The 108,549-nt window shown below is 44.0% G+C and overlaps 9 protein-coding genes across 10 annotated transcripts; 7 read left to right on the top strand and 2 right to left on the bottom strand.

The window, feature by feature from the left end:
- Positions 1 to 10,753: 10,753 nt before the first annotated feature.
- Positions 10,754 to 45,093, top strand: LOC128440115 (rho guanine nucleotide exchange factor TIAM1). Its single transcript, XM_053422713.1, has 27 exons — positions 10,754 to 10,892; positions 22,134 to 22,225; positions 22,312 to 23,236; positions 24,231 to 24,687; positions 25,031 to 25,203; positions 25,426 to 25,650; positions 27,161 to 27,346; positions 28,753 to 28,899; positions 29,052 to 29,126; positions 29,409 to 29,579; positions 29,716 to 29,820; positions 30,212 to 30,293; positions 30,623 to 30,709; positions 31,385 to 31,597; positions 32,229 to 32,326; positions 37,337 to 37,522; positions 38,769 to 38,837; positions 39,248 to 39,373; positions 39,474 to 39,582; positions 40,525 to 40,704; positions 40,808 to 40,926; positions 41,019 to 41,127; positions 41,256 to 41,314; positions 41,911 to 42,016; positions 42,111 to 42,198; positions 42,314 to 42,486; positions 43,406 to 45,093. Exons 3-27 carry the CDS (start codon positions 22,322 to 22,324, stop codon positions 43,942 to 43,944), a joined length of 4,797 nt encoding a protein of 1,598 aa, XP_053278688.1. The 5' UTR covers positions 10,754 to 10,892; positions 22,134 to 22,225; positions 22,312 to 22,321; the 3' UTR covers positions 43,945 to 45,093.
- A 3,657-nt stretch (positions 45,094 to 48,750) lies between these two features.
- LOC128440176 (claudin-17) lies at positions 48,751 to 49,891 on the top strand. Its single transcript, XM_053422810.1, has one exon. The coding sequence runs from the start codon at positions 48,833 to 48,835 to the stop codon at positions 49,523 to 49,525; it is 693 nt and encodes a 230-aa protein (XP_053278785.1). The 5' UTR covers positions 48,751 to 48,832; the 3' UTR covers positions 49,526 to 49,891.
- Positions 49,892 to 50,195: 304 nt separating this feature from the next.
- cldn8.2 (claudin 8.2) lies at positions 50,196 to 52,822 on the top strand. The gene is made up of 2 exons (XM_053422617.1): positions 50,196 to 50,645; positions 50,714 to 52,822. The coding sequence occupies exon 2, from the start codon at positions 50,753 to 50,755 to the stop codon at positions 51,644 to 51,646; it is 894 nt and encodes a 297-aa protein (XP_053278592.1). The 5' UTR covers positions 50,196 to 50,645; positions 50,714 to 50,752; the 3' UTR covers positions 51,647 to 52,822.
- A 260-nt stretch (positions 52,823 to 53,082) lies between these two features.
- Positions 53,083 to 55,994, top strand: cldn8.1 (claudin 8.1). Its single transcript, XM_053423414.1, has one exon. The coding sequence runs from the start codon at positions 53,285 to 53,287 to the stop codon at positions 54,065 to 54,067; it is 783 nt and encodes a 260-aa protein (XP_053279389.1). The 5' UTR covers positions 53,083 to 53,284; the 3' UTR covers positions 54,068 to 55,994.
- Positions 55,995 to 56,107: 113 nt separating this feature from the next.
- On the top strand, positions 56,108 to 58,206 carry LOC128440642 (claudin-8). Its single transcript, XM_053423413.1, has one exon. It carries the CDS (start codon positions 56,314 to 56,316, stop codon positions 57,409 to 57,411), a length of 1,098 nt encoding a protein of 365 aa, XP_053279388.1. The 5' UTR covers positions 56,108 to 56,313; the 3' UTR covers positions 57,412 to 58,206.
- Positions 58,207 to 60,094: 1,888 nt separating this feature from the next.
- On the top strand, positions 60,095 to 80,765 carry LOC128440557 (glutamate receptor ionotropic, kainate 1). Its single transcript, XM_053423305.1, has 15 exons — positions 60,095 to 60,502; positions 68,961 to 69,128; positions 69,252 to 69,509; positions 70,469 to 70,650; positions 71,149 to 71,202; positions 71,526 to 71,699; positions 72,349 to 72,492; positions 76,410 to 76,517; positions 77,194 to 77,307; positions 77,385 to 77,588; positions 77,688 to 77,911; positions 78,575 to 78,693; positions 78,798 to 79,015; positions 79,417 to 79,642; positions 79,771 to 80,765. The coding sequence occupies exons 1-15, from the start codon at positions 60,418 to 60,420 to the stop codon at positions 80,058 to 80,060; spliced, it is 2,568 nt and encodes an 855-aa protein (XP_053279280.1). The 5' UTR covers positions 60,095 to 60,417; the 3' UTR covers positions 80,061 to 80,765.
- A 4,646-nt stretch (positions 80,766 to 85,411) lies between these two features.
- On the bottom strand, positions 85,412 to 90,565 carry LOC128440556 (transcription regulator protein BACH1). Its single transcript, XM_053423304.1, has 5 exons — positions 90,477 to 90,565; positions 88,801 to 89,061; positions 87,043 to 88,194; positions 86,751 to 86,957; positions 85,412 to 86,547 (listed from the first exon to the last, which is right to left on the bottom strand). Exons 2-5 carry the CDS (start codon positions 89,041 to 89,043, stop codon positions 86,167 to 86,169), a joined length of 1,983 nt encoding a protein of 660 aa, XP_053279279.1. The 5' UTR covers positions 89,044 to 89,061; positions 90,477 to 90,565; the 3' UTR covers positions 85,412 to 86,166.
- A 131-nt stretch (positions 90,566 to 90,696) lies between these two features.
- On the bottom strand, positions 90,697 to 99,274 carry usp16 (ubiquitin specific peptidase 16). Its single transcript, XM_053423014.1, is given in 19 exon segments — positions 90,697 to 91,768; positions 91,849 to 91,996; positions 92,089 to 92,175; positions 92,298 to 92,392; positions 92,562 to 93,261; positions 93,352 to 93,402; positions 93,404 to 93,526; positions 93,607 to 93,660; positions 93,747 to 93,838; positions 93,951 to 94,032; positions 96,081 to 96,168; positions 96,272 to 96,402; positions 96,503 to 96,598; positions 96,686 to 96,912; positions 96,998 to 97,110; positions 98,261 to 98,364; positions 98,447 to 98,649; positions 98,757 to 98,824; positions 99,010 to 99,274. Coding segments are annotated over 18 exon segments (2,577 nt in total). The 5' UTR covers positions 98,818 to 98,824; positions 99,010 to 99,274; the 3' UTR covers positions 90,697 to 91,646.
- An 18-nt stretch (positions 99,275 to 99,292) lies between these two features.
- On the top strand, positions 99,293 to 103,355 carry rwdd2b (RWD domain containing 2B). 2 transcript variants are annotated; one of them, XM_053423015.1, is made up of 5 exons: positions 99,293 to 99,465; positions 99,975 to 100,226; positions 100,310 to 100,377; positions 102,015 to 102,380; positions 102,484 to 103,355. In XM_053423015.1, exons 2-5 carry the CDS (start codon positions 100,011 to 100,013, stop codon positions 102,734 to 102,736), a joined length of 903 nt encoding a protein of 300 aa, XP_053278990.1. In that variant the 5' UTR covers positions 99,293 to 99,465; positions 99,975 to 100,010; the 3' UTR covers positions 102,737 to 103,355. The 2 variants fall into 2 exon arrangements, with proteins under 2 accessions (XP_053278990.1, XP_053278991.1); XM_053423016.1 differs by having other exon boundaries at positions 99,295 to 99,454.
- The last annotated feature ends 5,194 nt before the right edge of the window (positions 103,356 to 108,549 follow it).

Here is a 108,549-nt window from a genome sequence, read left to right as displayed (position 1 = left end):
ACTACTACTTCTACTACTAATAATATAATAATAATATTCTCAGTTATTGAAACGGAGCTGACCAGCTGATTGGCTCCCAGAAAGGATAAGTGACATTCTCGTGATCCAGTCGCGCGCCGTCTCCAGGGCCCGCGGACTCCGCCCCTGCGCGCGCGGTGGAAACAACACGCATGGTCCGTGGACTAGGCAGCGGCGGGGGTCTCACGCGCACACACACACGGATGGTCAGCGTGGGGAACATGACGGGGACGCAGCCGGAGCTCGCGAGCGGCGGTGACAGGTACGTTTGGGGCAGCGGAGGGACACCGGGGAGCTCGCATGTCCGATGCCGCCTCTGCGTGGTCCTAGCGCCGCCGGGACGCATGAGCGCGTCACTCCATCATACAAGTTTGATATGAGGGGATGGACGCGGCTGCACCGAGGCGATGTGTCGGTGGTCGAGGCCGAGGAACTGCGCCTTTGTGCAGCCGGTGTCCGCCATCACAATCCGCTCGGTGATGCGGTGGTTGAGAACATGTCATGCAGCTGGATGACGCGTGCACATGCAGCAGCGGGGGGTTACCGTGCATGTGCACACATTCTAATAGCCCTGCACTTGTATGCCGCATCCTGCACAAGGTTGCAGTTGCAGGATGTTGGATTTACATGCACCTGAGGAAAAAGAGAACCCCCCACCCGCTCCCCACCCCCTCCAGCGAGGAGTCCCTGCCCTGATCCCAGTGGTGTGTGTGCACGCCTGCCTGGTCATCTCCCCCTGTAGCCTCCTCGGTGCGGTAAATTGTTGCGTGTCTCTGTGCAGACTCTGTATTTACACCTCGGTGACCGGATCGCGTGCAGGTGACTCATCCGAAAGGCGAGAGCTCGTGTTGAGCGGCTGCTTTAACTCAAATGACCTCGAGGTGTCAAGTTTGTTGCAGCGTCACTGCTGCTGCCGAACCAGTGTTGTCCTCCTGTCATGCAGAAGCCACTGGTGATGGTGCTCATCCTGAGCTGGAGGCTGCAGAGGTGACTTTCCACTGGTGGTACTGTGCAGGTTACCACTGGTTTTCTAATGGTATATCTTTATTCATAAGTCAGCATTTTTATGGGCTGGGCTGGTCTCTTTTGCTGACTAATATTTTCCTTTAGGCAGCATTTGCTCTAATTGTTTTTCCTGCAATGTGTCCTTCCAAGTGACACATGTAGATTTGAGTGCTCGGAGGCACAGGGTGCAGCTTTCTCTCAGGCAGCAGCTGGTGTTTGTGGTTTGTCCAGTTTGACCCGTATGCTCCACAAAACAATCCATTATATATATATATATATATATATATATATATATATATATATATATGTCTGCATTTACCTTAAGGTGGTTTGGACCTCAGAGAAAAGATATGTGATCTATAACATTCTGTCAGGATGAGATACTCCTTCATTAGTCCCAGGACAGGGAACATGCTACAGCACAGAGCAGTTCAAAGTAATAAAGAGGATATCAATACTAACACCTGTAAAACGATAGCAATACTATCTACAAAGCAAACATAATAAATTGTTAGTATTGATTTGTTTTGACATTTTAATAGATGAAAAATGTATCTTGCACTATTAAATAAAGTAAGAGTTAGAATATAAACCAATGAAGTGGTGCCAGAGGGAAAATTAAACAGTAGTGCAGATGATGCTCTAATAGAATGTCGTTGTCATTTTCAGAACTTTATTGAGATCAGTGTTAAACTTTATTTAGAAACCAGATGGTTGAGTCTAGTGGGACCTTTGCAGCAACACAGTCTCATCATCCATCGACGGAATCTGGTGCCAAGTCAAATTTGTAGCATCAAATATCCACTGTTTGTCTCAATTGATACCTCCAGCACCTGTTCTGCCAAAATATATTTGACCTTTACCCTTTTGTTAAGTTCACACTTGTTGAATTGGACAGTTGTTGCACTGGATGACGGCTGTGAATCACTCTGTGGAGGACTCGCAGGGTTGCAGAGGTCATGACCTTCTGCAGCAGCCTGAGTGAAGAAGACATCCAGCAGAATGTCCTCGGTGTTCAGTGATGTGTCCTCAGGGTGGAAACCTGAGCCCACCTGTGTGACATGCCTGCACAGGGACCTCACCCTCTGTGTGAGTGTGTGTCTTTGTCGAGTTGTAACTGGTCTTCCAACCCCCCCCCCCCCCCCCCCCCACCCCAGCCCCTGGCTTGCGTCCACACTCTTTAAACTCTGCATCAGAGACCTCCGATGTCAGACCAACTTGAGGCAGCGTATCCACTGTTGTAGCAACACATGAAAGAATGTCCACACACATTCACATGGTAATTTGTTGGCTTTTTGCACAGAGCACGACTTTGTTCCTCATGCGTGCACCCAAGTGTACGACCAAACACAGATGATTTCTTCACATGCGCATAGTTTAACCCCGGTAAGTGGTCTTTGTGAATTATTCATCTCCATCCTACTTGCACATAACTCTCCATTCATTTGCAAAGAGGCGCAAAGTAAATACTGAAGACAGTCTAGTGTTTTTGCTTGAATAGCTAGCGGAGCTCAGTGTGATGGCACCAACACAGACCATTCATACCAACACAAACTCCCCATTAACTACTGTATCACTCGGAGTGGTTTGGATTTGTGTAAAAAATCTGTGTTATGAATTGTTAATGCCAAAATGACTTGTGTGTTTTTGCACAATGTTTGACTTCTTCTATCTCTTGTTGGATTAGAGTTGAATCACTTGTAGCCCTGTGTTGGTTTACATGGTCGTGTGTGTGAGAGAACAAGTCGGCAAATATGAAGAGCTGGGCTGTTGTGGAAATATTCAGCAGAGAAGTTGGAGCACAAACACAAAGCAGGAAATGAAAATACCATCTTACTGTCCCATTAGGCTTTAACATTTAAATCACCACATCTCTATCTCTATATACTCCTCCACTGTCCAGTTAGATCCAACTGGTCAAGCTGTTTAAATATTTGAACAAACTCTGGGTTTGAGTGGTGTTTGAGTTTCTTGAAACTGAATTGAAGCTCTGGTCAAAGACAGATTCCAGTTTTGAGTTATTTTATTCCATTAAATCCTAGAAATTAATCTTAACCTCTCAATATTTGTGATGTTGATACAATCACCTGATCAATGGGCCAGCTGACCAGGAGAGAAATCATTGAAGTCATCGACTAAGTGTCAACGATTGGCTTCCCCCCCCCTGCTTTATATCCTGTAAAAAAATGTCCTGTAAACTGTATGTTTTAAGGTTTTAGGATGTTTATCTGACCCCCCCCCCCCGCTCTCCCCCCAGTCTCCTCTTCCCCCCCCCCCCGATGAAGCCCCTTCTTGTGTTGGCTGGGTTTCCTGAGTCATCGTCTTGCTCCGTGATTCAGTTCCTCCAGTTTGTGTAGACTTTTAATTTCTTGCTGCTGATACCATCGTGAATCCCTAAATATTCCCGATTCCTGGCAAACTCCAGGAGATTAGCTCGTATGTGTTGGATCATGAGCAGATCCTTTTGCTCTCATCAGATTGTGGAGGTTAAACTTGTTCTCATCAATTCATAAAACCTTGTTCTTGAGCTTTTGGGGCTCATGTCTGTAATGATTTACTTTTGCACATTTGAATTCTGATCCTTACTGCTGATGAGTGGTTTGCATCTTGTGATGTGGATGTTTTAAATTAGATTGTGATACCTTCAGTCCGGCCCGTTGGTGGTGAGGTCACGGTTTGTGTAATTTACCGCTGCTGTTGTTGTGTGTGTTTCCCGGTTCACCAACAGCTTCTTTCATCTTCAGGACATTCCCAGGTTCTGATAGTGGCTTTGCCCAAATGTGTGTGCAATGCCTTTGAACACGTTTCCTTTTGTTTTTCCCAGCTTCAAACTGGTTTGCCTGACAGCTCTCTGGTCTCCAGGTTTATTCCTTTTTAACATCAAATGTTGTCGTCGCAGGTGAAACGCGAGACTAAAAACAAGAGAAGACGTTCAGAGCGTTTCATTGTTCAAACAATCGATCTGAAAGGCAACAGCTGCACAACAAGAAACATCTGTCACTCACACGTTCTGGTGTTTCTGCTCCGCTGAAGAACGAGTGGGTTTAACCCTGAGCTCACGCAGATAGCAGAGCATTTCTTTTTTTACAATTCTCAGCTCGACTTTCAACAGTGCAGACACGGGGATTTCCCATGAATTATTACAAGCCTAAATCAGAATTCACATCAAAGTCAAACAGTCTCGTCTGTGGCCTCCATCTTGGGAGTAACAAGTAAACAAGTGCTCCCCACAAATTACGCCAACTCACCTGCACCGTTGTGAATTGGACTCCAGCTTCAAAGCCTCCTTTGAGGTTGAGGTAAATAGTGTCTTCCCTTCACTGTTGGCTACTACTCCAAAGCAAAAGGCAAGCGTGTTAAACCAAAACAAGTCTTTGTTCTTAATAAACACATCTAGATGTAGATACCAGGAAACAAAAGCTCAAATTAATATCCATTGAATGATCTTAAAATGCAAATGGATTCAGTTTACAGCAGAAACCAAAGGATTGGCCTCGCTGTTCTAAACGATGTGGAGGAGTCTGGCCTTCGTCCATACAAATCCTGCAATGGAGCAGCCCTCCCATCAGTGCTGATGCTGCAGCTGTGTGTGGTCTCATCTGCACAGTGTAGTTTCCACTGACTGATTGCCAGAGTTGTTGTCTTGTGACAATTATCAACTCTCTTTCTGCACAAAACACCAGATTGTGTTGTATCCGACTGAGACAGACTCCATGTTGTCATAAAGAAGAAATAATGTTATCCAATTAATTTCTCAGAGCACATTTCATATAATCACATTGTGACACTGAGGGGTCTTTGTTCCCTGTCCGGCTCAAGCTGACGGATAAAGGACAACTTCTGTTTACATCCATGTTGTATTGAGTTTCAGACCCGGGCTCGGCGCTCCCTTGTTTCCTCCTGACAGGACATCTGTCTCCATTAGAGAGGACTATTGATGTGCTGCTGTATCCGTCTGTCTTCCTCCATCTTTGGAAAGTTGAACAGAGGAATCCCGTTGTTCTCCACAATCTGTCACATTGTCCACGTCTGTCGTTTCATTCTGGATCGTGTTCCGCTAGGACGGGAATTTGACCGAATCTTTAAAACCCTTCTTGAAAATATCACTTGCATTTAAAGAGGCTTTAGCATATTTGTCTCACTTATTGCAGAATCGCAGAAGACTGGAGGCTGCCACGTGTTCCAGCATCTGACAGTGAGGTCATGATGAATTCACGATGTGCTGACAATCAGCATAATCTGGAAAGAAAAGCATCTCGGTTCTTTGCCAGGGTTTGTTGCCAGATGTGTTCCAGAGGCCGTCCCTTCTAGCAGAGCTGCACGTTAGAGTGACACTGATGCACTCTGTGTTCCACTAACCCTTGGAAACAAGGTTTGAATCTCAGCTTGACTTTCAGGCGTAGTATTCCTATGAATTATTACAAACCTGAATAAGTATTCACCTCAAAGTCAAGAAGTGTATTCTGTGGCTGTGGCTCGCACCTTTTGGAAACTGGTAAACAAGTGTTCCCCAAGAATGAACAAGACTCTCCGTCACTGTTGTGTATTGACTCCAGCTTCAAAGCCTCCTTTGAGGTTCTAGTAGCCTCAGAAAGATGAGTTCTGAAAAGATTCTCTTCCATTTACAGTTGGCTACTGCAACTCCAAGGTGGGAGGCCAAAATAGTGTAGCTGCTTTCAGACATGCACTGAACTCTGAGGTTCCTATCGTATATTCTGCAGAGGAGGTGCACGTGTGAACACCTGGCCTCCTGGTACAATGTAGGTAGAAATCCAGGCATCCTGCACTGGATTCACCCCGATCTAGTTGGGGGGGGGGTTGATGAATCTCTGAATATCTAAATGCGTCTGTGGAGAAAACCTCCCGCTGTCTTGTGCATGTGTCAAAGGCAAACTCTGGGTAAACTCTGGAGCCGATCCTCCGGTTATCCACAGGTCACGGCTGTGTTCTGTATCTGTGGACTAGTGGATGGTATTCAGTAGCACTCTGATACTCGCTCTCCACAATGGCCCCGGGGCTTGGAGAGACATGACAGATGAGCATTAAAAGGCCTCATCAGTGCTCTGCTCCTCCTCCTGTTTCAGAGCTGCGAGCAGGAATGTATGACCGGCCGTCGGAATCAAACATCGTGATGATCATTAGCTTCACGTGGCCGATAGAGCCTCGTGGGTTTTTAATGAATAATAGATACTAAGTGCACTAAACTGCTAAGGTTATGCACCATGGGTTCGAGTAAGGTTATGTCCAGACTGTGTTTACACCTCGAGTCCACAGTAGCTTGAGGGTTTCAGAGGCTTTAAGAAACTCTTGTGTCCCCATTTTAGTTTGAAAACTCTGCCTTGTTTTACTCTAGATGGGCAGAAATGGAGACTTTTGGAAACAGTGACGTTGGCTTCCATACTCGCCTCCTGATTGGATCTTATCAGTCACGACTCGCCGGGCAGAGGTAAGTGGGACACGGACAACAAACAACGAGCATCTCTATCACTTACCTTCAGGAACATTTCCACCTGGACCACAAACCAGGAAGGAAATCACGGGTCTTTCCTGGTTCGTAGCCTTTTCTGCAATGAAGCACCCGGTTGCAGAGCACACTGCTTCCTGTTTACATCAGTATGCACTCGATGGAGATTGTTTTCATTTTAATACGGAAACTTAATAGTGTGGATGTAGCCTTTGACTTATTTTAAAACCATCAGGTATATTTTATTTGCTTAAGGTGATTTTGATATGTAACGATGGTCAGTTACTCTGGGTCCACAGTTGAACCTCTAAATGAGGAGCTGCTTAATGATATAGATCAAAATGGCGAGTATAAGACTTCGCTAAATTTGATTTGAAAGTTATATAAGTATTTACAGTATCTAGGTTATTTTACTATTGATGTAAATTGATAGAATGTGTATTCAGTAGTTAGTGTTTCCACTGATTTACAACCTCTTCAAATTTGGATTTGGACAAAATGAGCCATCTCCATAAGCTCATAGAAATTGTAATGGGCATTTTACACTATTTCCCAAAGACTAGTGTATTAATACAATAAATAATAACCTTATAACCAACATCAAAATAATGATATAATAATACAATTATTTGAATTGTTGTTAAAGCAATGGAGACGTGTCATTTAACAGCATGTCTTGGTTTAAGTTTGCAGTTGACTCGACCCCCCCGGCAGCTTTTTTAAGGGGAGAACACTTTAATAATTAATATTTGAGAGCCACCTTCGCTGCCTGGATTGAGTCTTGACCAATCAATTCCAGCCTCTTCTCCGCATTCTGAGTGATTTCCTTCTCTGTACTGACGTCTTTGATGTCGAGTCTGGAGAGGCTCCTCACTGCAGGAGAGCACTGGGTCCTCCACTAATGATCTCTACCCGGGCTCAGGGTTACTGCTTTTATGTCTTGCATAATACTTGCTTCTTCTTTTTTGATATATCACTCGTACACGCTGTTCCTTTTGCAGCACAATGGATCATTTTTTTTTTTTTCGATGGGCACGAGGGGGCTGTGCTGTTGTGATTGTCGAGACCTTCAGGATAATAAAGAAGTGAACCCTTGTGGTGATGGATTCCGTTTTCACTGTTGTTGTGGATTCAGACGCTGCACACTCAAAGTGAGTGCTTGTACGTATGGACCAGTGGCTTTGTGGACAGTCGTGACAATAAGGTTTGAATCCACAAACAACAAAGTTATTGAATCTACATCTCGATGTTTACTTGTGGGTAATGCTCATCTCCTGTATGTTAATTGAGGATTTCACTGGTGTGAGACAAGAAAGTGTTCTGCACATTGACCTCACATCACCTCGGTCGGGGATAGACCTGCTTCTCTTTCTAGTAATAGTTTTATTGTTCTGTATTGTTCTACAGTCCTGGCCTCGACCTCCTGTATTGAAATTAGCTTTGTGTGTGTCTTTGCGTTGACTGCACCCCATTCGTATATAGTCGTTCACTTTAACCCATTACACAACAGAGGCTTCAACATTACAGTTGCATCATCTCGACTGAAGTATCGCCCTGTGGTCTATTCGGGATTGTTGTAATAAAGCAGTGTGTAGTCAATTATTAACTGACCTTTATTTAAAAAGGGGGGGGGGGGGGACGATGCGATTTAGCTTTCAAGACATGTAACAGGGGGGCTCCTTCAGAAAGTGGCCCGTCCACTCACTTCAGAGCAAATGATCAAGGAGTTATGTGACAAATCTCCATGTTCCCTAAAAATGGCAGGTTTAGAAATTTGTTTTGAAGAAATCAATCACACTGACGCTCAAACTGGGTTTTGGGGTGGGGGGGGTGGGGGGGGGGGGGGGGGGGGGGGTAATGAGTCACCTAGTGGCTCTTTTACAGTCTGCTGGAGGCGGGGGGGATGGGGATGCTGTGCCTTCACTCGGTCGGACCATTGTGTAGCAGAGGTACGAACACAGAATGGAAGCAGTTGTTTGTTCTGCCTGCAGGGGAGGTCTGTGTAAAGGGGAAGGGAGCGGGACAGATGCACGTCACGGCTCTAATTGTGGAACACAACTTATTTAGTTCACCGTAAACAAAGAACACTGTCCTTGCTGTGAACGGTGGTGACTGAATCAGCTGTTTTCTTTTACTGGCAGGGGCTTCAACACGTACAGAAATAAAGCAGGAGCTGAGGGGCGTCCTGGGGAAAGCAGAGTTCATTTTAACTTTTGTAAAAGTCTGAATTTACATATTCCATTAAAACAATGCTTCGTTTTAAGATCATTCTAAGTTGTTTTATTGATAAGTTCTCTTATATCTTAGAAGCCTTTTAAGAAATCTTTGTAATTACAAAATAATATCTAATCCAAACAATGATATTGATGTCGTTGCTGTTTTTGTGAAGCGTCACAGTCGGACAACTCACTGTAACTCCAGACTAATGGACTTCTGTCATCCCACCGCCTTCAGCTGTTTCTCTGTGTGTTCTCCTGAAGGTGATTGGCAGCGATAGCAGTTGGTTGTGACACCTGAACAGCATCAGCAGTCCAAAGTGTTGCCGCGGATCTGTTACCATAGTCTCACTTGCCCAATTGCCCCCGCGGTATTGAACGGCCCTGTCAATGTATTGGACGTCCGGCTCAATCAGATCCTGAATCAGGGGGGGGGGTAATAGCCCCGGTGGCGGTGATGAGAAAGTGGTGTTTGTTTAGCTGAACTCTGAGCAGAGCAATCTACATTTCTAAAATGCCTGTGGTGAGCGCAGACGTGGATTCAGCATTAGATAGACATTTTATTGCACTGCTGCCTGATCCAAGAATTCTTTGGAGGGGGGGGGGGGGGGGGGGGGGCGAGGAGATAAGCAGATCTCATGTCACGTAGCATAAGCAAACATAAAGTTCAACATTCATCAAACTTATTAAATTAATAAGAATATTACAGGATTATTATCAGAAGTTAAATATTTGGGTTTCAGTTACTTCTATAAAAACGTGCTCCTTCCAGGAAATACCCTGATATCAGGTCTTCAGACTGTAGCCTGTGTTTCCAAGTCTGCTCATGTCACTGGACCACGTGTCAACAAATCAAATCAAATAAATCAGTTCTCCTGACAGATTACCTGTGTGCAATCGAGCTCAGAGATTAGATAGGCGCTCGGGTTGTTGTGTCTGGTTCCTTCTGCAGACCGGACATTCCTGCCTTTTTACTACACAGCCCCAGTGGTTTCATTTAATATCAGGGTCACAACCTTGGCAGGACATGAAGTTGCATCGAGAGGAAGCCGGTCTGCCCACGGTGCTGAGTGCCTTTTTTATTTTGGTCCTAGTCATCACAGAGTCTAGACATTGGCAATTCCCCTTCAATTCAGCGGACTCCTCTGAGATAAACGCCGCTCTGCCTCTGCTCTGCCTCTGCTCTGCCTCTGCTCTGCCTCTGCTCTGCGTGGTCGTGCACACCCTTGATTAGCTCTGGGTTTGTTTCTTTTCTGCCGTGCATGCATGCAGAGCTGCAGCTGAACAGACGTCTTGGTGCCCATCGCTCCTCCGTCCTCCCCCTCCACCCCCCCCCCCCCCCCCCGGTCCCTGCTGCCGGTTCCATCGAGGGCAGGCGCCGCTGTCATTGCTGACGTGATAGCCACACGACATCACTGGTGCTATGACAACAACAAGCCCAGCCTCTCAGGTCCATTTTGGGCTGCGGCTGAATTCTCCTAAATATGCACTGCAACACATTGAGGCTCCGACCTCTCAGGCAAAGAGACAATCAGCTGGATTATTTTTCCCCTAGAAATGATGGATTGTTTTCTTTTAAGCCAGAAAGTAGAGACGTTGATTTCAAATTTGTTTCTGTCTCGGCATTAAATTATGTTGCGTTTACATTTAATCTTATACTGATCCAGATTAAACTTGGAATATCACTGTTAATCTCATTTAGTTCATCTTACTTTCCTTTTTTTCTGTTTAACAAATTTTTACAATAAGAAATTCTGCGACATGTTGTGCAAACATGATGCTTTTCTTCTGGGAGTGGAGGGGCAATTACGGAGGAGACGAGGGAGGGAACACACATTCCTGCTGGCACTAGGTTTGTAGTTGGGAGAGAGGGGGGGGGGGTGGAATTATAGGAGGGAGCAAGGAGGGAGCAAGGAGGGTGTGAAAGAGTCGGGAGCAGCAGCAGGAGGAGGGGAGATTGAGGAGGAGGGGAGATTTACAAACAGTCACACCCCCTCCCTCCTTCCTTCCCCTCCCTTCCTCCCTCAGTTCTTCAACTCATCCTTGCATACAGGAGTCAGTCTGCTGTGGACACAAGAAGTATCAATCATCCCCTCATGTGGAGCTTGAGATTTTGCCTTTAGTGATGCCTGGGATTTTCTTGTGGCTTTAAAAGGAAGGAGTGACACTTGCTCATAGTGCACAGAGAGGTAAGTTTATCCTATTTTGCCTCTTTGCACCGGTGTTGTGTTGTATGTTTGCAGATAGAGGAGACAAATGGCTTTCCAGCTCTTCGAATCCCGCTTTGCAGAAGAGGTGCTAAAACAGCTTTTAGTCTCACACACACACACACACACACACACACAGACACACACTGAGTCAATGTTTATGTGTGTTTCTGCAAGCCTAGTTTTCTCTGTAATTAAATGTGTCAGATGCAACCGAAGCTCCTGTAAATCAGGGTTTGGGCTTTTTGGAGTAAAGTCTCTTCCAAGATTCATCTTCTCACCATGTTGTTTTTCTCATTAGTTTCCATTCACATGCACCTATTTTAGAAATTGGTGTATTTATGTGTGTGTGCTGCTGGGGTCTTCACAGCCTGTGTTTAGGGTGGGGTTTGCCACCTCATGTGTGTACCTGTAGGACACAACTTCACCTCCAACTGCAGGCAGCCACGAGCCATTGTGTTGCTCCCCATTCAGCGTCAGACGCGGACAATGCAGCTTGTGTCTGTTGTCGTTGTAATGACAAAGCAGCGGCCGGTGCTGGCAGGTTCCAAGAAAGAGGAGAGATGATGAATTGCAAATTTGAGAGATGGTCAAAGTCAAGGAGAATTCCCAGGGTGCATCCTGGAGGGGCGCAGGGGGACTTTATGACGTGTGAGTTCATTTAAAATTCCAGCTTTGTGTTGGAAAGCCTGTTGTGTGACTCCTGCCGTGGGGAGAGGGGTGAGAAGTGGTCATCTGGTGTCATAGTTATGGAAATGTATTGACCGTTCGCGGCTTAGTGGGACAGGAGGTCAGGCCCCAGCTTTCAGGCTCCTCGGTCCTGACAATGCTCCTGTTATGACAGAAGCGACTTCTAATAAGACACAAACTCTGCAGCCTTTATAATAAGATTTATATTGAATCACATGCAATGGGACCCTTTTCCTCGATCTAAATTTAAACCAAACATTTTCTCTCCTTAGCGTGAAAAAGAACGAGCCCCTGATTGGTTTGCACGATCTTGTGTCATAAGCTTCATTTAATTGAACGCCGCAGTGTATAATGGGACAAAGGCCATATTGTAGATTTACCGGCCAGCCGATGTTTATCTGAGATTACGTGAGTCTTCCAGATACTTAGCTCAGTATGAAAGTCAGACTATATGTGCAGCCGGATTCAGCATGACGCCACATGCAGATCCACAATCAGGGTTTTCTAGCTGCTCGGTTAAATGAGACTAATTTAAACTCAGTGGAATCTGCTGCAGGCTCAATCACAGACAGACGTAGGAACAGGCTGCAAAGCCAACTTCTGAAGCAGTCCTATTATATAGAATAAGATCTTTGCTTTATAAATAACCTGCACTCACCCATGTGTTAAGTTGTTAAAGTTGTTTGTGTGTTGTATGTAAATTTGTTCCCATTTGAAATGCACAACCCCCCCCCCCCCAGTCTAAACATGTGGAGCTGCACGATCTTCAGCCGCCCGTGGTTTTCTTTGCTGACATTCACATTTTTTGAATGACTGTCACTGAATATTTGATCAGCTGTGTCATAATAGAAAGAATATTAAGTGATGTATGCAGACTTCAAGTTTGGTTTATACCTTTATATATCTTCCTTTGTTATGATTTCAGAAGTAGAAACACACAGAAGTGGATTTACTGCAGTTAATGATGTGGTGATCATGCACTGCTAGAACACAGGGACACAAACATTTGAAAGGAACCTGAGCATGGAACTGTAGTCAATTCAAAATAAGACAGTTGAATTTTAACAGTATCTACACCACTATATCTGACATAACGTTAATCTGTACTAACTTTCTCTAAATTAGCTATGATATTCCTGCATTTTATAAATAGAAAAGATGTTTTGCCAAAGATGGGTATAGTAGTTAGTGATAATACATAAGCGTGGATACTAGTACTGCTAATTATAAAGGAATCATTAGTATTACCTCTGCACCACAGCAGTGCCTGTTAAATGTGTGTCTCCCTGCTTTGCACGATAACTCAGTTTATCACCAAGTTTTAAAAACCCAGTTAAAAGCAGAAATATGTCTTCTCTGTGACATGTTTATCACGTGGCAACGAAAGAGGCCCAGCACTGGAAGCTGTCATCACGACCACTTGAAGGAGTGGATGTATTTTCTACCCAGATCGGTGCAGTGATGTGTGTCAGTATCCAGCTCGGCTCTGCCTCAGTGCACCGTGTAGCAGCAGCAGCAGCAGCGAGCCGGGAGCTCCAGGGGTGTTACGGTTGAGGTGGTGCTCAGGGAGGATTCTCGGTGGGCTCAGTCCAGAGATATGATTTAGATTTCCTCAGCACACGTTACCTGTAAATGATGCAACGTGGTTTAGAGACACTCTCTCAGTGATTGAACTTCATTTGGAAACTTCAAGGATGACGGAACACAGGTGTCACGTAATTTCATCATCTCCGAGTCCTAGACATATTCTCCTTTTTTAAAAATAGGCATTTGCAACACAACCTTCCATGTGTGTTCCTCCTCCTCCTCCATTAAATATGGAATCAAACTGACAGGATTGGACCTTGACGTTGACCCAGATGGGTTTTCGAGTGGATTTTGGATCGTGTGTCTGTACTTGTGGTGCCACATAAAAGGAAAAACACTCAAACCGAAGCCACTCCACTCGCTGACCTGGAAGCAAACGATTGCCTCTGTGCAGGAAGATCCTGAGCGAAGCAGATTTCCAATGCAGGATCCCGTCTCCTCCATGTCCTCTGCATTGTGTCTATTCTGCTGCCAGCAAAGGAACGGACCAGTCAGCTGTCACACGGGGATGGGAAGGTGAATGGCTCAGCCGGGTGCACGGGCTTCTGCTCAGAAGGCATCAACGACCATTCAGCGCTTTCTTTGTGGCATTGCCGGCTTTGCTGAATGAGAGCAGGACGTTTGATTAAATTTGAATTTCTTCAAATGCAAAAAGATCACAAAGCCAGCTGGGCTCAGAGGGAGGCTGGGCCCTCACACAGGATTTAGAAAAATATAATGGAGCACAGACGTTTTAAATCTCTAAAAGCTGTTTTCGGACTTGAGCTCTGGAGGATGTCTGGTTCCGGACTTTCTCTGGAGTTTGACCTTCACACGTGAACAACACAGAGATCCCTGAACACTGTGTAGGCCGGTATTCCCAAAAGCTCTCCGGGCACCTTTAACCATGTCTTCTAAGTGTTGTACGCAGATATTATTTTTTGTTTTAATTGTTGGCGTCTGTTGCGTGACAGAAACACCAACTTGCTCACGGCAGAGGATCTTTTGCTGGGTTCTCACATCGTCTTCTTAGGACATTCTTTTCCTAGGCGGGGGGGGGAGGGGGGCAGCCACTTGGACACTTGTGTTCTCCCATCAAGCCCTGGGGTTCAGTGCTGGTCTGAAACCAGCTCTACTGACACAAAATCTCTTTGGTGTATTTGACACTTTAGGACAATATTGTGAATTTCCCCGTTTCCACCAATATCTGATTTCATCTTCCAGCTGTTTTACCATGTTCACCGTCTGGGCCAGTGCTTGGTGGATTATATTCAAGGTTGCCATTGCAACTTAAAACTTGCATAACACTAGATGGTGTTTTGGTAGCCAGGGCGTCCGAGCTCTGATACCATTGATCACAGATCTATAATCATAAAAGCGTCAGGCGCAGTTGCCCCTCGTGTGTGTGTGTGGGGGGGGGGATAGCGCTGGGGGGGATTCGAGTGGAGTGCGTGGAGGAGTGGATTGTGAGTCTGGAATGTGAAATATCTGAAGGCAGATGAGTGTTGATGCTCCGTGTAGCCAGGGGAGACCTTTTCACTGGCAGTGACAGTTACAGCCTCTGAGAAGGTCAACGTGTAAGTCTCTGGTGATTGTGGTTGTGATATTTGGTCACAGCGACCGCAGCCCCCTCTTTCTTTCCATTACACAAAGTCCTGTCATGCTCTTCCCACATTAATACTTGCATTACTAACTGTAAGAGGCCTGAACTCATGTGTGATCATGCTCACTGGCTGGAGGTGCATTTTTCCTCTTCAGCCTCAGATTGAAGTTTCACATTTTCTAGATATTTTCAGGGTTAAGGTTAAGGGGCTTTTAAAAAAACGTTTTCTTGTATCCAAATCAGCTTAAATTAGCACAAAGTTACAATTTACAGGTCTTGAAGCAGGGTTAAGGGGAATTATCACTCTATCCTACATGATTATTATAGATGTTAACAAAATGAGGAGTGTATATATGGTTTAGAGAAAGGAAGTTTAAACAGATGACAGAATGACATAAGGGATAATTTAGAGAACATTTGCTTTAATCAAGTTACTCTGTGAAACATCAGAGGTGATAATATGGGGATCGTATATTTATCAAACAAACTCATCAGGATTCATTTGTGGTTCAGGTGCAAGTTTCCCAAAAACATTTTTCTGCAGCTGCCCTATAATTTGAGCGAGTCATAATTTGCTCTAATGTAGTCGTCTGTCTGGTGAAACCAAAAACAAGCAAAAGTCTACTTTGAAAAAGCACAGATCCCTCCCCCCCCCCCCCCCCCCCCCACGCAGAACTGTAGTGAGGGGGAATCACCGAAAACCCACAACCTGCCCCCTCCCCCCATTTGTCCTCAGCAGTGGTCTGCGGCTGACGTCTCCCTCCAATTAACAGCTGGTTAAAGTCTTCAAAGGCTCGTGGACGAGGAGCTGAAGAGCCACAGGCAGGAAGTGGTCTGATAGCACCTCGGCTGTGGACGAGCACGTTTCTGGCAGTGATGATGAAGATGAAAGAAGTTAAGATCTTCTTCGCTCGGCGTGGACGAGTACAGAGAGACATCAAAGCAACTTATTGTATACATGTTGGATTTTATGTTTATATAGCATTTGCTGCCTCTCCCAATGCACACAATTAATATTAAAGACAGGGTTTACAAAGTGGACACAGGATTAAATAAAAACGATTCTGTGTCACGTAAAAGCACAAATATAACGAACATAAAAAGTAAACGAAAGGAATAAAAGCAATAACAAAAAGGGATAGAGACAGAAATTCACTTTTTCTAATAAACCCCAGTAAGCATGATTTTTTTACCATATGAAGCTCTAGACTTTTCTTCCAGACCTAAAAAGTGAACAAAAGATTTATTGACTCAACGAAACCTGCAGCATCTGCTCTACACGAACCCCTCACAGCTTAAAAGGGCAGCCGAAGCAGCAGTGACCTCTGCACACAGCGATGGCCCCAGAGAAAACACTGGAGGCGACAAAGGTGTCACAGGGCTAAACACCAGCTGCTGCCAAAACACAGGCTCCACAGCCAGAGCTGGCAAGTTCAACACTGAATACTTTCAAAACAACTTTAACGCAAGTTAGTGGCTCTAGATCAGGACATTTAGATAACCATGCAAAATACTGTATGCCAGATAATAAAAAATATACTTATTGGTAAATCTGCTTCTTCCCTGTTCACATTCGAGTTGAATATGAAACATTTTGAGGGTAAAAGGAGGAACTGCCTCCCCTGCAGGCGCCTGAACTCAGTGCTCAGGTCTTCTTAGGACTGAGAACACTGAGAGTTCTTAGATAAAGTTGCAGTTTTATTAATCATTTTATAACTTTTACTCTCAAAATTCCAAGTGGAACAGCCAATCTTACCTTCGGTGTTTATCTCGTCCACAATCGATTGCTTCTGTCTAGCCACCGGGTCCCTCACCAGCTGGACTGTCGGCCATCGCTCTGCTTGATGTGTGCTGGCGTCCGTCTCAAGGCTCATAACACACGACCACCTGAGCCTGTCCTCAGAGACGTGAGGTCCATTCTGCACTGACTTGTTTCTGAAATATGTGGTTTAAAATGATTTCTTTGCAACTGCACTGTGTCCTCTTCTGTCTAAATGCAGCTGTTATGAGCAGAATTGCAGTTGAAAATGTCAGATATGAACATTATCAGACCTTTATTGTCCCACGTGGGAAATTTGCCTTGGACGTCAAATACTTTTATTCATCACAAATTCATTTACATGGATAAAATGAGCATTTAATGCAATTTAAAGAAACGTATTTAATCCATGGCAGTTATTTATGATTACTATAACCTGCCCAGTTTTTCCAAATGCTGTATTCTCTCCACATTTTGAGTTTGGTTGTATAAACCTTGGCTGGATGCACCAAAACCCCGGCTAGCCTGTTGCTTCATGATCCATTCGGTGCCACGACTCGGCACAAAGCGATTCCAACACGAGTCAAGCTGCTCTGATTGTCACTGAAAGCCCTTGTTGGTTTTCCAGCTGTTTTACTATTCAGAGTTTCTCCGGCTGCTGTTTCCAAGTCAGGAAGAAAACACTCTTTGGCTACGTGACAGTGGCGTAGAGTTTTTATTTATTTTTATTAGGAGCTATTAAGTCTGGAGGAAGTGCTTGTTCTGTTCACCAACATCCCAAATAAATACTGCTCGGCTGCGGATGTTTTTCATGGAAAGAGGATGCTGACGCTTAATCCCCCCCTCCGCCCCCCCGGCCTCATCGAGTCTTGAACACAGCCGTGCACACACTCGGGAGCAGAAAGTGAGTCATGAGAACAAGCGATTGCTGTTTGTTATTTCCACTAGCAAAGAAGCATATGACTCTATATCAGCAGGGAAATGTGAGCTGTGCTGAAGGCCGTCTTTCAGTGGTAACCCCCCCCCCCACTACACCACCACTCCTCCTCCTCCTCCTCCTCTTCTTCCTCCCTGCGACTACCTGTGTCATTATCTCAGGAGACTGGAGTGTTCAGATTACAGGGTTGTGTGTTGGAGCTTGTAACTAGTCGACACGGTGCATTCTTGCCTTTCACCAGTGGAGCCTGGTTAAGTAACAGGATTGTTTGGGCAAGATTAAGACAAGAGACCAAATCAGATTGTGACAAACTTAAGCTTTGTGTGTTTCTTCTGTCGTATCTGATTTCAGTGGTTTTTATTTATTCAAGGTTTTATTTAGTGCATCGTGAGTTTGAATTGGTTTTAATGGATCTCATGAGTATAGGACTGGGCGACCAGGTGTTTCACACTGTAATTACCTCGTGTTTTAAAGTCTTAAGTCAGATTTTGGCCTCGGTGCAAGAATCCTCATTGTTTCCCTTTTAAACATTTTGACACTTCTCTGTCCTTGGGGATCCAGAGGAGAAGCAGAGCAGGTGGGAGTCGGGGGCAGTTTCCCCTTCTTCCTGTTCCAACAGGCCCAAGTATTCCTCAAATGAAAGCGGGGCTTTCTTTAAAGTCGTCTTAAATGGACTCAAAGCCCCTTTTTAAATCTACCTGTCACATATTTCAGGAATGACAAAACCCCCTCAGAACGCAGAATGGAAATTTGAACACGAACCCAAAACAGTGTCAGGTTTCTTCGACATCATTGTGAAGTAGAGCAGCGCTGACATAAATCAGAACAGGAGACGTTTATGTTCCGGCTCTGTCCTCTGATATTAATGGTCTCCATTAGTATTTTGTGGAGTCTTTCTTGCCATAAATCGTCCAGTGGAGACCGATCAAAATCCCGAACCTCTGTGTTCTTTTCCATTTACAGACTGTTACAGAGTGAGAACAGAAGAAATATGAACCTGTAGCGTCCTATAGCTGATGAGTAATCTCCAGAATTCAGAATAATCTTTTTTTGGCATTAACAGTGACAAGCAAATTAAAGTGTCATCCCCAATTTGTGCTGACGTGAGAACCGGGTTTTATGAATTGGACGTTTGCCCATCGCTCTCTCTCTCTCTCTCACTTGGACGCAGCCTTTTATGTTCTGATTGTTTACAACTTCCCCGGGTGGCTATATTGTGAATGTCTGTGCTTTCCCCCCCCCCATGAAGCTGATTTTGTTGTTGATCTGGAGTCACAATAAAAACGATTCTTCCTTCTGGTCTGTGGGTGGCTGGAATCTCCTGTGGTCATGTATTTCATTAGGAGGCTCGTAACAGATAAATCATCCCAGTCTCGGTGTCCAGTTCCCTCATGCGTCCCACTGAAAAAAGCTCCTGCGACCCACTTAGGCTGTCACACTGTCAAATTGAGGGGGGGGGGGGGGCATTTTCCAGCCTAATTGTTGACGTCCAGTTATTTGTGTATGAGGGAGGACGGTGGTGATGCTGGGACAGGCGGCAGCGTTAACTTTGCAGGCATTAGATGAAACCCACTGGGTGTTCCAGTGGTGGAGAACATCTGTAACAACACTGGCATTTCTCCTCTGTGTATTAATGAAGAGTGGATGTTGGATTCCAGCAGCAGTAGAGAACACGGTGTGCACAGCCGAGGCCAGTTTAACGCTGCCTTCGGATATTCTGTAAAACTCAAACGCTGGGAAACATAATGACCCCGTTATTTGAGAAAAAGTGTGTGAATTGCCTGTTTACATTGTGAAAATAATGGTTTAAATGAATAGACTGTGGAGCTGCAGCAGTTTAACAGCTTGAAGTTTGTTTTCTGCAAAACCTGCTCTGACGGCTTCTTTTCTGTGAAAGACCAGGACACTTAAAGTTGAATGCATTACTAAAGTTCTTTTTACAAAACTTTCTCCGTCTTTCAATATTTGTCTCTATTTAATGGACTTGATGAGGAGGGGGGGTGGGGGGATCTGGCATTTTGAGGTCACTGATATTTCTCCAACTACAAATCTGGATCCAGTGCATTTGGTTTCATAGGAGACTGTGTGGCCTTATTGGAGGGATGTACTCGGCAGAACTTTAACTTTGTTATGACTGATGTGTGTTTTTATATCTTCCTGGAGTTTGTCTCATTTTTATCTCTATGCTGTACTTCTCTGTAGCGCTGTGAGAACTGTGTGTATTTATTGAATCTCACAGAACTTGGTTTTATATCCTTGTTCTCACAGAAGCCTCCTCTACAGACGGGTGTTGGAAATCAGCAGCTACTAGAACCACTGATACTTGCTTTGAAAAGATGCTTGCAGTTTGTTTATGTATCTGTTTATACCAAATAAACTAAAAGCAAATAATAATAACTGATTTAAATCTGAGTTCGACAAGTATTTTGCTCAAAAATAAACCTTTTCTATACATTTTGGCCTTTGTTCTATGTTGAAATGGTATTTTAGGTCGCAATTGTAAATGGCCTGTTTCCAAAATTTATACATAAAGCTTTCCACTTGTGATCCGATCACCAAAGATGCATTTTGATTCCACTTACGAACAAGGCCACTGACCTGTTGTCCTTGTGATTGTGCTGATTCGATAGTGGCTGAGTAGATTTGCTTATGCTGGACCACTGATCTGATTTTGCTTTCATGAGTTTAAGCATTATTTGATTTTACCCCCCTCCATTCAAATCAGTTTTGATTCTGTCCTTTTGAATCTAAATGGGACTCGTCCTTTTGAGAGAAAATGTGAAGTCACAATAATGGTAGGATTTATTGTGCAGTAACAACCGGATTCACATATTTCAGGCCTGAACGAATGTAAAATCCAAGGTCACGGCCCAGCGGGTTGTCTTTACCTGGACTGACCGAAGAAACAACGCCTCTGCTACTTAAGCCCCTCGTCTCTGCTTGAAACTGACTAATTAGTTTCTGGCTAATTTCACATCAAATTAACATTGAAACCACTGAGAGCAGATCTAGAGCGGGTGAGAGGTCAAAGGTCACCTACGAAGCAGAGACCTCGTCCACAGACAGCGACTGTAGGACCTGTCCAAAGAGATGCTTGTACTTCTATGAAGCTCTCAAGGTTGAAAACACTCTGGAAACATCTTCTGAGCCTTGAAGCTTTCACGTTTTAAATCTGCTCTGTGTGGGGAAAGGATACCAACGAGCCTGGAAGCAGCCCGTGACATGTGACTGTTTTGTCCCTCGGTGAATATCGCTTCCTGCAAATGAGCGCACTGGCATTTCATCCTCTCCTGCTCCAGGTCTCCTTTTTTCTTTACCCTCCTCTGAGCTTTTCCTCTGCCCCGAACAGGATTGAACGAAACCGGCAGTAAACTGCAGGGTTGTATGAAAAATAAATGGACTTCCATCAGCATTGCAGCACCACTGAGGGGTGATGAGTGAGCTAAACAAGGGGGGGGGGGGGGGGGGGGGGGAGCAACATGAGGTAGAGAAACGGGGTCAGCTCCAGTTTATGCAACGCCCCTCTTCACAGTGAGCCTGAGCACATGCAGCAGCAGTGGCAGCAGTAGGTTGGGCTCCCACTCCTCTGCGTCAGCCTCGCACCCCCCCCCCCCCCCCCCCCCCCCTACCCAAAGGGTCTGTCCTGAAAGGAGGAGAGTGCACATCAGCAGGAACAACAGCCACAGTGTGGTTGGTTAATCTTCTGTCCCATCTGGTGATGGTCCCAAGGCATGGAGCGGGGCCTTGTTGGAGCAGGCTGCGCGGCCCGAGGGCGGGTGCACAAATGTGCATTATGGTGAAAACTTATCAGCCCCCCCCCCCCCCCACACACACACACACACACACAGACACACACACTCGCCTTTCTTGCTCCCTGTCGTCTCTAATGCAGGAGATAGAGCCGGAGACCGGACAATAACAACAACTATATGGACGGTTCGCTCGGGCCCTGAATAGCTCCTGTTCACTCAGGCTGTCACTGTGCTCATACTGTCATTACGTCCCCTCCACTTCACACGACCACAGTGCCGCGTGGTGAGAGTGGCTGAGCGGATCCCTTCTCCTGTCAGGCAGAGGGTGGTGTTAGTGCAGCTCCAACGAAACAGCCTCCATCTCCAGGACGGGGAAAACATGTTTTTTTGCAGAATTTAAGTTTAGTTGAATGTCCATCTTGTTGTTTTGGAGACTTTCTCTGTGGTTTTGATGAGTCATTCCCAGTCAAACTGAAATCCTGACGATACTGGGATTGATAATGAGATTTGATCGATGGCGAACTAAAAAAGAACTGTTGAAGAAAAACTGATATAATCACAGGCTGAGATTGGATCAGTTAAAACTGGATTATGAAGACACACAACGAGTTAAACTCAGGATCAGGCAGCCATGTGTTCTCCTCGGTTTCTGGGAGGCTTCTTAAATCTTTGATCCAGTTAATAAATGCTCCGTCTTGTTTTCATCGAACTCCTCTTTGTATCCCCGGATTTCTGGCTGGTATGCAGGACTCTGGGGAATAACACAAACAGCTCTGTCTTTGTGAGAAAAAGTTGACTTGCATAAACTCATGAGTGAATATTTGCTGATTATTAAAAAAATATGGGCCGGTGTTAAGCTATTATAATAAACTAAATACAAAGGACACATGAGATAATCGTGTTTTCTTGTTCTCAGAGCTTTGTGGATTGAACCAGCAGCTCTGGGACCAAACCGCCTGAAGATCCAGTGACGAGCAAAATGCCAGAAAACTCTCTACAGTCCTGCAGGTAGGTGAACATGCATGGTACTTGATATCTGACAAGTCGTTTCTAGATAAGAACTTGATTCAAGCTGTGTGTCTTCTTCTCCTCAGCTTCTGAATCATGGGGAATGTCGAGAGTCAGCATGGGGACCACGGCCTCTACGGTAACGAGCGTGGCTATTTGTCACGGAAGCAAATGTCTCGGTCTCTCCGCATCTCCAACAAGCAGTCCAGCAGGCGCTCTCGACACGCCTCATCCGGGAAGATAGAGCACAGGAACTCTGAGACCAGCACGCGCTCCAGCAGCACTCCCAGCATCCCACAGTCCCTGGCTGACCACGGCCTGGAACCCTTCAACGAGACAAATGTCCTGCCCGACTTCGGAAGCCCCATTTGGGTGGATCGCGTGGCCATGAACCTGCGACCCGTGTCCTTCCACAATGACCTGGCCAATCCCTCCGTGCACATGAACACGATGCACATCACCCTGCCCGGGGCCACAGCGGAGGAGGTGCAGGACGAGGACGTGTACACGGGCGAGGTGACGTACCTCCAGAAGACCCGGGACGGGACCAAGGAGACCATCATCTTCAAGAAGAAGCGGTCGAAGTCTGCTGACATGTGGCGAGATGACAGCCTGGAGTTCTCCCTGTCCGACCTCAGCCAGGAGCAGCTGACCAGCACGGAGGAAATCATCGACCCGGCCAATGAGAGAGACTTTACCGACTGTGAAGGCCACCTGCAGGCCAGCCCCACGGACTCCACCGACAGGGCCAACTCCCTGGACGAGCTGTACAGCCAGAAGAGCCCTGCCCGCAGGCTGCCCCACGGCCGCTATGCCAAGTGGCACGACGCCAACCGGGTTATCAGGGAAGGAGAGGACGATAAGAGGCTCTCGCCGTCAGAGGAGGACGGCAACAGTTACGGCGCGTACACCCTTCCCTGCCGGCGCTCCCACTGCCTGTCCGAAGGCCTGAGCAGCCACCAGGCCGCCATCTGTGCCAGCATGCAGGGCAGGAGGGCGAAGACCATACAGGTAAGACTCAGCGCAAATCCATTTTGACGCCATCAATAAACTCATTTAAATTTAAGGCAAAGTTCATAAAAAGACGCAACAATTCATTTTCTACACTCATGAATATGTGAACAGTGTCTCGACTGTTTGGTGCCCTCTTAATAGTGAAGTGTCAGGGTCCTGAACTGTCACGGCTCCTTTCTGTGCTCGTCTTTTGGACGGAGTATGAAAAGCTGTGCAGAATCTTAATGTGGTGGCATCACCGAATAAAGACCATCCCCCCACCACCACCACCCAACCCCCAGCACCCAACCCCCAGCACCCCCTCCTCACTCTGTCGAAGCATTTCCTCTGCTGCTTTCACCTCACAGATAATAGGCTGCTGAAACAGATTAAGTGTAAGAAAGAAATCTTGTGTCCTGATGAAACTGTTGTTTTTCTTGGGAGAGACTGCGATGATGGAGGGGGGGGGTGGGGGTGGGAAAACCTAAAGTCACTCCCAGTCTGAAATGCCTCGGCCTTTTGTCATGATAATGAGGGGAGCTCTATGGAAGAGTGTAACAGTAAAACGTGTTTGGTGGCCCTGTCACTGCGGGGCACCGTCGGCCCCCGGTGAATGGGGCTCTGGAGCGCATGATTGGGTCATGTGACTAGATGGGGATACCATGTTCGGAGTAGCCCCCTTCATCTCCCAGGAGCGCTTGGCCTTGTGGGTAGGAGAGGGCAGACCCCGCGGTGCCACAGGGAGGGCAGGCTGCACTCGCACAGCACCCGGCGCTTTGCTTAGCCGCCAGTAATTAGTTTTGAGGAGGCCCTCGGGATTAAGAAAGCTGTGGATTCTCGTTAGGCCGCTACACTCAGTGTTTGCAAGAATGTTTGCTTTTCAAGAATGGCTCCATCCTGCATCTGCAGGGACGGCTTAGGCGTCTGTGAGGGTGGGAGCTGTGGTCACAGTGATGAAGAAAACGTGGCCGACATGCCGTCTCACCTGTCTTGTGCTTCTACCACATCGCAGGATGTCACAGCCGGGGAGGGCAGCGAGTACGAGGACAGCGGGATCGACGGGGTGACCGTGGAGCCGGAGCACCAGTCCAGACGCTACAAGACCATGTCGGCCTCCTTCTCCGTGTGCTCGGCCCACGGCAGGGGCATGTTCGCCGGCAGCGACAGCGGCAGCAGCAGCGGCGGCGGGGCCAGCGAGTGCGTGCAGGGCGTGTACGAGAACTTTCGCCAGGAGCTGGAGATGAGCTCCTGCCAGACGGAGAGCCTGGAGGAGGCCGGCTCCGCCCTGAGCGACGAGCAGAGCACCATGAGCTCCGCCTACCAGTCCGACCAGCTGCTGAGCGTGGCCCAGGGGATGGTGAGGAAGGCCGGCAGGCTCGCCGTCAAGAACTTCCTCGTGCATAAGAAGAACAAGAAGGTGGAGTCGGCCACACGGCGCAAGTGGAAGAGTTACTGGGTTTCCCTGAAAGGTTGGTTCTTCCATCATCCCAGTAGCTCATTGAGAAATACTTAAAATCTATTGTCTAAGCTCAGTCAAAACAAGCTTTACTTCTGGCCTATTACAAACCCCATTATAAATTGTTTTGCCACTTCACTGGGCCCGAAATCTAATCAGCTCTGTAATGATCCCGATGCCTGTCTTGGTGATTAGTCAGCCATGCTGCACTTCTTAAGGTTGGCCACTGGAGAGCAGAATAAAATTGCCTGAGCAAATCTAGGCCTTTAAAAACAAGCATCATTCTTATTCTTTCCTAGAAATCTGTGTCAGCAGGACTGTGGTCAAGTCATACATTATTTTTTTGGTTTCTCCAGGTTGCACGCTGTTCTTCTACGAGACTGACGGCGGGTCAGGCATCGACAACAACAGTATCCCCAAGCACGCCATCTGGGTGGAGAACAGCATCGTCCAGGCCGTGCCGGAGCATCCCAAAAAGGACTTTGTGTTCTGTCTCAGCAACTCCCTGGGGGATGCTTTTCTGTTCCAGGTTAGAGAATTACAAAATGATCCTGTAGCCAAACATGACCTTGACCTCCCTTTGGGTTCTTTTCCTTCTCATCCTTTTAAATCCTGGCTTTGCATTATTTAAAATATTTTTAATCAACACAGGAGCAGTGACTGAAAAGACCGCTTTTTTTAATTCTGAATGTCAATGAGCTGCTGTGCTGCTGAACAACGTTTGACCTTTTTGTCGTCTGTCCCCGTGCAGACCTGCAGCCAGACGGAGCTGGAGAACTGGATCACGGCCATCCACTCGGCCTGTGCCACCGCGGTCGCCCGGCAGCACCACCGGGACGACACGGTGCGGCTGCTTCGCGCCGAGATGAAGAAGCTGGAGCAGAAGATCGACATGGACGAGAAGATGAAGAAGATGGGGGACATGCAGCTGTCGGCCGTCACCGACACCAAGAAGAGGAAGACGATCCTGGAGCAGGTGCGTTTCATTCTCACTTCAGATGGTCTCCACACGGCAGGTGCTCGGGGTTTAGATGAACATGATCCTATTGTCCCTTCTATCAAGAATCTCAACATCAGACACTTTAGTAAAATATATGAACAGAGAAGCTTTGTCAGATAAAAACCTTTGTCCCTAGAGTGAGTTTAGCTCATGCTTACAAGACAGAATATTCACTAGTCCTTTAACTCAGTTTAAAAGCATAACTTCAACCTATTTATTTAGAACCAAAACCCAATACAACGTGTCGGTTTTGATCAGATTTGAACTCTAAACGTTTTTTAGGGGAAATACATGTTAACAGTATCAAAACCCTTTGAGCAGACGCTGTGTAAAAGTTCAGTAAACATTCATGTAAGTTTGAACTAGCTGTTTGCCCCCCCCCTGCCCCTACTTCACAGGGAGCCTGTCCCTGTTTCCATGCCTAGAGGAATGTATTCGTTCTCTGAGGGTGTTATCGCTGTGCTCATCTCTTTATGAATGGAACGTTGGGGGATTGTCTGATCAATGAGAATTTGACAGATAAGCGGCTTAAAAATTGGTGGAATGATTAAAAGGCAACAAGAAACTCTATGAGTCTCACTAGCAGATAAAGTCGAGGATTATTATATCAAAATAAAAGCTCTTGCCATCAGCCTCTTGTGGGAGATCTGCTGCAGGATAAATATCATGGTTGAAACCTAAGAAGCAAACTATCATAGCTTTTCACTCATACTGGTTTATAGTGACAATAATAATAATAAGTGTTATTTTTAGACCATATTCAACTTTACATTACTTACTAAATTAGAATTGCACACCAGTACCCAAAGTTGTTCTAATGCAAGAAACAGGAGATGGACAAAGAAGCAGGGATGAGAGGATGAAGTAACTGAGGCTTCCTCCGCTAGAGGCTGCTGCCGCCACACACCTTCCTTTCTTTCCACGCTCTGCGGCTGGCACCGGTCGATAGCCTGCCATTCTCTCAATTAATTGCAAAGCTCACATTGTCTTTGGTCGGTCTGTGTGCGGAGCAGGGGGATCAAATGGCCTTTGTTCGCCCAGTTAGGTGGTGCCTGGTTCTGTTTGGCAGTGTTGGGTTTCACATTGTGCCGAGCAGAATGGATCTAGGCCCCGCTCCTCAGAAAGCTGAAACACTCCCAGCCTCTCTCTGCCAGCGGAATGCGCAGTATTGTTTCTCTCTGGTCTCTGGGCGACTTGGCAGCGGCACAGAGCGGCTCTGCCACGGTGCTGCTGGCCGCCTCTTCCACACACCAGCGCGGCACCGTGACTGGGAGGGGGGCAGGCCGGTGAATAATCATAAAGTGCCTCTCCATTGCCCCAGTGAACATCAAACCATTAGGCACACGGAGCACAGATTGGCACAAGTTGGTAACGGAGCTCCCTCGGGGGGGGAGGTGACACTCTCCATCTTACTCTGAAGTCGACGAACTTGAGCCTCGACCAGTGATTAATGGTTTTACTGTCGTGTTCCTCTCTCACGCCGCAGATCTTCCTCTGGGAGCAGAACCTGGAGCAGTTTCACATGGATCTGTTCCGCTTCAGGTGCTACCTGGCCAGCCTGCAGGGAGGAGAGCTGCCCAACCCCAAGCGCCTCCTGGCCTTCGCCTCTCGCCCCACCAAGCTGGCAATGGGCCGACTGGGAATATTCTCTGTCTCCTCCTTCCACGCACTGGTAAATATATCTTGCTTGTTTATTTGATGTGCTTACTTTATCTGGTTGTTTTCATAATACTAGAATTGTGGGTTCTATTTTTGTCTTTAGCAAGGTTACGCATCCAGATCAGGGGCCAGATCCAGGATTTTTTTGAGATAGAGATTTTTCAACAGTTTCATTACATTTCTGAGATACTTTTTGGATCTTGATGGAAAAAAATTGTTTGCAACTTGGTGCAGATGAAAACAATAATCTGCATCTACTGATTTTTAATGTGGTCTCATAAGGGGACTGTGGGGCCTTGAGGGTATGCACAAACTTTCCACTGTTGCATTGGATTTCTTGCATTAATTTAATAACCACCCAGGAGGAAGTAGGATGATCTCTCTCAACCTAATGTTGTACTTTTTATAGAGAGCTTCCTCAGATTATAAGCACAGGAAACCTCTCAAAATACACAGTGGCTTCATTGAATACCCCTGGGAACTCTGCAGGAGAAGGGCAGTTGATTCAGGAAACTACAACCTGTTGTGTCAAAGCACTTTATTCCGCTATTGCTGCCATTTTGCAGTCTAGGTCTCGAGCAGGGCACCTGTTCGAGAGGTTGTGGTTCAGCTCTAACCTCCCACTGCTGCTCTGGGTCTGTGCACACTGAAGCTAAAAGCACCGTCGCCAACGAAAACTTCAATTTTATTTTTGATTTTTTTTTTATAGAGAAGTTTGCAGATCATTGAGGCAGTTATTTTTTCCCCTCCTCCCTCTCAGCCAACGCGGTGCTGCAGAGCAAGTGGGTGTTTGGGCTGCGAGAAGCAGGATGTCTAATAAAAGAGACACTTTAACTCCTCTTTACTTCACTCCTGGTCCTCTTCAATTTACTCATCTCCACCTCCATGAATACCTGAATCAACACCGCGTCCAAAAAGCTGATGGAACAAAAACAGACAGAATGAGTGCCTCACTAAAACTCACTCCCACAGACACTGAGCGGTGCTAATCTCACTTTATTACGTTTTTTACTTTTCACACATCAGTAGCACTAGAAGTTCCTGGTTGTAGTGCTCATGTGTAAACCAGAACTTGCAGCTCTCTCTCTCTCTCTCTATATATATATATGTATGTGTGTAGCCTATCTATCTCAATCAGGCCTGTGTAACTTATTTCCTAAATTTAAATTAACGACATTGGTCATTGAGTGGTTTTTGCAATAGTTAACTTTTATCATAAATATATTTTTCTTACCTTTGTTTTAAAGGTTTTTGCAGAATTTAAAGACTGAGTTCTTGTGATACTTAATATTTTCGGGTTTTTATGTCCCTATTTGACTGCTTGAAAACTTTTATACAAAAGATCTTGAGACGTGAAGTCGAACAGATTATTTCCCTTCCCATTTGGTGCATTTAATCAATAACATGATGTTTCTGCAGGTGGCAGCGCGCACAGAGACCGGAGTGAGGCGGCGGGCGCAGGCCATGTCTCGATCCTGCAGCAAACGCAAGAGCAGGTTCTCCTCGCTCTGGGGTCTGGACACGACCTCCAAGAAGAAGACGAAAGCCCATCCCACCATCAACCAGGTCTGCGTGGTTCTAAAGGCTCGTAGTTATTTTTAAGGTTTCCAAGAAAGTAACATCGACCACGCGAAGATTGATTCGTGCTGTTTCTTCAAGGGTTTCTCCTCCACAGCTCTGCTTGAGTTCTGACCCCTCTACCTTTCCTGTGCCTGCAGGTCTTTGCTGATGGCGAGGAGCCCGTGAAACAGCCTGGAGATGGAATATATGCGGATCCTGCGAAGGAACACAGAGTAAGAATGACTCATTTAGTCTTTGTCTGCATAAAGGCCACTCTGTAAATGCACTGTATCATATGCTGTATGTCTCTGTGTTTCTTCAATTCCTTCTAGTGCAGATAAACAGTGATTTGCTGAAGTTCTTCGAAAAATGTATTGCGATTGCTTTGTAGGTGAATTGACAGGAGACGTTTATACTGGGAGTGCTGGTAAAAGTTGATAGATGATCGAAACAGTTTAATTAGCTCGAATCAATTTTTTTTTTAAATCCATCTTGTTTCTGTCGTTGGTTTAAAGAGAAGTGAGGCGGGAACTGTGAAGAGCCTCCCACGGCCCAGCACGGAGAGCGACATCTGGGTCCCCGACCACCTCACCCCCTCCTGGGTGTGTCTGCCAAACGACCAGCCTGTGCTCACCATCATCCAACCGGGGGAATCGGCACTGTGTGTCCTGGAAACCATCTGCAAGGTAACAGGGCTCCCACACTCACATGACCTGCCCGGGCTCCAGTTATCAAGATATTAAGATGCACAGTCAGAAAGAGGAGAAGAAAGATCCAAATGCTATGATGCTGTGTAACAAATCCTCTCGTCTCGTCTCACAGGCTCACCAGCTCGATTCCACCAAGCACTACCTGAGACTCAAGTTCCTCATCGAAAACAAAGTGCAATTCTACATCCCCAAGCCGGAGGAGGACGTGTGTGACCTGGTGAGTCTCCACCTGCATGAGCCTGATGCTGAAGCTTTTAAGGAAACATCAGAGGAAACCACTCTACACACAAATGACCCTTCTACGTTTGCAAATTATTAATAGGTTTTTGAACTTTTATCCTCTTGATGTTGAATGTTTTGCACCAACACATAAATCTATTCATGGAAAGCCGCAGTTTAAAAATATCCGCAGTGCTTCCACATCATGTAATCACGACATGTCATGGGCCGTTTCCTGCATTGAGACTGAGCTCGAGCTGCTTTTGTCTCGGAAATACAGAAAATTAACACTCTCTCTCTCCGCGCTGTCAATAACCCGCCCACCAGAATGTGAATAAAGTCGGCTGTTGTTTCCCGAGGTTTACATAACTTCCTTTTGTTCTCCGCAGCTTTACAAGGAAATTGAGCTGTGCTCCAAGATAACAAAAGTGATCCAGTTTGACAGAGACGAGTCCTGCATGATCGGCTATGGTAGGAACCGATCAAATGATCCTGTGTGGTCTCCTTAACATTATCCTTTTAGTTTTCAGTTAAGATCCAATAATGAAGTAAATAACTCAAAGATTTGATTGTGTTGTTTTGACTGTAATAATAGCTTTACTTCGACCTGTACACCTACACATTCCCATTTGTACAAATCCCAGTCTTTTATATAACTGTCCCTCTTGTTTATCCCTCTCTCTCTCTCTCTCTCTCTCTCTCTCTCTCTCTCTCTCTCTCTCTCTCTCTCTCTCTCTCTCTCTCTCTCGCTCTCTCTCCTCCTCTCGCCTCTCGTCCTCTCCTCCTTCCTCCTCCTCCAGGTTTCTCCATTTCAGTGGTGGAGGAGGATGGCGTGCAGCAGCTCTACATCACCGACGTGAAGGCGGGCGGATTAGCCTTTGCCAAAGGTTCATTACCCTTCATTTCCATCAAATGAACTGCCTTCACAGTCACTGTGCCTCCGCAGTGATGAGCTGCTGCTAGGGAGAGGGAGAGGGAGAGTGGTGCATTAGCTGTTTACATTCCATTTCAGAACCAGAGCATTTTTTTCCTCACAAGGTCAAGATGCATTTTTACAGTTTCTCTTTAAAAACCCCGCATCAGAGCATGTTTATTCAAAAGGCAGGGGGATGTTTCAGAGAGCACAGCAGCTCTCCAGGGCAGTGATTACTGTAATCATAACCACACTGCCTCTCACTGGCCTTTCTCGGATGATGCCGGGCAGGACGCTTCACTGCAGCCATCGCTAGGCTGCCGGGTGGAGGGATATCAGAGTGTGTTGGTTATAGAGCAGGCGAAGCACATGCATGTGGGAGATATTTGTCCGAGTGGCTAAAATAGGTCATCAGGGAGTCGGTCATGCTTGTGGATCTAAAAAATAATAGTATCTGCACCTAATGGGTCTCTGTTTGTATCTCATCATCTTAATTATGATTTTAATGGTCAGTTAATCAACACTGAAAAAGAGATACATTCTTGTTAACGTCTCACATCAGGGGTGGGGGGGGGGGACTGGTTGTGTAGAAGGCGTGACGGAGAGTAAATTGAATCCAAAGCTGACGGTGTTCCCCCTCCCTCCGCAGGTCTGAACGCAGGGGATGAAATACTTCAGCTGAACGGGAAGGCCTCCCACAGCCTGAACTTCTCCGACATGAAGGCGGCGTTCTCTCAGGCGTCTCTGGCCCTGACGGTCAACACGCTGCCCTCCGTGGAGCGCCGGCAGCTGTGCTACGTGCCGCCGCGGCGCTCCGACGAGGAGGAGGACCTCTACACCGACATCTTCTCCCAGAGTCAAGGTGAGCTCCACGTGCAAATGCAGCTCATCTTGATATTTAGTGTTCCTGCGTTCCCTGTAAAGCTGCACTGGGAGACTCGGGCACATTCACAGATCTGAGAAGTAGAGTTTACTGACAACTTTAAATTCAGATTCCCTCAAATTATGAAGTGCATTTAAAAAACCTCAGTTGCTGTCACTGCTGATTTCACTTTAAATCACAGGAGACTAAACTAGAATAATACACAAAGAGCAGAAACGCATGAAACCACGTTTACATTAACAGGATCTAGATTTTAATGCGGATCTGCACCAATATTTCAATCTTTTTAAATAATGAATTATTCAAATCAGAGAAAATATTGAAAAACGCTATTCTCATATTGTTAAAGAATAAAATATGAGGTTATAACTCAGAAGCAGATGTCAAGCAAAGATTTATTTTGTTTTTTATTTCATTTATACACACAGTGAGTCTACAGGGTCTTCATTGGGATAGGAGGCTATTCACCTTGCATCCTTGCAGCCATATCTAATAAAATCAGCAATTTCTTTACATTCAAAATGTCAAATCGTAATAAATTGTCATATACTGTATATTAAAAAGTTTTTTACTTTAAACTCACCCGATGCCGTGTTGTGATTTGTTGCAGAGGACATCCTGGACGTGGGGGTGGGTCTGCTGCTGGAGAGCTCAGGGGACAGCCTGGACGACGACTCTGAGATCTTCAGGGACTTCGAGTGCAGCAAGGTAAGAGCAGCGTCTACTTGTGCTTTCATCGGGTTTTAATATCACCACAGAAAAAAACATTCAACTCTCAAGCCAAGCACTGGCCCCCCAGCTGTGTTATTATCATGAATAGAGCAGTGAAGAGCAGTTTGCTTCACCACAGGTTGAAGCACAGTCTGTAACTGGGCTCTTTCTATCTTGTCAAGAGAAGCAAAACTCTGCATAAGGTTTTATCTGCAGCATTTAACCAAATACTGTCTCAAATCCAGTTCATATCCTGTGTATCGATTAACGATAACAAAACTACGGATATGAACAAACAAGCTGGAGGACGATAAGGAGAAGCTCTGCAGCAGGTGTCTGTGCTTGTGGCGTCTTGTCCTGTCAAACTGCGCCTTTTGTCTTTTTCCACTTTCTTCTTTTAAAAAAAAAATGAAGATCAGACTTCTTTTGTCTTTGAGGACTTCAGCGAAAGACGTTGCACTCCGAGTGAAATTTCAAAGCTCGAGAGATGAGTGGGAATTTAAGGCTTTGTGTGTGAGATGTGGTTACAGAGCATGTTCAGAGCATGTTCCCCTTTGTGTGTGAGATGTGGTTACGGAGCATGTTCAGAGCATGTTCCCCTTTGTGTGCACTGCATATCCCTCGAGCTCCCTGTTGCAACACATGTTTCCTGCAGTCAGTGGAAACTTGGAGCAGCACCAGCGGGCTGCATCCAAACAGCAGGAAGATGTAGTGGCTGCAAAGCGAACGTCCCCCAGTGGGTTCGAGTAGCGAGTGAGTCATTGCTTCTTATTAATAAAAAAAAACCTGAGCCTGGAGAAAATGTAGATTATATTCTGGGATTGGGACCGAGACGAAGCTGCCTGTCACTGCAGCACAGGCAGAAGGAATCCATCCCAACATAACACTGCTATGGCATCGTGAGGGGTAAGAAAGCAGTTTACTATATGGCTTCAGGTTTTTGGTCTAAACTTGCTCTAGGAAGTTGTCAGGGCTTTAGTGCCACACATTCAGTGCTTGTTGCAAGATGTTTTGTTATCTGAATAACCGTCACTTCTCTGCTGTCAATGTCTCTACGTGCACATTTTGTTATGGTGTTGGCGGCATCCTGGGAAAGGTAGAAGTTTCCGACTGCAGGAAGAGGAGATACAATCTGCTCAGAGGCTGAAGACATTGGAAAGTGTCTGAGGGTTTATTTTAGTTTACTGGTCTGAATAAAGGGCCTTTTCTGGTTTGTCACAGCAGCACATGTGATAACGCAAATTTCTGAGTCAGTAGCTGAGGACATTAGGCAGAGTTTTCATCCCCCTGGTCAAAACTCTGGTGAATGTCCGTGTGAGCCCATGTGAGAATGCAGTTAGAAGAGTCACTGCGAGAAAGCTTGTGTGTTGAAGATGCTTCTAACGCGATGGACGCAAAGCTGAAAAACCCAAAAGAATACAGATATCTCAGGATGAACAAGAGAAGCCGTACGTGTACACAAGATGCCGGAGAGGATGTCAAGATGGAAAGACGAAGACTTTTAGGAGCTTTTGTTGACGAGGACCGATGCCGGTGACATTAAGACATCATGTCCTCCCTCCTGCACCCAGACGCCAACCCCTCGCCTAAATGTCCTGGACCTTTTCCTGTTGTTGAACACGTTTGACACGTCGACAGCCTCCTGCTGTGATCTTCATGTGTGAAAAGCAAACTCCAGAGAATCTCCAGACCAGATTGCCAGGAATCTTTTCACTTTCTGTAACTCCCCCGGGAATAATTCACGGATCTCCATGAACAAAGCCGGGCACATAGGACCGATATCTATGAGTGTTTGGTGCAGATTAATTAAATATAAGGGGACTGTGGGTCCTCGGTGGAGATCTGAGCTCTCCTGAGTGCCGTTCACCCCGTTGGCAGCCTGCTCCATTGCAGCTCCCCTCTCTCCTTCACTCCCCCCCCCCCTATTTCTGAAATTCTGCATTTATATTCCACTGCGGCGCAGCTCACGCCAGCCAATCCTGCTCCGCTGCAACCTTGAGGAGGAGACTCCTCTCCTCCTGCTCCTGTTTTGCACTCTCTCCGGTCTGGAGGATTATCACGACTGATTTACAATGCTGCCGGAGTTGGCCAGATCTTCACACTCACACTGTGTGCCTGAGTTCACCCAGCCTGTGGAGCGGCGAGGGGGGGGGGGGTGGTGGTAGGGAGAGAGAGAACAGCACAGAATATCAGCGACAGAACTACAGCAGATTCGGAAGGCGAAGGGAAGGGGAGTTGGAAGGCTGTAAGTGCTGGTGGGCGGAGAGGAGGAGGCAGAGCAGCTTCACTCATCCTTCATCACAAGCAGCACGGCGCCTTCTCTCTTTTTCTTTTTTTTTTGTATTTATACACAAGAAAAGACAAGATAGGAGAGGGGGGGGGGGGGGGGAGAGAAATGTGTTGGAGAGCTGCAGTGTAGAGTTGACAGAAGCCCAGAGTCTCTTCTTCTCTCTGAGCTGACGCTGACTCTCCAGCCTGCACCTGCACCATGGCCATGCTGAAGTGGAGCAAGCACACCAAGCGCTCCGCCGACTCCATCTATGACATGCTGCATCTGGTGAGACTCCTTCACTTCTTACCTCTTACCCCCCGGTTGGTTGCCTCTGCTGCCACGATCGCCCCCGGGCCAGCTCTCTTTTTTGTTTTTATTCCCCCCTTCATCCTCTCCCTCTCGCCGCTTGTTGCACGCCGCAGGCAGACAAACAGGAAGCAGTGAGTCACCGTTGTGTCGCAGAGTTGCCCCACAATCAGCAGAGTGCTTCGCAGGATGAGAGTAGAACACTGAACCTGCAGGAACACAGCGGCTGCAGATCTAACCCCCCCCCCCCCCCCCCCCCCCGGATGACTCGGACTTTACATATCTTTGACAGAACTACCCGGGCCGTCGTGGCAGAGTTTTCTCTCCTGTGATCTCAGACTCACACTTTCAGGAGGAGAGACGCTCGGTCTTCTCCTCGCTCCCTCACCGGTGCTCACAGGCTTTGAAAATGGGGTTTTTCATCTCTATTCAATTTGCAATGGGGAAGCCTTCTTATCTGTTTGCATCTCACCGTTTCCCCCTGTGACGGACGCTCTTATCTACATATTGTTCTTTTCATGTGATATTGAATCTCTTTGATCCTCCACCTCCCTCTGTTCTCTGGCTTCTCTCTTAGCCCAGTTAGGATTATAACTGACTGTCTTATTGGACTCTGGGAACCTGGATGAGCTCAGCTGATTTAAATAGATGCAAAAATGTGTTTATTTACAAACATTTCTTTTTTATTTCCTATTTTTTGTAAGCATTGCATCATGTTGAGTGTTTTTCTTTTTTTAAGTAGATTTGTTTTGATCTGAGTTATATGTACAGTACGTCATCACAACAGTAAAGTGCTGCAGAAACAAATCCAGATGTGTAACGGAGGAAACAATGGAGCCTTTCTCACTTTCTCTTATTTTGATCCGTTAATTTTTATTTTTGTGTAAAATCCTACTAGATCCTAAATTTATGTTTTTCAGAATTGACCTTTCGTCAGGCCTGTGGTTTCTCTCAAGGCTTCTGGAAGTAATTACTTGCATGCTGCTCCAATTTGTTCTCAAATCTGACTTGATTAGCAAAAAACAAATCAAATTGGACAAAATGTCAATTGCAGCAGCAGCTGTTCCTGCAGATTTACCAAACACCATTTGTGCAAAATGAATTTGCAGAATTGCATTTACAGACATCACAGCACCTCGGTTCATCTGCTGATCTGGAAGCTTCCTGATTATTTTTGGAAACATTGAGGAAAAGGGACAAAGGGGCTGTCGTGCCTCACGCATGAATGTGTCTGTCTGATTAGGTAACAATGGTGATGACAGTGCACGAGAAGATGCACGACTGTAATTTGATCACACGATGTTCTTCCTTCGTGCAATTTGCGTTTTTCCTTTTTTCATTGTAGTTTAGAGAAATCAAGAAAATCGGTTTGCCCGCACTCTGGTTGTTTTAATTGTTGTCGCCTCTTGCACAGTAACAAAGAAAATCCTCACGTTGTTTTGATGCCCTCAGACGTGTAGATGGATGATAGACCAGTAACCCTGATATTTAATTAAGATGGTTTTTAATCTGGAGATGATAACGCTCCATCTTCTGCAGCAGCGTGGAGACTCGTTCTTTTCCCAGAGGAGCTTGAAGGTGTGACGGGAGAAATCGCTTCTGTCCGACCATTAAAAAACTTCTTAAATAACCAACTTGAAACCTCCCAGCTCCCCACTGGGCTCCCAGTGGCGTCGATACCTACCAGTGATTCCATTTTGTTTGTTCTCAGCGACCTTGTCAGTTAATCTTTTACAAGACTACAGTAAAAAGAATGTCCCCCCCCCAGATAACAAAATAAGTTTGTGAGTCGAGTTCTGTTGTTGTATTGATTCAAAGAGACAAAACACCCTTTCATTGTGATTGGCGAGTGTGTTAGTTCATCTGGGCCTGCTCTTGCTGAGTGGGGGGGGTCTATTTTAATCCAAAATGATAGTCTAATGCACATCAGGCCTGGTCTCCACAGCAACGCACACTGTATGTGGACAGACACTGTTGTATGTGCGTCTATGTTTTGTGTTTGTGTGTCTGTGTGTGTGTGTTTGTGTATAGTTTGAATCCGTGAAAGCGATGAATCATTACACCACTGATCAGTCAGTCGGAGGAAAACACCAGGGAGAAGAGGGATGTGAGTGGAAGAGAGGGAGGCGGGAGTCACTCTTATGACAGACTGAAAATAGAACAAATTAGCGCAGATGATTATTTTTCTTTCCAGGCTCTCTCTCTCTCTCTCTCTCTCTCTCTCTCTCTCTCTCTCTCTCTCTCTCTCTCCCTCTCTCTCTCTGCACAGTCATGAACCTGTGCACATCAGCACCTGGAAAGCAACAACCTACAAGTTCACATCTGTGGCGCCGAGCGGTCGATATTTGGATTCCGTGACTAAGTCCGAGCTGCATCGTTATCTAATCCCAGTTTTTCTGGCCCCTCTGTTTCTTTCTTTTTACTCGCAGAGCACGGAGCAGGTCGCCGCTTTCTGCCGCAGCCTCCATGACATGAATCCCTCGGAGTGCGTGTCCTCCTCGCCCAGCCCGGAGTCGCCCTTCCCGCCGCCCGCAACCCTCCGGCAGCTCTCCGACGCCGACAAGCTCCGCAAAGTCATCTGCGAGCTGGTGGAGACCGAGCGGGCCTACGTCAAAGTCAGTATCACTCATCCTTACTTGCAAGAGACAGATGGTCTTTGTGAGTGTGTGTGTGTGTGTGCGTGTGTGGGTGGATGTGTGTGTGTGTGTGCGTTCTCTCTATCCATCGATCTGCCTTTCCTTATCTGTCCTGGGTTGTGTTGTTCCTGCACGTTACCTATTCCACATGTCCCATCCATATTTATCTGTGTCCCAGGAGGCATGAGGGGACACAGCTGCGCCCTTGCCTTGAAATGGCCTAATCCGTTTCCGCCTGTTCTAACGTTGCTCAGCAGAATAACTGGGTTAGGGGGGGGGGGGACTAATGGGATAGTGTCAAGCCTATCTATAATGTTATACCTCATTAGAGGGGCCACATATATACTTGTTATGGAAATCCTATTGTGCATGATTGATGGTGCACTGGGCAACCTTCAGAGGGAAGTTAGCAATTTGTTCAAATTACCGAGATTCAAACATGTGGCTGCGTGTCCATGTGTGAGACCTTCAGTTCAACTGCTTAGGAAATACAAGGATATATATTTATGTATATAATGTAAACAGGAAGTACTAAGACTATCCAGTAAATATCTTACGTTGTGCACACGTTAACAAGCAAAGATATGAACTGGATAATATCATATCCTTGTTGTTAAGTTTAATCTTGTGACATTTAAATATTTTAATACTTCACCTATTCGGGCACCGTTGATTTATTATATATTTATTTACAAGTCTCATTTCAAGTTTTCTGATTAATTCATCCTTTTTCATGTGAGGTTTATTATTACATATTTGACATATAAAAAGTTATTCACACCATAAGGTTTTTTTGGGAGATATCCTGTGGTACGAACAATAACTCAAAAGTTAGAAGCTTTATTATTATCAAACTGATAATACACAGAAATGACACATGTTAATTACAGAGCATTGATTTCAGACCCCCAAGCCCCTGAATTTAAAAGGTCTGTTTCTCTACTTTATTTTTTATTAAGAGCAGCTAATTAATCTAATGGGCTTTGCTCAGGTGACTGTCGCCACAGTCACTTATTTAATTGGGCTTCCTCATGGCTCCCTAACCTTTATAAAGTTCACCCACAAAGGCCAGCTCCTCTGTTTTTGATCCTGGAGGGACTCAGGCTATCCCTGTATCTTAATCACTGCTATTGTTTTTCCACGTGATGCAAAGCTGCATGTTTCTCATGTCTGTGTCCGTCTGAATGAAATTGACATCCTCTAATCAACCACTTGTGTCTTGCAGGATCTCAACTGCCTCATCGGGAGATATTTAACCCCCCTGCAGAAGGAGACCTTCCTCACTCAGGATGAGGTACGTGTGACCCTGGGAGCCTCTGAGTGGTGCCTGGCTTTTAAATGTCAGAACTGTTGAAATGTGAAAAAAGAAAAAGGGGGTTACATAACCTTGTAAAGAGTAGCTGAGGGAGCTGTGTACAAAATGATGGGATGTTTTACATGGAATTGCGATAATGACATTCATTTGGTTTTATTCATGTTCTCAGCAATCTCCAACTATATTAAGGAACTAGTTTTAATTGGAGATGAACTCCGGGGGATGTCCGATCTAAGGGGTCCGGACTCTCTCCGGAGTTTGAGAGTCCCTCCGGAGAATCTCCAGAGTTCAGTGCATGTCTGAAAGCAGCTTTAGAAGAGAGAAGTTTTACTTGACGCTGTACTAAGGAGAAACTTTTCTGACATTGCTCAAATGCTCTTTTCCTCCAGTTGGATGTGCTGTTTGGGAATTTGCTGGAAATGGTGGAGTTTCAAGTCGAGTTTCTGAAGACCCTGGAAGATGGGACCAGATTGGTTCCAGATCTGGAGAAGCTGGAGCGAGTGGACCAGTTTAAGGTGCGTCTCCTTGTTATGTACCTCAAGAGCTATGAGCAGGACCTGCGATAAACTCTTTAACAACTCATTGCGTAACAACTCTTGACTTTTTTCCTTACAGAAAATCCTCTTCTCCCTGGGAGGCTCCTTCCTGTACTATGCAGACCGTTTCAAGATCTACAGTGCTTTCTGCGCCAGCCACACCAAAGTCCCGAAGGTCCTCGTAAAGGGTGAGTTAATGTGCTCTCGGGTCAACATTCCTTCTGGGCTCAAAGGAGAGGATGTATTTATCCATCAACCCTCTGCCATATCCTGCGTGGCTCCATAAATCCACTGTGCAGATCTGTCAGCAGAGACAGTTGTCTATTTGACCTCTGCATACTCCAACGCTGCCGTCTCCCGGAGCTCAAAAGCACCGCAGCATCGCATGATCTATATAATAAGCAGTGTTGAACAGTTTGTTCTGCAGCCCCCCCCCCCCCTTTTACAGTCAAGTGGATGGTTTTTTGGCTGCAAGAAACAGGCCGTAATGACAGTGTTGAGGCGTGATTTAGGTAAAGTGGCTTTTGAGGCAGTAAACAGATTATTGCTCTGTACTTGTGGCCGGCGGCTGGTGAATAAAAATGACTCGTCTATAAAAAAAACATGAAACATTCAAAGATCATTTCCAAGACATGACGACGGCAGAAACATAAACACAAGCTACTAACCAACCTAGTATAATTATGGTTTATTATTTAGTTTCGATCAAATTGTCATCGTTTGGACAACAGAGTCATGAAGAGAAAAGCACTACACAAACAGACTCTTCCCTGTATTCACAACTTTGAACTCAAGGATGCAATGTTGCGCAGGATCTAAATGGACAATGGCAATCTGTCAATCAAAAAACTGACTCTTCAGCCACACTAAGATGTTTTTCTGTTAGTAACACAAATGAAAACAGGTCCAGCAGCATTTCTAAAAACGCCTAAAACGTCTCTCTGAGGTGCTTTCAAACTAAAACACAACAGAGTGGATTTAGCCTTCAGCCATTTTAAAACATCCAGAGCACCAGCTTTTGTTGTTGTGAATTAAAAACCACAAACAGAAGAGAAGAATCCTCTGTTCATGCAAACACAGCAATAACAGAACAACGTTTTATTAAGTATTCTTTTATCGATCATTTTCAGCCAAAACCGACCAGGATTTCAAGGCCTTCCTGGAGGAGCGCAACCCCAAGCAGCAGCACTCCTCCACCCTGGAGTCCTATCTGATCAAACCCATCCAGAGGGTCCTGAAGTACCCGCTGCTGCTGAAGGAGCTCTACTCGCTCACGGACCCGGACAGCGAGGAGCACTACCACCTGGACGGTAAGTCCCAGTCACTTAGGGCTGACTGACGCAGGGAGATGAAACCATTTTTGACATTTGACAGCCACAACACTTGAACTCTAACCGCCGGTGTCCTTTACAGTTGCCATGAAAGCCATGAACAAAGTGGCCAGCCACATCAACGAGATGCAGAAGATCCACGAGGAGTTCGGAGCGGTGTTCGATCACCTCATCACCGAACAGAGCGGCGAAAAGAAAGAGGTAAGTTTGGGATTAAAAGTGGAATCGGCTCGACTCCGTCAACCAGAGCGGACGTGTGGAGTAACGGCTGCTTTCTCTGTCGCCTCTTCCAGGTTGCTGATCTGTCGATGGGGGACCTGTTACTCCACACCAGCGTCGCCTGGCTCAACCCGCCTGCCTCCTCAGGGAAGTGGAAGAAAGAGCCGCAGATAGCAACGTTTGGTACGTCAGGTTTCCTCCTAGATTATGTGATCAGTATAATTTCATGTTTACTGTGCTTTTACTGTGAAGTTTTCACTCCTCTATGCATTTTAGTGATGACATTTGTTTCTCCCTCGTTTCTTCTTTAGTGTTCAAAACGGCGGTCGTCTTCGTTTGCAAGGACGGGTCCAAGCAGAAGAAGAAAATGGTATGTTTGCAGAAAAGCCATCAGCAACACTTCCATCCATCTAGAATATAACCTGCTTTATTTTAGCAGTGCACATTCACTTGTGCCATTTTCAGAATTAGCCCAATAGGTCACCTGTAGAAAAGCAGCACTAAAAGGTGACGTTTGATATCTCTTGTGTATTAAAGATTTTTCGTGCATCGGCAAGGTTAAAAAGCACAAAGTTCACAGAAACCACATCTCCTGAACTGCCTCGACAGAACTGATCACAATGCCCCACATTTGAATAATGCAGGACAAGCAGCTAGTCTGGGACGGCCTATAACAGAGCCATGTAAAGTGAGAGCAGAGCTGGATAGTTCCTATCCTCTCATGGGGCTATATTGGGACAAGAGCTGGAATCAAGTGTTCCAGACAGAGGCTGAGAAGAGGAGGAAAGTGAAGTGTTTTCTGAACATTCAAGCATTTTAACCTTTTACCAGTAATAAGCCGAATAACAGCTGTGAACCTAAATGTGCATAATGTCTCCTTTAAACCTGATTGGATTAAAGTGCACCTAATTTCACCAGTATAGTTTCGTAGGGGAAGTAAACATGATTTTTATTTTTCTAATGTAGGGTGGCTCCCATCGAGCCTCCATATCTTCAGATGATAAAGACCCTTTCCGATTCCGTCACATGATCCCCACCGACGCCCTTCAAGTCCGATCCTTGGCCAACACAGGTGAGTGACCAAACAAATACAATAACAAATAGAAACACTGCCACTGACATTTGTTTCAGATAGATTCAATGTGAGTGTGGTGTTTCCTCCTCAGACGGCGAAGGCTCTGCCGTGTGTGAGATCGTCCACACGAGGTCGGAGTCGGAGGGGCGGCCGGAGAGGACGTTTCAGCTCTGCTGCAGGTGAGGAGCTCCTCTAATGGATTCCACCACAGATTGAAGCCACTGATAAAACTCCCGACAGCCGGTGTCCACAGAGTGACAGACCGATAACGTGTGTCGCTCTTTCTGCCTCCAGCTCTCCAGAGAGTAGAAAGGATTTCCTGAAAACCGTCCATTCCATCCTGAGGGAGAAGCACCGCCGGCAGCTCCTGAAGACGGAGAGTTTGCCCCTCAACCAGCAGTACGTGCCCTTCGGGGGGAAGCGTCTCTGTGCCCTGAAGGGAGCACGGCCCGTCATCAACAGAGCAGGTACATGACAGTTTGTTACAGCACTCAGCCGACAGCTCAGAGCTTTCCAACTCTCAGTTTGTTCCTTCTTACCTGACACAGAAAGGTTGTTTTTCAGATCTGGCCTCAAAAACACATTTTAATTGATTTAATTTCCGGGGACCAGAGATGTTTCCAACAGCTAATTTACCTGTCGAGTAAATGAGCGTTTAATTTTAAACTACTTGTACTAGTTTGAAAGTACGAAAACAATTAGAAAACATAATGAGCTCAATTTAATCCAAAGCACAGAGTCTGCAGGAAAACAGTATGGTTACAAGTAAATGTCCACGGCCTGTGTTGAATGTAGGGACATATTCCAGATTGTTATTATGTAATGAGAGATGACACTCTCATTAAGTTATTATGTGCCAGCATCTTGTGAGGCAGCCTACCAATTTTATTTTTAATTCGTAGATCAAAATGTTCCAAATAGCATTGGAACATGAGATGTTCCCGTTTTATCCTGGAATTAGAACGAGCAGAGAAGAGCTTCAGAAGATCTTTAGATACAAGTTCATCATTTATTAATGTGCAACCAAATTTAAGTAGTTTTAACAGTAACTAGCATTAATGGTGCAGACTAGGGAATAAATCCTTCAAATAAAACAAAATAAAACTGGATTTTTGGAAAAGCAAGTATAACAGATAAATTCTATTCAGTAGGTAATAAAAGAAAATTCTTGAGACAATTAAGTTTGTCTTTTACAACACAAGATATTATAATACTGAGATGCTATTACTATTACTCACAATGACCATTTGTTATAATCTGTTATTACACTGTATTTGACCCCAGTAATGTTCATTGTAACTTATGAAAAATGATTAAAACTAGTGTTATATTACCTGAACATGTTCGTCCATCCTCTAACATGTGTGTGACCCTTTGTTCCTGCAGCATCTGCCCCGACCCGGACTCTGGGCCGGAGGAAGCTCGTGCGCAACCGCTTCACCATCGACACGGACATCGTGTTTGACGGTGAACCCGAGCCGGACCTCCCCTCTCCAGAGGAGCCCGTCTCCACCCGTCTGCAGGAGGAGGACAAACCTGATCAGCAGCAGCAGGTAGCAGGCGACACGGACCGCTGGGTGGAGGAGCAGTTCGACCTCGAGGAGTACGAGGACCAGGAGGAGGTGAAGGAGACGGACATCTTGAGCGACGACGACGAGCTCGGTCAGACGCCCGGGGCGCCGTCCGCCGAGGCCGACCTGGAGGCCCCCGTCATGGCTCTGTCCTTGGAGGGTGGGGAGGGTGGGGAGGCGGAGGAGAGCAAAGGCCTCAAGTCCCCAGCAGTAAGCGAACCACATGACCCTGAGCTGGTTGACGCGGAGAAGCCGAGCGCTGCGTGCGACGAGGAGGAGGAGGATCAGAGGAAGAGGGGTGAGGTCTGGGTGAGAAGGGATCCGTCCTCTTCATCCCCCGACTGCGACCTGTGAGAGCTGGACGAGGACGGCCACACAAAAGTGTTTTCTCAGCTTTCCACCAGGCTCCATTCAGATCAGTCATCAGTCTTCACCCACAGTGCATGACGTGCATTGACGTATATCACAAAGCTAGTAGAGGAAACTTGCTTTCTGTACAGGTTAAGATCACCAGTGGAGCAATACAGGAACCCGGAGCGGGGGGGGGGAACGCGGCCCCCCTAAACAAATGCTGTTACATACGAGTGGAAGCTTTGAGAGACGAGCTAACGGTACAATCACGGAGTCTAATCAGTGGCTTGGATCGGCATGGTTTGCACATTCGGGCGGCATCCTATAGTCCTGCCTGCTGTTGCCAAATTTGGGTATCGTGAGAACATTAATAATCGTTTTCTGTCCATGTGACTCAGAGATATTATCTTAGTTAAGGGCTGTGTATTATTTGTCCTTAAGGAAAATTAGATTTAATCATTTTAAAAAGCCTCGTCTTGCACCGTTTACTGTACTTGTACATTTTTACATGAATTATACACTGACTCGGTTTTTTTTGGGGGGGGGGGGGGGGACATACTTCCTGGTTGTGTATTATATGATTTCTATGATCTCTCTTTGTTTTACAGACTTATCGTTTTTAGCCTGGAATATATTTTGTGTGATCTCTCTGATATATTAAAATAGTGGCGTCATGTAATAGCCCCTGTGTCACAGAGACGAGGGGATTTTAATTTGTTTTTAACTTAACATAATCCTGTTTTACTTGAATCTGCATTTGCTGTTTTGTTTTTTATTTACTGTGAAACCGTTTTTGACATGTTTTCCCTCTTTGGCTCTTCAGTATTCAAAGAACACTCGACGTCACACACGTTAACATTTCACGTGCACACTCTGTATTGTAGAGAATTTGCACATCTGCCACTTGTGTGTTCACAAAAGATCAAATATTGTTCGCTGGTAATGAATTACAAAGCAATGGATTTTATTTATTCACATGTAAATTAATTTTGTGTGCGCAGAACGCAAGTAGTGGTTTTATTTTTTTTTCCTTCTTCACAAAGAAAGTCCAAATGTGCTCAAGCAATCAAAGGGGAAGACGTGCAGAATGCCTAAAGAGAATGATCTCATACTTGTAAACAACTCATTGTGCTACTAAGACTGCATTTTTATTACTGTGTGTATATAGAAAAATGTATTGATATCATAATAAATACAGTTGTTTCCTACTTATAATTCAAAGCCCCTCTCTGTGCTGTGACTCACTGGTTTTGTGTGGTGGTATAACAACAAGCAGCAAATCAATGCTCACCTGTTGCAAACCAGCACACAAAGAAAACAAATGCAAAACAATGGGGGGGGGGGCCTTCAGAAGACAAGGGGAGCAGCTTTGTGTGTTTTAACAAGCGACGGCTGATTAAGTGTCTGATGCTGACGGATCTAAATCTCTTACTGTAAGAGAAAGGATAAAGGAATGTTTAGTAAATATGAGTTTTCATCTGCTCACTAGGTGGGGGGGGGGGGGGAAGAAATGCAACAATTACAGTGAAACACATTGGGATAGAATAAGAAAAGACCACGCTTCTTTCTGACATGCACTGAAACTTCTGAATATTATTCAAGGGGGAAAAGGGCAGGAAGTTTTCCAGAGGATTCACGTGACTCAAAACTGAAAGAAACAGAAAGACAACAGATATCTCAGGATGAAATAAAGGCAACATACACGTAGAAGACAAACTGGAACACACAATGAGATTCTCGAGTGTTTGATAAGCGGTCATGTCGGTGTCAGTGTCTCTACCCAGACTCCGGCTGCTTTCTCCATAAGTGAAAGACAAACTCGTGGGAGGAAAATGTCCTAACTCAACACAGGAGGTTTTGAGCATCAACTAACTGACAAACAGACAAAATAAACAGGTAAATAAACGCAAGACAATAAATAACCACAACAAACAGAAGCTCACCGGCTTTGTTAGAATAATGTTTTTCTCAGGACAGACGTTGATTCCACTCAATCACAGCTGAGCTCATTCTATTCGCGTTGTGAGCAACTGTTGTATTTCACTTCAAATCTCTACATCAGGGTGGGATTTATATTTTTTATTAGCAAGGCTCCTTTCTCTTCACATCTGGCGTCACAGTGACTTCTGTAGGAGATGAAATTCAGTTCATCATTACATCACAGTGGCCTTCTCTTCCAACTTCCTGTGTGGTGGTGGTGGTGTGTGTGTGTGTGGCGAGGGGGGGGGGGGGTGAAGACACTGTGATTGTCTTCACAGTGTTATCTCCTCCTTTGTGTCTCTGAGCTCTGTGGACTTCCTGTCAGCCCCCAGTCCCCCCACTGTCAATCAACACCTCCACCACAAAGGCTCTGCTGCTCCTGTGTGTGTGTGTGTGTGTGTGTGTGTGTGTGTGTGTGTGTGTTGAAAAGCAGCTATTTAAAGATAAGAAGTTAATGTACGGTGACGATCATAGCTTACAGATGTAGTTGTTATATAACAGAATTTAACTCCTTTTTGTATTTTGATAAGTGGGAGTATTATTTTTTTTACAGTTGTGATATTATCTGGAATCGTCCTCTGCCAACAAAAACAGTCCTGTGACCGATCCCTTGACCTACTTCCTGTTTCATTTCATATTGATTTAAACATTCCAAAGGCATTAGGTTGCCTTGCACCCAAACCATCATGGAGTCCTGCTGGTTACTGTGGTTTAACTATTTGAGCCCCACTCAACAAACTCTTTTAAATCCCTACCTATTATTATTTTCCTCTTATTTACCATTGAACATACTTTATGGATATGACGAAATCTACATTATCATTCTGTTTTCCTCACGTTCCTTTATTTTATTCTATTTCTATCTGCCTGTCTGGTCTCATTTCTTCTTTGTAAATCACTTTGTAACAATAACACTGCTCTCAGGCATAAAGTTTATTATTTTTAATATCGTTTTTTATATTATTACAATCAAATTGAACACTAAGACTCTTCCATGTATTTTCATTATTTGTAGGTTCCAAATATTAATAGTCATAGACTGATGAAGCTGATATTTGTGATTCTGCTAATGATCAGGATATATCATTGGATAAGCTAATCATTGATTTGCCAATCACAAATAAAAATCAGTAGATCTGTTAATCATCACAAAACCAAAACCAGACAAATATAAAATAAAAATGTTGGTTTAAAGACCAAAACGTTTTGGATTATCAATTATTGATTTGCTAAAAACAATAACATGTTATGTAAAATATATTTTTGAATCAAAAAACAAAGTCACGTGATCTACTCGAAAAAGTCAAACTAAAAACAAAGAGAATATAATCTTTTTAAAAAAAAGGATGCGTTTCTCCCTTTGTATGAACTAATTATATTTCTTTTAAATATTTGCAGTTATGGCCCAGGAAGGTGCAGTCATATTAACATACAGCAGGGGGCAGACAAGGCCACCACATCCTCTTACCCCTGTGGATTCAAGTGCTTACGTTCAATCTACGCTTAATAAAATGACATTTCATTCACATCAGAATATATTGTTGTAAAACATCACACCTCTACAGCACAGTTTGGACGAATCTGAGTTTCTGAGCCATGCGTCTCTCTGCATGACCGACTCTGTTGACATCTGAAGCAGCTGAGGATGTGACGATGGTTTCACTCAGCGAACTGGTTCAACAGGCCTCCCAGTTTCTGTTCCTGTTCCGTGACCTCTCCTCCTCCACCTCTCTCTATCTCTCTCTCTCCCTCCTTCTCGCTGTCCCTCTCCCACTTCTCAGAAACAGGTTGACCAACAGGGCGTGACCTCTCCCAGATTAACTTTCAAAACATTTCCTCCTCGTCTTAGTTAGAGCAAGTTGAGTTTGTCATTTAACTTTTCATGGCAGTAATTGGAACCTGTGGTCTATTTAACAGGTGTTTGAAAGATGAAGCTGCTGAGTCGTTAGAAAGGAAAAACTCTCACTAAGCAGAACGACTGTGTGATGGTTGATTCTTGAATCGTGGGTTAAAAGTTAGAATTGATCTTACTCAAGTGAAGAACAGAGCTCTCACACACTACCTACAACACACTTTACATATGATGCTAATCAAGATGCTGCCTGTGTGTGTGTGTGTGTGTGTGTGTGTGTGTGTGTGTGCATGGGCTTTGATAGAAAACAAAGGGGATGTTTGTTGACCACACATGCTGTTTCTTTTCCTGAGACAATTGTGTTCCTGATTAATTTTGAACAAAACATTTACCATATTGATTTTTCTCATTATTAGGAGAGGCGGTGGTCTAGTGGCCGAAACTTGGACTACGGGCAGAGAAGGTCTCTGGTTCGTCTCTGGTTCGACTCCACGGAGAGACAACAAAAGACGAACCTGGATATATCTGTCCAAAAATCCAAGAGTCTTCCTACCCTGTCTAGTGCTCCTGAGCAAGGCACCTTACTCCCCCAACATCTGCTCCCCGAGTGCCGTACATGGTCGCTCACTGCTCTGTGTGTCCTTCACCAGATGGGTCAAAAGCAGAGATTGAATTTCCCTACCTGCATGAGTGTGCCTTTGCATGCATCTTAATCTTAATCTTAATTATTCAGTTGACACAGTAAACTGGGAGCAGCATGAAGATGTGTGGTGTTAATACCCGGTCATAACAGGACAAGCCGCACCCTTTTCATTGGTGCAGGTCGTGCATGACCAGCAATTAAAAAAAAACTTGTTGCCTTAGGTTTTTTAGAAAAAATTTAATTGTGTTACACATCAAGCAATCGTATGAATGAAGGTCAAGTCATCTCAAACCAGTATGATGACATTGCCCGCATGGTGATGCCATCACAGATATAAATTTCTGTAGACGGGATCAGACGTGGATCAGTTTGATAGATGACAGCCAAGACACCAGGCTGCACCGCACTTCTGAGCCATGAGAGACAAGCTGGAGATCTTAGCCCTGGTGCTGGGCTTCATGGGCCTGTTTGGGACCATCACCATCACCTTCCTGCCCACGTGGAGAGTCTCTGCCTTCATCGGCGCCAATATCGTTGTGATGGAGGACCTCTGGGAGGGCTTGTGGATGAACTGCTGGAGGCAAGCTAATATCAGGATGCAGTGCAAGATGTACGAGTCCGTGCTGATTCTCCCGTCAGAGCTGCAGGCGGCCCGGGCACTCATGTGCCTCTCCATAATCGTGGTCGCCATCGCCTTGCTCATCACGGGATGTGGGACCCGGAAGTTCACCTGCTGCGGTGACAACACCAGGTCAAAGAACGTCACCCTCGCCTTGGGGGGGTGCTTGTTCCTGCTCTCCTTTTTGACCACCATCATCCCCGTCAGCTGGGTGGGCCTGACCGTCATCCAAAACTTCTACAGCCCGCTGGTGATGGAGGGGCGCAAGCGGGAGCTGGGGAGCGCCCTCTTCATCGGCTGGGCCACGAGTGGAATCCTGCTCATCACCGGGATCATCATTCTGGTCAGCTACAGCAAACACCAAGCCAAGGACGAGGATCCCTACTACACTGGTGCACCTCTGAGGTCACTGGGGAAACCGTCCACAGCGGGGAGCGCCTACCTGAAGAGGACGCCATCCGGCTCTCACAAGCATCAGGAATATGTGTAAATAACTGTGCTGCACGGCAAACTCCACATTTACATGTCTGTAACAATCAAAAAGAGGGTAAATGTATGGACATGTATTTGCTTTCATAATATACACATTTAAACGACTTAAAATGCTGTATGTACTTCATTTGCACTATAAAGAAGTTTCTCCCAAAACTGTTTTTGTAATTGGAAGACTTTGTTTTTTGGGGGATTTTGGTTCATGGGTTGATTCAATTGTTGTTGTTTATTACACTGTTGTGCACTTTTTTATTGTTCTTTTACATTTGTAACTTTCACTTTCAACTGCTAATTTGTTCTTGATCATTTTTGCTTTGGTCTGAATGGACTTAGATTCAGCAGATTTAATAAAGTCTTGATTTTACCTTTGCTTGTGCAACTGCATTTTTTTTACCAGGTGTGAATTTTCCCACACGGCACAGAAACAACAAATACAAACTTTTAACCAACAACAGCAAAAACACTTCTCATTTGATAAAGAAACTAGATAGTAAACATTCAGTTGTTATGATTCACAGACTTCATTGTCTCTGAATCAGGTGAGAACTGCCTCCATGTGGACAACACTGTATCACAATGAAACCAAACCCCTCCTCACGTTTCTGTGCTCGACACCTTTCTATCAGCTCAGTTTACACCTGGAGGAGGAGACAGTCAGACGTCTGGGACCAGTCTCTCAGGTTTCGGTCTGAGAGCGACAGCAGATTGGTGACCGACACAATCCACTAAATCTCTTGTCGTACAAACAAATTCAATAAATTGAATTAAATAGAATTTGACTGACCTGTGCTTCACACGGAAGGAAAACTAAGATTTTTTCTACGATTCTTCCCTGAAATAATACAAAAAACACATTTACTTGGTTAATTCTTATCATTTTGTCAAAAAAATCTTTGGTTCACGAAACATGGTGCTGTGAATACTGAGCACGTATTGAAATGTTAACAGTGTAACAGAGAGGAAACCTAATTTGATCAACTGCGACTTCACACTCTGATTTAATTAGTTTCTGATCACAGGACCATTGTTTGTGGCGGCAGTTGAATTTGCATTGGAAAAGGAAGCAACACTCTTTGGCGTCTCCCCATTTATCTGATGGCCATGAAGCGGCTCAACCAGTAAGGTTGCATTGCATCGTTAGCATTTCTGTGGGTGTATAAGTTCCTTGACTTGCTCATCTCCTCAGTTCATAGCAGACGCTGCGAGGGTGCAGCCAGGAGCCACGATGGCCTCGTACACTGCTTACAGTGGCTACACGAAGCCCCCCCAGTCGTATGCGGGCTCCTACTACGATGAGAAACAGGCCAAGGCCTACACCGATTATCAGGACTCGGTGTACGAGGAGAAGCAGAGGCGCGAGAAGAAGGACCGCAGAGACGCCATCTGCTGCGAGGTGGTGGCGCTCGTCATCGGCTTCGTGGGACTGATCGGAGTGGCGGCCGTGACGGGCCTGCCGATGTGGAAGGTGACGGCCTTCATCGAGGAGAACATCATTGTGATGGAGACCCGCTGGGAGGGACTATGGATGAACTGCTACAGACAGGCCAACATCAGAATGCAATGCAAGGTGTACGACTCCCTACTGTTTCTGCCCCCCGACCTCCAGGCCGCCCGAGGCCTGATGTGCAGCGCCGTGGCCCTCTCCGCCTTCGCCCTCATCGTTTCAGCAGTGGGGATGAAGTGTACCCGAGTGGTGGACCACCGGGCTCGCACCAAGCACATCGTTCTGGTGGCAGGAGGCTGCCTGTTCCTCCTGGCCTGTGTCACCACCCTGATCCCTGTGTCCTGGACCGGCCACGTCATCATCAGGGATTTCTACAACCCGCTGCTGATCGACGCGCAGCGCCGGGAGCTCGGGGAGGCTCTGTACATCGGCTGGGTGACCTCGGCTCTGCTCTTCACTGCCGGGGTGATCCTGCTGTGCCGCCACGCTCCCCGCACCCAGGAATCAGACGAGAGGATTGTGTACAACCCCGGGGACAGCATGTACCAGCCTAATTACATGTACCAGCCAAACAACTACCAGCCGGCCTACACCTACCAGCCGTCCTACACCTACCAGCCGGCCTACTCCCAGCCACCGCCTGGATCTGTGGCTTACACACCAAGTCAGTACTAGAGGAATCAAACACAGAGACTATTTTGATTTATTGCGATTGAGAATAAACTGACGAACCGGAGGAGAGGCTGTCACTGGAAACAGCCGGATCTTTCATTCCTTTCTCAGAAAGAATTCCCTGTTGAATTTTTACATTCATTGTTTCAGTGTGATTGATTGTCACTAAATTATATCAGCTCATGAGGCGCAACATTTTTATTTAAAAAAATCTGGTACAATATAATCTGTTGTGTCATCTTTACAGCCTCTGCTGACATGCTCTTTGAGAACAAACTATGCACTATAGGCCTTTTTCAGATAACATACCTCCAAATGAGTTTTTGTTGTGGATGTACATACTTGTTCAAAATGTTTGGCCAAAAAATACAAGGTCAACTGTGGTTTATAATAAAGGGATACTGTTCAGAAAACTGAGAAACTTGTTATTTTCTTTTCTGGTATAACCTGATGGAGATTAAAGTTCAAACCACGGCTTACACAATAGCCTTTGTTTCACTACCTGCCTGGGAAACAGGAGTTCCTACATGGCTCCTGTTTGACTCACTCAGGTTGTGTGTACATGGAGAGTTGTTATGTTGTCTGAGGTAGAAATGTGACCGAACTGGTAAAACCAGACCGTTGACATGGGTCGGCTCACAACACAAAGACACCGAGAGATTTCATTACTACCATGCAAGAGCTGCAACTCACGGCTTTTTCAGACCCTGACACAGAGAAATCAAGAAACCCAGACAGGAGATACAACACTGACAGGGACATACAATCACACAGTGATAAATAATGTAAAAAGAGGAATTCTAGATGTTGTTTTTGTTGACGTTTTGTCTCTAAAGTCCCACTGAAGTAAACATTTTTAAACAAAAAGCTCACCACCATGGCAAATGATTAAGAATTTAATTGATTGTATTGGGAATTATGTTCTCTGCCCTCACTTATGATTCAAAACATACAAATTCCTTTATACTAAATATTCTTTATTATCATTATTGTTATCCGTGGCAGTAGTTTTTGTTGTATGGTGTTTAAACTTTTGATTAAATGTTTATTTCTTGTTTATTATGAGGAATTCATTTTGACGCAGCTCAACATTCAAATCTAAAAATTTTCAATGTTTTTGTTTTCATCTTGTCATGTCAAATTTAAATAAACAAAACCTGGACCCCGGGACAAACACTAGACTGAGCTCCAGAGCTGATGGTTGTGTGTGATATCTATAGTTATAACTAATCTATAGTTGTATATTAACATCAAGTATTTTTTTATATGCACGTAGCTAGTAAAAAATGTCCCTTGTTAACAAACACCCAAGTTCTTTCTCCAGGTCCTTTGTAAAGTGAGCTGTGTAAACTGAGACCTGTGAATAAACAAAGTGGCAGCTCCGGGCAGCTCCTGGGCGAGGTGTGCAAAGAGAAGAAGAAGCTAGTGGGGGATTCTGTTTCATGGCAACAGGTCGCAATTCCCACCCCTTCCATTCTGGCGTCCCGTCCACAGGGAGGAGACAACGCAGTTGAACATCCACCTGCTCCTCCTTCTCCCCTGGGATGCAAAGCCAGTCCAATCTGCATGCATCCAACTGTAGTCGCACTGCCGCCACACATTTCTGCCCGTATGAGCTGGGAGGCGTAGGAGGAGAACAAGATGGCCAACTCAGCGCTGGAGATCGTGGGTCTGTTGTTGACCCTGATCGGGCTGATTGGGACGGCGGCGAGCACCGGGATGCCCATGTGGCGAGTCACAGCTTTCATTGGGGAGAACATCATCGTGTTTGAGACTCGCTACGAGGGCCTGTGGATGAATTGCTTCCGGCAGGCCGACATCAGGATGCAGTGCAAGGTGTACGACTCTCTCCTGGCCCTGCCCCCCGACCTGCAAGCAGCGAGGGGGCTCATGTGCTGCGCCCTGGCCCTGGGCGGCCTGGGTCTGCTGATCAGCTTGGTGGGGTTGCAGTGCACGTCGTGTATCCAGAACAACGACCGAGCCAAGCGGCTGGTCCTGATCATCGCAGGGAGCATGGTCCTCGTGGCCTGCGTCTGCGTCCTCATCCCTGTTTCGTGGACGGGCCATGTCATCATCAGGGACTTCTACAATCCCCTGCTGATCGACGCCCAGCGCAGGGAGCTCGGAGAGGCTCTGTACATCGGCTGGGTGTCCGCGGCTTTCCTGTTCTTTGGAGGATGCATGTTCACCTGCTGCAACCTGCAGTCCGAAGAAAAGGCTTCACCAAGGTACATGTACTCCAGGGACCCCAGCTACATGGCCTATCCCCCACAGCCCCTCCAGCCTCAGCAGCTGGTGTTTGTTCCCCAACCACAACCTCAACCACAACCTCAACAATATCCGGTCCTGTCCAGACACCCATCGAGTATCTACAGCACCTATTCCAGATACCCCTCTGTACGCAGCGAGATGGCCTATCTCTGAACACTGAAAGAGGTAATGGTAATCAGCTGTGGTCACTATGTTAAAGGGAATTTCCTTTATATGCTTTACAGTGCGATCTACAACACATTTCAGGTTAGAAAACACATTTCAACGAATACATTAAGGCTACTGTGAATGCAAATGAATCAAATTCATAGTGACCTCCGTTTTAAATCACATGCTTTTATATATTGTTTGTTGTGTACATGACATTTTGATGAAGAGCACTTGTTAAAGAACGTCTGTGTGAAGCCAGTAATTTCCGTCACTTTCAAGTGTGTTGTATTATCAAAAATACAATTTCTGTACATTAGGTTAAAACTTTTATTAATATGTGTTGTGACAATTCACGCATTGTTCAAGCACCAAATTTTGTGGCACATTTGTGTTTGTGTTTACTGTGGAAATGCAAATTTCTTGGTGGGACATGTTAGCTGCGCGGTTACAATGTTAATATTTCAGATGTTTCAACACACCTTCAACAAAAACTGTAAAAAACAAACACACAATCATGTGACAGATGATCTCACTGACGTTCCCTCTCAGTTTTCGCCAGAATTAGCAAAAGTACACACAAAGGAAAACCAATACAGGTGAACCACAGGGACAGCATTTGTATATGTCGGTGAGGACTGATGTGAGAATTACAGACAGTCAAGAACATTGAGTGTGTGTGTGTGTGTGTGTCTGTTTGCTGAAGCTAGGTATGATGCCCTGGAGGCGCTTGTTAACTGATGGTACTGAGTAAACACGAGATGCAGGTTTAAGACTGTGTGTGGAAGGCGTGGACTCAGAGGCAGCTTCAGCCGGAGAGAAGTGAGTTTGTGATGAAGTCGGACAGAGACGACCTGACAGCTGGAATCACCTGATCAGAATTTGCAAGTCGCTTTGAATAGAGATAACGTAATTTTAGGCCACAACTTGTTTAAGTTTATTTCCTGGTTGAAAAGTGAGAAAACCTTTGCTCAGTCATGTAAGTTAGTTCTTGCACTACATGGTCATGTCATTTCAATTTCAGTGAGATTAATAGCAGCTTGAATTGATTGGGTGTTTATTAAAGTTACACTAAACTTTAAGTGTAACTTCAGCCCCCGGTCTGAGCTAAACTCCACCCTCTGCATGATTTTGAAAAATGCTAAAGGGACTGAGGGGAAGAGGAAGGAGGATATAGTTGTCTCTGATGTCCTCAGGACAAAACAACAATGTAGAGAGACACAGAATCACAAGGCATCTATGGGACTCTTTTAAAGTGGATGACTTTCCCTGGAATGGGCATTGGTCTGCTGGAGGACCATGGTTGTCCATTTCTGTTGTCCCTCCCCCCCCCTAAAGTCACACCTCTCGTAGGCCATGCAAGTCCGAGAGAGGGTGGAGTCAGTCTCTGGGTTCATATAACAACAACGAACATGTTTGAAGTTGTAACATAAATCCCACAATCTGAGACAGTTTTAGTCCAGATCAGCCAAATACTCAGTTGCAAAAGCCCGGTTCCAACCAGTAGAGGGCAGTCACAATGTATATTTAACACATTTAGTGTCAAATTCAAACATTCTGCACTAAAATGTCAACATTTGTACCCAAATTAATCAACCACACCACTAAACACCTGTTTAAATTGATTTTCAGATGTAGAAAGTGATTTAGTTATTCTTTAAGGATCTGTTTGTCCATGTTGTGACTTCTCAGCAGCTCTGGAGTTACACAAATATGAAATATATGTTGACTTGTTGTATGAAAGGTTAACTTGTCATTTCTGAAAATATACATCTGGTCCTCAACAATCAATCACTTGTGGATCATCTCTGCTCCCCTGTGGACGACAGAAGTACTGGAGGAGCTTATGTGATACAGTGTATATTTGTTTGTGTCTGAATTGTTATCACATACAGTATAATGTGAAAATTAAAAACATGATGATTGATTAAAACGTTTCTGTGAGTGAGTCCTGGTATTGTCTCGTCAATGTTTACTGTTGGAGAAGCTGATGGCACAGATACAGGTCGGGGCCCTGAGGAACCATAAACACAAAACAAGCAGAGATCCTCTTCACCCACATCGCTCTGGGCCAATCAGAGGACAGCAGAGCACCTTTCCCACAACAAATCGTCTCTCACAGAACACAGACTGCATCAGAAGAGAAGACACTCTGACCCTGAGATGTTGCACTAAAGCGTCAGGAGTTTATGTCGCTGTGATATTTTTCTACTTCTGGATTTGGACCCAGCTGGATTCTCATACTCTGCACGATGCCTCAGGGAGTCTCAGAGATAGCTGCGATGTGCATCGGGCTGGTCGGGCTGATCGGTGCAGCGGCCACCACAGGAATGCCCATGTGGAAGGTGACAGCGTTCATTGGCGAGAACATCATTGTGATGGAGACCCGCTGGGAGGGCCTGTGGATGAACTGCTACCGACAAGCCAACATCCGGATGCAGTGCAAGGTGTACGACTCGCTGCTGTTCCTGCCGGCCGAGCTGCAGGCGTCCAGGGGCCTGATGTGCTGCTCTGTGGCCCTGGCGGGGCTCGGGCTCGTCGTGGCTCTGGCGGGGATGCGGTGCATTTCCTGTCTTCAGGGTAATGATTGGGCTAAGACCGTAATCCTGATGGTCGCAGGTGTTATGCAGCTCTTGGCATGCTTCTGTGTCATCATCCCTGTGTCGTGGACGGGTCACGTCATCATTAGAGATTTTTACAATCCTCTGCTGATTGACGCTCAGAGGAGGGAGCTGGGAGAGGCTCTGTACATCGGCTGGGTGACCGCCGCCTTCCTGTTCGCCTCAGCATTGCTGTTTCTGTGCCGCCGGTTGCCCAGGGACAAAGGCTCATTTGACGTATACCACCCGGACCACTTGCTAAACTACAAGCCAGCACCCGGATACCCAAATATGATGAGGTACAATCACATCCCGAGTGTTTCAAGCATCAAATCGACTTCGTACCATCCTTCTCTGCGGAGCAGTGGCTCAGCCGGGCCTCAACTTGCAATGCCACTGGACACCTTCCCTCCAGGAATGATAAATCACGGAGCACTAATCAACTCTCCTGTTGCCTTTAACCCAGGTCTGCCTGAAAACGCATCATTGTTATATCAAGCTAGTCTGTCTCACCATCCCTCCATGAGGAGTTCTAACAATCCTGGAAGCGTGTATGCTCCGGCAAACTCCTTGTACTTAAGCCACAACACCCCACCCTATCCACTGGCCTACGCAGGCAACCCCACCGCGTCCTACCAGTCCAGCTTCCACCCAGTTCCACAGTCTCCTATTTTCATAGGATATAACAAATCGATAGTTCATCCAGGGTCTCACAGTGGGAGCAGTGGTGTTTGTGGTGTATACATATAAACAGAATCGAGAGGGGGGAGGGTTGTAGCTGATTAAACAACAAACACCAAGGTTTATTTATACTTTTATATTACAGTATCACAACTACTTTAGCTGCAAGGCGACAGTGAATCATCTCTGTTTATATTAGGATTATCTTGAGGCCCGGATTAATAGTTTGGTTTACTTATTTTCTACAATTAATGGCCTCATCATTTTTATTATTCGACAAATATGAGGGATATGTGAATATAACTATTTCATGTTAATATGCGCTATTGTTTTGTTTTGCTATAAATGTAAACATTGTATGTAGTTTTCTTACTATCAAAGTGGACTGACCTCTTTTGTCTGTTAACACAAATACCTATGAACAGGTTTTATTTAAAGTTGTTGTGAGGGTGAGGTGTAGGCCAAGAATACAAATCCATTGATTAATTCAGCAGATTATTTAAGTTTTAGTGAATTTCTCAAGTAGTAATATAAATCTTGCTTATGTACAGGGCTTGTCTGTATGTCTATTATAATTATCTCTTGTATGTGGCGCTGATGTTAAACTAGTGTACTGAACTAGGTTTTAATATATGTGAAGTACTCTTAGTATCAAAAACACCAAATACTGCACCCGTTGTGATTAAACAACTGCGGTGGCCTGAGTCAACCCTAGACACTGTGTATATCCACCACTAGATGGCACCAGAGAACTCGATGAGTGTCCTGAGTTGGCTGAAGCTCTAATTGGAGAACTTCCTATTAAGGGCAATGAACCAAAAACATGAGGATCTGATATAATATATTAAAAGCAAATGATAAACATGGTGGATTGAGTGATTTCTTGTGTTGTCCATCAGTTCTTTTTGTATCTTCATTAGGTTTTCTTTTTTGACATTTCAAAAATTTAGTTTCTCATCAAAAAAAGTAATTTATATTAGTAGTAGTTTAATTTTACAGTGTATTAAAGCAAATGATCTATATTTTTCTTAGTATTTTTTTCCCCAGCAAACCCCACTTGAGGATATTATAGATGGACAGATAGATATACACGTTATAGATCCCAAATGTCAAGGGCATTACACATAGAGCAAAGTAGTAATAAACCAGATAGAAAGAATTAAAATAACTCAAAATAGAATGTAATAAACTCTAAATGTACTAAAAACTGTACATATTGTGTTTAATGAGGCTAATTTATGAGGAATTAAATAATAGTGAGATTAACCTAATCCCCCCAAATACCACCACACCCCTGATGCTTCTCCATTGGCTGGAGAGAAGTGGTCTGCAGCATCATCACTTATCACACCTATAGGAACAGTGCAAACTTTTTATTCAACCCAAACCTTTCTGCGCCGAGGAATCGACCAAAGTGGATTAAGGTAATGTGAACACATTTTATTTGAGCACGAGATTGTGTCACAGAAACAGTTTGAGGTGGTTAATCGTCGAGGGGAGCGACACTGACCAGTTTGAAGATTAGATTTTGCGTTTCCATCAGGACTGGAGCAAAGATTTTAATCATTCCTCGGTGTACCGAAGCAAAGACGTTGTCGAGGTCGAACGTTGCCAGATTTGAAGTTAATCTTCAGGACGTATCCATGTTTGCGGATCAGAGGCTTGGCTGTGCCCTCAATCGAGCGCCTGCACGGGAGAGATGCTCACATGCGTCAATTCCGCCGGAGACAGACCCGGAACAGGGCAGGAGGGATTTCATAATAAAAGCATTCACATTCTATCTTCTATCAATCAGCAGAATAATCAAGAATGGTTATTGTTATTAATTTAGCTTACGGGATTGGGGTAGTTTGAATGAATGGGAATTAGCTGGATAAATAACACAAGATCAGAAAAATATAGAAAAATCACCCTGGTAGAGTATAGGAGAGAAGCTAATTTAAGGGATGGTTCACCCAAAAATGAAAATTCACTCATCATTTAGTCACCACTTTTCCAGTGAAGGGATGAGAAGTGTTTGACACCAAAAAACACGTTTGGAGGTTCAGTTGTAAACAGCGATGCAGTTTATACAATTGAAGTAATTGTGACCAATTTTTTTAACCTTACAAAAAAATGAAAATCCTCCTGTGGTGTCATTCAAGTGTCCGTAAGCCCCGACTTTCAAACTGGACATTTGTCATCTACAGCAAGTTTTTAGCCTAAATGTCCAAAACTTAATGGAAAAGTGTGTCTATGTTTAAAGTAATTGTACATAAGATAATGTCTGATAGAGATGAAGGGAGCAGCAATGACAAATTAATTGAGGACCTATTGTGAGTAATAGTCAAGGTTGAAAACTAAAGGTGGCATCAAGGCTCCTAACTTATTAAAATCCATTTTTATAGACTTGCTTTTTTCCACTTTATTTTTATTGTCACATTACATTATTAAGAAAGTGCTATAAACTTCCACGATCAGCTGCCACTGTGACTAATGAAAAATGATGTATAGATAAAATATATACATGTAACTACAAATACCACTTGTTTTAAGTTCTAAAAATTCCTAATTAACGGATGAAATAAATTAAAACTTCACATCAAAGATATCGTGGCTCGTTTCTGTTGCTGCCAACTCAGCTTTTATTTTGAAAGTGGTACCCACACATGCTGTTTTCTATTCTCGCCAGCTTGGCACCAGGGCGCAGGGTGCACGGTCCTCCTTCTCTTCCTCCTCCTCCTCCTCCTCCCCCTCCTCCTCCTCAGTAGCAGCCTTCAATTCAAGTGTGCACCGGGAAACAAAAAGAAAACCATGACCAGAGGGATGTCTGAGCAGTGAAACATGGGAAGCAAACCCTCACTGGCACACCGAGGATTGTAGAAATGGGAAAACTGGAGTTCTTCTGACAGCTGCAGGTGGAGTGTCTGTGTTTTTTCCCATTTTTTTCTTCTCATCACTATGTGTGAGGAATGGATGTGGGTCGGATGCCAGTTTATTTTTGTGACGGATACCAGGACTGGCAAGTTACCAGCATGAGTTACCGAGGGCAGAGTAACTGATATCAATGTTCTTTTCGACTCTGGAGGGAGGACCATGGCGAAAGGGAAGGGACTGCTATTTCCACTGCTGTACTTTATGGCAGAGTTTTGGCTCACTTCGCAGCAAGTCCTGAGAATTGGTGAGTGGGGGGGAGACGTGTCAGTGCATTTGTGTGTTTGCTGTGTTTTCCCGCAGACTCCCACATGTGTGCACACACCAGGCTTAATAAACCCTGTGATCAGCAGAGCCACACTGACCCTCGTTCCCCCATTAAAATGCATAATGAACTCCCTTGTGTCTCCGATTCAAAATAGAAAAGAGTCAGACTTTTGAGGCACGACCATCATTTTTTAATCTCTCATGGTGCCTGTGAGGCGTGCATGCACTTTCTATTCCCTCTATAGATAACCATGAATAAATGCAGAGATTATACATGTGGATGTTGTGCGATGATATCTCTTCAGATTGTGCAGCTCGGCTGCTGTAGGTAAGTCAGCAGCTGCACGATAACCTTTGACTCCGTGCTCCATCAACCCAAACACACCACTTAATTCATTTAAGGCCCCCGACAGTGAGCCGCTGTGTCACTGCTGTGTGGGCTCCTCTGCATTTATGGTGTTTTCACGTGTTTAAATGTCGTGTATATGTTGAATTTGAACCCTCTTCTCACTGTAGTTTACACTCAAATCATCACTGACACACAATCTGTATAATTTATTCAATAATGATCTTTTGTTGAGCATCCCTGCAAAAATATTGAGACGTTTTCCATTGGTTCTGATGTGCAGTACCTTTACACATCTCATTATGGGATTGCATTTTCTTTTTCTGCTCCTAAAGGAAGAACTGAGGGCAGAGAGTTGCTTGTCCACGACTCTGTTTTCATCAAAATCATGTTAATCCAGTTTGGTTGGCCAACGCCAGCCTCTCTCTTTCCCTCTCTCTCCTTCCCTCTCTCCCCCTCCCTCTCTCCCTCTCCCTATCTCCCTCTCTCTCCCTCTCTCTCCCCCTCTCTCCCTCTCTCTCCCCCCCTCTTTCTCTCTCTCTCTCTCTCTCTCTCTCCCCCTCTCTCCCTCTCTCTCCCCCTCTCTCTCTCTCTCTCTCTCTCTCTCTCTCTCTCTCTCTCTCCCTCTCTCTCTCCCTCTCTCCCTCTCTCTCTCTCTTTCTCTCTCTCCCTCTCTCTCTCTCTCTGTTCGTCCATGTCGACAGAGCAGGTCAGCAGCAGATGAGTGATTAAGTTGGACGACTGCAGCATCTGAGAGCATGCACTGCTGGCATGACGATGATGTCTTTGGCACGGACGCATGTGAAATGGATACGGAGCTAAAGAATGAAGAGTGGGACTTTGTTCCGTTTGGCTGCTGACAAAGTTCGGCTTATTTCGACTCGATGCATATGCATGTGGATGCATGATGAGAGTCCAGAGTTATCTGTTGAATCGGCAAAGCTCTTGACTTGCCCCGATGCTCCCATCTTCCCCAGTTTGCTTTCTGATGTAACTCTGTAACAAACCAGCCTGCAAATGAAGGCTCTCTCCTCCTCTCCTATTGGTTTCCCACTGTTCCTCTCATGGGTTGGAAGATTTCATCACAAAAATATTTCACAGAGGCCTCTGGACGCCGCTCGGCTCGATGCCCTGCAGCCACTGGGATTTTTTCCCAAAATTTTGCTCCACTTCTGAAGACTCGAACAAATCAGACTCGTGGCGTTGCATAACTTCCGAGGCTAATAGGCCGGCGCCACCTCCCTGCTCTGACAATCCCGATCTGTGCTCTGTATTGTTAATCTTCCTCAATCATCTATCACTCTCCCAGGCCCATCTAATCTTTGTCATTCTCCCCATGACCCGCACTCATCATAATCTCTCCCATATGGTGTGTGGCTCCGTTCAATTAACATTTCTCTGTCCTGGCGAGCGTTGGCATCAGATTGTATTCACTCTTTTTCCCCCCAGTGAGGTCGGTAATAATGGTAAATCTCCTTCTCCGAGCCCTTAAACAACTAACTCTAATCTTCTTTATGCAGAAAGTCTCTTTCCCCTCAAATATGGTACTTAGGCAGCGGCCAAATCTCATCATTGGGGAGAGCACAGACCAAGCAGCTTGTGACTAGGCCTCCACTTTATTTTGCTGCTGGTCAATTTCCTGTTTGCTGGCAGGTTTCATGAATTGTTGAAATCTGATGCAGATTTATCTATCTTTCTGTTTGAATGTTTTGGTGTTGGCTCACAAGCAGCCGCCCAACAAACAGAGAAACCTCAGTTTCCCCACATCAAACGGAGATAGTAGACGGGGCTAGGGCCTCCTTATTCATTCCCAGTCTGGCATGGGCCCAGGGTGGAGTGGTGGTGCTGGTGGTGGTGCTAGTGGAGGGGGTGTTGGGGGGGGGTCTCACTGGGAACCGGCCCAGGATTCGGAGCGAGGGGAGTCAGCAAAACACTACGTCATTGTGTTCCTCCGCTTTAAAAGAGCCCCCTTCATGTGATAACAGCAGAGTCACAGAAAATCCACAGATGAGAATCAGGATCGGTTTCTTGATTTGAACTTTGGGTTTAAAAGCTAAATAGATCTGATTGTTTTTTCCTCTGAGCTCTGAAAGGCAGAGGAACAGAAGTCTCTAAAAAAAAAGAAAAAAAAAGCATTGCCACGGGGGTTTATCAGAATTTGCTTGCAGCGCGAGCAGAAGCTTTTGTTTTCGTGACCTCCCAGCATGCATCACCCCACAGCACTGTCTGGCCTATTAAAGATTAGATGGAAGCTCAGTGATCCCGAAAATTATATTGGAAAGTAATTAAGGGCAACTATGGCAATAGTTTTCGTTTGTCTTTTCTTCAGCGGTTGCATTAATCTTGAAGTCGTGATAAAATATATTGAAAAACAAAACTCCCCTCGCTAAAGAAAGACGGGATTTTTAAATTGAATAGATTTTATTTTATGTGTGAGGATTGAGTATGGATGATTTTCAGTTTTTATCGTTTTACCAACACCTTCGAGTTCAAACTTGTAATTACTAAAGTATGAATTTTCCGTGGCAGCTCTGACTTGTGCATTTGCTTATAAATAGTGTATTGAGTGGGTGGATTGATCCTCGTGTCAAGTGTGAGATTCCTTCTCCCTGTTGTATCTGCATCACTTGAAAACTGATCCCATGCAAGTTTGTACATACAGGATTTATGTATCTATTTACTATATATATATATCCTAATCGTGTTTTAATTCTAAAACTATTTCACCCACATCAGAGTGGAGGCATGTACCTGAGATAAGTGGGGACATTAAAGCAACACTACGTAACTTTTACTGAGCAACAGCGCCCCCTGCAGCCAAACTTTGGTGATTGATTCTGTTGTGTCCGAGCGATGAAGTGGTTTTTCATGATATATTACCCATGATCCTCAGCTTCCTGAACCAGAGGAGCATTACCCTTGAACCTGCTGGATCCCCATCACCAACGCTAAACCAACTTTCCACTGGTCAAAAAACGAACATCTGGCTTTTGTCTGTAATGGGAATGGATTCAATTGGCATTGAACTCCCGGGTCAAATGGCTCAGTAGACACGGTTTTTAATCGTCTCCGGCTCAGATCGGCAGCGATGGTAACACAACTCCGGGTGAACTCATTATGTCGGAGAGACGGCGAGGTGAGAGAGCGGCTTGGTTTTTGGTGCGTCTATATAAAAAAAGAAAAAAAATGTATAAACGCATATTTTGGTGTAAAAGATGTTTAACATAGAGCCGGAGCAGATATGTCAACGCACCATCAAACTCATGCTTCAGTTGAAGTGTCGCTCTAAGTTTCAAATGTCCTTTGGTTTTTGAAGGTTATCTGAAGAAGAGCAAGACAGATAATTTAAATAGGGTGATCAACACGTAATAAGACAAAAATATGTGTCCTCATCACATAGTTAATGCACCAGAGACATTTATTTAACTATAAAAAGTTTTTGTCGGTTTGTATTCGGGGCTCCACATCAAACACACATTTATATATCTGTGTAAAACAGATAAATCTATTTTCTCTTAACATTTGTGCCTGTTTGGATTCGCCACAAGAGCCAGAGGTGAAATATTGTATCAGCGGAACTTAATTGAAGCCGCTGGTTAAATTCCACGTATCAGAGACGACTCTGCGATTTGTTTCTTCGACTTGTCCGTCTTCTGTCTGACTGAAAGACGGAGGAAAGCCTTCAACACGGATCCGGACGTCCACGTTGACCCAGTCTAATTGGACCGTAATTGTCGGAGCCCGGAGAAAAGACAAAGTTAATTATTTGCTGGTGATGTCTGCGTGTGTGAGGTTTTTTAATTGAAAATGCCTGTAGTGATAAGACCATGATTTCCTGCCTCGGTTTTCAACCACATGAACTAATTTGAAATCAATTTGACCCAAAATGAGGTGACGTAGTGTTACTGCTCCACTGCAGACGTCTGGATGGTACATGGGGGTCATGACTGTGGTATTTACAGAGTCCGGTTAGACTAACTTAACGCTCTGATGCACAATAACTAAGCTACTTTTAAACAATATAAATATTTGTCTATAGGCGATGTCTTGAAGCTCCACTGCAGACAAACAAGCCCTCACTGCACCGCGTCGCTCTCTGGAAATCCAGAAACTCATTATACTTTAAGAGGAGAGTTAAGATTCTTATCTCAAGTGGAAATGAGGGGAGATGATTGTGTTTCCTCTCATTGTGAGTTGTGCCTGTCAAGCACGACTCAAAGGGGCAAAATAAATAAGTGAACAAAGCAGTAAAATCATTATTGTGTTTTTCTTCTGCTGACAATGAAAGTTATGAGCGTAAATTGTTCATCTAGGTCACTTTAGATATAAAAGCTGCACCAAACACTCTCACTGAGATTTTGCTTCAGCTTGAGCGCTAATGAAATTTTTTATCTATGACCTATTGTAGGACTTTTAATGAGGTTACATTTATTTATCTAAACAAATTAAACAGACAGGGCTGTAATGTCATATCAACATCAAATTAAAAACCTCAGATAAAGCTGAATTCATAAGCTAATTTTCTATCATGTTATTTCAGCATATGAGCTTCTCCTATTATTTTTTCTCTTATCAATGTTATCATCATTTGCATTAGTTTTATTAATAAACTTTCATATAGAACATTTCCCTCTGTTCTAAGTCTTTGCACCAGGTCATTAGGACGCCTGTGTGATTCAAGCTCATCCGCAGAAAAACATGTGAATCATAAAATCATGCCGCTATTTTTGTTTTGGCCTCTCGCACAATTGTGTTATTTTGCAGCCGAGTGTGAGAAAAACAAAATCAGTGATTGGAAATGATTCTGTGACGCTGCCACTCAAATTATTTTTGTCACTAATAAGGTCTGTGCTGCACTTTAAAAATCAAGTTTTCATATTTTAAAAGCCCCCTTGAGGAAAGTCATGATATCGGTGTTATTACAGAATGTATTATTTTGCCAAATTTAGAGAGGGTTGATGTATTTTTTTGCCGGATATTTTCATACTCGACAGAATGAAGCACTTTTAACAGGTCCCAGCAGCTGCTCGCTGAGGCTCGGTAACCATAATTAGGATTGGCACTTTCAAGCATGCTCTCAGTGACCAGGGAGTCCAGACAAAGCTCTCTCAGTTTGGGGTTTGAGGCGATGCTACACCAAAGAAGAAGGTCATTCACAATCAAGGTCTCGGGGGAGAGCTTTTTAAAGGCCTTTCCTGCTCCCAAATCAATCACAATTTCACAGGCAATCCTTCAAAAAGGCCGTTCGGGAGAGCAGTGACCTATCGCCATCTGTAGCCTCGGCGTTGAAGCGAGGTCATTTGCAAACTATTGCGACATTGAAGTGGCGTCTTTATGACGGGAGTTCACGGTTCATGTAATTATTAATTTATAACTCGGGAAAATGGACGAGCTTTTAAAAAGTACCGTCCACTCCGCCTCTCTTTGAAAAACCACGTGAATGTGGCAAACTTGAAAACTCTCTCGTTGTCTCACTCGCTCGGTAATGTACAGTGAGAACAAGCATCTCGCCCTGAATGTATCCAATCAGTGAAGGTCCAGATGTTTTGAATGATTTACATTTGAAAGGCTTGAGGGGACTGGACGTGCAGCGGCGTTTATCAGCAGGGATAAAGACAGTGAGTCTCACACGACTCGGCCCCCCCCCCTCTGCAGGGGGCGACAATCCAGTGACAATCAAGTGACAATCCAGTGACAATTCATGGCCTTAATCCTAATGTTTTTCATGCTGCGCTTTATGTAGCTGAAACATAAAAGCACTAGTAATATACGTCCATATTGCCATGAAGCCGTGGCCTGCTAGACCTGTCATCTTTCTGGAATAAGAGTTGGATGGTTTTCAGAATGATCTTCTCAACTCTGAAACGACTCCTCCCTCTTCCTCCTCCTCCTCCTCCTCCTCCTCCTCCTCCTCCTCCTCCTCCTCCTCCTCCTGGCACACACTTCCAGCTGCAAAGTGATTGTGTGTAAATTCAATTTTGACAGTGCTGTGGTTTTTGCATTTGGTGCCTTTTGAATTTGTCCGATATTTGTTTTTCATTGTCGTTTTCTGAAACAGACTATTTGAAATCTTAAGCTGTAACTAAGACATTTAATATCATATCCACCGATCTGCATCATTCTTTGCTGTTTTGTCCGTCCCCTATAGCTGAAGCTACTAGTTGATCAATTGACCAGTTAATAATCAGTTTTATAGCCAATTAAGTGCTGAAACTTCATCAAGAAAATATAAGATTTGACGCTTTCCTGTCATTACTTTTTAATCAGACTAACTAAGACCTCACTTTCAGTACTGTAACATTTGTATTGTCCTATTTCAGACATTTTAAAAACTTGATGAAAATTGTGTCAATCAATTAATCATGCTTATTAGCCCCGGGTATGAATGTACATTAAACTTTGGTTTGGTTATGAAAAGTACTAAATATAATGACTCAGTGGATAGACATGATGTAGAAATCCCTGTTGCATGCGTGATGATTAAGTTGGTTTGAGTAAATGAAACATTGATGCTCAGTCTTTTATGATACAGTTTCTACATGTAAACACTGGCTCTGTGTTAATCCATCTGACTGTAGCTTTGACATGAGGGCTGTGTGATAGAGCCAAAGATAAAAGATAGAGTAAAAACAAATCAGCTGATATTTATAGTTATCACGACAAATGTTATATGATTACTTAATTTTAATAAAAAACGTTAAATAGGGTTGAGCAAACAATTCTGCAGATCTGAGGTGGATCAACTATGTTTCATAGCTCCTCCCTGTGCTTGAAGAATGCATAAGCAATATATTGATATATATTGCTATTGATTCAAATTATATTGTGATAAGAGTTGATATTATTTTGTTGCCCTGCTTTGACCTAGAAGAATTAAGAGTATTTAGTCGGAAAAAATTATTCAATACAATCCAATGAAGACTGTAGAGTTAATGTTATAAGTTTGATAAATAAAATAATCTAACTAATAATAATGATAGCTTATGCATTGTGCAACTGCAGCAAAACAGTTTAACACACAATTGATCTACTTCAGATACTCAATAAATAAGTAAATAATACGTGCGTAAGCTAAAAAGACAACAGGTATTCAGAGAGTTAAGTATTTTTGAGTGTTTGTATTAAGCCAGAGATTCTTGGCAGTCGCAGCAGAAACACTTAGTCCTTCACCTCTTCTCACTAAATTACATTATGTTTTGGAGCTTGTCTTTGCGATGTTATAGATCGTGAGCTGGTAGCTGCACATTCGAGTACGATTCCATCAAATGCGACTGTTGTCCGGAGCAGCAAATTAAAAAAGATTGCAAATATGAGTTGAATCAATGCAGCTGTTTATCTGCAGAGCGGCAGTGAGTTACTGTTTTGACATTAAAAGGACAGAAGAAGGATTTGAATGTCTGCGACGATGATGTATCACCGGATACGGAAACAGATGCATTAACTGTGGAGCTGTAATGAACTGAATGTTTTTTCCCAAACTAAATCGTCCGGCACTTTTATAAAAGCTGTTCTGTCAGCGAGTGAAAATTAGGCCATGTCAATAGAGCGGAGTCCGTAAAGCTTTTCTGCGAAGGAGATTAAATCCTGTCGTCTCAGCCGCGTCCTTTATTAGTATTATGTGACGGAAGGACACAAGACAATTGATCAAACTTATGCAACTGGACAAATTCAGACATGTTAACCTTCAAACTTTAAGGAAAAAGGCTACTAGTGGAGGTGAATGACCATAACAATCATAAATTGCCTCTGGAAGAATATTGTGTTCTAATCCCTGTCCATTGGTTTGTTGGTTGGTTTGTTTGTTTTCTTTTTGTGAGCAAGATTACGAAAATACAGCGGAATGGATTTCCACAAAGGATCAGAGAAGAGCCCGTTAAATTCCGGTTCCTTCGAAACAGACGGCGGATTGAGGAACTTTCTTTAACATTGCGAGATCCAACAGACTCATAGATCTTGATAAAAAAGTAAACCAGGAATAATGAGGGAACTATTAGCTATAAGAGTGTGAAATTTGGTGCATCTAGATTGAATTTAAGGAAACCGAGTTCCCTGTCTAATACTCTCTCCATCCCCGTGTCTCCTCTTCCTACAGGCGGCATCTTCGAGACACTTGAAAACGAGCCCATAAGTGTTGAAGAGCTGGCCTTTAAATTCGCTGTGACCAACATAAACAGGAACCGGACCTTAATGCCAAACACCACGTTGACCTATGACATCCAGAGAATCAACCTGTTCGACAGCTTCGAGGCCTCGAGGAGAGGTAAGCGTCACCTCATCTATCGGGGGAAAACCTGAAAGAAGATTGTTGCTGAGTCCAGTGTCGGTGCTGCTGTTGGGTCATTTGTCATTTTCTCCCCATCTTGTCACTTTCTGTTTTCTGCAGCCTGCGACCAGTTGGCGTTGGGCGTCGGAGCCGTGTTCGGCCCCTCGCACAGCTCATCCGTCAGCGCGGTCCAGTCCATCTGCAACGCCCTGGAAGTCCCCCACATCCAGACACGATGGAAACACCCGTCGGTAGACAACCGAGACAGCTTCTTCATCAACCTCTACCCGGAGTACGCGTCCATAAGCCGCTCCGTGCTGGACATCGTGCAGTACTACAAGTGGAAGACGGTCACTGTGGTGTACGAGGACGCAACTGGTGAGTGAAGATGGGAAATGGGGTGTCGGTTCCAGAGGGAAATTCAAATATCAAAAAATAAAAAGCTCCTCATAAACATTTGTGTGCTGCAGCAACTCAAGAAAAGGATGCACTTTAATGCTTCAACACAACCACAAGACTACATTTAAAAAAATGTTTTGGGCAACGAGCTGGCCTGTATGTATACTGTACATTCAGTAGCCAGTTTATTAGGTACCCCTAGTTTTAACTAATGGTGCAGCTCTGTAGTAGATTTGCATGTTAAAGTCCAGTTCAAAACATCACATGTTTGACTGCATTAAAATAGACATGTCCAGCGTCACTGGTGGAAGTAAAATGTGTTATAGTGTTTCTATAAACACTGCAGCACCAGGAGCAATAAGTTACACGTCATTTATAAGGACGAGTTTGCAGCCAAGAAAAACTCAACAACTGCTTCTCTCATGAGTTTTTGCCATCAGCACGTGAAACGACCTCTCTGTGTTTATAAACTGTTTACGTGGTTGTAGCCAACTGATGCTAGCTGCTAGATATTTAACTGACACGTTCTCTTTTCCTCTGTGGAAATGACTGTTGTATTTCTTAATGTGTTTGTGTTTAGTGCCCTCCAGTGGTCACTCAAAGGAACTGTTAAATTAAATAACTCAACGTAGTGTCATTACGAACAATCTTAAACATCCTGTCAGTATTTTCAAAATAAACGGAAACAATCAGAATTTATTAGTGAATGTAGTGAAATATAAATTGAACAGAGGGTTTGTATCACTGTTCAACGATAAATACACTGCGCTAAATCTTGATTAACGCAATGATTTCTATTAAAGGTTTCACTGCCATCTAGTGGTCACAATGAAGAGCTGCAGATCAAATTAAACTGTACCATTCAAGATATATGCGGAATATGTTACGGTTAAATACTGTTGAGTCTCATAACGTTCTTTCTTCCATTTCAATCGAAGGACTGATTCGTTTGCAAGAGTTGATCAAAGCTCCGTCCAGATACAGCATCAAGATCAAGATCCGCCAGCTGCCAACAGGAAGTAAAGACGCCCGCCCTCTGCTCAAAGAGATGAAGAAGGGGAAGGAGTTCTACGTCATATTCGACTGCTCTTACCAAACGTCAGCTGATGTTCTCAAGCAGGTAAACAACAGACCCATCAAACTGAGCAGAGATCAGAGGGTTTAGCTCACACGTTCAAACCTAAAATCCAATATTCTGTCTGCAATAACTGCAAGAACTTGTAAAATCTAGTTGAATTATTGCTCCAACCAGCTGCCTGCTGGTTTAATGTTTACCATGTGTAAGATTAGTCAAACTCCATCCCCCTCAGAAATCCTATGTTCATTTCCAAATCCAAGCAGAGCCTATTTCCGAGCCAGACGTAAACATTCAGAAACAAACGCGACAGAAGATTAATTGGACGCGAAACTATCCACGAGCAAACTGTCAATGTGAAAACCATTCAAACAGAACGTAATGAGCAAATTCAGAAAAACGAATTAAATCAAATCAGATGACGAGCCCCAGGGTATAAATATACATTTGGCTGAGTGGCCTGAATGGAAGAACTACTTTTTTCCTGGCTGGAGCGAAAATGTGTGAATCTACAAACTCAGTTTCCTCTTTCATCTTTTTCAGATCTTGTCCATGGGGATGATGACAGAGTATTATCACTTCTTCTTCACCACGCTGGTGAGAAAATCACTTTTCCTCTCCTGTTACATGAAGGTTGTTTTGTCCACTGACTTCATTAAGTTTCCTTCTATCCTGTGAAAGTCCGCGTTCACCTAGAGATTCTGTTCCCAGATTAAACTCGTGCCGATGAATTCAAAAATCTGTTTTATAATAAGATTGCTGGATGTCTTCAGTGTCCTTGGGATAATACCCTGCTATTATACCGTATTTATCTTTTCACCGTTTTAATCAACTCTCCCTTTACCCTTTCTGAATAAGTCACATCCTCTTTAGGGTCCGTTTGAAAGCGTTAACTCCGCCCTGATGTTCTTCCTCTTCAGGACCTGTTCGCCCTCGACCTGGAGCCGTACCGCTACAGCGGCGTCAACATGACGGGGTTCAGGCTGCTCAACATCGACAGCCCCCAGGTGGCCTCAGTGGTGGAGAGGTGGGCCATGGAGCGGCTGCAGGCTCCCTCCAAAGCTGAGACTGGAATGATGGAGGGGATGATGACGGTGAGTTCAACCTAACCCTGTTTGTTTTGTTGGTTTGTGAGCATTTACGTAAAAGCTTCTGGATGGAGATGGATCACCATGGAACCTGGTGGAAGGAGTTTGGGTTAGAAGAAACCATTAAACATGGTGCCGATCAGGGGGCAGATCCAGGAATGGCGCCTTTTTTTTTACACTTTCGCTAATTTCTCAGAGAATAATTCATGGATCTTGATGAAAAAAATAATCAGGCCTATTTATGGGACTGATAATTATGTACGTGTGAATGATGGTGCACGATCTACCAATAGGGGCAGCAATGCTAACAATGGCTTTATTGATTATGACGGAGGTTTTTCCCTATTCAGACAAAATATATTAACATGTTGCTTATTTAAAAAAAGCTTTACATGGGATTTAATCGCACACTTGAGTATAAAAGGCAACAACTCACAATGTATGTGTGTGTGTGTCTGATTGTGTCACATCACATTAATTTGCTCTGCTCACTGGGGCTGATTGTACGGTGGCCTGTGTGATTGCTCTCCATACAACTTCTAAAAGTAGTGCTGTACTTTCTTTTGGGGGGGGATGCACATGCCTTTGTGAGACCATAGGGTGCCGTGCATGTTCATCCACAGCCCTGACGTGTCAATGGTTTGATTCCCTGCAGACCGAAGCGGCTCTGATGTACGACGCCGTCTACATGGTGGCGTCCGCCTCCCAGCGCGCCGCCCAGCTCACCGTCAGCTCCCTCCAGTGCCACAGACACAAGCCCTGGCGCTTTGGATCACGCTTCATGAACATGCTGAAAGACGTGAGTGAGGTTTATGAAAGTGTGACACCCTCCTCTCCCCCTCCATCCACCCATCCATCCATCCATCCACCCATCTATCCATCCATCTATCCATCCATCCATCCGTTTCACAGCCTGCTGCCTCTGTTTCATTTGGGTGCAAGAGCAGAAACAATAGAGTTGGATCAGATGTGCTGAGCGAGTTTGTGACATATTTAAATGTGTCTGTGGTTTCTCAGATTCAAGGGTTACTGATGACGGCTGCAGCATTATTCATACCGTTATAGATCTGTACGAATATTTCATGCAAACAGGATAAGAGAGATTTTAGACAGAATTCATTGCCACAAAAGAAATATTTTTTGTTGAAATTTCACAGCTTCGCTTTTTAAAGTATGAAATGGTGATATACTTTGTGTGCTGTGTATAAATCTTAACCTTATATGAACCATAGAGAGAGATTTAGATATCAAATGTTTGGTCTGTACAGCAAAACTAGAAAATGGAAAATGGCGAAATGGAAAGTGCGCAAATCTGTGGATGCATACACACCCTAACAATCAAGTTGTGTAACCCTGAGAGGATTCACATCAAGATGCAGCCTCCTGGTAAACCTCAAAGACATAAAGGCCAGGTTTCAGTTTGGAAAAAATAAAAATTACATGCAAAAAGAAATTAGATTTGGAATAAAACTGTATGAGCTGTTGAAATATAAAGCGACATCTCTATCAAAAAGATGGAGCGAAGAAAATGTGAAAGAAAGAAAGGGACAATGATCCCAAACTAATGACTGAAGCAACTAAAGAACTCTTTGTGGTGAAAAGGTGAAATATATTCTTGACTGGCTGAGTCAGTTACATTCGTAATAAAAAGTGCAAAAGGGCATCACACATACTGATTTGGCTTCATTTCTGTACAACAGGAGGAAGTGGAGTCACCTTGTCCATCTTGATATACGGTCTGTAGGCAACATCTCCTCTTACAGCTACTTCTACATAAACCTACTCGAACAAGGCCTTTAAATCCAGTATCAAGTTATTTTAGTTCACCTTGAATGTGCTGCAGCTCAGAGTCGTGGAGACACTCAAACGTCACCGTCTGGGTTGGTAATAGGCTCCCTTGTTAGACTGCGCTCTCTAATTAGATGTTTTCTTTGACGAATGAGCTTCTCAGTTCCGAGTGGGGACAGAATGCTGAAGGACCCGGGCGATGCCAGGCGAGAGCATCACAGAGCGGAGTGGGAGTTAATGAACTTCACAGACGCACGGCCTCAGCAGATATTTCTTCTATAATTAGACTTGCGATCAGCATTTTTTGTATCTGTACACAAACACACTAAAGCACCAGATATGAGCTTCTTGTCCACCGGAGATTAACAGTTAGTCTGTGTTCAGTCTTTCACTTTATAAATATAACATCCTCGATCCGCTTCAAGGATGTTGCAGCTGTTTTTTATCGATGATGTCCACCAAGCAGTTTGCAAATTTAATTTCTGTTTCTCTGTTTTTGCAAAAACCTCTGCACTGATTTTCTTGACACGAGGTGGAAGGGTGAGGTTCAGGCAAAGGAAGAAACCGATAACTGATAACTGTAACCCTATATATAGGGCGTTACTCTTGCTGGAGGTATATATTCCAGTTCTCCACTATGCAAACCAATTACAAACAAATATTATATTCACAATATTTGACATTACCAGCTGACCTTCTTTTAAGCTTTCCACGAACTCTAGTTTTACCTCACAGCTTAAAAAAAAGAAGAGTCTGGTAGATTTGTGCTCTTGACTTTTTCTCCTCTAAAATGCACAGATGCATGTGTAGTAGAATCTTGAAGGCGGAGGTTGAAAAGTAGATTCGTTATTTACATTTGTCAGTTTTCCTCTCTTATGTCAATGGACGCTCGCTGTGGTTTCACTCTGGTCTCACTTCGGTTTCACTGCTGTGTGGAAATCTCGCTCTCATCCTCTGCATCAGCTGGATTCTCCGAACCCGAGCAGATCCATGTCCTCGCCACGTGAACAGTAATGAAACCGACACATGGTCGAGACAGAGACAGTTGTGATTGGTGAGGATTTAAAAAAGAGACTTAATGACAGGAATAAATCTGGATTTACGGGTCATGTAGGTCTCACAGATGTGTGCAATAAGACTGTGTGAAGCCGTCTAATCAAAGAGCAACTTCCCCGAGCGATACCCGCTCACTGCAGAAACTCCAAATCCTGCTGTTGTCTGCTTCAAACTTAAATATTGTGTTTGTGCACATGACAATAAGTAGAACTACTCTTACAGTGATGTGCATTTCTCTTTGTTCTGATGCAAACCTTTAACTTGTGAATCAGCTCAGAGGCACGATGGGTATAGATTAACGTATTGTTTTTTGCTTATTGCACTTATTACTGACTCAGATTTGTTTGGGTTCCAGTGGATTGAACTGAATTCATTTCCCTGACGTCGGATGAAAGAAAGTTTCTGATTCAGGACACGGAGAAGAGGATGAAATACAACAGGGGTCACATCTGCTTTTCTCACCTGAAATTGATTTATAACAAAAGAAGATTTTTTACAGAATATCAAATTTGGATTATTTTGTCTCATCCCATTGAAACTAAATTGAACTACTTACCCTGATTATTAGATCATTTTATTATTTGATTGAGATCCTCGAACCCCTCCCCCTCAACTCAAAATCCATTTATTCTTCCACACAGTGTGTTTCGGGCTCTTGCTCTTGGTTTGTGTCCCTCATGGTGCCACTGATATGTTCTAGTTCTGAGAGTTCACGTGAAGCGAGGGAGCACCAGAGTGAGCTTCACCACAGACTCTTTATAAAAAGACATGTCACACAGATCCTCTCCAGCACAACAACTGTTTCTGTTTTTTTCTTTCAGCTGATATTCACTAGAAAGCAGTGGTGGGATGCAACAAAGTACATTTACTCTACATTTATCTGTACTTTACTTAATTGGATTTATTTGGGGGAATTACTCTCCTACATCTAAAAGCAAATATCTGTACTTTATATTCCCCTTACTTTAACTCAAGTAGAAAGGTTATTGCGTTACTTAACTTGAGTAAATGTTTGCCTTTTAACTTGTACTTACACTTTAAGACATTTGAGAACTTCCCCTTCGGTCCCTTTTCAAACACAACAACAGTTTGTCCCTGTTACAGCCGCTCACAGAAACCCACACGTTTCTTGTGAGAGCCTCTTTCCTCCAGCAGCCAATACTCGTGTTTGTGCAGAGTACACAAGCAGCGCACAACAACAAGTTGTATGGATCATCAAAAGTAACCCAGTTTCCCAGTGATCATATGGTAATGAGGGACCAGCAGCTCTTGTTTACAGCACTGAAGTCTTTTCATCAGCGCTGGATTAAATCACGGCTCTGCTGAATGTGATGTGGAGGCAGAATCGTGAAGATGTGGCTGAACTTCACCTACTTCTGATGTGCATGAAAAAACTGCAGTTTAGATGGAAAATTAGTTTTCAGGGGTTGGAGCTACGTTATTTATTTTGTGTAAATTGGTCCTTTGGCTTCACGCTCAGTTTCCCCTGCTGGCTGAACGAAGACTATTGATCCAAAGCTTTACCATCTCCCCTCTCAGCCTCGTCTGTCATGTAACACAGATCTAACCGGACTCTTATTCAGCTGCAGCTCACTTCATTAGCAGCTCGATCAAATATCCCTGAGCACCGCTGCCCCCCCGCTGCTCTCCTGTCAGACAGAGGCCCTGCCTGTCTGCACTGTCATCACAGCCACTTCACATCTCCACTGAGGATTCCAGCCAAATACAAAATGTCCATAAAGATGCAGTTAGCTTTTATCACTGTTAACAGAGGGCTCATCAGCTTTTATTTATTGGAATTGTTTTAATTTTCTTCCTCCTGACGACTGTGTGACCTTGTGTTTGTGTTATCTGCCCTCTCTCCCGCCACAGGCTCAGTGGAACGGCTTGACGGGTCAAATAATTATAAACAAGACGGACGGCCTGCGGAAAGAGTTCGATTTGGACGTGATCAGCCTCAAGGAGGACGGCTTGGAGAAGGTGAACTTTGTGACCCGTGTCTCAAGTAGCGCTGAACAGAGCACAGGATGAAAACAGACAATCAAGGCCTCTGCTGTTCACTGTGTGTTTCCAGAGTGGCAGAAAGATAATTGTGTTACAATTCACAGAAACAAAGAGAAATCTTGGAATGCTGTGTCCTTAAAACCTCTGAAAATGAACTTTTCTGCTCTGTAGCTACTTGTATCTGTCATTATGAAAGTTCCTTTAATTATCGAGATGATGCTGCTCTGGAAGCCAAACGTTCACCATCTCTCTTGCACTTTTCAAGTTTCGGGGGCTCTGTGATTAAAATGCTTTCTCTCTTATTATCCCTGCAAGACGATCGCAGGCAGCAGCCGCCTGAATAAAGTGTGGAAAAAGGTCTGTACTTTGGCTGCCCCGGCAGACTAAAGGAATAACGCCAACATTTTCAAATGTATTAAATCCTGTGTGACGTCGCCCTGTTTCTGGTTTGAAGAAATGTTCAACATTCCTTCACTGGACCTGAGAAGATATTGTGTTTTGCCTTTCCTCCCCGTTTTCTCTCCCCTGCTCTCGAGTCCACGTTTGTTCCTTCTCCTTGTTTTTGTTCCCTTCTTTGCAATATTTAACTTCATCATTTGACTGAGACTCCCAGGATCATTGTGTTCACTCAGCTGTATTGTTTTGTGTACAGATTGGTGTGTGGAACTCCCAAACAGGCCTTAATCTCACAGAAAGCAACAAGGACTCCTCCACAAATGTGACCGACTCCATGGCCAACAGAACCCTCATCGTCACAACTATTCTGGTCAGTAAAATCATTATCAGAAAGGATTTTAATCAGCCGTGTCTTGTTGAAATTAATGAACTTTGTCTTTTTTGCAGGAAAATCCTTACGTCATGTATAAGAAGTCCGACAAGCCGCTGTATGGGAACGACCGCTTCGAGGGCTACTGCCTGGACCTGCTCAAGGAGCTCTCCAACATCCTGGGCTTCTCCTACGAGGTGAAGCTGGTGACAGACGGCAAATATGGAGCTCAGAACGACAAGGGCGAGTGGAACGGCATGGTGCGGGAGCTCATCGATCACGTGAGTAGCAACCGAGTCGCCTTCACCGGGAGGGGAAAAGGAAAAGCCATTTCGAGCGAGTGGCAGCATCGTCTGAGTGTGAATTCTGTTCTGCACCAGGTGGCTGACCTCGCCGTGGCCCCTCTCACCATCACCTATGTGAGGGAGAAGGTGATAGATTTCTCCAAGCCCTTCATGACACTGGGGATCAGCATCCTGTACCACAAGCCCAACGGCACCAACCCGGGAGTGTTCTCCTTCCTCAACCCGCTCTCTCCTGATATCTGGATGTATGTGCTGCTGGCCTGCCTGGGAGTCAGCTGTGTGCTGTTTGTCATTGCCAGGTAAGAGAAGAGTTAAAAATAGTCAAACAACCGGATTTGACTCACAAATGTTACATTTTTTGCCAAAAAACACACAAATATGATTTACTAAATATGCCACTTAGCAGCAAAGGATCATTTCCTACACTTTGAAGTTGTTCCCTGGTTCCTGAGGAGTTAAACCCAGTTTCTATGTATAATAAGCTCAACACACATGATAACAAAGAATATGTTACAATATAGTTACAATCAAAGAAGCATTAATTAACTACAAGCAGAATTTCAGAGCAGTTATGAATCATCAATCAGATTTGGCTGCAACAAGGATGAAGAGATTTATTGCACGCTGGTTTGGGTCAAAAATTAAAAGACCCCAAGGATTATTTTAGAAAATGTCTTATCAACTTTATCAATGAAAACAAAATACAACCAAATATCTGGAACCTGAATTATACATCTTCCCTTTTGCTTGGATTAAAAGTTTTCATATCTGCAAACATTAAAGCTGATATTGAAACGTCTGAGAAGGGCTCTTACCAGCCGATATTTCACATATCATTAAAAAGAGGTGGGAAAGAGGTTAAATGAAGGTCCCAATCATAAACTGTTGCCACGGACTTGAAAATTATCTAATCATCATAGAGTCTTTGTTTAACTCTATAAATTGTGACTGTTCTCCTTCAGGTTCACTCCCTACGAGTGGTACAACCCCCACCCCTGCAACCCAGACTCGGACGTGGTGGAGAACAACTTCACTCTGATAAACAGTGTCTGGTTTGGAGTTGGAGCTCTGATGCAGCAGGGTAGGCTTACTGTTGTTTTACCTTCCCGCCTTCAACTGAGACGTTATTATCATGATTTACGTGTTTGCAGAATTCATAATGTGTCTGGTGTTTTCGTCCCACAGGATCTGAACTGATGCCTAAGGCCCTCTCCACCAGGATAGTGGGTGGAATCTGGTGGTTCTTCACTTTGATCATAATCTCCTCCTACACCGCCAACCTGGCTGCCTTCCTCACCGTGGAGAGGATGGACTCCCCGATCGACTCCGCCGACGACTTGGCCAAGCAAACCAAAATAGAGTACGGCGCCGTGAGAGACGGCTCCACCATGACCTTCTTCAAGGTGACCTTCTCTCCGCTGTGCAGTGAGCTGGGAAAGTCCCAGTACAACAGTGAGAGGAGGGCTGCAAACCTGAAGTCTGAGTGCAGTTAGCCTGACAAGTGTCACCCTTCAGCCACCAGTCATTACAGCAGCAGGATCTTTACAGTATCAATAGAGTTTGAGGAAGAAAGCGGAGGGTCAAAGGTCATTTCAGAAACTTCCACATACATCCAGCCTATAAAACTACCTGTGGGCAGTTTTCTCATAAAGATTTCAATGATTTATTGTCATTGTCTATCGGCTGCCATGCATCGAGACGATAGCTCCAGTCAGCAGATATTTCACTCTCTGAAACATTAGAGAAACATCAACATCATCTGTTCTGTTCTAAACTCCCATTAATCCTGGTTCTGACTCAACAGAAATCCAAGATCTCAACCTACGAGAAAATGTGGGCGTTCATGAGCAGCAGGAAAAACACGGCCCTGATGAAGAACAACCGGGAGGGGATCCAGAGGGTCCTCACCACGGACTACGCCCTCCTGATGGAGTCCACCAGCATCGAGTACATCAGCCAGCGCAACTGCAACCTCACACAGATCGGAGGCCTGATAGATTCCAAGGGCTACGGGGTGGGCACCCCGATCGGTAAGAGACACGAGCAGCAAATGACACGCTAACTATGCTAATCAACAAATGCTCCCAACGAAACAACAAAGTGCATTTTGCCTGTGATGGCAGAAATAATGTGTTTTAATGTCGCTGGTGTGTTGCAGGCTCCCCGTACAGAGACAAGGTCACCATCGCCATCCTGCAGCTCCAGGAGGAGGGGAAGCTGCACATGATGAAGGAGAAGTGGTGGAGGGGCAACGGCTGCCCGGAGGAGGACAGCAAGGAGGCCAGCGCCCTCGGTGTGGAGAACATCGGAGGAATCTTCATCGTGCTCGCCGCCGGACTAGTGCTCTCGGTGTTTGTAGCGATCGGAGAGTTTATTTACAAATCCAGGAAGAACCTGGACATCGAGGAGGTGAGTGTGGGCCAGTGTGAATGGCACAACAAGTATTAACACGGCCTGTCAGGAGCCTTCCACACGTCTGCGTTTGTCAGAGGACTGCAGTAGATCACTGGGCCAGCAACAAAAAATGAGAATTCTCACTGTTCTGAATGTGTTGAACTGCATTGTTACAATCAAAAAAAAAAAACAGAATGACTTTTTAACACAGAATTTAGTATTTTTAGTAGTTTTGACGTAGAGCACATGAACATTTTGTTCCCGAGTGGAAGATTTTTTCATTCGAATCCCTTTCTATGACGACGGATGGTTGTCGACTGCTGACATCATGACACTTGACCATCTTGGCCTTTTCTGTTTTTCGAAATATAAAACAACAAAAAAAAAAATGTAACACTATCGTTTTGTGTGGAAAAAACATGTCATTGTCCTGCCATGATGTTGTGTGGGGAAGTGGTGGTGAAGTGGTATCTTTATGTTTGCAGTAGGTTTATAGCGCACGGACATAACAGCACTACTTCTTACCATGTTTGTGTGTACTCGTGTATTTCAAAGCCTCTTTTGATTTACTCGGTTGTGTCCGATTCGTTAAATGACTGAGTGCTCCCTCTGAATTTCATCGAGTTGCTTAATGTCTTATACTTTTTGTTTTTATTTGTTTTTATGCTTTTTATATCATGAAGTTCATGAACAAGCATGTATAAGTTTTCGTCATGTTGGAATTGTTTCAGAAAGATAAAAGTTGCGTGACTACATTACACCCTTAACCCTTCATTTCTGCTTGTTTCGGTTTTGATCACTGGTTTTTCCTGCACGCTCGACCTCTGGATTCAATGTTGGGACGTGTTATCGCAAAAACCTTCGATTTCATCCATGAAATATCGGAGAAGAACTAAACATGGTTTTCCTATTTTTGTAACAGGGCTCACACAACCGGGGGGGCCGATGCTGACCCCGATATCCGGGAGTAAACATTTGCAGCGATTCCTCAGATGTCGTTATCAAACCCTTATGATAAAATATTTATATGTTACAATTTAACCATAAACTTGACTTTACACATAGTGGAAAATCCTGCAGATGAAATTAAATATATCTTGTTTTGACCTTATTTAAACACACGTCTTTGTCCCATGCCACATCACGTTTGCCCTAATGGAGCAGTTAGCAAATGGAAAAAGGTGATTGTGATTAATATGTGGATTATTTTTGAGATACAATAAGATTTTATGCATGAGCTTTAGAAGCTAAACTGGGCTGAGCTGGATGTGATCGGCCAAATATTTATATTTCCCAGTTGCTTTTGTGAAAAACAAAGCCCCATGAGTTTGAATGAGATTTCAATTCAAACTGGTTAAATTAGTGGGGTTGTAATAATATAATGTACAAGACAGAGTCATTTGGTCCAAATACTAAAGAGCTAAGTTGTGAGTGACACTATTTGACTTATCTCAACGACAAGGCTTGATTTCAAACACCTCTGCGACATTTCCTATAACAGGAATTATAAACATTCATATACATTTAATAATACACTATTCTGTTGATTACATTTTTTAAACTATTATTTTGTAACGAAACAGTTTGTATCAAAATCAATTTCAATAACATTAATAACTAAAAAGAGGTTATTTCTCACAAATAACATGAATTCAACACAAGTTAATCACTAACTGAAGATGTAACATGGTCTAGCTGTTAATTATGGCAGATTTAATTCATAATTGAATAATTATAATACAGGCAAACATTGGAAAAGCCTTTACATTACAACCAGGGAACACAAGCACACATCCAATGCACGAATAAGCCACAGTGTTCGACTTTGTTCAAGGGATTTTGTTTCTGCACTTGTCAGCTGAAGAAAAGACTCAAAGCTGCGTCCGACTCTCACAGCAGCAAAACTCAAATCACACACGCTGGCTCTGCATCTTTTCCTGCTTCTCCACTCGGCTCTCGACTCTGACAAATTCAGACATTTTCTCCCCGACTGGTTAAATAATCCTAATCTGACACAGCACCACTTCTCTCCCGGATCACGTCCTGAAAAGACACGTTACCCTGCGCCTCCACGGTGCCACGGATGCAACACAGTGAGGGGCTGTTACCGTAGAAAAAAATAACACAAGTGTGAATGTAATCCGTCACTGTACAACCAGCTGCTTGACAATCTGACGGCTGCAGAGCCGGGTGCGAGCCGGGGCTCGGTTCGACATGTCCCCTGGTTTCTCTAATTTCTCTGGGAGATTACAGTATTATGCTCCTCATTTATATAATCCTGTCAATGGGATACAGCCCCTCTCTCTGCGCGCTCCCCCCAAAATGAGGTTCATAGTGACTGCAGCATGTAATCAGTTACAGTAGCTCAACAGCTTATAAGACTTATGCTGTGTTGCAAGAAGGTCACGGACCTTATGCTGGAATTGATTATACTGTATGAGTATTGTGTCTTTCTCGAGGATTTTTGACCCCTGCTGAAGAACCTCCAGCTCGATGCCCACTTCATAGCTCCACAAGCAGGAGGAGTGCGTGAAGGACATGGCTGCAGCCGCCGCCATCTTTATTCAACATGAGGGGCAGAAGACGGGACGGAATCTGAAAGCTGTCAGGCTGTAATCTGGTGTTAACTGAGGTCAAGACAAATAGATCGTGCCACAGATTTTTTTTGGTTCTTGCACGATTATGCAAAAAAAGAAAACGACTGGTCGAAATGCCATGAAACTTGGTGGAAGGACGGGATGTGAATCAGGGGAGAACCCAGTAGTATGTTGGTGCGGCTACAGATCAGAGGGTGGATCTCCCAGAGAAGAATCCATGGATCTTGATGATAAAAAAAAACTCAGGAACATTAAGGGAAGTGATATGTACAAGTGTGTTGAATTGAAGGGGACTGTTGGGCTTTGAAGAAAGGGCCATCGGACGTGCACTATCCTGTCCTTGAAAAAGAAAAACAACACAAACAACTGTGGTCCAAAAAGAATCATGCCGTGTAACCCTCCTGAAAAAAAAAGCATTTTATTAGCACATATATATTGTCTCTGATTTAGCAAGCTAACTTCCAGATGTTTTAGTTTCTAATCCCCCCCTTGCCTCCTGTTTCCTAATCCTTGCTACCTTAGTATTGCGGAGTCTGTCTGTGGGAGGATAACGACCTGGCTCACTGGAAAAAGTAGGTGAAAGGGACATAGATCAACACTTTATAAAAAATAAAACCATGCATTGTGTGACATAACAGAAGAATCAAAAAGGACTGGTGGTTACATTGACAGTAATCTGAGCCAATTCTTACTTATGATGCTTTATCTAAACAAAAATTAATAAATTACAGTAGTAAATCAGAAAAGAAGGGAGGTGTGGAAAAAATGAAAAAGCTGAGACATCTTGGTCCAGATATTTTTTTTGGGGGGGGGGGAGAAAAAGGAAATATAGGCTCTGCCACAGAAGACATATCAAGAGAGATACAGAGTTCAAGGGGGCTTTGCATTAATCTCACGTTGTAATGACAGTTTAAGGTTTTGGTATTCTGATGAATTCCAGGATTGGGCTTAAACTGCTTTCATTTTGTTTGCTGGTCTTTAATCTTCTAACCCTGCGTTCTTAATGAGAACTCGGAGCAGGTTTTTAATCTCGCATGAATGAGGCCGCGGATTACGGGCCCCTGACCTTGCCATGGCGCACAGCTGCTTCCTCCTCAAATCAAGTCGCTCGTCCTGTGTAGCTTGCAGAGGAGGATAATCTTACTTTTTGAGCCACAATGCTCCAGAATCTGAACTGTGCGTGAAAGATGCAAACACACCGGCAGCCTCCTTCTTTTTTTTGGGGGGGGGGGGTTAGGGAGTGAAGTTCAGAAACAGGTCCGACTCTCGACTCCTAGGAGCGGCTCGGTGTTCGAAGGTGTCCACAGACTTCCACTTGAGGCTCTTTCTGCAGATGTGTGTCATGGCAGCTCGGGGGGAGATGATATCTGATGACCGTGGCATTATCTCCATCTAATCCCTTTGACTTTTAGATGCAGCGCTACTTGCAGAGTTAAGGGCTGCAGCTTCGTGCAGGAGTGTGCGTCTGCGTGTGAACTTCTCAAAGACGAGTTTTATTAGTTGCTTCAAGGTTACAGATTGCTTTATATTCCATTGCTACAGAACAGCACAGGACATTTATATCCACTGATAAAAACATCTTGATAAATTTGCTTGTTGAACTCTGAAGGGGATATTTCACTGGAATGGTTGTTCTCTATAAAACTTGTTGGTTAAACACTGGTTTGATCTCCACTCTGTAACGAGAGGGAGCACTTAGTTTGAGCTTTTAAAACCCAAACAACTTTAAATCTTAAATAATATTCATCCCAGTTTTGATTTGGTCATCAGCAGAACACTGCAAAAATAACGCTAAGTAAAAATAATAATTATCAGATGGTGATTGCCACCATGTTGGATTTGATGAATAAACAGTGCTCTTCAAATCTTTTAAACAGAATGACAATCCTTTTCAAGCTGACGAGGCTTTTGTCAGATAAGAAAATCTGAAATTATTGTGTGTTTTATTTGCATTTACCACAAATGTCCAACCTAAACCGAAACTGGAGTCTCTTCAACAATAACTGTGATAGAGTCACTTTCTCAGGTACTGTTCTTTCCTTGTCTGACAGCTAACTGTTACTATACACAATGGTTTGATGACGAGTGAAGAGCTTCTGCTTTGTGCTCAATCTCCATCTCGCTAAACCTGAATGTGCAGATTCGTAAATTAGAGATTAGTCACATCCTCTGCTTCTGAAGCAACGATGCTGCAGGTTACTAATAAAGGTTTATTCAAATGAAATCAAAGCCAGAATCAATTAGGCTGATTTACATTTGTGAGTCTTGAGCACAAAGCATTTTGCATCTTACACCTACACCTGCACTGCTGAGCAACAGGTTTTTCCTAAGTTCTTGTCTGCAGAGTTTCAGGGTCTTAGGTCTTTTATCACCCTCATCTAAGTTTTCCTATTATTTCAGCCCTAATTTAGTTCCATGACCTAATCTATAAAACTATAGTAAAACTGCCTAATCGATGTGCAACTGTTGAGTTTTGACTATTAAACAGTGTCATACTAACTATGACAAAATATAATTGCAATTCTGAAACAGCTTCCTGTCCCTCATTTAGAGCTCAGTTCAAACTTCCATGACTTTTTTATTTCTCCATCTTTTCAGTTTGGTCGATTGTGTCATGACTCAAAGTTTAAACAACTTAAAGAATTAATCTTCCATGAATATTTCTCAAGAAAGAGCCAAAGGCAAATTCAATCAATTAATGGGTGAAAGGAGCTGGGGAGGTAGAGTTGCACTGACATCTACTGGCCAACGTGTGGCACTTCACCTCGTTTGAGTGGTATATACAATTAGCAGAAATAAAACGCTGAATGGTAACAAAATGCTGTTTATTTCAAAGTGTAACCTGTGAAAGCATTTCTTTAAAAATACTGGACATGCAGGCAGAAGTAGACATAAGAGAAAGCAGGCTCTGGGTTAATGTGCAACAGTCCTCGAGACAAGAACTAACAAAGGTGACCTTTCTCTATTCATATTAAACTACTGCATATTGCATAAGGCACATATTTGCATCAAATACTATAACTAATGCTCTGTTACAAAACTTTCAGTCAAACTGCAACCACTCCACGAACACTGGAGTAAGCCGACAGTTATTCTTTTAAACTGTGCATATTATGTTAGTGATACCGTTTCCTTGAACAATACTTTTGTTAGTGCTTTGCATATTTACCGGTGGAATAAAACTGTATGTTTTAAACTTATAACGACAGAACACGGCATCGAACACTGTGAGTCTGTGTGGGTGTGTAGGAGGGGGGGGTGTGTGCAAAGAGAAGTATTTTAGCAATCAAAACACAGTCAGGTTAAGTGTGTCCCTGAGAAACTTAGTTAATTAGTCCTGCTAATTTGCATCATCTTGGGAACTACCTGAACATTGTCAGCACCTTTGAAATGGTGATAAACACTGGATTCTGTGTGAAATGCATATTAGAAATACAACAAAGGAACCATGACATTTATGCATGTCAAAAAATCCTCCTGTGAAATACACAGGAAACGTGTGTCTTTTCCCAGTAGAGGAAAACATTCTATACTGAATGTTCAACAGATGAACTTGAGTCCAATTACAAGCTGCTGTTCATGTCCAGACAAGTGTTGAGAAAAGATGCAGGAGCAGAGCCGCTCTGTGGAGAACCCGCCTCCTCAGGAAGAGGGCCAGCCTCTGGTGAAGCCCTCTGAGCCGAGTCTGCAGGCGTCGCCTCTGGGTCACACTCCGCAGAACAACTTACCATTTCGATAGTGATGTGCGACTCCTCAGCTTTGACCAGGCGGCTCGGGGAGGGGACGGTGAAGTCCGGCGAGGAGAGCTTGGCAAGAAGCTGCAGGTGTTCCTGATCGGAACCCGACTCCACACTTTTACACAAGCCGCACAGACTCTGATGCATCTCCTCCAGGTTCTGCTCCAGCTCCGTTTGCTCCTGCAGCAGCAGCTCCTTCTCACTTTTCTGTGGAGAGGGCGACAATGAAGCAGCAGTCGCTTCCTCGACTTCTTTTGATTTGCACAAAAGTAATTTTTACTTAAAACTACTCTGTAAAATGAAAGGTTCACCACTAGAGGTCAATAAAGGTCACAAATACATTTTTACTTTAGAGAGACACTGAGTTCAGTCATATGCTGCAGACACAGGACACATTGAAGGTAACTTACTAATCGTTTGATTTCACATTCTAGATTTTGAATGCTGTCTAGTTTTCGCTTTCGGCAGCGCTGTGCAGCCACGCGGTTTTTGCTTCGTCGACGGACGTCATGGACAAACTCCAGCTGATCTGGAGTCAGCTGATAGTTTCTCAGAAGCTGCTGGAAGGCACTCCGGCTCAGCGCTGAGATCTGCTCCACTGGGAATGGGAGCTGAATCTGTGGAGAACAGGATTAAGCGACATTAATTTACTAAATATCTATAACTATCAACAATAAAACACTAGTTGCGTGTTCCAACGACCTCTGCAGCTCTTTTCTTGTTGGCCTCAGTGTCTCCATCTGTGTCCAGGTCCGAGTCGTCCCCAGAGTTGATCGAGGAGGACATGCACGGGCTCTCTTCTGTCTGGGACAACGTGTCGGTGCGTGGAGCGAGGTCATCACCTGTCCCAAGGTCCCTGAGGAAAGGGCAGTCTCCTGCACTGGAGTTAAAGTCCAGCTGCTTAAGCCAATGAAAGTCTGATGCTTTGGCTAAATTGTTTTGGTCCATGGGATCCAGGGGGAGGGGTTGACCTTGAGTCGGGCATAGGTCAGACCAAAATCCTTTTGCCAGATGTTCAGCCACCTCCCTCTCCACACTGCTCCTCTTCCCAAATCCCTCCGCGGGGCTTAAAGCAGCCAGTGCCGGGTCTGAGAGATCACCTGTCATCCTCTGTCCGAGGCCAGCAGCCCTCTGCTCCAATGACTCACTGCAGTTTCCTGCCCCTGATGTGTTGACTGGACACGAACCGGGGTTACAGTTGGTTTCAGCACCAAGCGTCTCCACCGCCTGTTTGACGTCCTCGCCTGCCGGCTCGATGAGCTCTGGCGGGTTCACGTCCCCGGGGGTCGACAGCTCACAGGGCAAGCCACAGTCTGCCAAGCTGAACTCACTTTGATTACACACGTCTCCTATCTCTAAAATGTCCCTCTCGCAAAACTGAGACGGAGGATCTGCTTTGTCGGAGTCCGGGCAGGGCAACGACAACATGGGGCACACTCCACTTGCGGTCAACTCCAGAGTTAAGGGGGCCATTTGTGGCCCGCAGTTCTCCAGACAGAAGTTGTCTTCCCTGTCATTCGTCTGGCTCTGAGCGGGCTGAGGACACGAGGATGGGAAGTTTGTTTGTTCATCTCCTGCTGAAGGTAGCGGTGATTTTGATTGGCTGCTCTCAACACTGGAGCCTAAACCGGTGCTGGGATCCCGGCTCCGACAGCAGGCTCTCCGGTGGACCTCCTCTGAGCTCCTTCTGCCTCCAGACAACTTTGGGATGAGGAAATCAAAGCACGATGACTCCAAGTCTTGAAAGCCTAAAAACTCAGCACTGCTGTGAATGGCGTGAATGTTTTCTTTGGTGAAGAGCAGCTTGGATGTGTAGGCGAATTGAAGCAACGGTTCAAACCCCTCCACGGTCACCTGCGGACAGAAGAGACAGCAACATATTCTAAAAATGAAAGTATAAAACATGTGAACAGTTTAAACGGTAGCAAAGCAATCTCCCTTCAACAGGGCAGTTACCTAAAACGACACATACATTAAGAGTTAATAACTTTACAATACATTAACTCCAGTATCTAATAAACAACTCGCTGTAATAAACTGAATTATTCTTTAGGGGGCTGAGAAATATACAAAATTGTTGTTGCCTAAATTGCTATGTTTGTTTGTAAGTGCAAGGGGTAACAGGCCATTTTTTCCTGCAGTGTTTGGTGGCTGCTCTTGCATCTACTGATTTATAGATATTATAGCTTGTTCAATGTAAATCGAGATTTAAGCTATTGATAACGAGAACCTGTTTTAAGGTGATAAAAGCACATTATTGATACTCTGCTAAAATGTATTGGTTTCATGGGAAAGTCCTGTCAAGAACAGAACAGCCTCGTTTCCCACTCCCTCAGATGACTTACACATTTGAGAAAGAGGAACTGATCTCGACACGTTTCTCTGAAACTGTAACTAACAAAGATAACAAGCTCAGACGCCCAACAACATGTCTGCAGTGTCGTTTCTTTTTCCACTGACCTCTTCCGGCAAGGTGATGATGGCGTTCGGTCTGATGACGCTGGCGACCCGGCTGTGAAAGTATTCACTGCAGGAGGCCAGGACGGAGCAGTGGGCCCGAAAACTCCGGTCCCCCCCCACCACCACCGTCACGTCGCACAGGACGTCCTGCTGCCGCTGGTCGTTCAGACACCGGAGCACGTGGGCGCTGTGCACGGCCGACTGAAACGTGAACGCTGACATGCGAGGGGCTGGGAGCGACATGGTTCCTACAAGCTCAGCCTGCGTCAGACAACACACAACAGTCAGAATAAAACCACAATGTAAACTATGTCTGAAGTTAGTCAAAAATAATCTGCAAACAATTCTGATAACTTGATAAAAAACCTGAGTCCTCTTTTTATTCTTCTTCTATGAAATAACTATACTTTCAGGCTATAGACTGACGTTTTGTAAAGACAAGATATTTGAAGAATCAGTGAAATGTTTTTTTACGATCCATTATAAATGGATTTTAGCGCATCAATCACTATATATGAATATACATATTTAAGAAAGCATTTTTTTTCAATCACTGTAACTCAAAAACAATACTAGATATTGTATTATTACCCTAGATACACAGGACACACCTCTTTCTGGTGCTTCTTATACTAATGTTTCATAAAACACAAAGGTTTGATGTAGGAATATTCAAATAGAATAGGAAAATAACTTACATTTACTTAATGATTGTAATACCATTACAACTATATAATGTAATAATGCAATTCAGCATTAAGAAAACAAAAAGATATAATAAATACATATATTTGTGTGTGTTTTTGTTACCTGTTTACTCATGTTAAATAAAGGACACACAAAAATCCAATAAAAAAAAGGTATGTCCTGTTTGTCTGTACCAATAATATCGGATAAGAATTTGAGTTCCTTGGTTCCATGATAGAAAAAAAAGGAAAAAGAAAATATGATTTTTTAAATATTAATATTCAAATGAGATAGCAGAAGCACTGAAATCAAATAGAAAATGGGTGTGTCCAGTGTAAAGTAGGGTTATACTACAACTTGGCCCTAGATTGGAGTCAGTGGGTCACATCACATTGAAGCTATAGAAAAATATAAGTTTTAAAACTATTAATAATAATACTTCAAATATTAGGACTAAAATCTACTAACTCAGCATGTTTGTTTCAGCGGGTCACGTGAGAGGGAAGCTAATGAAAACGATGCAGTTGTCTTTATTAAGTAAAAACCCTGTGATACACTAAACTACTTAAAAACTTTAACACTAGTTCAGAAATCACGTTAAAAACAAACAATTAGCATCAGCACTTTAAGACAAATGATGAGTCACCGGAGCCTGGACGAGTTTCATTTCTAACTTGGGCAGCAAGTTTAAATCGCTGACTCATGATAAGCTCAGCTGGGGCCTGGCGGATCAGCGTGACGTTGCGTAATGAGACAATAAAGAACGACGTTTGTAAACAAGCACATTAAAATATGCTATTAAAGATGTTTCCGGTCATATTTTGCTGAGTTTTAATTCCGAGCGGGGGGAAGCTTTAGCAAGGCCGGACGATTAGCTTCACGAGCACACCGCTCGAGCTTCCTGTTATCGCGTAGAAGTAAACAAAAATTAACAAAACAACAAACTTCGTAGAGATGAAAGTTTAAAAAAGGGCTAAAGTTTGACTGACCTGCCATGTCAGCGGGACGCTACTGCCACTTGTTAGAAGAGCGTGGGGATGATCATCCGGAACCCGAACGTTCCCCTGGTCATGTGACAGCCCGGACCAGGAAGCGCTGCACTCACTGCGCATGCTCACTGCCACAGGCCTCAGATGGGCCACAATATTTCAAATTACAATATCACAACAATATTTATATTCAGTCACAACACAAAGAAAGACACATGCCTCATTTGTTAGCTTTTAATCACATGATGTTGATGTGTTTTCATTTAAAAAAAAGGAGACATATAAATATTTTGCTTTGACGAATCCTTCTCCTCCTACTTCCTGAAATTCAAATCCCCAAAATCTGTTGAGAGTCCGTCTCCACTTGCATGTTATTGTCCTTGTTATTGTCCTTGTTTTTCACCTGTCGATGTGAGAAACAGTTCGATTCCCGGAGCAGCGTACCACATCGCCATCGGATGAAAAAATGTCAACACGTGTCAAAAGTGTTTAGAGTCAGTTTGAGTCAGAGCCCGTTTGAGTCTTTGACAAGTAGAGAGCAAAAAATACAATGAACACCTTTTCAAGAGCGGTTCTGGTTCCAGCAGTAAATTTTCCCATTTCAGAAAAATCTGTATTTAAAAAGGAGGTTTAAGTCTGGAATTGAATCGGGACCCTAAAATATTTCATTCTGACCAAAATAAAATGATTGAAAAACCAAAAAAGGTACAAGGATGGTTTGGGTAAATAAACTACACATCCCAGAATCCATTGCCCTTTTGTGTTTACATTTACAGGGCAGCAGCTGGCTCCACCAATCGGGGACGTCGCTATTCCACCTGATGATTGTGTGTAGTGTGTAAAGTATTTCTTCATGATATTACAAATAAAACATGTTTTCTTTTAAAAAGCGGGTACTATCTTACTCACTTGAGGCTTTATACAGGTGCATATCATGTAATTGTCACAGGGTGAGGGGCCCACAGCCTGTGGTAGGTCTCCACTGGATGGTTTCTATACTATGGCTCATAATCAGACTGTATTCAGAAAATGAAATGGGATTTTTTTTACTTCTGGGACCAGAACCATTGAGTTCTATCGGTCAGCTGTGGAAACTGGAGCTGGAGCAGCAGCAGCAGCAGCAGCATTATTGGCTGGTTTGGATTTCCTGAGTAGAGAGGCACGGTGCGATCAGAGGATCCTTTCGTAGAACAGGAGGTAGGCTTGGCAGCTCTGGACTTTGCTCTCGCTCGCAGGCTGAACGCTTGTGTCACTCACATAGAACCAGGATCCTTTGGCTGGCTCCACATCTCCTGCTTTAAAGGAACAAGTTAGTGAACAGATAAGTAAAACACCAGCAGCAAATTGTTTCTCTGTTTGTGGTCATGCCTACCATCTGATGCGTGACCGTTGGATGTGGGTTTAGGGCCCTCGGGTCGCACTTTCACGTAGCCTGTGTAATGCCCGCCCCTCATGGTTCCACTGTGCTCCACGATGCCGTATAAACTATACAGAATCCGAGTCTCTCCTTCCGTCACGTTCTGTGTGGAGACAAACTTTTTGTTAGTGCCCTGAAATAAAACAGCGATACAATTATTTGTGAATAATAAAAGCCATTAATTGGGGTATTTACCTTGCATTTCTCCACACAGAAAGAAGCCAAATCCAGTATTAGGGGGAATTGGACGTGTCGGTTCACTTTACTAATACCGTGTCCACTCTATAGGAAAACAAGTGGTTAAATATTGCACAAATAAATGATTCAGTACCTTACAAAAGACTAAATTAAACTATAATAACAAGTGAGTCCAAGCTGTAAAAATGTTACTTCACCCGTCTCACCTGTTTAAATCTCTTCATGTGAAGGGTAAGTACTGGTGGGGGAGAAGAGATCAGCATTTGCTTCAAGGCGTCGGTGTAGACATTGTTCTTGGATCCTTAACAAAGCACAAGCAAAGAAAAACAAATTTTTGTTCATCTTGAAATGCAAAAGGGATTTGTGACAGTGTACTGCCCCACATCCAGATGTACAGTTCATGAGTTTACACGAGGAGATAAAAGCATCAACAACAGGTCAAATGTGTTCATGAGAGAAATTCCACACACCTGCAGCTTTGTTTTTGTTCCCCCGCTGTTTGGTGCAGGTGACGCACAACAGGCTGTTGTTGTCCGTGAGGGTTTCCACCTCAGTGAACTGGAACAGGCACGACTCCACCGAGCAGGCCATCTTCTCGGGGGTCGTTCTGGAAGCCAGCGTGTGGAAGGCCAGCTCCGGGTCCTGGTTCACGACAGTGTACTCTCTCTCTTCCGGTGGCTCATCTTCAGCCTCTGTGCTTTGATCCGCAGCATCCGAGTCCTGTATGAAGGCCTCATCCAGGGTGACTTTCTCCATTTCATCCACCAGCTGTGTATCCTCCTCTGCCTCCGGCGCCACGTCAGATGTGTTGCCGTCATCCAAGACGCCGTCCTCTGATTCCTGGTTCTTCGACAGGACTTCAAACCGGTTGCTGACGGATGAATTAGCAGATGAGTCGGTTTCGGAATCCTCGCCCTCCTCTTCTTTCTCAGCCTGGACTGTGTCCTGGTCCTGTGCATCCACATCAGCGGCAGGGATTTGTGCAGCGTCTCCGTCACTCGGGGGGGCTGCTTCTCCTTCTGCTTCTTCTTCCTTATGTATCTCAGTGACAACAGTTTCCCCTTCCTCTGTGCTGGGAGAAGGATCCATCTGGTCGCTCTCTGAACAGCTCGGAGGTGTGAGATGATCCAAGGTGACTCTGTCCTCAAACTTCTGCTGCCTCTTCTGCTGCTGTAATCAAAGACAAGGCTGGTTAGTTCATTGTGCACGGTGTTTCCTCGAGTGAAGGCCAGATCCATTCGTACAGATCCACTGACGTACCTTAGATTGCTTCTTGGCCTGCTTCTTGGCCTTCTTCTGCTGGTACTTGCTCGCCCCCCCCGCTGGTAACGCCATTGTCATCGTCCCCGTTGGTCAGAGCAGGGCTGATTCTGTCCTCCGGGCTCGGCTCACTGGTCTTTTGAAAGGCTTTTTTCAGGCTCTTCTTTTTATTTGCCTGTAGGATTGTAGTCATAATGAGCAACATGCATTTAACTTGTTTATAATGAGCAACACAGCGACTATTGAGGGTCTTACCTCGTCAGAAATGGGAAGAGAAAGATCCAAAAACATTTCGGTCACTACAGAAACCTGCAAGTGCAAAGAAGTGGCTGTTAAGCTTCACACGGACACAACACTCACCAGTTATCGTTAAAAGGTTTATCAACAGTACATACCGTTTTACACTGCTGACACATTATGGTGCTGGTCAATTCCCCACCAAAAACTTTGTCGACAAAGTTTTGCGGAAACCCATTTTTCTCGTACTCTGAAATCAGAACGCCACATTTAATTATTAGGTGAACCAAGACATACTATGGAGGGATACACACGTTTCCTACTTAACCACAATATGTCTATTTTAAATCCCAGTGACTTACCTTTTACTAGTGTTTTCAGCTGCTCTTCATCGGTGCTTTTCTTGGATTGTTTCAAAGCGTCCACGATCCCTGTGCTTACTCTCTGCAGAGACAAACACAACGTTTAGATGTAAATTATAAAAAACGAACCATTTTATATCACATTTTCACAGAATATCAACAGTTCTAAGCTTCTTTACACTGATAAATCCTCAAGTTGTGAAAATTACACAAACTATCGGGTGGAAGCTAAATCTTTAACATCTTTCAATGAGGAAAAATAAATCTGGCAACATATCTTTGCCTTTCATAAATAATTAAATGTCCTAAATTTGTGATTAAGTTTGATTAAATTGCTGCCAATGATCTAGAATAATAGATGCATTTTCATTGGTGTACTGTTCCAATGTCAAATCAACACACTTCCATTCAACAAATAGTCACATGGACCGCTCTAGAGTATTCTAAGTGTATATACTCGGTGATATATGCTCTAAACTGGAAGTACAGTGCCTTGCATAAGTATTCACCCCCTTTGGACTTTTCTACATTTTGTCATGGTATAACGACAGATTAAAATTAATTTCATCGTGAGTTTATGTAATGGACCAACACAAAATAGTGCATCATTTGGAAGTGGGAGGAAATATTACATGGATTTCACAATTATTTACAAATAAAAATCTGAAAAGTGTTGAGTGCATATGTATTCACCCCCTTTACTGTGAAACCCCTAACAAAGATCTGGTGCAACCAATTGCATTCACAAGTCACATTTGCAAGTCACATAATTAGTAAATAGGATCCACATGTCTGTAATTTTATCTCAGTATAAATATACCTGTTCTTTGACGGACTCAGAGTTTGTTAGAGATCATTACTGAACAAACAGCATCATGAAGATCAAGGAGCTCCCCAAACAGGTCAGGGATAAAGTTGTGGAGAAATATGAAGCAGGGTTAGGTTATAAAAAAATATCCAGAGCTTTGAACATCCAGAGCTTTGAACATCTCTCTGAGCACATCATAAGAAAATGGAAAGAATATGGCACAACCGCAAACCTACCAAGAGGAGGCCGTCCACCCAAACTGAAGAGTCGGACAAGGAGAAAATTAATCAGAGAAGCAACCAGGAGGCCCATGGTTACTCTGGAGGAGTTGCAGAGATCCACAGCTGAGGTGGGAGAATCTGTCCACAGGACAACTATTAGTCGTCTACTTCACAAATCTGGCCTTTATGGAAGAGTGGCAAGAAGAAAGCCATTGTTGAAAGGGATCCATAAAAAATCCCGTTTGGAGTTTGCCAGAAGCCATGTGGGAGACACAGCAAACATGTGGAAGAAGGTGCTCTGGTCAGATGAGACCAAAATTGAACTTTTTGGCCTCAATGCAAAATGCTATGTGTGGCGAAAACCCAACACTGCCCATCACCCTGAGCACACCATCCCAACAGTGAAACATGGTGGTGGTAGCATCATGCTGTGGGGATGCTTCTCTTCAGCAGGTACAGGGAAACTGGTCAGAATAGAGGGAAAGATGGATGGAGCCAAATACAGGGAAATCCTTGAAGAAAATCTGATGTAGTCTGCAAAAGACTTGAGACTGGGGCGGAGGTTCATCTTCCAGCAGGACAATGACCCTAAACATACAGCCAGAGCTACAAAGGAATGGTTTGGATTAAAGAATGTTAATGTCTTAAAATGGCCCAGTCAAAGCCCAGACCTCAATCCAATAGAGAATCTATGGCAAGACTTGAAGATTGCGGTTCACAGACGGTCTCCATCCAATCTGACTGAGCTTCATCTTTTTTGCCAAGAAGAATGGACAAACCTTTCCATCTCTAGATGTGCAAAGCTGGTAGAGACATACCCCAAAAGACTTGCAGCTGTAATTGCAGCGAAAGGGGGTTCTACCAAGTATTGACACAGGGGGGTGAATACTTATGCACCCAACAGATGTCAACTTTTTTGTTCTCATTATTGTTTGTGTAACAATAAAATTTATTTTGCACCTCCAAAGTACTATGCCTGTTTTGTTGATCAAACGGGAAAAAGTTTATTTAAGTCTATTTGAATTCCAGTTAGTAACAGTACATAATGGGAAAAAGTCCAAGGGGGGTGAATACTTATGCAAGGCACTGTATATACTGTACTTTATGCTCCTCAGCACGCATCCCGTCTAGAAGGTAGCGCAGCAGCTCCTGGCTGTCTTGCTGCTGAAAGCCTCTGAATCTGGGAGCCCTGCAGGAAAAGGAAAAGATGATGAATGATAATTGATGCAGCGATGACAGGAAGACGCACAATCTCACAACCGGGTTCCACCTCAATCCGTCGTCCCCCTCACCTTTTACAAACTTGAGTGAACAGCTCCTGCGGTGTCACCGTCCCCTTCTTGGATTCCTGGATCTCATTAAGTAGTCCACACATAGCCAGAGTCAGGGATCCTGGCTGAGCCAACTGCACCGTGACAGGCTCCTGCAATCCGAATAAAAAACAAGGCTTAAATGAACAACGGCTGTATATCAGGAAGGATACATCTACTGTTTTTAACATTTGAAGGATAACAGCAACACACCAGGTCTGAGGGGGCAACAGGTTTAATGTCCAGACTCATTTTCTCTTCTGGCACTTTGTTGAGCGTCTGTCTTAAGAGCAGCGTTTGAGAGAGACTCTGCAAAAGACAATGACAGAAGTTAATAATGACCCCAGAGTTTAAAATTTCTCTCACTTTAAAGGAGTGATGGCGGCCGAGTTGTACCTGAATGACAGCGTTGAAGAAGCAGGTATTTCCCAGGTTGCTCAGGCCCTTCACTGAAACACCACCTTGGTCTTCAGGTGGGCTGGGCTTTTTCACAACACTCTCTTTCTTGGTGTTTTTCTTTTGTTGCTGCTTGTTTTCTTTGTTCTCTGCGTCTTCACTTTCCATCACTGTCACAGTGTCTGTCTGCGGCTGCACTTCCATCAAGACCTCCTCCTCTTTCACTCCTAAATAACAAAAAGTGGACATTTAATAACACATTTTCATAAATAAAAAATCAAGAGTGATGATGAACTTCTCGGTGGTACTCACTTTTCTGTGGTCTCTTTATGGGTTCTGCAGAACTTTGCTTTTGTAGGCTGGTCACCAGCTGAGACAGATGCCCAGTTCTGGAGTACTGCACCTCATCGTCACATATATAACACCTGCAGGGTCGACAACACATGAGAGAAGAAGCTTGTAGTTTTCCTTTCAAACACAATGTCCAGTGGTTTGAGGAAGTAAATCAGAAAACTGCGATTTGTGGATCATTGATCGTGTTGCAGATTGTATTGTTTAAATAAGATTTAATTCCAACAAACATTATGAAAATATGATTGTTTGTCATTATGAGTCATTTTAGTATTTGTGTGTGGAAATTGCGGCTAATTTAAGAAAATGTTTCTGAATAATTACATGTTACAGATGAATTATAACATATAATTCAGACCCTTTCTGTGGCAATGGTTTCTATCATTTGATTGTAGGCCACACATACAAATTGAATTGACCGCACATAGTTTAAAAAGGCACACACTTCCAGGCCATGAAGGTCAAGGAACCCTCTGTAGACCTCTAGGGAAAGAATTACATATATAGTATATAACTATTTACAAAGCTTTGAGTGTTCTCAGGATTATTGGTACTATGGAAGAAGTCCGGAAACACCAGCACTCTGATGAGAGTTGGCAGCCGAGCAAAACCCAGTGACCTGGAGAGAAGGTCCTTTGTCAGGGAGGTGACACAGAACCAGTAAATCTCACAGAGCTTCAGAACTTCTCTGGAGAAAGAGTACTTGTAATTTTGACAGATTGCTCAACACCCAGGTAATACAATCCCTGCTGAGAGGCATGGTGGTGGCATCATCATGCCATGGAGGTTGTCTTTAGTGTGAGGGACAGGGGAGACAGACACTGAAGGTCCTTGAAGAAAACCTAATTTAGAGTTAACCTGTCAGCATTTTACTGATCCAAAGCAAGTGTCTGACTGTCCAGTGTGACCGATGTAAACCCTATAGAACATCTGTGTAGAAACCTGAAGATGAAGGCAAAAACATCTCAATGCTGTATTTCCTCCCAAAGAGGCTTCTACAAATAAAAAGTACTGAATCGAGGGCCATTTATTATTATTTTTCCAAACTTCTGACAATAGATTCCCACTGTCATTTGGGGTTATTGAGAATATAGGGACAACGGTATCAATCCTAATCATTCACGACTCTTTCGGCATCATAATAACGTGTGTAAGAAGTGACTGAATACTTCCTGAAGGCCCTGTGTGTGCCCCCCCCCCCATGAATCCCAGCATCACACTCACCACACACTCCAGTTGTCCATGCTGACCACCAGGCAATGGGGTTCTGACCGAGGAGTCTCATAGTGTTTGATGGCGTGCTGGTTCTCAGAGTGGCGCCCACAGCCCTGGTGGAGAAGAGCATCATGGGAGTTTAGATAGAGAAAGAAGGTAAAACATCCGAAGAGGGAACCGGTTGAATGAACTCACTCTGTGGCCGCATTTCAGACACATCCACACGGCTGCTCCTCCACTCTCCTCCTCCTCCTCCTCCTCCTGCGCCTGGTTGGTGTCAGAGTTCTCTTTGTTTTCTTCGTGCTTACAATCCTGACAGCTGGTCCAGTCCGAGCTGCCCGTCAGCTTCTTGAGGAGAGTCTGGTCTGTTCCTTTCTTGATGTGCCTGCAGTTTGGCCCTGAACACAACAATAGAAGAAGAAGAAGAACAACAGGATGAGAGGAAAGTTCAGCCTGGGCCCTGTTCCATGTCGTCTGAACACCAGGAGGTTGTTGGTTTGTTTACCCGTCAGGTCGATCTCCTCATCCTCTCTGGGGCTTTTGTCCTTCGCCCGTTTCTTTCCCATTTTTCACCTTCAATAAAAAAAGCGAATCACACACAAAAACACACACACATCAGTCACAGGAGCTAATGCTAACTTCGGCTAACCACAGTGTTATCATGCTTTAGCACCAGTTTCTGTTTCCCAGTAAACAATAAAGACAATTAAACCATTGAACCACCCCCAGTGACCAGCATCACGGACCAGTCAACTCACTGTCACAGCCGGAGCCGCTAAACCTCCACGATCCACCGGTTCCGGTTAACTTTGCGACGACGGATTCTCCGACACGAACATAACTTCGACTCGGTTCGTCGATTAAATCGATTTTAATGCGAGGGAACTAAATCTGCAGCGTTTTTTAACAGTGACACACAAAAAAATTCTCCTTCCACAGATTCCCCGGCAGAAAAAAATCCCAGCTGACACATGCAGAGACAACGGAAGCCGGACAGTGCCACCGTTTTTACCGTTCGGGTAGGCGCCGTTTCCGGTGTGCGTCGTTTGGGTCCGAGGGGAAACAAGCATACCAGGACTAGCTTAGTGTAACGTGGACGTAGCAGAACAGCTGTGAAGTTTAAAATCTGGCTTATTTGTAAACACAACTTATTTAAATATCTTCCATTGTCTTCTCACACCTGACAACACCCTCAACAGTGAGGTAAATCTGAGGTGACTTCAAAAACGTGTCTTTTGCTAGCATTTATTGTTTTATGGTAGCATGCATCAGTTTGTTATCTAGAATGTATTAGTTTGTTTGCTAGCATTTACTATTGTGTTAGCATCTATTAGTTTGTTTGATAACATTTAGGAGTTTGTTTGTTAGCATTGGTTTGGTTGCTAGCATTTATTATTTTATTTGCATGCTTTGGTTTGTTTGCTAGCATTTATTGGTTTGTTTATTAGCATTGGTTTGGTTGCTAGCATTTATTAGTTTGTTTATTAGCATTAGTTTGGTTGCTAGCATTTATTAGTTTGTTTATTAGCATTGCTTTGTTTGCTAGCATTTATTAGTTTGTTTATTAGCATTGCTTTGTTTGCTAGCATTCATTAGTTTGTTTGCATGCATTAGTTTTTTTAGTAGTTCAATGGCATGCAGCTTGTTGTTCACTTGAGAACAACATCCCTAACTGTGGGCAGAAAACGTGTCTGATTGCTTTATTTTTCTAACTGTGTTGTAGCAGTGGAGGTCATCGCTCCAGCTCACCTCCATCAACATGCCCTACGTGGAGTGGGCTGAGGCTCAGCTCGCAGAGATCGAGCTGCTGACCAGCATGTTCCCCACCGTGGAGGAGCTGGAGCTCACAGACCAGCTGGCGGTGGCTGAGCTCAGGGACTTTGTGGAGGGGTCGGCCTCAGCACACAGCCCCCCTCGTCCCCACAGACCCCAGTTTCTCATCAAGCAGAGGCTGGACACCGCAAACACGGCCATGGTAACCTAACCAGACTGTCATGGGATGTCACAGTGATTCATCTCTGCCCTGAAATATAATAATTTTCTTCTTGCTCCATTCAGACGGACGTCATTCTGTCCTGTGCTTATCCATCTGAATATCCCAGTGTGTTACCAGAGATAACAGTCCGGTAAGAAGACTTCATCCAGTGTTCTTCACATACTATCTGTTAAATGACTAATCTGCTGAGGTCGCAATAATTATCTATACTGCACTTTTTAAAGCTGAATCTTGCAAAACAGCAAGATAAGATGTGATTTTATGAAATATTATCAAATTATATAATCCTTAACCTGAATTGTCTCCCAGGGTCAGTATTCAGGTATTGCAGCAGCCCAAGTGCAGAATAAATACAGATTCAAATAATATATTATAAATGGAATATAAGAACAATTAACAAAAAAACAGACAGAAGACACAAATAAATATTGTGCACACAAATTCAGGTGCTCAATACATCTATAGTGATGTGCTTAAGCTAGTTGAATGTGCACATGCTGAGAGAAAGATTTACATGCAGTCAATCCAAGTCCACCATGGCAAAGGAACAGTAATAGAAGTCTGGATAAAAAACATATGTATTGCACTGGAAAGATCGAAATCAGTGCAAGAGAATAAAATAAAAAAAAAAAAAAAGAATGTTTCAGGTGTTTTGAAATGTCAAGTTAGTTCCAGCAATTCACAGTGTGAGAAAACACAAGCATGCACGTTTTCATTTTGTTCTGTCTGAGGAAGCGCCATATCTTTCACCTGGTTTGCATCGACAATCATGTGTCCTCCTCGGCTCCCCCGCAGTGTAAAGTCCCCCAGGGGTCGATCAAAAAGAAGCTGCCGGGCTACTAACTAGAAAAAAGTGGGTCGACATTACCCTTGTTCTTGAATCCCTACTTTGGCATGCTGTAAGATTTAGAATTGACGATATCCTGTTCAGTACACACAAGGCACTGCATGTTCTTGCCCTCAAGATATATGATCACCTCATTCTACTTCTCAGCTCCTCCGATCCTCACATCTCTGTTTTTATATTTAAGGATATAAATCTCTCAGAAGAGAATAAACAGTGTTTTTTATGCATTTAAATATGCAAATTATTTATTCACTCTGTTTAAAAAAATGTGGTGTATGAATAAATCTCTACCTGCTCACAAAAATAAGTCAAGGACAACGGTGCCATTGTTGTAGGTTAATACGGAGATGAAATGATTTAAAATGACATAGATGAGCAACAACCTGTGCAGTGTAAAGTGATGATAGGTCATTTTCTGCTGTGAAGCCTCATTGGATGTAAAGAAAGCTGCTGTAGGTGCCACCAATTTGCCTCACATGTTATAGAACAAACCCTTTGGAAAGCTGCTAAAGGATATATCAACCTCTATCAATGACAATAGTAGCCTTGGAGGATAAATCACAGGATCGTCTGCTGTCCGCTTTAATCAGGCGGCCCATAACTGAGACAAACAACCCCATCACGTTGTCACAGTAAAAAATGAGTGAACTCGTGGTCTTGAGAAGACATGTTGGAGCGGGCAGATGATTCATGTATCACAATTCAAAATACTGCCGCAGCAGTAAAAGAAAACTATCGCTTGTAATTTGCTTTTAAGAAACATTTTCACTGAGAATTCAGTCATTTATTTTAATTAGAAAGCATACAATTATTTTTTTGTCTAGCACTACAGATGTTATTTTCCTCCATTGGAGTTTTTCAGTTTATAGGATAGAATTTTGTCTGCATTCTTCTCATAGCATTTCTGATTTGTGCTGTAGGTGTGCTGGTCTCAGTCGGGCCCAGCAGACGCAGCTCCACACAGCGCTCAACGCACACCTCGTGGAAAACTGCCTGGGGGAAGTGTGTGTGCTCTCTGCGGTGGACTGGGTGAAAGACAACCTGCAGCTCTTCATAAGTAAGAGTTTAACAGCAGCACCGGCCCCAAAGAAAGAGGCGCCTCCCCGGACGGAGGAAGTGTTCACCCGACTGTGGATCTACAGCCACCACATCTACAACAAGACGAAGAGGAAGAACATCCTGGAGTGGTCCAAGGAGCTCGGCCTGTCGGGGTTCAGCATGCCCGGGAAGCCTGGAGTTGTGTGTGTGGAGGGGCTTCAGTCGACCTGCGAGGAGTTCTGGTCCAGGTAACTTCACTGAGGTTATTTTCAGCAGCTGATGTTGCAGCCAGAAGCTTTGCTGAGGTCTGAGGTCTATAATTTCTCTAATCTCCCCCCCCCTTCAATTTAGAGTGAAGGTTCTGACATGGAAGAAGATCATGATTCGACACAGGGAGGATATTCCCCTTGATCGTCAGTGCAAGGACAGCAGGACTGGGGAAAGTGTGGAATCCTTGCGCAAGTTCACAGGCTTTGAAGAGGCCATGTTCGACCCCCATGGGAACAGAGGGAATCACATGGACCTCGGGCAACTCTACCAGTTCTTAAGCGAGAAAGGCTGTTGTGACGTCTTTCAGATATATTTTGGCATTGAAGGGAGGTAGGGGTCAAACTTGGAGCCTTGCATTTGCAAGTGCTCGTTTAGTTTTATGTGTGTTACATGCTCACAAATGCAATCGTGAGCCCGTGGTCACATGTGCCTGATAAACTGAAATGAACGAGCCACCTTTTTAATGGAGAGTTGCTCAGCTGTTCCACCGGGGACCTCATTGGAATAAAAGACAGAAACAACATCTCTGCAATCCTGAGACACACGGCTCTTGCTCTTTGCAGCTAATAGGCATATTTTTCAAAAATAAGTATTAAAAAGATGTTTACCTGAGCATTTTCTCAAGGACCTCAGTTCAATTTGCAATTTTAATACTCCTATGTGCCACAGATCACATCTTGCCCCAGGTGTTTCTCCCCTCAAATGGCACCACTGTGTATTGCTACCAGGCTATTACAGGATTTTCAGGTCTGATACTGCATTAGTAATTGGACAACATAGTCAACAATATGTTGGGTATCTGTTTATGAAATCTGTTGATTTTCTTTCTTCTTATGAATTATAGATAAAACAACCGCGGAAAGACTTTCTCCAATTTTCTTGGAATGATTATCTGATGAATTGTGCAGATTTGTGGATTACACTCAAGCAATTAAAAAAATCTGGGTATTGAACATGAATCTTGATAAACCCCTAAGACTGAAATATAAATAAATTATTATGACTTTTATGTATTTTTTGTTTCTCCGGTGTTTGATGTACATTTTATATGAATCTGTTTAAAATGAATTTGGCAAACTAATGAAATCAGCATATTGTACTTTTCAGTATGGCTCGCCCTGTATGTAGAGTTTTATATTTAAAAATTTGTGCAGGTATTTCATTGGATTTACTTGCAAACTTGCCTGGTGTACATTTGCCAGCAGATGGCAGCATTATATTACCAAAATTGGAAAGTATGAAAAGTTGTCTGATTTCCAAACTAACACATGGCATAACTTCAATGACCTCTGTTAGAAAAATATATGGGGCAACGATGATTGTGTTTTTTCAAATCACATGTTATCTTGATCAAACGTGAGAATCGTGATTTCCAGGAAAAATATATTAAACTCATGAATTTAGCCTGTAGATTTAAATGTAAGGACTCATCACAGGAATCTTTTTGGAGGAGAGTCTTTAACTTGAATCAGTCAGTAGATACCTCCATCATAGATCTTCTGTCCTTTAAACAGTCAGATATGATATGAATGTGGACAGACTCATCATTGTTCTCCCTTCATACACCCAGATAATTTACTGTTTATAAACTGTTAAAATATGCAAGAGCTCTCTATGCTGTGTTTTTGTGATTGTCTGGAAATCTGGTCTGTTTTTTCTAAATCTAAATATCACACCGCCGTGATTTAATGTAACGACTTGCTTTGTTTCATAATAGCTTTATTATAACAAGGACCAGTGGAGTATGAATTTCCACATTTGGAATAAATCACTTGTAAAGGCTCTTTCAGCAGAGACTGAAACGTATTCGCTCCGCACCTTTAATTTGTTTCATCCCACGCACAGACAACTTTCACGACGCTTCATTGATTTTCTCCGTCATTATTTCTGGTGAATCTGTTTACTCTTCAACCGCTGCAACTATACAGCAGTGGACAAACAGAGGAGCGCGCAAGGAATATTTGATTCATGGCTCACCAGTAAATGTTATAGTGTTTTTTTTATTTAATGTTGAACATCATGACTGTCCTTGTCCAACAGTCTCCACAGTAAGTTAAGTGATGAGCAGCAGTTGTGATGTTCAGGGGTTTGATCCCGACGTCCAAAACTAACATTCTAACTAATGAATTTGTGCCCTGAGGTATGACTGTGAAACACCAAGTGGAAAATGGCTGCGTATTCGACTCGGAGCAAACTGGTCCCTGCACACAAACTCATATCTACCTGCCAGATGAGACCACTACTAGATAAGAAGAAATGTGTCACAAGGAAATAGTTAAAAGTGGACCCTCCCACCAATGATGAATGGATTGAAATTGTGTATGAGATTTATGTTATGGAAAAGATCTCTTTTTCCGTCAAGATCGAGAAAGACATTTTTTATAAGACCTGGACCAAATGGACTGAGTATGTAAAACCAGTTAGATCTGATTTTATTTTAATATACTTGTGTTTTGTGTGATCCCCCTTTTTTGATGTGATGCGTTCTCTTTACCTCTGTTATTGTTCCTACATGTAGTAATTTAGGTCCATAAAACAAAACCCCAGAAAGGCAATATGAACAAAATCACCCAAACTTACTACATACATCCTTTCTTATGTCCTTGACAGACTAAAGCTGTATTTAATGTATGTGACGGAAATGTGCCTTTCTAAATAAAAAGAGAATAAAAAAGAAAAAAAAGAAACCACTACTAGAAACACAACATGTGTTCCAAACAACTCCATTGTTTACAGTACAGATCTTTAAGCAATGAAGCAGTGTTATTGACCTGCGCTGCAGCTGGTAATTACCACTTCTCCTGGTCAATACACCATAACAGGTCAAGTGTGGACCGCTTCTGAGCAGCCGTATTATCTTCTTTGTTATTGTCGCGGACCTGCAGCTTCTGTTCTCTGCATCCCTAACAGGGGAGACCATGACAGAGAGAGCAGGGGGTGGTTTCAGTCTGTTTTCTTGTAACGCCATAACACTTTGTTTTTCAAATGGCAACTAAATTGATCTTTAAAAGCATTATCATATATTTTTGTGGCTAATTCTTTGTGTAAAACAGATTATCCTTTAAGTTTTCCCGGTCCTTTAGTGTTTCATATTGTTTTTTTTGTGTATGTGTAAGTTAAAAACGACAAAGTCCACACTTAAGTGAGCTTGTCTCCTCCTCAAGAAACACTGAAGCTACTGAAACACCACATGACATCCGAAAGCACCTTATTTGCATAATGTAGATGCTAACGCCAGGTAAAGCTAAAGCATAGGCCGACATCTTCTACACGCACTGGAAGTGGTCGACCAATCACAACAGAGCAGATCAACTGGCCAATCAGAGCAGACTGGGCTTAATTGGCTTAAAAGAGTCAGGAGCTTAAACCAAGTGTTTCTGACAGAGGCTGAAAAGAAGAGCTGCAGCGATGAGGAGGAGAGTCATTTAGAGCATGGAAAAACATTTTGAAATTACAAATGAATGTACAGATGAACCTGAATATGAGCAGAAATCCCTCATCTTCTCTTATATTTGTTTTGATGACTTCCACTAATACAGACGTTAATGCTCTAAAAGCTGAGAGACAGCACTAAGTCATTATTTCAGTTTTTGAAGTGCAGACAACAAAACAATGCAAAATGTCACCGTCACTCTCCTTCAGCTTCTCTGATGGTTCTGGATGGGAGTGATGATTGTGCTGCCCACTTGGACACAATGCGAGTGTGAGATCAAGGTTCTGTTCATTGTGTAGTTTTTATTTATTTAGTAATTCACCTCCTCTCACCTGCTTCACGCTGCCTCATTGTTTTGTGACATTTTCATATTGTAACGTGAATGAAAGTGGGCGAGCGGACCTGGATTACCATCGTACGTTTGCTCTCTACCGAGGGTGACACCGAGGAGTTTAAATCACGATCTGAAAAATACATCAGATTACGAGTTTTCTGTTGGAGAATTTCACCCACTGACAACATCTCTGGATTCTCCTGCTTCTCGTTAGGAGGCTCATCTTCCATATTGACGTTCTGCAGATGAATTCACAGCCCCGTGTTTGATGCAATGAGGTATCGATCAAAAGCCAAATGTGTAGCTTTGAATTAATAAGACCGTACAGTATCACGATCCAAAATACTGTAATTCTTTTTTTGAATATGTATTTTCTCGGGGGCAGTGCATGATGCATAGGAGCTATATAACTGCACTCAGCCTAAATGGGTTAGACTTCAAAGAGAAGAAAATGTTTTCCAGTCTTTTATGTTGTTTGCCCTACTTGGTCCTTCACCATATTACCCCCCCCCCCCCCCCATTATAGGAATACCTTAAAGATACAGAGTAAATAGGATCTGCAGAAAACGCAGAGTAAACAGCTTAGAAAATAATGTCTGCAGAAATCATCTGTTATCCCCTCGTTTTCTTGGCGACTCCTCATGAAAATCATTTTCACATTAAGCCTCATTCACACATGATTTACTGGTATTTTTCTGTCCTTTTTTCCCATCATTTTAGACAATAACTCAATTCTGTAGGTCTATTGGACTGGTGATGCATATAATTGAATTAGTTTTGAGCGTCATGGTGAGGTATTTTAACACAGGGATTTCATCATGTTCCTATAGCGAGCTCCCTGTCGCAGAGCCAAGCTAATATGAATTGTATTGTTTTGAATGACTTGAAGCTGCAAACATTTAACAGGAGAGTTTTCTTAGAGCATTATAATGGAGAGGTGACAAACCTAAATATCCTTTGGAAGCTTCAGTCCTAAAAAAGATGCAGACACTTAATTCCACATATCTCTGTAGTAAATATGAAGAATGTTTGTAATTTCCCCTGATTGTTGGATATAATAGAAAAATAACACAAATCAAATTGTGAAGAATCCCCCTGGATGAGCGGTAATGTGTCTGACGTGAAGCACAGTACTCCCCCTCCAGTTAATTGCAGCAATGGCCGTAATGTGATACATTAGAAGTGGTGACAAGCAGTTCATTATGGTTATAATAAAATAGAACCTCCCAATGCAGCTAGTCATGTGCACAATCTTTCATTCTTTTTTGTAAGACCCAAACATGCACACGAGCATATTAAAGCTGTAACGTATAAATGCAGTGGATTGAAAGTATGAATTAATGTATAAATATCCAGAGCTTGGAGTCCAATTTTGATTTTTGAAGGTAAATCCATCAAAATGTCACAAGACTTGCACAACAGGACTTTCCCTTTCACGGCGTATCAGTCTGCTAATTCTCCGTGTATATCTCCATAATCAAAGCAATTAAAAACACAATCAGTTGTGTTTCCGAGCACTCGGCGGAAAACTTGGCCGGGCGGCTCGTTGGGATTCTGGACCTTCTCTCAGGATGACCCCTCAAGGTGAACTGTTGTATGCCTGTCCATCCCATGAATACTAAATATGGCTGAATTAAACATTTTCTCTCTTCTCACTACTATTTAATCAGTTGTCTTACTGAGCTGTCTGTCTGGAGTAATCCCAGGGGCTCGCCCTCACACTGACTGGCATTATAAAGACAACTGGTACACGGCTCTGGAAGGATTCAAGTCGCAGCTTCACCATCTGCTCTTCACCAACTACAACCCTATAAATTCAAAGATGTATTTGAGCCTTGAAAATAGTTGAGGTTTCCCTTCTTTACAGAGAAATATATGAGGAGGACAATGGCAACAATACTCTGCACACTGAGCTGAAGTGATTTGAGAGCAAAAGAAAGTTGTAGGTTTGCAACAACCAGTAGATTCATCAAAACAAAGAAAGAAGAGATAATCGAATAAAAACGAGGGCTCCGAGCAGCACTGTCGGGCCCGAGCAATTGCGATCTCGGGACCTGATGCGACCGCGGGCAAACAGGGACCGGGTGAAACTGCGTAGTGTTGTGTGAGTTTTTTGCAGGGAGGATAAACACGTCACTTCCTGTGGCGCATGACCACACCCACTAATCATGCATTACGGTCCATGCCATCAAGTGTAAACTGCACGGTGAAAATTCTTATGTAAATCGATTTGAAGTTGCAAATGGGGGGTTACCTTCTTTTGGCAGTAGGTGGTGCTGCTGCTATTACTAGATACAGACTAATAGATCTGTTGAGGGTCAAAAACCCTCTCTTGTAGAAACTCGTCAGGTCATATAAATGGAGAGGAACTTATGACGTG

Source organism: Pleuronectes platessa, chromosome 5 (genome assembly GCF_947347685.1).
Source record: "Pleuronectes platessa chromosome 5, fPlePla1.1, whole genome shotgun sequence".
Classification (NCBI taxonomy): Eukaryota; Metazoa; Chordata; class Actinopteri; order Pleuronectiformes; family Pleuronectidae; genus Pleuronectes; species Pleuronectes platessa.
The sequence above is the reverse complement of the archived record's forward strand: the minus strand, read 5'-3'. Positions and strand labels throughout refer to the sequence as shown.

Coding starts and splice junctions, on each gene's coding strand:
- LOC128440115 (XM_053422713.1), top strand. CDS start 22,322: ATGGGGAATGTCGAGAGTCAGCATGGGGACCACGGCCTCTACGGTAAC. Junction 27,347..28,752: donor TCTCCTCCTTCCACGCACTG/GTAAATATATCT, acceptor ATGTTTCTGCAG/GTGGCAGCGCGCACAGAGAC. Junction 42,487..43,405: donor GCCCGTCATCAACAGAGCAG/GTACATGACAGT, acceptor TTGTTCCTGCAG/CATCTGCCCCGACCCGGACT.
- cldn8.2 (XM_053422617.1), top strand. CDS start 50,753: ATGGCCTCGTACACTGCTTACAGTGGCTACACGAAGCCCCCCCAGTCG.
- LOC128440556 (XM_053423304.1), bottom strand. CDS start 89,043: ATGTCGCTCCCAGCCCCTCGCATGTCAGCGTTCACGTTTCAGTCGGCC. Junction 88,195..88,800: donor TCATCACCTTGCCGGAAGAG/GTCAGTGGAAAA, acceptor TTCTGTCCGCAG/GTGACCGTGGAGGGGTTTGA. Junction 86,958..87,042: donor ACAAGAAAAGAGCTGCAGAG/GTCGTTGGAACA, acceptor TGTTCTCCACAG/ATTCAGCTCCCATTCCCAGT.
- LOC128440642 (XM_053423413.1), top strand. CDS start 56,314: ATGCCTCAGGGAGTCTCAGAGATAGCTGCGATGTGCATCGGGCTGGTC.
- rwdd2b (XM_053423015.1), top strand. CDS start 100,011: ATGCCCTACGTGGAGTGGGCTGAGGCTCAGCTCGCAGAGATCGAGCTG. Junction 100,378..102,014: donor TTACCAGAGATAACAGTCCG/GTAAGAAGACTT, acceptor TTTGTGCTGTAG/GTGTGCTGGTCTCAGTCGGG. Junction 102,381..102,483: donor TGCGAGGAGTTCTGGTCCAG/GTAACTTCACTG, acceptor CCTTCAATTTAG/AGTGAAGGTTCTGACATGGA.
- cldn8.1 (XM_053423414.1), top strand. CDS start 53,285: ATGGCCAACTCAGCGCTGGAGATCGTGGGTCTGTTGTTGACCCTGATC.
- LOC128440557 (XM_053423305.1), top strand. CDS start 60,418: ATGGCGAAAGGGAAGGGACTGCTATTTCCACTGCTGTACTTTATGGCA. Junction 69,510..70,468: donor GGTGTACGAGGACGCAACTG/GTGAGTGAAGAT, acceptor TTTCAATCGAAG/GACTGATTCGTTTGCAAGAG. Junction 77,912..78,574: donor GTGCTGTTTGTCATTGCCAG/GTAAGAGAAGAG, acceptor GTTCTCCTTCAG/GTTCACTCCCTACGAGTGGT.
- LOC128440176 (XM_053422810.1), top strand. CDS start 48,833: ATGAGAGACAAGCTGGAGATCTTAGCCCTGGTGCTGGGCTTCATGGGC.